General features: G+C 39.9%; 7 protein-coding genes and 1 long non-coding RNA gene across 12 annotated transcripts; 3 read left to right on the top strand and 5 right to left on the bottom strand.

Annotated features, from left to right (window-relative positions):
* Nucleotides 1-71,014: 71,014 nt before the first annotated feature.
* Nucleotides 71,015-75,161, top strand: LOC104113502 (flocculation protein FLO11). 2 transcript variants are annotated; one of them, XM_009623680.4, is made up of 2 exons: nt 71,015-73,665; nt 74,787-75,161. In XM_009623680.4, the coding sequence occupies exon 1, from the start codon at nt 71,179-71,181 to the stop codon at nt 73,642-73,644; it is 2,466 nt and encodes an 821-aa protein (XP_009621975.1). In that variant the 5' UTR covers nt 71,015-71,178; the 3' UTR covers nt 73,645-73,665; nt 74,787-75,161. The 2 variants fall into 2 exon arrangements, with proteins under 2 accessions (XP_009621975.1, XP_033516499.1); XM_033660608.2 differs by lacking the exon at nt 74,787-75,161 and adding an exon at nt 74,633-74,747.
* Nucleotides 75,162-81,661: 6,500 nt separating this feature from the next.
* On the bottom strand, nt 81,662-82,974 carry LOC138900015 (spindle pole body component 110-like). Its single transcript, XM_070186734.1, has 3 exons — nt 82,792-82,974; nt 82,034-82,648; nt 81,662-81,883 (listed from the first exon to the last, which is right to left on the bottom strand). The coding sequence occupies exons 1-3, from the start codon at nt 82,972-82,974 to the stop codon at nt 81,662-81,664; spliced, it is 1,020 nt and encodes a 339-aa protein (XP_070042835.1).
* A 4,323-nt stretch (nt 82,975-87,297) lies between these two features.
* LOC104088316 (protein ARABIDILLO 1) lies at nt 87,298-105,863 on the top strand. The gene is made up of 12 exons (XM_070177284.1): nt 87,298-89,663; nt 89,929-90,087; nt 90,159-90,242; nt 90,377-90,508; nt 91,147-91,274; nt 99,649-99,736; nt 100,557-100,651; nt 101,510-101,573; nt 102,511-102,686; nt 104,287-104,508; nt 104,993-105,077; nt 105,178-105,863. The coding sequence occupies exons 1-12, from the start codon at nt 88,323-88,325 to the stop codon at nt 105,352-105,354; spliced, it is 2,751 nt and encodes a 916-aa protein (XP_070033385.1). The 5' UTR covers nt 87,298-88,322; the 3' UTR covers nt 105,355-105,863.
* A 1,683-nt stretch (nt 105,864-107,546) lies between these two features.
* Nucleotides 107,547-112,392, bottom strand: LOC104088317 (uncharacterized). Of its 4 annotated transcripts, none has more exons than XM_009592974.4 (12): nt 112,124-112,392; nt 111,352-111,436; nt 111,165-111,216; nt 111,041-111,061; nt 110,901-110,954; nt 110,102-110,152; nt 109,304-109,366; nt 109,132-109,200; nt 108,977-109,015; nt 108,766-108,882; nt 108,530-108,622; nt 107,547-108,065 (listed from the first exon to the last, which is right to left on the bottom strand). In XM_009592974.4, the coding sequence occupies exons 1-12, from the start codon at nt 112,203-112,205 to the stop codon at nt 107,772-107,774; spliced, it is 1,020 nt and encodes a 339-aa protein (XP_009591269.1). In that variant the 5' UTR covers nt 112,206-112,392; the 3' UTR covers nt 107,547-107,771. The 4 variants fall into 4 exon arrangements, with proteins under 4 accessions (XP_009591269.1, XP_009591270.1, XP_009591271.1 ...); XM_009592975.4 differs by having other exon boundaries at nt 109,132-109,197; XM_009592976.4 differs by lacking the exon at nt 111,041-111,061.
* Nucleotides 112,393-113,631: 1,239 nt separating this feature from the next.
* Nucleotides 113,632-115,395, top strand: LOC138904692 (uncharacterized). Its single transcript, XR_011413465.1, has 2 exons — nt 113,632-114,628; nt 114,947-115,395. It is a non-coding gene; the product is annotated as an uncharacterized lncRNA (long non-coding RNA).
* An 18,486-nt stretch (nt 115,396-133,881) lies between these two features.
* LOC104088319 (uncharacterized) lies at nt 133,882-135,246 on the bottom strand. Its single transcript, XM_009592979.3, has 4 exons — nt 135,104-135,246; nt 134,810-134,921; nt 134,530-134,590; nt 133,882-134,400 (listed from the first exon to the last, which is right to left on the bottom strand). The coding sequence occupies exons 1-4, from the start codon at nt 135,132-135,134 to the stop codon at nt 134,068-134,070; spliced, it is 537 nt and encodes a 178-aa protein (XP_009591274.1). The 5' UTR covers nt 135,135-135,246; the 3' UTR covers nt 133,882-134,067.
* LOC104088318 (pentatricopeptide repeat-containing protein At2g44880) lies at nt 134,535-138,271 on the bottom strand. The gene is made up of 3 exons (XM_070177272.1): nt 135,253-138,271; nt 134,810-134,921; nt 134,535-134,590 (listed from the first exon to the last, which is right to left on the bottom strand). Exon 1 carries the CDS (start codon nt 137,902-137,904, stop codon nt 136,093-136,095), a length of 1,812 nt encoding a protein of 603 aa, XP_070033373.1. The 5' UTR covers nt 137,905-138,271; the 3' UTR covers nt 134,535-134,590; nt 134,810-134,921; nt 135,253-136,092.
* A 204-nt stretch (nt 138,272-138,475) lies between these two features.
* On the bottom strand, nt 138,476-140,830 carry LOC104088320 (uncharacterized). The gene is made up of 3 exons (XM_009592980.4): nt 140,521-140,830; nt 139,814-140,104; nt 138,476-139,209 (listed from the first exon to the last, which is right to left on the bottom strand). Exons 1-3 carry the CDS (start codon nt 140,626-140,628, stop codon nt 138,622-138,624), a joined length of 987 nt encoding a protein of 328 aa, XP_009591275.1. The 5' UTR covers nt 140,629-140,830; the 3' UTR covers nt 138,476-138,621.
* Between the last annotated feature and the right edge of the window lie 3,349 nt (nt 140,831-144,179).

Here is a 144,179-nt window from a genome sequence, read left to right as displayed (position 1 = left end):
ATATATCACGGAAACATGACGTAAGGGGATTAAAGTTATTCGGTGACTAATCATGAACTCGTGAAGTCTGTACAATAGAAAGTCTAGTCTCAAGTAGAAAAGTAAAGTAGGGGAATTTAATAGGCGAGAAAATGCTCAAATAGTGCAGCTGCATCATGATGTGAACCTAAGCCTACCCGAACAATAACATGAATGTAGCTATGTACGGACTCTCGTCACATCGCGCGTACGTAGCCCCCATGACAAGTAGCACACATCAATATACCACACCTAGGGGTAATTTTCCCCTTACAGAGTTAGACAAGAGACTTACCTCGCTCCGAAATTCCATAACCGGCTCCAAAGCCTCTCTAACACCTCAAACTGATGCCCGTCGCTCCAAACTAGTCAATTAAGATGCAACCCACTCAAAATGTACTCTAATACTCATAATTAATCAATTTATAACAATTTCCAACTCCGCTCGAAAAATTGATAAAGCAACCCTCGGGCCCATGTGCCCAGATTCCAAAACTTTTCGAAGAAAAACATTACAGATAGCGCTACGAACTCAAATATATAATTTATTCTCAATTTCATACCCAAATTCGTGATCAAAATCCAAGAATACCAATTTCTAGGTTTTTCTTCAAATCCCAAATTTCTACCAAATTTCCATGTTTGAATCCACATAAAAACCATGTATTTGACTCAAAATAGGTGGGAGTTACTTACCTCATAATAGATGATGAAATCCCCTCTTCAAAAGCTCCAAAAATCGCCCAACCAAAATGAAAAATGGGTGAAATGAACCCAAACCCCGCTTAAAAGCATTCTGCCCAGCCCGACTTTCGCATTTGCGGCCTCTTCGTCGCATCCGCGGTCTCGCAAGTGCGGCCAAAACCTCGCACCTACGCATTCCCTATGCCTAGCATGACTCCGCACCTGCGCCTTTCCTTTCGCATCTGCGCCTTCGCAGGTGCGGACATACCCTCGCACATGCGCTCCCAGACTCTTCTCTCACTCTCGCACCTGCGACGCACCTCCACATCTGCAACCTCGCAGGTGCGGACATCCCTTCGCACCTGCGGTCACTGCCCAACTTGCCCAAACCGCCTTACGACCATTGGCTCGCACCTGCGGCTCTATTTGCGCAGGTGCGATCACACCAGATATCAGCTGCCTCATCTTTTCTTCCAAGTCCAAACTCGATCCGTTAACCATCCAGAATCCACCCGAGGCCCTCGGGACCTCAACCAATTACACCAACATGTCCCAAAACATTGAAACTACGAATCACCCTCCAATTCAAAGTCAATGAACTTTAGAACTTCAAACTCCTACAATTGATGTCGAAACCTACCAAATTACGTCTGATTTACCTCAAATTTTGCACACAAGTCATAATTGGCATTACAGACCTATTCCAACTTCCGGAATCGGAATCCGACCCCGATATCAAAAAGTCCACTCCCGGTCAAACTCTCCAAAAACCTTCAAATTTCTAATTTTAACCAAATGACCCCGAATTGACCTACGGACCTCCAAATCCACTTTCGGACGCTCTCCTAATACCGGAATCACCATACGGAGCTATTCGTAGACTCGAAATCCCAAACGGACATTGATAACATTGAAATGCCCTTCAACTCAAATTAATGAAATTCTTCCAAAATGTCAACTTTCATAATAGGCGCCGAAACGCTCCCAGGTCAGCCAAAACCCGATCCGAACATACGCCCAAGTCTAAAATCATCATACAAACATGTTGGAACCTTCAAATCCTGATTCCGAGGTCATTTACTCAAAAATTACACCTTAGTCACTCTTTCCAACTTAAAGCTTCTGAAATGAAATTTTTCTTTCCAAATCAACTCCGAACTTCCCGAAATTATTTTTTGACCACGCGTACAAGTCGTAATACCTGAAGTTAAGATGCTCAGGGCCTCAAACCGCCGAACGACGTGCTAGAGCTCAAAATGACCGGTCGGGTCGTTATAATTTTTCTATACTATATTCGACTAGCGAGCCTATTTAAGTGTGTGTTTTAAGCTCGTCAATTTTGCCTTCGCACCTACGGTCCATTAGCCACTTCTGCTGCTCCGCACCTGCGGAAATTCCCATCGCAAGTGCGGTTTCCACTAAGCCCAGTTAAGTCCGCTTCTGTGGACAAAACGTCGCACCTGCGGTGTCGCTTTTGCGACCACTCCTCTGCTTCTGTGGAAAATCCCCCACACACGAAGCCTGGCACTTGCGGAAACATTCCCCGCTTCTGCAGCAACGCAGGTACTAGATTCTTCCTCTCCTGCTCCTTCACCCGCTTCTGCGCCCAGGGTTTCGCTTCTGCACTTGCGCAGATGTGGCCAAAGATCTGCACCTGTGACCCTTCTCCTGGCCGGCTTTCTCCGCTTCTGCGACGTCCCCCATTGCACCTGCGTGTCCGCACCTGCGACCAAACCACCGCAGGTGCGGTGACACCAGATTTCAGCAGTTTCCAACATTACCTCAAATCCAAATTTCAATCTATTTCAAACCCGAGGCCCCCGGGACCCCATCCAAACATAGCAACACATCCCAAAACACTACACAAACCTACTCAGGGTCTCAAATCACACCAAACAAGATCAAAGTTGCGAATCGACGATTGAAACCTTTCTTTAAACTTTCAAACTTCGACGAACACGTCCGATTCATATCAAAACATTCTAGAATGACGCCAAACTTTGCGCACAAGTCATAAATCATAATATGAACCTATTCCAAGGCTCAGAATCCCAAACGGACATCGACAACACCAAAGTACACCTCAAACCAAACTTAAGAAATTCCAAAGCCTTCCAAATGCCAACTTTCTACAATAAGCGCTGAAATGCTCCCAGGTGATCCGATACTCAACCCGAACCTACGCCCAAGTCTGAAATCATCATACAAACCTATTGGAACCTTCAAATCCCTATTCCGAAGTCGTTTACTCAAAAGTCAAACCTTAGTCAATTCTTCCAACTTAAAGCTTCCGAAATTAGAACTTTCTTTCCAAATTAACTTCGAACTTCCCGAAATTCAAATCTGACCACACGTACAAGTCATAATACCTAAAGTGAAGCTATTCAAGGCCTCAAACCGTTGAACGACGTGCTAGAGCTCAAAACGATCGGTCGGGTCGTTACAACTTGACAGAAATCACTTTGTAAATTATTACTTTTCTACCAAATAGTTCATTGATATCCAACGTATTTCTAAAACGCCGGTCAATTATTTCGAGCGTTTGACACTTAGCCATAAGCAATTCATCCCATATTATCAATTGTTCTTTCCTTATAAATTTAGCGCCATTGCTCTGCTTTGATAAATTTGTGATAGTTATTTTAGTTGTTTGAAATGGTATATCATATCTAAAGTGAGTTGAATGACCCATAATAAAATCGTTGATGGTACACCACTTGTTATTCTTGGTAATAGTATCATGCCTTTTGATCTCGCATTTGAATGTAATACATGACATATGATTATTATTTTGATTATGTTGTAGGCATCTACAAAGAATAATCTCGCTATACTAGAGTCGGCTCTTTATAATGGTCTTGAAAACTTGTTCTTATTCTGGATTTAGTTTGAATTGTGCTTCCTCGAAGACTTGTATGATCTTTTGATTCTTAATACTTTACTAACATTTTTACTTTGTGTTCTAATTTTTTTAATCTCTATAACTCTTTTTATGGAACACATTTATGTACCCAAAGAATTTTTTGTAACTTGAAAAGTAATTTTACCCATATGATGAATTTAAAAAATAATCGAATTAGATTCTCTTGCTAAATAATTAATTAAAAGATTTAATTATTTAGTCTTAAAATAAGAAAATAATTTATTTTATGTTGATTTAGATTCTTAATATTAGTTCATCTCTTGTTTTGAATATTTAATCATAATTATAATTTTATCCACCATATATTTTATTTTCAAGAGTAAAAAAATTGATTTGACATTCCACTTTTAGATTTTTATGTTTGCATAAACATTAATGGTATTGACTCTACCAACTATTTTTCTTTCTTTTTATCACACATTATATTCTTAAATATTTTCTTAGTTCTTTTTAATAGTTGGATATATTTTTTAATATTATATGAAAACTTAATAATAAATTTTTTTATTTGAGTAGAAAAGCAATTCAAATATAATATGAAAATAGTTTACCGTGGGGATAGTTATTTCTCAATTTTAATGCTTTATTCAGTCCATTTAACATTACTTTTATTATTCTTTTGGTATTGGACATTATGAAATGGTAAAGTATTGCCAATACGGAGGATTCTTATGAAATTGATTTTATTAAACGTTCCTCATATTTTTAATAAGAGTTTAATAGATAAAATTTCATTAATTTTAAAATATTAAATATTTAAAAACTTAATATATAAGGTATTATAGTCCAAAAAATAGGTTTATACAGTTATGTCCTATAAGTTCTTCTGTTTAATATTTTAGAGCTATTGTTGTCTAGTAATATTGTATTCGTGCTTTTATAATCATATAGGCTCTCCTTTTGTAAATGGATTTGGATAGTATGATACATTCTCAAACTAAATTAGTGATAAGACAATATAATACTTTTTCAAATTAAATTAGTAAGAGAAAATTTTAAGAAGTATATCCTAACAATAATAGTAAACTTAACTTGTTCCTAGATGTGTTAGGTTTACATTCTAACATATATTATTATATGTCTATACCCGAAAATAATTATACTAATAGAATTCCTAAAGGTAATCATGTAGAATTCCTAACGTGTAGTATTATATCCTAAAACTAATAGTATTACAAGGCTAATGTCTAGAATTCCGGTTATGTCCTTTTGTTGTGAGTTATTATGCTTAATATTATAAGGCTATTTTTGTAAACTAACATTTTATTCATGCTTTTATAATAATACTAGTTTCTATGAACGTGCGTTGCACGAGAACAATTGTGCGTTGATTTTTGATCGCTAAAATTTTGACATTCATACTTTTTACGTAAATCTCAATTAATTATTTATAGATATTAAGGAACCAAAAATTAAATTTACCTAAAATATTATCTATATGAATGCAACAGTTGATGTGGAAGAAAATGTAACAATCTTCAAATATTATTACACTTACATTATACTTGAATTTAAAATAATTCGACATCATTGTCTAAACCTGCAAATGATATATGTATTAATAATATAGAAATAAAAAATATAATCATATATTACCTTATATTTCTTTATATACGATATTTTTGTGTTTGTTCCCTTATGATACTTTGGTAGTTTGTTATGATTAAAACTCGTATTGTTTCCTTTTGAAAATGCGATGTATAATAGTCAATATAATAAAATATGTTGCATCAACTATAGTCTAACATTTGAAATTATTTGACTATGTATTTTATTTATTGTTATTGCAGTACACAAGCATACATGCAATTATTTTCGGACAAATTTAAGAGGATATCATTCATTTTCTATGGTAAAAATTAAATTTTATATAAGGTTCCCCATAAGTGTTTCATCCCAAATAACTACTTTTGCTTCCTAATATTTAGCACCACCACTCTATTGTTGGCATCTCTTTTGTCCATGGATATAAAAAAGAGTTACTACAAATAATCTTATAGAAAGAATAAAGTGAACATAAAGAATAAAGTGAACATAATCTCCTCATAATAGTCTAGAAGTAATATTCCTACATAGAATACAAAAAGATCAATTTCAGAACGTGTTCATGCGATATGCATTTAAAGAAATAGAGGAGGATTCAGGATTTAAACTCTATGTGTTTAACTTTAAAAAAAATTAACATTGAACTCATTATATTTTAAAAGTTGTAGGTTCATATCTATTATGTAACGACCTGGCCGATCATTTTGAGTGTATTAGCCTTGATCCCCTATTTATTGCCTTCTCTGTGTTATACTGTGGTGATGTGGCTTGGCAGGATGTTCGGTTTTGGTTTCGGATGAGTTCCAGAATGAAATGGGATACATAGTCCCTGAATTGGAAGTTTAAGTCGTAGGAGTTGACCGTAGTATGACTTGTGTGAAGACGACTCCGGAATGGAGTTTTGACGGTTCCAATAGCTCTGTAGGGTCATTTTGGTCTGCGGAGCATCTACGGACGTTGATTTGGAGGTCCCGTAGGTCATTTCGGTGTGTTTTGGCAAAAGTTAGAAATTGGTGAAATTTTGAAAAATTTGACCGGGAGTAGACTTTTTACTATCGGGATTCGATTTCGAGTCTGAAAGTTGGAGTAAGTTTGTAATGTCATTTATATCTTGTGTGCAAAATTTGAGGTCAATCAGACTTGATTTGGTAGGGTTCGGCATGGAATGCAGAAGTTAAAAGTCTATAAGTTCATTAGGCTTGAATTGGGTTGTGATTCATGTTTTTGATGTTGTTTGATGTGATTTCAGGCCTCAACTAAGTTCGTATCGTGTTTTAACCTGCGAAGAGTTTGGCCGCAGGTGCGGACTCGCATAAGCGAGCTTTGAATCGCAGAGGCGAAGCTGGCCTTGCCCAGCTGAGGTCGCAGAAGCGAGAATCGTTTCCGCAGAAGCGGCTTTGATTTTGCGATGGCTAGTGCACAGAAGCACCAGTGGTCGTAGGTGAGACATTTCCTCTGCTGAATCGCAAGCACATATGCGCTTAGGGTGTCCGCATAAGCGAGATTTCTAGGCCTAAGTAAGGGTCGCACCTACGATGATGTTTCCGTAGGTGCGACATAACTGGGCAGAAAAGGGGAAAATCGAGGGTTTGATTTCATTTGCGTTTTAGGACTTTGAGAGCTCGGATTGAGGCGGGATTTTGAGGGATTTTAGGAGGAAGTGTTAGGGTAAGGATTCTTGACTCATTCTTTATAACGACCCGGCCGGTCGTTTTGAGAGTTTGATCCCCGAACCCCTATTCACTATTTTCCCCATATCTATTTCTGCTATTTTGACTTTCCGGGATAATTGGTTTTGAGTTTCGGAGTATTTTGGGACACTTAGTCCCTAAATGAGAGCTTAAGCCTTAGGATTTGGACCGTAGTCGGAACTATGTGAAGACGGCTCTGGAATGGAATTATGTCAGTTCTGTTAGCTCTGTTAGGTGATTTTGGGTTTAGGGGCGTGTTCGGATTGTGTTTTGGAGGTTCGTAGTACATGTAGGCTTGAAATGGCGAAAGTCGAATTTTTGGAGTTTTGGACCGGTAGTGGAATTTTTTATATCGGGGTCATTTTCCGATTCCGAAAGTTGGAGTAGGTCCGTAATGTTGATTATGACTTGTGCGCAACATTTGAGGTCAATCGGACGTAATTTGATAGGTTTCAGCATCAGTTGTAGAATTTTAAAGTTTCAAGTTCTTTAAGTTTGAATTGGAGGGTGATTCGTGATTTCAGCGTTGTTTGATGTGATTAGAGAGCTCGACTAAGATCGTATGGTTTTTTAGGATTGGTTGGTATGTTTTGTCGAGGTCCCGGGGGCCTCGGGTATGTTACGGATGCTTAACGAGTCATCTTTGGACTTAGAGAAGTAGCAGATTTCTGGTGTTTTATTGTAGAAAAATCCTTCATCGCGTTCGCGAGAGGTGCCTCGCGATCGCATAGAGCATCTGGGAAAGGCAGCGAAGTTGTTCTTCGTGTTCGCGATGTTGTTCCCGCATTCGCGAAGGTGTGGGACCTTAAGCCTACGCGATCGCGATATGGTCCTCGCGTTCGCGAAGAGGTTCCCGCGTTCGCGAAGGGTCCGTCAGTGGAAGGTACGCGTTCGCGAGAGTCCTCTCGCATTCGCGAATGAGGAATTTTGGGCCAATGGAAGATTGTTCATCGCGTTCGCGATCGTGATGTCGCGTTCGCAAGAAAAACGCACCTGGGCAAAATTTAACGTTCAAAAACGAGGGTTGAGTTCATAACACAAAAAATATTGATTGAGAGCTTGGTAGAAGGCGAAATTTGGAGAGATTTTCGGAGGAAGTTTTTGGGTAATGATTCCAAACTCCTTTATGGTTATATTCCACTAATCTATGGTTTATTTCATCATTTAATTTCGGATTTTGTGGTTGAAATTGGGAAAAATTGGAAGCACTTCTCCAACAAAGATTTCGAGTTTTGAAAGGGGATTTGTGGTCGGATTTTAGAAATTTTTATATGGTTAGACTCATGAGTGAATGGGTGTTCGTATTTTGTAATTTTTACCCGATTCCGACACGTGGTCCCGGGGAGACTTCTTGGGCGTTTTTCCTAATGTCACACTTTAGCTTTGAATTAATTAGCTAAATTAGTTACTTGTAGTTATATTTATATTATGCAATTAATTTGAATAGATTCGGGCAATTTAGAGTCGGATACTCATGGCAAGAACGTGATATCGAGTTGATTTGAGCGGTTCGAGGCAAGTGGCTTGCCTAATCTTGTGTTGGGGACTTTCCCTTAGGATGTTTGTTATTAATTGATGTGTGGGCGCCGTGTACGTGAGGTGACGAGTACGTACATAGGTTATTATTGCAAAAAATCCCGTTTTTCCTTTCTAAATCATAAACTGTTTTTCCTTATTAAATTGCACTGATACGTTTAATTGTTAAACTTGGATTAGAGAAGCATGCTTAAGTGTTTTAACTGCCTAATTGACCTTCTGTGCGCCATGCTTAGTTAAGTCCCTATTTCCCTTATCTGTGTCCAGTATTAACTGTATAACTCGATGCCTTACCTGCCACTTCATCTTGCATTGCATATTTAAATTGGGACTACGGACGTATTCCGGGAGATCTCCTATGTACTGCAAATTTACTTTGGGACTACGGACGTATTTCGGGAGATCCCCCAGCACTGCATATTTACTTTGGGACTACTGACTTATTCTGGGAGATCCCCCAGCACTGCATATTTACTTTGGGATAACGGACATATTCCGGGAGATCCCTCTGTACGGCATATTCATTTGGAACTACGGGACAGTATCCCGGGAGTTTCCCTATTGTGTTTACCTTGTTCTGACCCGAGGGCTCCCTTAACTGTTAAGTTTTCGAGAATTTCTTTAACTATGTTATTGTAAACTTTACTTATATCTTTTATTGTTTAATTTATTATATTTACCCCGGTAGGGCCTTGACCTGACCTCGTCACTACTCGACCGAGGTTAGGCTTGGCACTTATTGGGTACCATTGTGGTGTACTCATGCCCTTTCCTGCACATGTTTTCGTGTGCAGATCCAGGTGCGAGCTATCAACCTCGGGGTTAGTGCGTATTGCTGATTTTAGGAGACTTCAAGGTACTACTGCTTGCGTCCGCAAATCTTCGGAGTCCCCTTCTACTCCCTCGCCTAGAGACTTTCTTTATTATCTTCAGACTTTTGTATAGAGCTACATAGATTATAGCAGCTTGTGACTTAGTGATATTCCGGGTCATGGGAAAATATTTTGTATACGGCGAGTGGTACTACTCTTGGCTATTCACAATATGTTGTTTATCTTCAAAATGTTGTGTTTTCTTTATATTTTTCATAATATTAGGCTTACCTAGTCATAAAGACTAGGTGCCATCATGACACCTTACGGAGGGTTAAATTTGGGGTCGTGACAAGTTGGTATCAGAGCATCTAGGTTCATAGGAGTCGCGAGTCACAAGCCGATTTATTAGAGTCTCGTGGATCGGTGCAGAGACGTCCGTACTTATCTTTGGGAGGCTATGTAACTGTTAAGAACAATCATATTCCTTTGATTTCCTTGTCGTGCGAGTTATTGACATCAAAATTCTAAAACTCTATTCTATTCTTTCTCACAGATGGTGAGGACCCGTACCGGGAGGACCGATGATCAGGCACCCGAGCCCCCTGCCAGAGCCGCCGGAGGCTGGGGTCGGGGTAGAGAAAGACCATGCGGTGCAGCCCGAGCACCTGCGAGAGCTGCGTCAGAGGAGCCCCCAGCAGCTCTAACTGGAGGGCCATCACCGGAGATCCCTATTGCTACTCCAGCCCTCTAGGAGACTTTAGCTCAGTTCTTGAGCATGTTCAGCACTCTGGCTCAGGCTAGACTATTTCCGATAGCTCTCGCTATATCTCAGGCTGGGGGAGGGGCACAGACTCCTGCAACCCGCACTCTTGAGCAGAGGGTCCAGGTTGATCAGTCCCCAGAGTATATTCCTATGCCTCCAGTGGCTCCGGTTCAGCATGAGACTAGGGTAGCTACTTCTGATGCAGAGCAGCTCAGACTTGAGAGGTATAAGAAGTACGAGCCACCTACTTTCAGATGATGTTCTGGGTTTTCTTGAGGAGTGTCATCGTATTCTCCGAACTATGGGCCAATGTGGAGATGAGTGGGGTTTCTTTCACCGCTTTCCAGCTGAGGGGAGCGGCATATCAGTGGTGGCGTGCCTATGAGCTGAGTAGCCCGGAAAAGGCAGCCTCACTCACTTGGACTCAGTGTTTAGAGATGTTCTTGCGTGAGTATGTTCCTTAGAGTCTCGGGGATGCTTGGCGCGCAGAGTTTGAGCAGCTGCGTCAGGGTGCTATGACTGTGTCGGAGTATGCAGTCCGTTTCAGTGAGTTAGCTCGCCATGCACCGACTCTGGTTGCTACAGTCAGAGAGAGGGTTCGTCGCTTCATTGAGGGACTCCACCCCAGTATTCGGACCAGTATGGCTAGGGAGTTGGAGATGGACATCACTTATCAGCAGGCAGTGAGCATTGCCAGGAGAGTGGAGGGAATGTTTGCCCGGGACAGAGAGGAGAGAGAGGCCAAGGGTCTCGAGAGACTGGTTATTATTCAGGAGCTCGTGCACCAGCAGCACGCTATGGTAGGGGCTTTGTGCGTCGCCCTGTTTATTCAGCTCTTCCAGCAGCCAGCGGTGTTCCAGCTCCTCCTAGACCTCAGGAGCCCTATTATACACCACCAGTATCTAGTATGCCTCATACTCGAGGTGCTATTACCGGCCAGTCCAGCAGGCCAGGTCCGAGTCAGTATCAGCCGCCGCGCCCTCTGAGAGGTTGTTTTGAGTATGGTGACACTCGTCACATGGTTAGAGATTTCCCTAGGGCCAGGAGGGATGAACCCTCAGAGACTTATCAGCCTCCATGTGCTCCATCGGGTCCTCCGGCCATTCTTCCAGCACCAGCTGCCACCCCACCTCCTCAGCCAGCTCGAGGCGGAGGTCGGGGAGGTCGAGGTCGCCCTAGAGGGGGAGGCCAGGCCAGGTACTATGCCCTTCCAGCCCGTTCAGAGGTCATCATTTCAGATTCAGTCATCACAGGTATCGTCCCTATCTGTCATAGGGATGCATCAGTATTATTTGACCCAGGCTCTACGTATTCATATGTGTCTTCTTATTTTGCTCCACATTTGGGGATATCTCGGGATTCTTTGAGTTCCCTTGTTTATGTATCTACTCATGTGGTAGATTCTCTCATTGTGGACCGCGTATATCGGTCGTGTTTGATTGCTCTTAGTGGTTTCAAGACCAGAGCCGATTTGTTATTACTCAGTATGGTAGATTGTGATGTTATCTTGGGCATGGACTGGTTGTCGCCCCATTATGCTATTCTTGATTGTCACGCTAAGACCGTGACGCAGGCTATGCCAAGTTTGCCGAGATTAGAGTGGAGAGGTACCTTAGAGTATACTCCCCGTAGAGTCATTTCATTTCTTAAGGCTCAGCGAATGGTTTAGAAGGGGTGTGATACATATTTTGCCTATGTGAGAGATGTCAGTATTGATACCCCTACAGTCGAGTCAGTTCCAGTAGTGAGGGACTTTCCAGATGTGTTTCCAGCTGACCTTCCGGGCATGCCACCCGACAGAGATATTGATTTTGGCATTGATTTGTTGCCGGGCACTCAGCCCATATCTATTCCTCCTTACCGTATGGATCCTCCTGAGTTGAAGGAGCAGTTGCAGGAGTTGCTTGATAAGGGTTTCATCAGGCCCATTGTATCACCTTGGGGTGCTCCGGTCTTATTTGTGAAGAAGAAGGATGGTTCTACGCGTATGTGTATTGATTATCGGCAGTTGAACAAGGTTACAGTGAAGAACAGGTATCCTTTGCCTCGCATCGATGATTTATTTGATCAGTTATAGAATGCCAGGGTGTTTTCCAAGATTGACTTGCGTTCTGGCTATTGATGCAGGACGGTAGGGTGATTGCCTACGCGTCTAGACAGTTGAAGGTGCATGAGAAAAATTATCCGATTCATGATCTTGAGTTAGCAGCTATTGTTCACGCCATGAAGATCTGGCGTCATTATTTGTACGGTGTTCCCTGTAAGATTTACACTCACCACCGGAGTTTGCAGTACTTGTCCAGGTAAAAGGACCTTAATTTGCATCAGCGGAGGTGGTTGGAGCTACTTAAAGACTATGATATCACTATATTATACCGCCCGGAGAAGGCCAATGTAGTGGTCGATGCCTTGAGTCACCGGGCAGAGAGTTTGGGGAGTTTGGCATATCTTTCGGTAGCTGAGAGGCCCTTAGCCTTGGATGTTTAGGCCTTAGCCAGTCAGTTCGTGAGGTTGGATATTCCAGAGCCTAGCTGGGTATTAGCTTGTGTGGTTGATCAGTCTTCTCTTTATGACTGTATCAGGGAGCGCCAGTATGATGACCCTCATCTTCTAGTTCTTCAGGACAGGGTCCAGCGAGGTGATGCCAGCGATATAACTATAGGTGATGATGGTGTGATGAGGATGCAAGGTCAGATCTGTGTGCCCAATGTAGATGGGCTTCGGGAGTTGATTCTCGAGGAGGCCCACAGCTTGCAGTACTCCATTCATCCTGGTGCTGCAAAGATGTACCAGGATTTGAGACAGCACTACTGGTGGAGGAGGATAAAGAAGGATATAGTTGGATTTGTAGCCAAGTGTCTCAACTGTCAGCAGGTCAAATATGAGCACCAGACACCGGGTGGATTACTTCAGAGGTTAGAGATCCCAGAGTGGAAGTGGAAGCGGATCACCATGGACTTTGTAGTTGGACTTCCATGGACTTTGTAGTTGGACTTCCATGGACTTTGAGAAGGTTCGATGCTATTTAGGTGATCGTGGATCGATTTTATTCCAGTGTTAACCACTTATTCTTCTAAGAGGTTGGCTGAGATTTATATCAGAGAGATTGTCCACCTTCATGGTATTCCAGTATCCATCATTTCAGACAGAGGTACACAGTTCACATCACGGTTTTGGAGAGCCGTACAGCAGGAGTTGGGTACTAGGGTGGAGCTGAGCACAGCCTTTCACCCTCAGACGGACGGGCAGGCCGAGCGCACTATTCAGATTCTTGAGGATATGCTCCGTGCCTGTGTGATGGAGTTCGGAGGGTCATGGTACCAATACTTGCCACTTGCAGAGTTTGCTTACAACAACAGCTACCAGTCCAGCATTCAGATGGCACCGTACGAGGCTTTGTATGGTAGGCGGTGTCGGTCCCCAGTGGGATGGTTTGAGCCGGGCTAGGCCCGATTGTTAGGCACAGATTTGGTCCAGGATGCCCTGGATAAGGTGAAGGTGATTCAGGAGAGACTTCGCACAGCCCAGTCCAGGCAGAAGAGTTATACGGACCGGAAGGTTCGTGATTTGGCATTTATGGTTGGTGAGCGGGTCTTGCTTCAGGTATCGCCTATGAAGGGCGTCATGAGATTTGGGAAGAAGGGCAAGCTGAGCCCGAGGTTCATTGGTCCTTTTGAGATATTGTAGCGAGTTGGGGAGGTTGCTTATGAGCTTGCCTTGCCTCCCAGCCTAGCAGGAGTTCACCTGATATTCCACGTGTCTATGCTCCGGAGGTATCATGGTGATCCGACTCATGTATTGGATTTCAGCTCAGTCCAGTTGGACAAGGATCTATCTTATGTTGAGGAGCCAGTAGCCATTTTGGACATGCAGGTCAGAAAGCTAAGATCAAAGAACATTGCTTTCGTGAAGGTTCATTGGAGGGGACAACCGGTCGAGGAGGCGACTTGGGAGACCGAGCAGGATATGCGCAGCCGTTATCCTCATCTTTTCACCACTTCAGGTATGCCTCTATGCTCATTCGAGGACAAACGATTATTTTAAGAGGGGGAGGATGTAACGTCCCGGCCGGTCATTTTGAGAGTTTGAGCCCCGAACCCCTATTAACTGTTTTCCCCATATCTATTTATGCTATTGTGACTTGCCAGGATGATTGGTTTTGAGTTTCGGAGTGTTTTGTGACACTTAGACCCTAAATGAGAGCTTAAGCCTTAGGATTTGGACCGTAGTCAGAACTATGTGAAAACAACTTTGGAATGGAATTATGTCGGTTTCGTTAGCTCCTTTAGGTGATTTTGTGTTTAGGGGCGTGTCCGGATTGTGTTTTGGAGGTTCGTAACTCATTTAGGCTTGAAATGGCGAAAGTTAAATTTTTGGAGTTTTGGGCCGCTAGTGGAATTTTCGATATTGGGGTCATTTTTCGATTCCGGAAGTTGGAGTAGGTCCATAATGTTGATTATGACTTGTGCGCAAAATTTGATGTCAATCGAACGTGATTTGATAGGTTTCGGCATCGGTTGTAGAATTTTGAAGTTTCAAGTTCTTTAAGTTTGAATTGGAGGGTGATTCATGATTTTAGCGTTGTTTGATGTGATTTGAGAGCTCGACTAAGTTTGTATGATGTTTTAGGATTGGTTGGTATGTTTGGTCGAGGTCCCGGGGACCTCGGGTGTGTTTCGGATGCTCAACGAGTCATCTTTGGACTTAGAGAAGTAGCAGATTTCTGGTGTTTTATTGCAGAAAAACCCTTCATCGCGTTCGCGAGAGGTACCTCGCGATCGCATAGAGCATCTGGCAAAGGCAGCAAAGTTGTTCTTCGCGTTCGCGATGTTGTTCCCGCATTCGCGAAGGTGTGGGACCTTCAGCCTATGCGTTCGCGATATGCTCCTCGCGTTCGCGTAGAGGAACGGGGCAGAGGAAGCTTCGGGCATTAATTCTACGAGTTCGCGAAGAGGTTCCCGCATTCGCGAAGGGTCCGTCAGTGGAAGGTATGCGTTCACGAGAGTCCCCTCGCGTTCGCGAAGGAGGAATTTTGGGCTAGTGGAAGATTGTTCATCGTGTTCGCGATCGTGATGTCGCATTCGCGAAGAAGAACGCACCTGGGTAGAATTTAAGGTTCAAAAACGAGGGTTGAGTTCACAACACAAAACAAATTGATTGAGATCTCAGTAAAGGGCGAAATTTGGAGAGATTTTCGGAGGAAGTTTTTGGGTAATGATTCCTAACTCTTTTATGGTTATATTCCACTAATCTATGGTTTATTTCATCATTTAATTTCGGATTTTAGGGTTGAAATTGGGAAACTTTGGATGAACTTCTCCAACAAAGATTTCGAGTTTTGAAAGGGGATTTGTGGTCGGATTTGAGAAATTTTTATATGGTTAGACTCGTGAGTGAATGGGTGTTCGTATTTATAATTTTTACCCGATTCCGAGATGTGGGCCCGGGGAGACTTTTTCGGCGTTTTTCCTAATTTCACGCTTTAGCTTTGAATTAATTAGCTAAATTAGTTACTAGTAGTTATATTTATATTATGCAATTAATTTGAATAGATTTAGGCCATTTGGAATCGAATACTCATGGCAAGAACGTGATATCGAGTTGATTTGAGCAGTTCGAGGTAAGTGGCTTGCCTAATCTTGTGTTGGGGACTTTCCCTTAGGATGTTTGATATTAATTGATGTGTGGGCGCCGTGTACGTGAGGTGACGAGTACGTACACAGGCTATTATTGCAAAAAATCCTGTTTTTCCTTTTTAAATCATAAAGTGTTTTTCCTTATTAAATTGCACGGATATGTTTAATTGTTAAACTTGGATTAGAGAAGCATGCTTATGTGTTTTAACTACCTAATTGATCTTCTGTGCTCCATACTTAGTTAAGTCCCTAGTTCCCTTATCTGTGTCCAGTATTAACTGTATAACTCGATGCCTTACCTGCCATTTCATCTTGCATTACATATTTAAATTGGGACTACGGACGTATTCCGGGAGATCTCCCATGTACTGCATATTTACTTTAGGACTACGGACGTATTCTGGGAGATCCCCCGGCACTGCATATTTACTTTGGGACTACGGACGTATTTTGGAAGATCCCCCAGCACTGCATATTTACTTTAGGACTACGGACGTATTCCGGTAGATCCCTCTGTACGGCATATTCATTTGGAACTACGGGACGGTATCCCGGGAGTTTCCCCACTATGTTTACCTTGTTCTGAGCCGAGGGCTCCCTTAACTGTTAAATTTTCGAGAATTTCTTTAACTGTGTTACAGTAAACTTTACTTATATCTTTTACTATTTAATTTATTATATTTACCCTGGTAGGGCCTTGACCTGACCTCGTCACTACTCGACCGAGGTTAGTCTTGGCACTTAGTGGGTACCATTGTGGTGTACTCATGCCCTTTCCTGCACATGTTTTCGTGTGCAGATCCAGGTGCAAGCTATCAGCATCGGGGTTAGTGCGTGTTGCTGATTTTAGGAGACTTCAAGGTACTACTGCTTGCGTCCGCAGATCTTCGGAGTCCCCTTCTACTCCCTCGCCTAGAGACTTTCTTTATTATCTTCAGACTTTTGTATAGAGCTACATAGATTATAGTAGCTTATGACTTAGTGATATTCCGGGTCTTGGGAATATATTTTGTATATGCCGAGTGGTACTACTCCTGGCTATTCACAATATGTTTATCACGACACCTTATGGAGGGATAAATTTGGGGTCGTGACATTTTTTATTAATTCACATGAATCTACTGTTAATTACACATTTTAATTATGGTTTTGGAGTTTAAAAATTTGGGGGGGGGGGGGGGTAGAAGTTCTTAGACCAAGTGTTTGGGTTTTGAAAGGCTAAATGAGGTCGGATTTGGTAAATTTTTGTATGGTTGGACTCGATATCGATTGGGTGTTCGGATTTTATAATTTTGGTCAGGTTCTGAGATGTGGGCCCAAGTCAAATTTTTGGAGCGATGTTTTTCAATTCTTGCAAAAATCATTATTTCATTATTTAAACTAGTTTTCTATAGTTATATTTATAGTATGAAATTGTTTTGACTAGATTCGAGTCGTACGGAGTTGGAAAATCAAGGGAAAGGCCTTCTAATTGATTGATTGAGTGTGGTTTGAGGTAAGTGACTTGTCTAACCTTGTCTGGGGGAAATTTCCCTTAGGATTTAGTACTGTGGTGATAATTTGTGATATGTAAAGGTCGTGTACGCGAGGTGACGAGTGCGTGCACGGGCTAAATGTTGAAATTTCGGTATTTTCTACGTTGTTTCCTTTTCATGCCTTAATTGAGTTACTTTCGCATGTTGTAGTCATTATGTTTAGTCTAATTTCACGTGTCTACTTGTCTTATCTCCTATTTGCAACTTGTATCACATGTTTAGTTGAATTATATGCTTTTCTTGATTTCCATATTCATTACTTAACTGTGGAATTCCTAACTTGAAATTGCTATCCTTGAAATATCTTGCTGTTGAGTTTGGTGTTGAATTGCAAGGCCGTGGTTCTTTTAAGGCAAGGTGTAAGTTGTGAAATATCATTTATTTAGTTGTGTTTTGGCTTTCGTGTTATTGTAAAGGTGATCGTTTGGTTGTTTGCATGAGGTTTCTATCGTGTTGTTGTTATTGTTGCACGAGGTTTCTGTCGTGCGGTTATTACTGTTTGCACTAGGTTTCTTGTAATGACCCAACCGGTCATTTTAATTTTTAGAACCCTGTTCCCCTAAATAAAACTCCCTTTATGTGCTTTTATTAATTTATGACTTGCGGGGATGGTTGGTTCGAGATTGGGAGTGTTCAGGTTGAAATCGGAACACTTGGTTCCTTAAGTTAGCCTTAAAATGCTAAGTTTGACTTCGGTCAACATTTTGAGAAAACGATCTCGGAATCGGGATTTGACAGTTCCAATAGCTCTGTATGGTGATTTTAGACTTAGGAGCGTGTTCGAAATTTTATTTGGAAGTCCGTAGTTAAATTAGGCTTGAAATGGCTAAAACAAGAATTTAAGTTTGGAAGTTTGACCGGGGAGTTGACTTTTTGATATCGGGGTCGGAATCCAGTTCTGAAAATTTTCATAGCTCCGTTATATTATTTATGACTTGTGTGCAAAATTTGAGGTCAATCGGACTTGATTTTTATAAGTTTCGACATCAAATGTAGACGTTGGAAATTTTAAGTTTCATTAAGCTTGAATTGGAGCATAATTCGTGGTTTTAGTGTCGTTTTATGTGATTTGAGGTTTCAAATAACTTCGTATGATGTTTTAGTATTTCTTGGTATATTTGGTTGAGGTCCCGAGGGCCTTGGGTGAGTTTCGGATGGTTAACGGATCAAAAGTTGGACTTAAAATAGCTGCTGCAATTTTTCCTTTCTACTGGAAATTCTGGGTCAAGATCGAGCCCAAGATCGAGGCCCTAGATCGAGGCCATGATCGAGGGTCATGATCGAAGGCAGGGATCGAGGGTCATGATCAAAGGCCCATGCTCGAGAGCCAAGATCGAAGACAAAAGCTCGAGGGCCATGATCGAAGCCACGATCGAGGCCGAGGATCGAGGTCATGATCGAAGACCCAGGCTAGAGGGTCATGATCAAACCATGATCGAGGCCGAGGATCGAGGGCTGCCTCGGCAGAATTATAAAGGAGGGCATTCGTCCCATTCGCCATTTTTAACAAATTGGAGCTTGAGCAGAGGCGATTTTTGATAGATTTTCAAGGAAAAGATATTGGGGTAAGCGACTCTAACTCGGATTTGGTCAATATTCACGAATATTTAATTGTTTTCACCATTTAATTAGTGTTTTGAGATTTAAATTTGGAAAATTTTTAGAAATCTCATAGAAACGAATTTTTGAGATTTCGGTATCGATACGGAGTCGGATTTGAGTGAAACTGGTATTGTTGGACTCGTAATTGAATGGGTTGTCGAATTTCGTAACTTTCGCCGGATTCCGAGATATGGGCCCCACGGACGAATGTTTAATTAATTTCGGGAATGGGTTGTCGGATTCTATAATTTTTGGTGACTGTATTGAATTATTTTTGTTAGATTCGAGCCATTCATAGTTGGATAATCGAGGAAAGAGTCTACTAGTAGATTAAATTGGAGCAAGACGAGGTAAGTCTCTTGTCTAATCTTGTGAGGAGAAAATTACCCCATAAGTAATTAAAGTAATAATAGTTGCTAATTGTGGGGGCTACGTACGCACGAGGTGACGAGTTTAGGACTCAAAGCATGAATTACTTGTGTAAATTATATTCTTTGTTTAATTAAAATTATTTGATATATATATATATATATATATATATATATATATATATATATATATATATATATATATATATATATATATATATATATATATATATATATATATATATTTATTGTGAATTGTTAGATAAAAATATTAAAGGATGGAAATCTCATATACTTGATTTTCTGTTTAAATTAATTAATTGTTAAGAGAAATTATTCTTCCTCCCGAATTTATCTTATAATAAATATACTCTCCTTCCGGGGGTACATAAGAAAATGTCCTCCTTTCTTGTGGAGCGGGCCGAACGCCTCAGCAGGATAGATGCATCTATGGATCGCGCCGCACGTCCCTCGGCAGTGTACACGACACTCTGGATCGGCCCGTACGACCTCGGCAGAAATCGTGCCTAATAATAATAATTACACGATACTTTTGATAGTTTATTGGAGCTTGTGAAGCTAATTGATAAATTGGAAATCTTTGGAATTTAAAGAATTAATTATCTCTGCTTGTTAAGGAATTATTGTTATCCTTGTAAATGAGGCTAATTAATATATTGAGAATTGTTGCATTTGAAGGAATTTAATTATATTTGTTGGTTAAAGAAAATCTTTGTAAATTTTATAAATTATGTTGATCTAGATATTGATATTTTTATTTTATTTATTATTATCTAGATGCTGATATTTTTATTTTATTTATTATTATTGACTCTTAGTGAGGGCCAAAGTCGGTCATCTCGTCTCTACCACTTCGAGATTAGGCTTGGTACTTACTGGGTACACGATGTTTACAAACTCATGCTACACTTGCTGCACTTTTTGTGCAGGATCTGAGGCAGGTACTAGTGGAGGGCCTATCATCGCACATCTACGTTATCTAGAGGCGTAGTGGTGAGCTGCCTTTCTGAGTCGTTCTGCAGCTACCAGTGCCTCTTCTTGCATTTTTATTCTGTCTATTTTTATTTCATATAGTATTTGGAGTTTTGTATAATTTACTAGATGCTCATACACTTGTGACACCATGTTTTGTCACACACATTGGTAGAATTTGGAATTGTATTATTTTCTTGGATTTAAGTTAATCGGTATCTTTTCTAATTTCTTAATATTGCTAGTAAAATAATAAAATTTCTTAGAAAATTATTCTAAAAATAATTGATATATGTTTAATTATTTGTTGGCCTGCTTAGCTGTAGTGTTTGGAGCCATCACGACATATAAGTTAAATTGGGTCGTGACAACATGGTATCAGAGCACTAGGTTCACGTAGGTCTCACAAGTTATGAGCAGACCTAATAGAGTCTTGCGGAATTGTACGGAGACGTCTGTACTTATCTTCGAGAGGCTATAGGGTGTTAGGAAACTACCTTTCTTCATATTCCATCGTGCAATTAATGTAGTACTAAATATCCTTCTCTTATTCTCTCACAGATGGTGAGAACGTGCTCTAATGAGGTTCTAGACTAGGGAAGAGCTACTCCCCCAGTTTCTAGAGGCAGAGGCAGAGGGAGGGCTCCAGCCTGTGGTAGGGGGCAAGGATGTCCCAGGACTATTCCAGTTATGCCGCCAGTGGGTCCATCAGAGAATCCCATTATTGAGAAACAGGGTGAGGTGCCTATGGCAGAGCCAGCTCCGGTGGATTTCACATTTGCACCGGGATTTCAGGATGTCATAGGTCGTATGATGCGGTTCATGGACAATATGACTCAGGACGGTTTATTTTCGGCAGACCCAGCCATATCTCAGGCGGGCAGGGGAGCACAGACCCCTACCGCGCATCCTCATGGACAGGCAGCTGCTGTATATCAGACCCAGGGTGCACTACCTATGGGTGGAGCCCAGCCAGTGGCAGCAGCTACACCTGAGCCCAGGTCAGCTGCAGCCGCTGATCCTCAGAAACTATTGGATAGATGGACTAGACTACATCCTCCTGTCTTTGGGGGTGAGCGACATGAGGATCCCCATGATTTCATTGATCGGTGCAAGGATAGACTGTACAACATGAGGATATTAGAGTCTCATGGGGTAGACTTTGCTACTTTTCAGCTAGAGGGCAGAGCCCATAGATGGTGGCAGTCTTATGTTCTTGGTAGACTAGCAGATTTTCCTCCCATGACTTGGGACAGGTTCACCCGTATCTTCCTGGACAGGTATATTCCACCCTCCTAGAGGGAAGAGTTGCGGTTTCAGTTTGAGCAGCTCCAGCAGGGTCAGATGTCAGTGACTGATTATAAGGCGAGGTTCTCTGAGTTATCTCGCCATGCACTTATGATACTCCCTACTGAGGCGGAGAGAGTGCGGAGGTTTGTTGCGTATTTACATACTGTCATTCAGGCCACTATGGCTCGAGAAGTTGAGATGGGTACTTCTTATAAACTAGTCGTGGAGATAGCCAGGAGGATTGAGGGTGTGCGTCAGCGTAGCCGAGAGTAGGTTACTAGAGATAAGCAGTTTAGGTATTCTGGAGAGTTCAAAGGTGCTCCATCTGGGGGCAGAGCTCAGTTCGTGAGAGGGCAGTCCAGCAGGCCCCCATATCCAGCACCACCACCTCCTCGGGGTGCTCTAGTGCGACATTATTTTAGTGTTATACTAGAAAGTTCTTATTGCCCACCAGCTATTCAGGGTCCTTCCTGTGGGTATTCAGGTCCCCAGGGCCAGACACTTAGTCAGCAGGCCATCGCACCAAAGATTTGTTACGAGTTCGGGGATCCCAGTCACATACAGAGATTCTGCCCCAGGCTTCGGGGTAGGCCAGTGCAGCAGGGTCAGCAGCCTATGATTACCGCACCAGTTGCTCCACCAGTAGTCCGACCACCAAGAGGTAGAGGACAGGTGGGTAGGGGTTGTCCAAGAGGTGGAGGTCAGTCAAGTGGAGGCCAGCTAGTTGGCACTCCGGCTCGGTTCTATGCTTTGCCGTCCAGACCAGATGTAGAGGCCTCAGATGCTGTGATTACAGGTATTATTTCTGTTTGCGACAAATATGCTTCAGTATTATTTGATCCAGGATCTACGTATTCATATGTGTCATCTCTATTTGCTCAATTTCTGGGTTGTTTCTCGTGAGTCCTTGAGTACTCCTGTTTATGTGTCCACTTATGTGGCCGATTCTGTTGTTGTGAATCGGATCTACCAGTCCTGTATTATTACATTCTATGGTTATGAAACTAGAGCAGATCTCCTATTGCTTGAGATGACCGATTTTGAAATTATTCTGGGCATGGACTGGTTATCTCCATATCATGCTATTCTAGATTGTCATGCCAAGACTGTTACCTTGGCTATTCCAGCATTTCCTAGGCTAGAGTGGAAGGGTCCGTCTGTTAGTGCATTTAATCGGGTTATTTCTTTTTTGAATGCTCAACACATGGTTGAGAAGGGTTGTTTATCTTATCTAGCCTATGTGCGGGATACTACTGCAGAGACTCCAACTATTGATTCAGTGCATGTAGTTCAGGAGTTCTTCGATGTATTTCCTTCAGATCTTCCAGGTATGCCACATAATCGTGATATTGATTTTTGTATTGATTTGGCTCCAGATACCCAGCCTATATCTATCCCACCATATCGCATGGCTCCAAAAGAATTGAAAGAATTAAAAGAACAGCTTGAGGAGTTACTAGCCAAAGGGTTCGTCAGACCAATGTATCGCCTTGGGGTGCACCCGTATTATTTATGATGAAGAAGGATGGTACTATGCGAATGTGTATTGATTATCGCCAATTGAACAAAGTCACTATTAAGAACAAATACCGTTGCCCTGTATTGATGATCTATTTGACCAGTTGCAGGGTGCTAGGATGTTCTCTAAGATCGACTTGAGGTCGGGGTACCATCAGTTGAAGATTCGGGATTTGGATGTTCCGAAGACTGCTTTCCGAACTAGATAAGGTCATTATGAGTTTCTAGTAATGTCCTTCGGTTTAACTAACGCCCCGGCAGCGTTTATGGATCTGATGAACAAGGTATTCAGGCCATATATTGATTCGTTTATCATTGTCTTCATTGATGACATTTTGATCTACTTGCGCAGTAAGGAGAAGCATGAGCAGCATATGAGAGTAGTGCTTCAAACATTGCGGGAACAAAAGCTATATACTAAGTTCTCTAAATGTGAGTTCCGGCTTGAGTCTGTAGCATTTTTGGGGCATATTATATCGGGCGAGGGCATTAAGGTTGATCCCAAAAAGATTGAGGCAGTTTAGAATTGGCATCGTCCCACTTCGGCGACTGGGATCAGGAGTTTTCTGGGTTTAGCAGGTTATTATCGTTGGTTCGTGGAAGGTTTTTCATCTATTGCAGCACCTTTGACCAAATTAACCCATAATGGTGCTCCGTTCCTATGGTCTAATGATTGTGAGGTGAGCTTACAGAATCTCAAGACAGTATTGACTACAACACCAGTGTTAGTGTTGCCTTCTGGTTCGGGGATGTATACAGTGTATTGTGATGCTTCACGTGTTGGCTTGGGTTGTGTATTGATGCAGGAAGGGCGAGTTATTGCATATGCTTCACGTCAGCTGAAGCCCCACAAGAAGAATTATCCAGTGCATGATTTGGAGTTAGTTGTGATTGTTCATGCTCTTAAGATTTGGAGGCATTATCTTTATGGGGTGTCTTGTGAAGTTTACACTGATCATCGCAGTTTGCAGCATTTGTTCAAGCAGAGGGACCTAAATCTGAGACAGTGCAGATGGATTGAGTTACTAAAATATTATGATATTACTACCCTGTATCATCCGGGCAAAGCAAATGTGGTTGCAGACGCCTTGAGTAGAAAGGCGGAAAGTATGGGTAGTTTGGCTTTCATTTCAGCAGAGGAGAGGCCATTGGTTTCAGATATTCAGTCCTTGGCCAACAGACTTGTGCGGTTGGATATTTCAGAGCCCAGCCGAGTTCTTGCATGCGTTATAGCTCAGTCTTCACTATTTGAACAGATTAAGTCTCGCCAGTATGATGATCCACACTTAAGGGTTCTTTGAGAAACGGTACTACGGGGTGGTGCCAAGGAAGTTACTATTAGAGTGGATGGTGGTTTGCGACTCCAGGATCGTCTATGTGTTCCTAATGTGGATGGAGTGAGGAAGAAGATCCTAGAGGAAGCACGTAGTTCTCGGTATTCTATTCATCCAGGTGCTACGAAGATGTATCATGATTTGAGGCAGCATTATTGGTGGAGGCGAATGAAAAAGGACATAGTTGAGTACGTAGCTAGGTGCCTGAATTTCCAGCAAGTTAAATATGAGCACCAGAGGCCAGGTAACCTACTTCAGCAGATGACTATACCATAGTGGAAATGGGAATGCATCACTATGGATTTTGTAGTTGGGTTACCGCGGACCATGCGGAAGTTTGATGCAGTTTGGGTCATTGTCGACAGGTTGACCAAGTTGGCACACGTTATTCCTATTGTGAATACGTATACTTCAGAGAGGTTGGCCCAGATATATATTCAGGAGATTGTTCGATTGCACGGTGTGCCAATTTCCATTATATCAGATAGAGGTCCTCAGTTTACTTCACATTTCTGGAGAGCAGTACAGAGTGAGTTGGGGACCCGTGTAGAACTCAGCACAACCTTTCATCCGCAGATCGACGGGCAGTCAAAGCGGACAATTCAGATTTTGGAGGATATGCTCAGCGTATGTGTGATTGACTTTGGAGGTGAGTGGGATCGTTTCTTGACTTTGGCCGAGTTTGCTTATAATAACAGTTACCAATCCAGCATTGAAATGGCTCTATTTGAGGCTTTATATGGTCAGTGATATCGTTCGCCCATCAGATGGCTTGAGCCCGGTGAGTCTAAGTTATATGGTACTGACTTGGTGAAGGATGCCTTGGAAAAGGTAAAGTTGATTCAGGAGCGACTTCGTACAGCACAGTCCAGACTGAAGAGTTACGCGAATCAGAAAGCGCGTGACTTATCTTTTATGGTAGGTGAAAAAGTTCTCTTGAAAGTTTCGCCGATGAAGGGAATCATGAGATTCGGGAAGAAGTACAAGTTGAGCCCAAGGTTTATAGGCCCATTTGAGGCATTGAAACGAGTTGGGGAGGTTGCTTATGAGCTTGCATTGCCTCCCAGTCTATCGGGAGTTTATCCGATTTTCCATGTATCTATGCTCCGAAAGTATCATGCCGTCCTATCACATGTGTTAGACTTCAGCACAGTTCAACTAGATAATAGTTTGGGCTATGAAGAAGAATCAGTTGCCATTGTTGATAAACAGGTTTGCCAGTTGAGGTCCAAGAGGATTTCTACAGTAAAAGTCCAGTGGAGGGGCCAACCAGTTGAGGAAGCGACTTGGGAGGCTGAGAAAAACATGTTGAGCAGATATCCACACTTATTCAGCACTCCAAGTACAATTCTAAACTCGTTCGAGGACGAACATTTGTTTAAGAGGTGGAAAATGTAATGAACCAACCGGTCATTTTGACTTTTAGAACCTCGTTCCCCTAAATACAACTCCTTGTATGTGCTTTTATTAATTTATGACTTGCGGGGATGGTTGGTTTGGGATTGGGAGTGTTCGGGTTGAAATCGGAACACTTGGTTCCTTAAGTTGTCCTTAAAATGCTAAGTTTAACTTCGGCCAATATTTTGAGAAAATGACCCCGAAATCGGGATTTGACAGTTCCAATAGCTCCGTATGGTGATTTTGGTCTTAGGAGCATGTTCAGAATTTTATTTGGAAGTCCATAGTTAAATTAGGCTTGAAATGGCTAAAACAAAAATTTAAGTTTGGAAGTTTGACCGGGGAGTTGACTTTTTGATATCGGGGTCCGAATGCAGTTATGAAAATTTTCATAGCTCTGTTATGTCATTTATGACTTGTGTGCAAAATTTGAGGTCAATCAGACTTGATTTGATAGGTTTCAACATCGAATGTAGAAGTTGGAAATTTTAAGTTTCATTAAGCTTGAATTGGAGCATAATTTGTGTTTTTAGCGTCGTTTTATGTGATTTGAGGTTTCAAATAAGTTCGTATGATGTTTTAGCACTTGTTGGTATATTTGCTTGAGGTCCCGATGGCCTCGGGTGAGTTTCGGATGGTTAACGGATCAAAAGTTGAACTTAAAACAGCTTATGCAATTTTTCCTTTCTACTAGAAATTATGGGCTGTGATTGAGCCCAAGATCGAGGCGCAAGATCGAGGCCCAAGATCGAGGCCATGATCGAGGGTCATGATCGAAGGCAGGGCTCGAGGGTTATGATCGAAGGCCCATGCTCGAGTGCCATGATCGAAGACAAAGGCTCGAGGGCCATGATCGAAGCCACGATCGAGGCCGAGGATCAAGGCCATGATCGAGGTTGTGGATCGAAGTCATGATCGAAGACCCAGGCTCGAGGACTATGATCGAACCACGATCGAGGTCGAGGATTGAGGTCATGATCAAGGGCTGCCTGGGCAGAATTATAAAGGAGGGCATTCGTCCCATTCGCCGTTTTTAACAAATTGGAGCTTGAGCAGAGGCGATTTTTGATAGATTTTCAAGGAAAAGACATTGGGGTAAGTGATTCTAACTCGGATTTGGTCAACATACACGAATATATCATTGTGTTCACCATTTAATTAGTGTTTTGAGATTGAAATTTGGAAAATTTTTAGAAATCTCATAGAAACGAATTTTTGAGATTTCGGTATCGATTCGGAGTCGGATTTGAGTGAAACTAGTATGGTTGGACTCGTGATTGAATGGGTTGTCGGATTTCATAACTTTTGCTAGATTCCGAGATGTGGGCACCACGGATGAAGTTTTAATTAATTTCGAAATTTTTATTGAAAATGTAGTATTTTCTTATGAAAATGATTCTATAATTTTTGGTGATTGTATCGAATTATTTTTGGTTAGATTCAAGCCATTCAAAGTTGGATAATCGAGGAAAGGGTCTATTAGTAGATTAAATTGGAGCAAGACGAGGTAAGTCTCTTGTCTAATCTTGTGAGGGGAAAATTACCCCATAGGTAATTAAAGTAATAATTATTGCTAATTGTGGGGGCTACGTACGCACGAGGTGACGGGAGTCCATGCGTAGCTATATATATTGTGAATTGTTAGATAAAAATATTAAAGGATGGAAATCTCATATACTTGATTTTCTATTTAAATTAATTAATTGTTAAGAGAAATTGTTCTTCCTCCCAAATTTATCTTATAATAAATATACTCTCCTTCCGGAGGTACATAAGAAAATGTCCTCCTTTCTTGTGGAGCGGGCCGAACGCCTCAGCAGGATAGATGCATCTATGGATCGTGTCGCACGTCCCTCGGAAGTGTACACGACACTCTGGATCGGGATATACGACATCGACAGTAATCGTGCCTAATATTAATAATTACACGATACTTTTGATAGTTTATTGCAACTTTTGAAGCTAATTGATAAATTGAAAATCTTTGGAATTTAAAGAATTAATTATCTCTGCTTGCTAAGGAATTATTATTATCCCTGTAAATGAGGCTAATTAATATATTGAGAATTGTTGCATTTGAAGGAATTTAATTATTTCTGCTGGTTAAAGAAAATCATTGTAAATTTTATAAATCATGTTGATCTAGATATTGATATTTTCATTTTATTTATTATGATCAAGATATTGATATTTTTATTTTATTTATTATTATTGACTCTTAGTGAGTGTCAAAGTCGGCCATCTCGTCTCTACCACTTCGAGATGAGGCTTGATACTTCTGAGCCGTTCTGCAGCTACCAGTGTCTCTTCTTGCATTTTATTCTATTTATTTTTATTTCAAACAATATTTGGAGTTTTGTATAATCTATTAGATGCTCATACACTTGTGACACCAGGTCTTGACACACACATTGGTAGAATTTTGAATTGTATTATTTTCTTGGATTTAAGTTAATCGGTATCTTTTCTAATTTCTTAATATTGCTAGTAAAATATTAAAATTTCTTAGAAAATTATTCTTAAAATAATTGATATATGTTTATTTTATTTGTTGGCTTGCCTAGCTATAGTGTTGGACGCCATCATGACCTATAGGTGAAATTGGGTCGTGACATTTCTGTCGTGCCATTGTGATTATAAATACGCATGCGGTGGTATAAGGTAGGGGTGTTAAAACGCATGCAGTGAGATAAGATGGGCTTGATACGAATGGCTAGTAGGGGAACTACTAGAAGCCATGCGGTGTGATAAGGTGGGCTAAATGTGCGATGCTATTTCGGAAAATGATTTTCAAAACCAAATATAAAGGCTCCCGCGATGATATAAGAAAAGACTGTGATTTCTTTTTACGATTGGGACTACGAGGCGGTACCTCGGGAGTGTCCCTGTTGATATTCTTTATTTGTTGTATTGTTTGGTTCTTGTTTCCTTAACATGTAAAATTCTTGTTTTCCTTTCGTGTTGTATTAGCTTTCCTTGATTTCGTGTTGTTACTTCCCGTAAATTCTTTATTGTTCACTTCCCTGTCATTTTTATTATATCATTATATTTTATGTTTGTTTCTTATTATCTCCAGTAGTGCCTTGACCCGACCTCGTCACTACTCTACCGAGGTTAGGCTTGGCACTTACTGGGTATCGTTGTGGTGTACTCATACTATGCTTCTGCACATATATTTGTGTAGATCCATGTACATCCTATCAACCTCGGTATTAGTGTGATGTGTTGCTGCTTTGGAGACTTCAAAGGTACACCTGCCCGCGTCCGCAGGCCTCGGAGTCCTCTTCTACCCTGTTTTTCATATTTCTTTATGTTTTTGATAGACAGTGATGTATAGATTGTTCAGCACTGTATCTAGAGCTTGTGACTTATATCTCACCGAGTTTTGGAAAATTGTACGCATTGAGCTTATAGTCTATTGATGAAATTGTTGAAATTTTGAAATTTTAAGTTTGTATTTGATGTTTCCGCATATTGTTAGGCTTACCTAGTCTTAGATACTAGGTGTCGTCACGACATCCTACGAAGGGGATTTGGGGACGTGACATATTATTTTTGTAATTTTAATAAATTTTTACTCCACGTCGAAAGTTATGGGTTTAATTGAACCCGTAACTGCCACACTGCATCCGCTCCTGGAAAGAAACCAACGAACCATTGAACAAAAGAGCATAAGCTGGATAGTATTACCAGAAAAAATTACCTATATTTGTAATCTTAGAGCTCCACATAAAGTTAGGAACATAGTACAACAACTTATGTTTTAGCAATAGCTTTATGTTAGGGATGTTGTTTGAGTAGCTGAGATGTATCTGGATAAAAGTTGTGATCGCTTAGCTATGGTTATGTATTTCTTCATGGTGATAAATAAAATAAACTTAATTACCAAAAAAAAGATCAATTTCATTTTCTTTAATGCAAAAGACTATTATAAAACATAATTAGAGAAATATGAAAATAGAAGCAATTGAATTTTTCTAAAATATCTATTTAATATTTTCTTTGAAATAGTTCCCAAAGTTTTAAATGACGTCCTAAAGTTGTACAATCAAAGTTTTGATTTGTAAAATATATTTCTTACATCAAATTTTTATTTTGAATCATTTGTAATGTATTCTAACTGTTTGATTCTTTTGACTTTCTTTCGCTCCACTATTAATTTTTTATATCATCGTTCATATGTTCACTTATATAGAATAAGAATATCGAAAGAAACACTAATCGTAATAAATAAATAATAATGCCAAAAAATTAAATTAAACGTAGTTATATTCCTGTGGTGTTTGATCTCAATTTTCATAATTAAATTTTATTAAAGTAAAATATTATCATTTCAAATTTAAAAAAAAATAAATAAATAAATAATGATTAAGCCAAGCATATTAGGTTTTGTGCTTATTATGGTTAGATTATAAACTGTAATAAATATAGCTCGGAGAAATTTTTGTCTTATTTTATTTTTATAACGACTCGACCGATCGTTTTGAGCGCTAGCACGTCGTTCGGCGGTTTGAGGCCTTGAGTAGCTTCACTTCAGGTATTATGACTTGTACGTGTGGTCGGAATTGAATTTCGGGAAGTTCGGAGTTGATTTAGAAAGAAAATTCTAATTTCGGAAGCTTTAAGTTGGAAGAATTGGCTAAGGTTTGACTTTTGAGTAAACAACCTCGGAATCGGGATTTGAAGATTCCAATAGGTTCGTATGATTATTTCGGATACGGGCGTATGTTCGGGTTGAGTATTAGATCACCCAGGAGCATTTCGATGCTCTTATTATGGAAGGTTGGCATTTTGAAGGTTTAAGAATTTCCTAAGTTTGGTTTGAAGTGGAATTTGGTGTTATCGATGTCCATTTGGGATTTCGAACCTTAGAATGGGTTCGTATTGTGATTCATGACTTGTACGCAAAGCTTGGCGTCATTTCGGAATGTTTTGGTATAGTTCGGACGCGTTCGTCGAAGTTTGAAAGTTTAAAGAAGGATTACGATCGTCGATTCGTAGTTTCGATAATGTTTGGCCTAATTTGAAGCCTCGACTAAGTTCGTAATATGTTTTGGGACGCGTTGGTATATTTGTTCAAGGTCCCGGGGGCCTCGGGTGGATTTCGGATGGTTAACGGATTGGATTTTAGACTTAAGGAAAAAGCTGAAGAATTTTGGTTGCTGGTGTAACTGCTTCTGCGGAAGCTTCATCGCAGAAGCGATCTCGCAGAAGTGAGGCAATGAACCGCAGAAGCGGATAGGAGTGAGCTGGGCAGAGGTCGCAGGTGCGAAGAAATTTCTGCACCTGCGTGATCGCAGATGCGACTACAGGAGCGTAGAAGCGGATTTTTGCTGGGGAAGGCTGGGACCAAAGATGCGGTCGAGTTTCCGCAGAAGCGGAACCACACCTGCGGATGAAGTGTCGTAGAAGCAAGGGCGCAGAAGTGCTGGAGGGGCTGCAGATGCAGTAGGCGACCTGGCTTGGGTTCTCGCAGGTGCGAGATTGAAGCCGCAGAAGCGGTTGTCGCAGAAGTGACCAGGGGACCGCAGATGCGAGGTAGTGCTGGGCAAACTTGGTTTTATACGGGATTTGGCCCATTTTCTTTCATTCTCTCTTGGTTTCGGCGATTTTTGGAGAACTTCAAGTGGTGGTTTTCATCATCTATGTCAAGGTAAGTAACTCTCAAATATTGTGAGTTAAATACATAGTTTGTATGTAGATTTAAGCATGGAAATTAGTGGAAATTTTGAGATTTTGAAGAAAAACCTAGAAATTAGTATTTTTGGATTTTGACCACGAAATTAATTAATTATGGGTAATAGAGTATATACTTATGGATTTCCACATTTGTTTGACTAGTTTTGGAGAGACGGACATCGGTTTGAGGTGTTTGAGGGGCGTTGGAGCCGGTTACGGAACTTCGGAGCGAGGTAAGTCTTCTTTCTAACTCTGTGAGGGGAAAACTACCCCTAGGTGATGTATTTGATCCGTGCTACTTGTTGCGGGGGCTACGTACGCACGAGGTGACGAGAGTCCATACAAAACTAGATTCATGTTATGTCCGGGTAGTCTTAGGTTCCCGACATGCTATAACTGTACTATTTGAGTTGTCTTTTGCCTATTAAATTCCTTTATTTTACGTTGCGACTTGAGACTAGACTTGTGTAGAGATAGACTTGCTATTGTAGAGACTCTACGGGCTTCATGATTAGCCATGAAATAACTGTACTCCTCTTATGAATTTCTTCCGCGTTATGTGTTGTTATCAAAAGTTTCCCTTAAAATATATAACTCACACGCCTATTCGTGAGTTGGGTCAAAGACCCGTTAAATCTTCTTATTCTAATGGGATCGGGCCGTTCGCCTCGGCAGTATAATAGATACATTTATGGTTCGTGTCATTCGACCCTCGGTAGTTTGCACATTATGATGGGATCAGGCCATTCACCTCGGCAGGATTATGTATCACACTCTCATGGGAGCGGTCTGTTCGCCTCGGCAATATAATAGATGTATCTATGGTTTGTTCCATTCGACCCTCGGTAGTACACATATTATGATGGGATAGGGTCGCACGCCTCGGCATTTCTATAAAATACTCTTATGAAATCGTGTGTAATAATTGACAAGAAGCCGGTATATCTGTGAGTTTTCCTGACTTGAACTGTGACGACTTATGTGGTGAGGTCCATTATATATATACTCTGGTTGAAGAGGTAACTACTAGCTGAGTGCTTGATTTATTGCTGAGAGGAGAATTGTACCACGTATTTATACTTGTTATTTTGTTTATTTACTCTGACTCACATCTGTTTACTTCTACTGTATTTGTCTTATTGGGCCACTAGTAAGTGTCGATGCCGACCCCTCGTCACTACTTCTCTGTGTCACGACCCTAAATTCCCTCCGTAGGAGGTCGTGATGGCACCTAGTCTCTAAGACTATGTAAGCCTATCAATGCGGAATAATCATAAATATCTGAAATAAATAAACTACAATTCAAATAATTACAACTCCCAAAACCAGGTAGAAATAAGTCACAAGCTTCTAAAAAAATTTATTCTCAATGTCTCTATGTATCAAGGTCTAAAGAAAAATAAGGAAACAACATAAAAATGATAGAAGGGGACTTCGGAGTCTGTGGACGCTAGCAGATATACCTCGAAGTCTCTGTGTGCAGGTAACTCACTGACGTCTAGACTGGTAAGATGTACCTGAATCTGCACAAAAAGATGTGCAGAAGCGTAGTATGAGTATACCACAGCGGTACCCAGTAAGTGCCAAGCCTAACCTCGGTAGAGTAGTGACGGGGTCAGGTGAGGCCCTACTGGAATATATCAATGGCATGGTAAAATATTTAACAATATAGTAAAATAAAATAACATTGGAAATGAATCAAGTAGTGTGTCACCATTTAATTAAGCAAAATAATGGCAAATAATATCTCGTGGAAACAAAACCGAATTTTCTTTCAACTTTAAGAAAATCACAACAAATAATCAAAGCAACTACGACCATAAATCAATATCAACAAGGGCACTTTTGAGGTACCGCCTCGTAGTCCCAAATCATAAACAAATTCAAAATAACTCATTTCCTTATCTCACCGCGGGAGCCTTCACAATTTATTTGAAAGAAAATATTTTTTCCGAAATAGCATCTCGCGTTTTAGCCATCCTTATCACACCGCATGACTTCTAGTAGCTCCCCCTACTAGCCACGCGTATCAAGCCACCCTTATCTCACCGCATGTGTTTCAATACCCAGACCTTATACCACCGCATGCGTATCAATATCACAATTTGCACCTCAAGTGCTCAAAAAATGTAACTTGCCAGAATAATTCAACAACAATATTTTTTCACAATAAAGAGCTCACGGCTCATGCCAAAATAAATCATCAATAAAAAATTTCCACAATAAAGAGCTCATGGCTCCATCACAATGAGTACAAAAACTCTTACAAAATATTCAAGAATAAATAATTCAGGAAAATAATATTTCAAAACCTTTAATATTTTGCTTCAATATCAAATTTAAAATGTCAAATACTTCATATTAATAATGTTTAATTTAAAGAAAATTACCCTTCAAATAATGCACAGAATAAAAGAAACCAAGTTTCAACTAAACAGGTATAACAATTAGCAGGAAAAGGTCAAACAAATTTAAGGTATATATCTCATATCAATGATGAAGAATATAACAAGATAAAATAATTTAATAAATGCGCAATAATGATCTACACAATTTAAAAATATAATCTTTCATATTTAGCCCGTGTACACACTCATCACCTCGTGTACATAACTTTCAACACATTTCAATAATCATATTAATATCAATTCTAGGGGAAATTTCCCGCACACAAGGTTAGACAAGTCACTTACCTCGACTTGCTCCAATTTAACCAAGTAATATGCTTTTTCCTCGATTTTTCGATTCCGATCGACTCGTATCTAGTCATAATTAATTCGATACAGTCAACAAAAATAATAGAATCAATTCCATAAGAAAATACTATATTTTTCAATAAAATCCGAAATTAACTCAAAAATGGCACGTCTCCGTATCCGGCGAAAGTTACGAAATATGAACGCCCATTCAACTACGAGTCCTACTATACCATTTTTACAAAAATCCGACATCAACTTGACCTCCAAATCTCAAATTCTCATTTTGAAATCCCTAGGCCCAAATCCTCTAATTTCACCTCAAAAACATGTAATCTATTCGAAATATTCAATGATAATCCAATATAATTGACTAACAATGATCACATGTGACTTACCTCAAGTTTCCCCGTGAATTCTCTCTGAAAAATCGCCCAAAACCGTGTTGAAAATGTCCAAATGACAAAAATATCGGAACCCCTCTGTTTTTGTAACCTCATCAGTGCTTTCGCACCTGCGGACAAAATTCTCGAACATGTGGTCCCGCATCTGCGGTGAAATGCCACATCTGCGAAAATTGATCAGCCCAGCTGCCTTCGCTTCTGCGAGCTTTGGACCGCATTTGCACCTTCGTAGGTGCGGAAATCTCCATCGCACCTGCGGACCTGCCCACACCTGCGCCCTTCCTCTCGCTTCTGCGCAACATGAGCCGCATCTGCGGCTCCAACTGGGCAGCCCTTCGTCCGCTTTTGCGAGCCATAGCTCGCTTGTGCGAGTCCGCACCTGCGGTCAGTCCCTCCGCAGGTGCGATGACACCAGAAGCTGCAAATTTCAGAATTTGCCTAAGTACTCAGGGTACTCGGGACCCCGTTCGAAAATACCAACAAGTCCTAAATCATCATACGAACTTATTCGAGTCTTCAAATCACATCCAACAACACTAAAAACACGAATCACACATAGATTCAAGCCTAATAAATCTTAAGAATTTCCAACTTCTACATTCGATGTCGAAACCTATCAAATCAAGTCCGATTGACCTCAAATTTTGTACACACATCATAAATGACATAACGGAGCTGTTCAAATTTTCAGAACTGGATTCCGACCCTGATATCAAAAAGTCAACTCCCCGATCAAACTTCCAAACTTAAATTCCTATTTTAGCCATTTCAAGCCTAATTTCACTACGGACTTCCAAATAAAATTCTGATCACGCTCCTAAGTCCGAAATTACCATACGGAGCTGTTGGAATCATCAAAATTCTATTCCGGGTCATTTGCACATAATTCAACATCCGGTCACTATTTGAATTAAAACTTTTAATTTTTCTTCAAAATTCCATATCTCGGGCTAGGGACCTCGGAATTTGATTCCGGGCATACGCCCAAGTCCCAAATCACCATACGGACCTACCGAAACTATCAAAACACTGATCCAAGTCCGTTTGCTAAAAATGTTGACCAAGGTCAACTCAGTTGAGTTTTAAAGCTCTAATTCACATTTTAATTTATTTTTCGCATAAATACTTGCCGAAAAATTTTACGGACTGTGCATGCAAGTCGAGTAATGATAAATAGTGATTTTCGAGGTCTCAGAACACAGAATTAATTATTAAATTTAAAGATGACATTTTGGGTTATCACATTCTCTACCTCTAAAACAAACGTTCATCCTCGAATGGAGTTAGAAGAAATACCTGAGCTGGTGAATAAGTGTGGATAACAGCTGCGCATATCATGCTCGGTCTCCCAAGGCGCCTCTTCGACTGGATGACCCCTCCACTGAACCTTCACGGAAGCAATGTTCTTTGACCTCAGCTTTCAAACCTGCCTATCCAAAATAGCCACTGGTTCCTCAACATAAGATAGATCCTTGTCCAACTGAACCGAACTGAAGTCTAACACAAGAGACGGATCGCCGTGATATTTTCGAAGCATGGAAACATGCAATACCGGATGAACCGCAGAGAGACTAGGTGGTAGTGCAAGTTTGTAAGCCACCTCTCCAACTCTCTCAAGAATCTTGAAAGGCCCAATATACCTAGGGCTCAACTTTCCCTTCTTTCCGAACCTCATCACACCCTTCATAGGCAAAACCCGGAGCAATACCCGCTCACAAACCATGAATGCAGCATCACAAACCTTTCGATCCGCATAACTCTTCTATCTAGATTGGGTTGTACGAAGTCGATCCTGAATCAACTTAAGCTTTTCCAAGGCATACTGAACCAAGTTTGTACCCAATAGTCTAGCCTCGCCCGGTTTGAACCAACCCACTTGAGACCGGCACCGCCTACCATACAAGGCCTCATACAGAGCCATCTGAATGCTTGACTGGTAACTGTTGTTGTAAGCAAACTCTGCAAGTGGTAAGAACCGATCCCAAGCACCCCCAAAATCTATCACACACGCATGAAGCATATCCTCCAGTATCTGAATAGTGCGTTCGGACTGCCCGTCCGTCTAAGGGTGAAATATTGTACTCAACTCTACCCGAGTACCCAACTCACATTGTACTGCCCTCCAAAACTGTGAGGTAAATTGTGTACCCCGGTCAGAGATGATATATACTGGTACACTGTGAAGTCTGACAATCTCGCAAATATATACCTGAGCCAGCTGCTCTGAAGAGTAAGTAGTAATCACAAGAATGAAATGAGCTGATTTGGTCAGCCTATCCACAATTACCCAAACTGCATCAAACTTCCGCTGAGTCCGTGGGAGCCCAACAACGAAATCCATAGTGATCCTCTCCCATTTCCATTCTGGAATCTCTAACTTCTGAAGTAATCCAACCGATCGCTGATGCTCATATTTCACTTGTTGACAATTTAGACATTGAGATACATACCCCACTATATCTTTCTTCATCCGCCTCCACCAATAGTGCTGTCTCAAGTCCTGATACATCTTTGAAGCACCCGGATGAATGGAGTACCGTGAACTGTGAGCCTCCTGGAGAATCAACTCATGCAAGCCATCTACATTGGGTACACATAGCCTGCCCTGCATCTATAGTACACTATCATCTCCAATAGTGACCTCCTTGGCATCACCGTGCTGAACTGTATCCTTAAGGACAAGCAAATGAGGGTCATCATACTGACGCTCCCTGATACGATCATAAAGAGAAGACTGAGAAACCACACAAGCCAAAACTCGGCTTGGCTCGGAAACATCCAACCTGACAAACTGGTTGGCTAAGGCCTGAACATCCAAAGCTAAAGGCCTCTTTGCTACCGGTAGATATGCTAAGCTGCCCAAACTCTTCGCCTTACGACTTAAGGCATCGGCCACTACATTGGCCTTCCCAGGATGATAGAGAATGGTGATATCATAATCCTTAAGCAACTCCAACCATCTCCGCTGCCGCAAATTAAGATCCTTCTGTTTAAACAGATGTTGTAGACTCTGGTGATCGGTGTAGACCTCACAGTGGACACCGTACAAATAATGCCGCCAAAGTTTTAAGGCGTGAATAGTAGCTGCTAACTCCAGGTCATGTACAGGATAATTCTTCTCATGCACCTTTAACTGTCTGGACGCGTAGACAATCACCCTACCATCTTGCATCAACACCGCGCCAAGACCAATACGCGACGTGTCACAATACACAGTATAAGACCCTATACATGTAGGTAATACGAATACTGGGCTATAGTCAAAGATGTCTTAAGCTTTTGAAAGCTCTCCTCACATTCCTCGGTCCACCTGAATGGAGCACCCTTCTAGGTTAATCTGGTCATAGATGCAGCAATAGAAGAGAAACCCTTTACAAATCGGTGATAATACCCTGCCAAACCAAGAAAACTCCGGATTTTCGTAACTGAGGACGATTTGGACCAATTCTACACTGCTTCAATCTTCTTCGGATCTACCTTGATCCCCTCGCATGAAACTATATGACCCAAAAATCCCACCGAATCAAACCAGAATTCACACTTTGAGAATTTTGCATATAACTTCTTCTCTCTCAAAATCTGAAGCACAATCCTCAGGTGTTGTTCATGATCTTCCCGACTCTGGGAATACACCAGAATGTCGTCAATAAACACAATGACAAAAGAATCAAGATAGGGCCGAAATACACTATTCATTAAGTGCATAAATGTTGTTGGGGCGTTGGTCAACCCAAAAGACATCACAAGGAACTCGTAATGACCATACCGAGTCCTGAAAGCAGTCTTCGAGATATCTGGCTCCCAAATCTTCAATTGATAATATCTTGAACGTAAGTCGATCTTAGAGAATACGCTGGCACCCTGAAGCTGATCAAATAGGTCATCAATACGTGGCAATGGATACCTGTTCTTCATGATAACCTTGTTCAGCTGGCGGTAATCAATACACATCTGCATAGAACCATCTTTCTTCTTCACAAATAAGACAGGAGCACCCCAAGGGGATACACTAGGCTAAATGAAACTCTTATCAAGCAATTCTTGTAACTGTTCTTTTAATTCTTTCAACTCTGCTGGGGCCATACGGTATGGTGGATTATAAATGGACTGAGTGCCCGGTAAAAAATCAATGCCAAAATCAATATCCCTGTAGGGTGGCATACCTAAAAGATCCGCTAGAAATACATCGGGAAAATCCCTTACTATAGGAACTGACTCCACGGTAGGAGTATCAATACTAATATCTCTTACATAGGCCAGATACGTATCATACCCCTTCTCAACCATTCGTTGAGCTTTAAGAAATGAAACAACCCCGCTAGGAACATGATCTGAGGTACCTCTCCACTCTAGCCGAGGTAGACCTGGCATAGCCAACGTCACTGTCTTGGCTTAACAATCAAGAATAGTGTGATAGTGTGACAACCAGTCCATGCCCAAAATAATATCGAAATCCACCATACTGAGCAATAATAAATCAGCTATGGTCTTAAAACCAATGATAACAATTAAACACGACCGATACACACGGTCCACAATAATAGATTCACCTACGGGTGTAGATACATAAACAAAAGAACTCAAGGAATCACGTGATACACCTAAATACGGGGCAAAATAAGATGACACATAAGAGTAAGTGGAGCCCGGATCAAATAAGACTGATGTATCTCTATGACAGACCGGAATAATACTTGTGATAACAGAATCGGATGCAACGGCATCTGCCCTAGCAGGAAAGGCATAATATCTAGCATGGCCTCCCCCTCTAGGGCGACCTCTACCTTCCCGACCTCCACCTCTAGCTGGCTGTGCAGGTGGAGTAGCAACTGGTGCAGTAATCATGGCCTGAGAAGCCAGAGGACCCTGTGGAATAGGTGGGGCCTGAGAAATATATGAAGGTGCACCCCTCCTAAATCTCGGGAAATCTCTCATAATATGACGAGTGTCACCACACTCAAAATAAGCCCTCGGAGGACGTGGCTGCTGGGACTGGCTCGGGCCTGATCGACTAGACTGCCCGCTGAAAGCACCCCGTACATGAGGTACATAAGACACTGGTGGTGCATAATATGGAACCTGAGGTATGGGAGTAGTCGGAATACCACTGGAAGCTGGAAGTGCTGAATGAATAGGATGCCTCACATAACCTCTACCATGATGGGCTGCAATTGGGGCACGAGAATTATTATATGTGCCAGAATCTCGGGGTCTCTTAGCTTCCCTCTCCCGAGTCCGCATACCTTCCAATCTCCTAGCAATTAACACCACTTGTTGGTATGTGATGTCCATCTCTAGATCTCAGTCCATACTGTATCTGATACTAGGGTGAAGACCCTCAATAAATCTGCGAACCCGCTCTCGAACAGTGGCAACTAAGGCTAGTGCATGCCTAGCCAAATCACTAAATCGGACCGCATATTCTGACACGGTCAAAGAACCCTGGCGTAGCTGCTCAAACTCTGAGCGTCATGCATCTCTAAGACTCTAAGGAACATACTCCCTTAAGAACATATTTAAAAATTGAGTCGAAGTAAGTGAAGCTGCCTCAGCCAGACTATCCAACTCATATGCCCGCCACCACTGGTAGGCTGCTCCTCTAAACTGCAATGCCGTGAAAGAAACCCCACTGGAATCCACAATACCCATAGTATGAAGGATACGGTGACATTCCTCCAGAAAACCCTGAGCATCCTCTGAAGCTAAACCGCTGAAAGTGGGAGGGTGGTACTTCTTATACCTCTCGAGCCTGAGTTGCTCCCCCTCTGAAACTACTGGCCTAATCTCAAGCCGAACTAGGACAACTAGCTGCACTGGTATAACCTCTGGGGCATGGTCAACTTGGGCCCGTGGCTCTGGAGTACGGGCGGAGGGAGTTTGCACTCCTCCCCAGCCTGAGATGTGGCAGGAGCAAGTGGAATTAATCCTGCCTGAGCTAAAGTGCCAAACATGCTCAAAAACTAGGTAAGAGTCTCCTGAAGTGCAGGAGTAGTAATAGGCATCTAAGGTGCCTGCTCTCCAACTGGAGCTACTGGTGGCTCTGGTGCAGCAGCTCGTGCAGGTGCTCTGGTTGCACCACGTTGTCTTCCTCGGCCTCTGCCCCATCCCCGGTCTCTTGCAGCTCCAATAGGGGGCGCGGGTGTCTGATCATCAGATCCAGTTGTGCGTGTCCTCACCATCTATGAGAGAATAGAAATACAATTGTTTAGAACTTTGAAATCAACAAAGGCGCACGATAAGGAATCAAAGAAGTGAATATTTCCTAACAGTTCCATAGACTTTCGAAGATAAGTACAGACGTCTTTGTACCGATCCGCAAGACTCTACTAAACTTGCTTGTAACTCATGATACCTATGAACCTAGTGCTCTGATACCAACTGTCACGGCCCCAAATTCCCTCCTTAGGAGGTCGTGATGGCACCTAGTCTCTAAGACTAGGTAAGCCTATCAATGCGGAATAATCATAAATATCTGAAATAAATAAACTACAATTCAAATAATTACAACTCCCAAAACCAAGTAGAAATAAGTCGCAAGCTTCTAAAAAAATTTATTCTCAATGTCTCTATGTATCAAGGTCTAAAGAAAAATAAGAAAACAACATAAAGATGATAGAAGGGGACTCTAGAGTCTGCGGATGCTGGCAGATATACCTCGAAGTCTCTGTGTGCAGCTAACTCACTGATGTCTAAACTGGTAAGATGTACCTAGATCTGCACAAAAAGATATGCAGAAGCGTAGTATGAGTACACCACAGCGGTACCCAGTAAGTGCCAAGCCTAACCTCGGTAGAGTAGTGACGAGGTCAGGTGAGGACCTACTGGAATATAATAATGGCATGGTAAAATATTTAACAATATAGTAAAATAAAATGACATTGGAAATGAATCAAGTAGTGTGTCACCATTTAATTAAGCAAAATAATGGCAAATAATATCTCGTGGAAACAAAATCGAATTTCCTTTGGGGAGAGCAGGTTTGGAGTGGTTGACTAGGTTGTTTAATAGTATTTTTGAGGGGAAGAGGATGCCGGATGAGTGGAGGTGGAGTACGGTGGTTCCATTGTATAAGAACAAAGGTGATATTCAGAGTTGTAACAATTATAGGGGTATCAAATTACTGAGTCATACCATGAAAGTGTGGGAGAGGGTGGTTGAAGCGAGGGTGAGGATGACAGTATCTGTATCCGACAACTAATTCGGGTTCATGCCGGGTCGTTCGACTACAGAAGCTATACACCTTGTTAGAAGGTTGGTGGAACTATACAGAGAGAGGAAGAAGGATCTGCACATGGTGTTTATTGACCTAGAGAAAGCGTATGACAAGGTTCCTAGAGAAATTCTCTAGAGATGCCTGGAGGCAAAAGGTGTGTCGGTTCCCTACATTATGGCGATTAAGGACATGTATGATGGGGCTAAGACCAGGGTTAGGATAGTAGGAGGCGACTCTGAGCATTTTCCGATTGTAATGGGGTTACACCAAGGTTCTGCGCTCAGTCCGTTCTTATTCGCCCTGGTGATGGACGCATTAACAAACCATATTCAAGGGGATGTGCCATGGTGCATGCTATTCGTCGATGACATAGTTCTGATTGATGAGTCGCGAGTCGGTGTTAATGAGAGGATGGAGGTTTGGAGACAATCACTTGAGTCTAAGGGTTTCAAGTTGAGCAGGACAAAGACAGAGTACCTAGAGTGTAAGTTTAGCGTTGAGCCAAAGGAAGTGGGCGTGGATGTGAGGCTTGATTCGCAGGTCATCCCGAGTAGAGGCAGCTTCAAGTACCTTGGTTCGGTTATCCAGGGGGGAGGGGAGATCGACGAGGATGTCACACACCGTATTGGGGTAGAATGGATGAAGTGGAGGTTAGCATCTGGAGTCTTGTGTGACAAGAGAGTGCCACCGATAATCAAAGGTAAGTTTTATAAAGCGGTAGTTAAACCGGCCATGATGTATGGGGTTGAGTGTTGGCCCGTTAAGAACTCACATATCCAGAAGATGAAAGTAGCAGAAATGAGGATGTTGCGGTGGATGTGCAGGCACACTAGGATAGATAAGATTAGGAATGATGATATTCGGGAGAAGGTGCATGTGGCTCCCATTGATGACAAGATGTGGGAAGCGAGGCTTAGATGGTTCGGACATGTTCAGAGGAGAAGCCCAGATGCTCCGGTACGGAGGTGTGAGTAGCTGGTTGTGGAGGGCACGAGAAGAGGTAGAGGGCGGCCTAAGAAGTATTGGGGAGAGGTGATCAGGCAGGATATGGCAAGGCTCCAGATTTCTGAGGACATGACACTTGATAGGAAGATGTAGAGGTAGAGTATTAGGGTTGTAGGTTAGGAGGTAGTTGAGTCGTGCCTTACTTCGTACCATTGTGGGACTAGCCATTTAAGGGTTTTGTCTAATATAGCTAGTGGTAATGTTATGGCTTACTATTTCGCTTTTTAGTGTATGTCCTATTTACTAGTTATCGCTTTTGCTTTGCATCTTTCCTCTAGATTTTACGGTGTTCCTATTTTTCTTATGATTGTTGTGGCGATACTAATATTTACTAATATTGTCTCCCTTTGCTTTGCATCTTTCTTCTGGATTTCATGGTGTTGCTATTTATCCTATGAGTGTTGTTGTGATACTAATATTGTCTCCCTTTTTGTACTTTTTTTTTTTTAGCCGAGGGTCTTTCGGAAACAACCTCTCTACTCCTTCAGGGTCGGGGTAAGGTCTGTGTACACACTACCCTCCCCAGACCCCATTAATGGGATTCTACTGGGTCGTTGTTGTTGTTGTTGTTGTTTAAGAAAATCACAACAAATAATCAACGCAATTGCGGCCATAAATCAATATCAACAAGGGCACTTTCTAGCTACCGCCTCGTAGTCCCAAATCATAAACAAATTCACAATATCTCATTTCTTTATCTCACCGCGGGAGCCTTCACAATTTATTTGAAAGAAGACATTTTTCCCGAAATAGCATCCCGTGTTTTAGCCATCCTTATCACATCGCATGACTTCTAGTAGTTCCCCCTACTAGCCACGCGTATCAAGCCACCCTTATCTCACCGCATATGTTTCAATACCCAGACCTTATACCACCGCATGCGTATCAATATCACAATATATCACAATTTGCACCTCAAGTGCTCAAATAATGTAACTTGCCAAAATAATTCAACAACAATATTTTTCCACAATAAAGAGCTCACGGCTCATGCCAAAATAAATCATCAATAATATTTTTCTACAATAAAGAGCTCATGGCTCCATCACAATGAGTACAAAACATCTTACAAAATATTCAAGAATAAATAATTCAGGAAAATAAAATTTCAAAACCTTTAATACGTTGCTTCAATATCAAATTTAAAATGTCAAATACTTCATATTAATAATGTTTAATTTAAAGAAAATCACCCTTCAAATAATGCACAGAATAAAAAAAAACCAATTCAACTAAACAGGTATAACAATTAGCAGGAAAAGGTCAAACAAATTTAAGGTATATATCTCAGATCAATGATGAAGAATATAACAAGATAAAATAATTTAATAAATGCGCAACAATGATCTACACAATTTAAAAATATAATCTTTACATTTAGCCCGTGTACACACTCATCACCTCGTGTACATGACTTTCAACGCATTTCAATAATCACATTAATATCAATTCTAGGGAAACTTTCCCCCACACAAGGTTAGACAAGTCACTTACTTCGACTTGCTCCAATTTAACCAAGTAGTATGCTTTTCCTCGATTTTTCGATTCCGATCGACTCATATCTAGTCAAAATTAATTCGATATAGTCAACAAAAATTATAGAATCAATTCCATAAGAAAATATTATATTTTTCAATAAAATCCGAAATTAACTCAAAAATGGTCCGTGGGGCCCAAATATCGGAATCCGGCGAAAGTTACGAAATATGAACGCCCATTCAACTACGAGTCCTACCATATGATTTTTACAAAAATCCGACATCAACTTGACCTCCAAATCTCAAATTCTCATTTTGAAATCCCTAGGCCCAAATCCTCTAATTTCACCTCAAAAACATGTAATTTATTCGAAATATTCAATGATAATCAAATATAATTGACTAACAATGATCACATGTGACTTACCTCAAGTTTCCCCGTGAATTTTCTCTGAAAAATCGCCCAAAACCGTGTTGAAAATGTCCAAATGACAAAAATATCGGAACCCCTCTGTTTTTGTAATCTAGTCAGTGCTTTCGCACCTGCGGACAAAATTCTCGCACCTGCGGTCCCGCATCTGCGGTGAAATGCCGCATCTGCGAAAATTGTTCAGCCCAGCTGCCTTCGCTTCTGCGAGCTTTGGACCGCATCTGCGCCTTCGCAGGTGCGGAAAACTCCATCGCACCTGCGGACCTGCCCGCACCTGTGCCCTTCCTCTCGCTTCTGCGCAACATGAGCCGCATCTGCGGCTCCAACTGGGCAGCCCTTCATCCGCTTCTGCGAGCCACAACTCTCTTGTGCGAGTCCGCACCTGCGGTCAGTCCCTCCGCAGGTGTGATGACACCAGAAGCTGTAAATTTCAGAATTTGCCTAAGTCCAAACATTGATCCGATTTCGATCCGGATCGCACTCGGGGTACTCGGGACCCTATCCGAAAATACCAACAAGTCCTATATCATCATACAAACTTAGTCGAGTCTTCAAATCACATCCAACAATACTAAAAATACGAATCACACATAGATTCAAGCCTAATAAATCTTAAGAATTTCAAACTTCTACATTCGATGTCGAAACTTATCAAATCAAGTCCGATTGACCTCAAATTTTGTACACAAGTCATAAATGACATAACGGAGTTGTTAAAATTTTCAGAACTGGATTCCGACCCCGATATCAAAAAGTCAACTCCCCTGTCAAAATTCCAAACTTAAATTCATATTTTAGCCATTTCAAACCTAATTTCACTACGGACCTCCAAATAAAATTTCAATCACGCTCCTAAGTCCGAAATCACCATACAGAGCTATTGGAATCATCAAAATTCTATTCAGGGGTCGTTTGCACATAATTCGACATCCGGTCACTATTTGAATTAAAACTGTTAATTTTTCTTCAAAATTTCATATCTCGGGCTAGGGACCTCGGAATTTGATTCCGGGCATATGCCCAAGTCCCAAATCACGATACGAACCTACCAAAATTGTCAAAACACTGATCCTCATTTGCTAAAAATGTTGACCAAGGTCAACTTAGTTGAGTTTTAAAGCTCTAATTCATATTTTAATTCATTTTTCGCATAAAACTTTTCGAAAAATTTTACGGACTGCGCAAGCAAGTTGAGTAATGATAAATAGTGCTTTTTGAGGTCTTAGAACACAGAATTAATTATTAAATTTAAAGATGACATTTTAGGTCATCACACTTTGGGGTTAGGCTAGATACTTATTGAGTACGCATTGATTTACGTACTCATGCTACACTTTCTGCACTTATTGTGCAGGTACATTTATGTCTGGTGGTCTTTTGGGCACAGAGGTGCGGCTATTTCAGGACTTTACCGTGAACTGTATTTCATGTTATGATCTGCAGCCTGCAAAATCTCCATCAGAGTTATTTATATCCTCCTGTCTAATTTGTATTCCAGACAGATGTTGTATTTTATTATATTTCCTAGTTGATTCTCATGCACTTGTGACACCAGGTTTTGGGGGTTCCTACAGGTTGTTCATCATTGTAGTTCGTGTAAATATTATCATTCACCCTGTAAATTCAATTTCATACTATTTAATTAATAAAAATTATGATTTCAAATTACTAAAATGAGTAATTAAGTTGTTAAATCATTGTTGGCTTTCCTGACGGCTGTGTTAGGCGCCATCACGACCTTTAGCGGATTTTGGATAGTGACACCTTGGTATCAGAGTGTTAGGTTCACTTGGGTCTCACGTGTCATGAGCAAGTCTAGTAGAGTCTTGCGGATCGGTATGGAGAGGTCTGTACTTATCTTCGAGAGGCCACAGGGTTATTAGGAGCACTTCCCTTCTTGATTCCTCACCGTGCGATTTGATTCCATTGAGGCATGTGCCTTTATTTCCTTCCTACTAAATCTTACACGACGTGGGGAGCTTGTTATCAATTGGGCGTCGAGGAGTTGTAGTGGTACTGCAGACGTGGTGCAGGATGTGTTTTCCCTGCGTGTTCGGGCAGGCTATTATCATCGCCTTGCGGAAGGATGTTCTGTTGTTTCGGCTCAGTATCTGTATTCCCTATGGTTTCGAGACTGTGCACGGATTGCTATGATGTCTATGCGTTATTATCGCACAATGCTGGTGTAATGGTAGGGTGCTTATTTATGTGTCGAGGCAGTGAATGACTTGAAAGGAGGATGTCTTAGTGCATGATTTAGAGATTAAGCATTTAATTCTAGCGGAGGAAAGGCAATCAAACTATAGATGTCTAGGTTTGTTTGATGAAGTAACGAGACTTGATATTTTTTAGCATTGTGAAATTCTCATTTGTGATGTGGTGTCAACGTCTTTGTTCGAACGTATTAGGGTTCCCCGGTGTTATGGTCTTCTTTAATTTTTGCCTTAGGGGCAGGGTTTTGTGAAACGGTGTCTGAGAAGTAGTTGTTAGAGATAGCGATGTGTAGCGGTTCAGAATCAAATTGGTATTTCTAATGTTGATGGCTCGGGAAAGATGATCTTCTAAGAGGTTTAGAGTTGGTTGCAATTCTTTAGTTCCGGTGCTACAGGTATGGATTTAATTTGATGCAACATTTGGGCAGCAAAGTATGAGGAAGGACATGGCGGGAGGTGTCTCGCGGTGGTTGAATTACTAGCAGGCCAAGTATGAAAAGCGGAGATCGAGAAGTTGCTTAAAGGAGATGGTTTGATCAAAGTGGGAGTGGCAGAGTAGTATATGGATTATGTGGTAGGATAGCCGCGTACCTTGAGGAAGATTAGAGTGATTTGGGAGACATGGTGGAAAGTGACTAGGTCCACGGATTATAATTGGGATGGTGGTTACTATATGGAGAAAGATTGAATATGGCAAAAAGGAGTTTGCTTGAAATAAAGAGGGGTGTAAAGATTTGATTATCGTTTCGGATGCAACATGACTTTGAGTTTGGAAGGTATTGTTGGACTTTCAGTTGATGTCAATAGGGAAGGAACATACTTGTACAGCTGGTGGACGAGCATGGGCTCAGGAGGGTTTACTGAACTCGTGGTAGTTGTACCCGGTGCAGCGTCGTTGGAAGATGTCGGCATAGAATACCACATGTGGGTTATCTCCTATGAACATGTTATCGGTTGCATGATTTTGATGAGGTTTCTATGAAGAGTTCTACTTACTACACAACAGAATGTCGAGTATACGATCATGGCCGATAATTCAGAATGTTTCATGAAAAGATTAACAAAATACTTTGAGAAATTTGACGGGTTAACGGTGCGAGATCATGGTAATTAAGAAGGAAGAATCGTTGTCGGCTCTATATTATGTGATGGTAGCTTAAAGCTAAGTGGGGGAGCCCACCGTCTACGATTGGATCGCGTGATTGTCTGCTTGTACAGTTTCTGATTATCGATGCATTGGTGGATTATTTATGACTAAGAAAAGAAAATATTAGGTGTAATTCGAGCAAGGAACTTGATGAATATGCTATACTTTGCCTTATCGATTGAGGTGCAGGTTTTGGGAAGACTCGGAGTTTATGCTTCTTGTGGATGTAATGTACAAGGAAAAGAATTTAGCTGGTTACTACTTTGAGAGGGTGTTCATGTGCTAGCAGAGCGTTGAAGTTTGGTTATATTCGGGATCAGGTCAGAGTGGGTGACTCTCAACAACGGTCCTAGTGGGTTCAAGAATTAAAGTGCAATACTTAAGGATTTAGGGTCCGTTGTGTGGTTAAGGATCGAGTTTTCACAGTGGGTTGCGAACGGGACTTGGAATGTTCTATGTTTTCATCGGGTGTGCGGTGCAGTATTGGAGGAAAGGAAGAAATAGCTTCGGATTTGTGGAAGGTCTTGCAAAATGGGCGTACCCATTGGAGATGTTATTGTGCGCATAAGGAAAGTATGAGATGGTTCATGAGTATTGACACGATGTGGTCTCGTGATGCGGGTCACTCGGATGAGTGCGGATTTGGTTTGTTACATTTTTGAATGGAGCTATTATTATTTCTAAGGCAAGTCAAGAGTAAATTGGAAGAAGTTGGGTTGGTTAGTAATGGCTAAATCAACATGATGGTGGTGAAGATCAGTTCCTTCAGCATGTGAAGTTATACATGTGGCTTGTGATTGTACGCGCGGGCTTGACAGCCACCACAACTTGATTGATTTGTGAGGTATTTGATTCAAATGACCTTGTGGTGTAAATGGATTCCGGAGGATTCATGGCGGTTTAGATCACAACTTGAGGTTTGTATTTTCTACGGTTTGGGAATTCAGTTGCGTGTTGCATTGGCTCTTCTGAAATGAGCTGAGTGAAAGGTTCTAGCCAATGAAGTGTTTATTCTACTGGTAATTTAGGGGTTATGATGAATTCTTGTATTCTCGCGTAGCAGCATGATAAGTGCAGTAAGCGGCATGGAAATTGAAAAGTTGAGGATCAAGGTTGCGGGTCGGTGTTGACAAGAATGTCACGAGCTCGGATGAGCAGGGGAGAATTCAGATATTCAGAGTAAGCTGGCATTTTCTTTAGTATCACCTAAGAATGGCGTTCTGTGTAAGAGGCTTTGTGTATGGATTTGCGGATTCTTGATTTGCTTTATAGAATTAGAACGGTTGGTGGTATGGAGGTGCAGACTTTGCTACTTGGTGCGAAAGTTCGTGGGAGCGTACCCCACGGGGAGATTTGTATAAGTGTGACATGTTAGTCACTCACTTGTTAAAGATTGAAACCAAGTACGGGGATTTTTGGTAATATCGTTAATGTGAGAGTTTATGCCTGGAAGGCACTCTATTCCTTTGGTTGTGAACTGTGGGAGTTGTTCTGGATTGAGACGGCTTGATTATTCGCACATGTGTTGTGGTCCCATGTAGCTTGTGGTGTTAAATGAGCAGGATGGCTCTCGAGAAGCAGGTCATTTATTGCACCTTAGCCGTGCTTGGGTTTTGTAGCGTATAGCGCTATCCTTCTCCCCAGGGTGGTATTTTTGCACCTGGCGTGCTTGTGGTCGATATTCCTTATTTCGAAGGTGTAAGCATTATGGCTTGATAGGAATTTCCTTATTTATTATTATGTCTGGATCGGCTGGCATGCCGTCATGGGTACGTTGTTTGGATCGGGTTGCATGCCGCAACGGTATCATGTTTAGATCGGGTTGCACGCCGCAACGGTATCATGTGAGGATCGGGTTACACGCCGCAATAGTGAGATGTTGAGTATGGTTCCCTAAATCTATTCTTGTGTATTTTGTTTCTCATTCTCTGAGAAGGGTTCATAGCGTCTGTCGACTGTCTTATTCGTTACGCGGGCTGGATAGTTCCTTTCTAAAGTTCGTTTGTTTTCCTTATGTATTGCATTCGAGTTTGTAGCTTGCTAGCGCATTATTGGAGTCATATGAGATTTTTGGCAGTGTTAGAGATGGCTTATTGCCTAAGCAGCTTGTACTGGGTGAGACGAGGTTATTGGACCGGGATTAGTGCAATCGGAGTTATGTAGGGTATATGAAAGAGCAAATATCGTTATTCAGTTCAGAATGAGGTAACGGTCCTTGTCAGAAGGGGAGGCTCCATGATTTGTTGATTCAGTAGGTGGTTATTAGTTTCTACACATCTCTGCCATCGTGGCAGTATTTCGAGAGTTGGAATAGGACTTATATGCGTCATGAAGCGTATTGCGGGCATCAGATTCGTGAAATTCCAGCTATTGTCATCGGAGGATGTTATTATGGGCAACCGACTTATGTGGTGCATGGTGTGATTTCAGCATAGGTGCATGATCATGTCTTGGTACAGTGTGTGGTGATTGATACGGTGTTCGTATATTAGAATCGGGTCTTGTAGAGAAATTTGGAGGTTGGAATTTGGTTCTAAGGCTTATTGACTAAATAAAAGGGGGGATCTTCAGTTTGACTCGAACTAATGTGTTCAACTAGGTTGTGGTGGCACGGGTAAGTGCACGAGGTGTTAAACAGTGATTTTGGACAACTCCGGAGTAGTTCTTAGCACGTTCAAGGACGAACGTATGTTTAAGTGGAGGAGAATGTAACAACTCGACTGATAGTTTTGAGCTCTAGCGCGTCGTTTGGCGGTTTAAGGCCTTGAGTAGCTTCACTTCGGGTATTATGACTTGTACGTGTGGTCAAAATTGAATTTTGGGAAGTTCGGAGTTAATTTGGAAAGTAAATTCTAATTTCGGAAGCTTTAAGTTGGAAAAATGGCTAAGGTTTGACTTTTGAGTAAACGGCCTAGGAATTGGGATTTGAAGGTTCCAATAGGTTCGTATGATTATTTCGGACTCGATCGTATGTTCAGGTTGAGTATCGGATCACCCAAGAGCATTTTGGCGCTTATTATGGAAGGTTGGAATTTTGAAGGTTTAAGAATTTCCTAAGTTTGATTTGAAGTGGGATTTTGTGCTATCGATGTCTATTTGGGATTCCGAACCTTGGAATGGGTTCGTATTGTGATTCATGAGTTGTACGCAAAATTTGGCATCATTCCAGAATGTTTTGGTATTATTCGGATGCGTTCGTCCAAGTTTGAAAGTTTAAAAGTTTAAAGAAGGATTTCGATCGTCGATTCATAGTTTCGATATTGTTTGGCGTGATTTGAGGCCTCGACTAAGTTCATAATGTGTTTTGGGGAACGTTGGTATATTTGGTTAAAGTCCCGGGGGCCTTGGATGGATTTTGAATGGTTAACGGATTGGATTTTGGACTTAAGGAAAAAGTTGGAGAATTCTGGTTGCTGGTGCAACCGCTTCTGCGGAAGCTTCATCGCAGAAGTGACCTCGCAGAAGCAAGGCAGTGAACCGCAGAAGTGGCTGGGAGTGAACTGGGTAGAGGTCGCAGGCGCGAAGAAATTCTCGCACCTGCGTGATCGCAGATGCGACCACTGGAGCACAGAAGCGGATTTTTGCTGGGGAAGGTTGTGACCGCAGATGCGGTCGAGTTTCCGCAGATGCGGTCGAGTTTCCGCAGAAGCGGAACCGCACATGTGGATGAAGCATCGCAGAAGCACTGGAAGGGATGCAGATGCGGTAGGCGACCTGGCGTGGGTTCTTGCAGGTGAGAGATTGAAGCCGCAGAAGCGGCTGTCGCAGAAGCGACCAGGGGACCGAAGATGCGAGGCAGTGCTGGGCAGACTTGGTTTTATACGAGATTTGGCCCATTTTCTTTCATTCTCTCTTAGTTTGGGCAATTTTTGGAGAGCTTCATGTGGAGGTTTTCATCATATATGTCAAGATAAGTAACTCCCACATATTGTGAGTTAAATACATGGTTTGTATGTGGATTTAAACATGAAAATTAGTGGAAATTTTAAGATTTTGAAGAAATACCTAGAAATTCGTATTTTTGGATTTTGACCATAAAATTGGACATGGAATTAGGAATAAATTATATATTTGAGTTCGTAATGTTATAGGTAATTATTATCTTCAAAAATTTCGGAATTCGGGCATGTGGGCCCGAAGGTTTATTTTATTGACTATTCAAGCGGAGTTGGGAATTGTTATAAATTAATTAATTATGGGTAATATAGTATATACTTATGGATTTGCACATTTGTTTGACTAGTTTTGGAGAGACGGGCATCGGTTTGAGGTGTTTGAGTGGCGTTGGAGCCGGTTACGGAACTTCGGAGTGAGGTAAGTCTCATGTCTAACTCTGTGAGGGGGAAACTACCCCTAGGTGATGCATTTGATATGTGATACTTATTATGAGGGCTACGTACGCACGAGGTGACAAGAGTTCGTACGTAGCTAGATTCATGTTATGCCTGGGTAGAGTTAGGTTCCCGCCATGCTATAAATGGACTATTTGAATTGTCTCTTGCCTATTAAATTCCTTTATTTTACATTGCGACTTGGGACTAGACTTGTGTAGAGTGATAGACTTGCTATTGTATATACTCGAAGGGCTTCATGATTAGCTGCAAAATAATTGTACTCCTCTTACAAATTTCTTCCGCTTTATGCGTTTTCATCGAAAGTGTTTCCTTAAAATATATAACTCACACGTCTATTCGTGAGTGGGTTCAAGGACCCGTTAAAGCTTCTTATTCTAATGGGATCGGGTCGTTCTCCTTGGAAGTATAATAGATACATTTATGGTTCATGTCGTTCGACCCTTGGCAATGCGCACATTATGATGGGATCGGGTCGTTCGCCTCGGCAGGATTATGTGTCACACTCTCATTGGAGTAGGACGTTCGCCTCGATAATAAAATAGATGTATCTATGGTTCCTGTCGTTTGACCCTCGGCAGTACACATATTATTATGGGATTAGGCCGTACGCCTCAGCATTTCTATAAAATACTCTTATGAAATCATGTGTAATAATTGACAAGAAGCCATTATATCTGCGAGTTTTCCTGACTTGAACTGTGACGACCTATCTAGTGAGGTCCATTATATATATATACTCCGATTGAAGAGGTAACTACTAGCTGAGAGCTTGAGTTATTGCTAAGAGGAGAATTGTACCGCGTATTTATACTTGTTATTTCGTTTATTTACTCTGACTCACATCTGTTTACTTCTACTGTATATGTCTTATTGGACCACTAGTAAGTGTCGATGTCGACAAATAAGTGGGGATTTTGACTACTTATTAGTGCCTTTTAACTTTTATTTTAGTCTAAAAGCATTGAATTGTGCTCCCGGAACTAATGAAATTGTACAAAATTGTAAGAATGCTGGAAGTTGGGCTCCCGTGATGAAATCCGACTCAAAAAGGAGCAGTCTAAGCAAAAGGCAATAAAGGGGCACGAAAGCATAAATTATGCGGTCCGCAGAAGGAATTCTACAGCCACAGAAGAAATTACGGACCGCAGAATTCCATCTGCGGCCGCAACCAAAGAGGAAACAATCTGCAAACAATTGTGCAAATTGCGGACCGCACATGAATTGTGCGGCCGCAAAAGCTGGGCTAGGATTCAAGATTAGAGAGTATGCAAATTTCCAAGTCCAGGACCTCAATGAATTGCATACCGCATAATATTTGTGCTGCCGCAAAAGATAGCCTTGCGGCCGCAGTTCTAAATCTGCGGACTGCATAAAAGCTGCTTCACGGCTGCAGTCCAGAATTGTGCGGCCGCAGAACTCCTGCTCCTGCCATATGAAGATATTTGCGGACCGCACATGGAATTATGCGGCCGCAGAACCTCCCGAGGGGTATTTTTGTTCGAGATTTTTAGTCTTGTATAAATAGACGAGTTTCACAATATTAGGTCAAGTTTGAACATCGGCAATTATTGTAGCCGTTTTTTCTTTGCCATTTTTGGAAGTTTACTTTGCTTTGGTGTATTTTATAATATATTTAATCAATTTAAGCTTTCATTATGAGTTTAATTAGTCTTTCTTCTTCATTTTCTTCAAACCAAAGTATGAGTAGCTAGATTTTAACTAGGGTTGTGACCCAACCCTAGTGTGTAAACCTTATGGGTATTTAATTTAGTGTTTGTTTATGATTGAGTGTTTATTATTTATCTTAGTTCATGCTTTAATTTGAGGAATTAATGGTTGCAAATATTAGTTCACGTCTATTTGACTTAGTCTCTTCTTGAGAAAGAGAGACCTAGTCTAGGATAACTTGGCTAACAAGGAATTTGGTCAATTGAGAGATTGATTTACCCAATTAAAAGGTTCAACCTAGAGATAGTAATAACCCGACTTGATCTTTTATCAACTGGTTTGTGTGATACCCATTTGGTCTTGAGAAAGCCAAATTGGACAAAACCACTCTCTAACCGAGAAGTATTGAGTGGGTAATTTAGAGTTGATAGCTATAATACACCCCAGTCAATAGAACAAGCATTAAAGTTTTTGTCCAATTAGGCAAACACTTAGGTATGGTCACAGTCCTAAGTTTTTTATCAATTTGGAAAAACCCCAAAAATAATTATCTCTAGTCTTCTTCTTTATTTTGCAATCAATAGAGTAAAATTAGAAATAGAAAACTAATATTTTTGTGAAAGTGCAATCTAGATAGTTCAATCACGTGCATTGAAATATATATCCCTTACTCCTAGCTTAGATCTATGTGGATTCGACCCCGACTCTTAGTTGGGTTTCTGTAATTGCAACCGACCGTTTCATACCCCTTCTGAGGTATGCATTTGGATGCGATCATCGACCCCTCGTCACTACTTCTCTGGGGTTAGGCTATATACTTACTGGGCACCTCTTGATTTACGTATTCATGCTACACTTGCTACATTTATTTTACAGGTACATATATGTCTAGTGGTCTTTTGGGCGCAGAGGCGCAGCTATTGCGGGGACTTTATCGTGAGTTGCATTTCATGTTACGATCCGCAGCCTGCAGAGTCTCCATCAGAGTTATTTATATCCTCCTGTCTAATTTGTATTCCAGATAGATGTTGTATTTTATTATATTTCCTAGTTGATACTCATGCACTTGTGACACCGGGTTTTGGGGGTTCCTACATGTTGTTCATCATTGTAGTTCGTGTAAATATTATCATTCACCCTGTAAATTCTAATTCATACTATTTAATTAATGAAAATTATGATTTTAAATTACTAAAATGAGTAATTAAGTTGATAAATTACCGTTGGATTGTCTGACGGTGGTGTTAGGCGCCATCACGGCCTTTAGCAGATTTTGGGTCGTGACAATTTTGGTTTGAACGGGTTAATTTCTTAGAGTTCAAAGGCAATTGGTAGTAGAAATCAAATTCTCATTAGGATGGATATAAAGGAGTCTTTTTATCTAATTATGGAATTATTTATTTATGTTTTAGAATAGATTGAGTCCTAACAGAAAAATATTACTTAGTCCTAACCTAAAAGTATATTTATACTCATCATTAAATTGCTACAAAACGAAATATTACCTTTAAAAGGCAAAAAGGTCAATCAATTTTTCGGGAATATTTTTGCCTCTCAATATTTATCTTTCCGCGTCGTTCGGTGATTTGAGGCCAAGAGTAGTTTCACTTCAGGTATTATGACTTGTACGTGTGGTCGAAATTGAATTTCGGGACGTTCAGAGTTGATTCGGATAGGAATTCTAATTTGAAAGCTTTAAGTTGGAAGAGTTGACTAAGGTTTGACTTTTGAGTAAACGACCTCAGAATCAGGATTTGAAGGTTCCAATAGGTTCGTAAGATGATTTCGGACTTCGGCGTATGTTCGGGTTGAGTATCGGGTGATCCGGGGGCATTTCGGCGCTTAATATGGAAAGTTGGCATTTTGAAGGTTTTAGAATTTTTTAAGTTTGGTTTGAAGTGGACTTTGGTATTATCGATGTTTGTTTGGGGTTTCGAGCCTTGGAATAGGTTTGCATCATGATTTAATACTTGCACGTAAAGTTTGGCGTCATTCCGGGATGTTTAAGTATAATTCGAAAGCTTTCGACGAAGTTTAAAGTTTGAAAGTTCAAAGAAATCGATTCATAATTTTGATGTTGTTTGGCATGAGTTGAGGCTTCGACTAAGTTCGTATCATGTTTTAGGATGCGTTGGTACGGTTGAATGGGGACTCTGGGGCCTCGGGTGCGAATCGGATTGGAAACGAGTTTAGTTTTGGACTTAAGGAATTGCTGAAGCTTAAGGTTTCTGGTGTGATCGCACCTGCGAGGTTTATGGCCGCAGGTGCGAGACCACAAAAGTGGCCAAGGAGTCACAGAAGAGGTTCTGAGCGAGCTGGGCAGTGGTCGCAGGTGCGAGGAGGATTTTCGCATCTGCGAGTCCGCAGATGCGGAGTTGGAGAGGCGTGGCTGGCTTTGCAGAATCGGATAGGATCACGCAGGCGTGGAAGCGCAGAAGCAAGGGGAGGGCCGTAGAAGCACTTTCACAGGTGCGAGCTTTGGACCGCAGGTGCGGCTGGTCGGGGCCTAAATGACTTCTGCATGAGCGGACATTTTTCCACAGAAGCGGAGCCGCAGGTGCGAAAACGCCTGGGCAGAATATATGTTGCTCAATCGGGATTTTTGCTCATTTCACTCATTCCTCTCTTGCTTGAGAGATTTTTGGGGCGATTTGGAGGAGCGAACTTCATCATCTACCTTGAGGTAAGAAACTTCTACACATTATGAGCTAAGTACACGAGTTATATATGGATTTAAACATGGATATGGGTAGAAATTGTGGAACTTTTGGTAGAAAACCTAGAATTTGGTATTTTTGGATTTTGATCACGAAATTGGACATGGAATTAGGAATAAATTATATATTTGGGTTCGTAGCGTTATGGGTAATGATTATCTTCAAAATATTTCGGAATTCGGGCACGTGAGCCCGAGGGTTGACTTTGTTGACTTTTTGAGCGGAGTTGGGAATTATTATAAATTGTTAAATTATGTGCATTAGAGTATATTTTGATTGGTTTATACATTGTTTGACTAGTTTCGGATCGTTTGGCTTTGAATTGAAGAGTTAGAGAGGCATTGGAGCCGGTTATGGAATTTTAGAGCGAGGTAAGTCTCATGTCTAACCTTGTAAGGGGAAAACTACCCCCTAAATGATATAATTGTTATGTGCTACTAGTTGTGGGTGCTACGTACGCACGAGGTGACGAGAGTCCGTACGTAGCTAAAGCATGTTTATGTCCGGGTAGACTTATGACTTTATCATGTAATATTTGAATTATTTGAACTCATTTTGCTAGCTTAATTAAGTGAATTTATAATTGAAATTGATTTAAGAATATATATTAGTTGTTGGCAAAATATTTGATAAACGGTAAAGGATATATCCACTTTATGCTCAGGTACTTGTATTGTAAGCACATGACTCGTAATTCGATAAATTTCTTCCTTTCTTGTGGAGCGGGTCGAACGCCTCGGCAGTATATTGAGATACATCTCTGGTTCGTGTCGGTCGACCCTCGCCGGTGCACACACCACTCTGGATCGGGTCATACGACCTCGACATAATCGTGTGTTATATCGCTAGCAGTACGAATATTCATGAGATGTTTCTTCTACTGATGCCTGGCATTTTATATTGTATTTCTTATCCGTTTGATACTGGCACTTGATATATCGGAGTTGTTGAGATAGAATACGAGATTGAGAAATTTATATTTATAAAAGAAATTTTGGAGGATTATGTAAATTACAGTCTTACCCTATTATTACTGTTGTGCTTCATATCCGTTTATGATTTATCATACTGCTTTATTGGACCTCTAGTAAGTGTCGATGTCGACCCTTCACTACTTCTCCGAGGTTATGTTAGATACTTAATGGGTACGCGTTGATTTACGTACGCATACTACACTTCTGCACTAAATGTGCAGGATCTGACAGGTTCATTTGGTGGTCATCTTGGCGCGTAGGCGCAGTTGCTGAGGAGACTTTTGGTAAATTGTATTCCAGGCTACGTATCGCATCCCACAAAGTCTCCATCGTACTATTTACTCTATCCTGTCTTATTTACATCCCGGACAGATGTTGTATTATTATTGTACTCCTTAGCAAATGCTCACGCACTTGTGACATCGAGTTTTGGGGATACTCTCGTGATTGTTATGGTTCGTCTTAATATTGTCATCTTTTATTTTATATCTTACTAATAATTTAAGAATTCATGATTTCTAAACACATTGAATCATTTACTTAATAAGACTTATGATTTTAAAAATAATAAAATGAATAATTAAGCTAACAGTTCACCGTTGGCTTGCCTAACGGCGACGTTGGGTGCCCTCACGACCTATAGTGGGTTTTGGGTCGTGACACTAACATTCGTGCTTTTATAATAACATAAATAGATAGATAGATATAGATAAATTCAACCCCTATTTATTTTACTTTTCCGTGTGATGAGTGTCTCAAGTGAAATAAGTTCAACCACAATTAATATTTTTGTCATATAAATTTTATGTTCAAACACAATTAAAATTTGAGTTATTTTTTTCCCAACATCAATCAAATATTGTCCAAAAGCTTGCGTTGTTGCATCAATATCTTGTATCAAATATTCGGATGATTAAAATAGTTAATTTTAGAGGATAATTAAACACAAGTAAATCATAAAGTATGCTATTTTTCAGGGAAAAAGTAGATAACATGAATATTTATTTGAGATTTTCATAATTCTGCACATAAATATAGAGATGAAACACATTAACTTGCATAATGTACCATTTTTTTTCCTGGTGCACAATGTACAATTAACTAAATTCCAGATGACAAATTAAAATAAAAAACAATATACTTAACTAATTAAATTATTCTGGATATAAAAGTTAAGAAATTAATGGCATAGTGATTACTTTCTGGAGTTAATGTGATGCTAGAGAGTAGAGACGCGTATTTGCATATTGAAAAAATTATGATAAAACGTCACTTTTTCGTCCCATTTTTGTGACATTTGTTTTCTTTATAGTATAATTTTAAAAGAGTGGCCTTCTCTATATTTGAAGAGTATTTTATTTTAATAGCCACAATTTATCATTGACACCAATGTTGGGGGGAAATTGAGTCGAGTCTAGATCTCTTTTTTAACGATCGAATAAAATTAAATTTTGGGAGTAAAATGTGTTTCAGTTAATTGTTAATTATACTGTCCATCTTAATACATTACATACACCAAACTTACGTGCCAAAACATAATAAAAAATAGTCACATTAAATAAAACAAAAGAGCAATTAACTTTGATTATTGATATGATAAACAACGTGTGAACAAAAAAAATAAAGATTCAGTAACAATTAACAACATATCCAATTTGAAATATATGGAAGTAACATAAGGAGAAATGGAGGGAAAAACATAGTGTTTTTTGACACTATTGCTACTCCCTCTAGAATTGAGAATCCGCAAGGAATGATTAGATTTTGAATAAAGACCCAAAGTTATCCATCGATGAGTTCGAAAACCAAAAGATGTTTATTAAAGAGCAAGACGTATATATATATATATATATATATATATATATATATATATATATATATATATATATATACATGACTCGTCTACAAGCCTCTAGAGATAGTTGAACTGTATCATGGTCGGGACAGGGCCTCGACCAACCCATTAAACCTATATATAAAAAATGGACTCCAAGGTCAAGACCTGGTAACTCCGAGGAAGTGGAGCTTACCAACGGAGATGATGTTTGACTCTGTCTACTAGGAAGGTCTATCCAGATGTCTATCAGGACCTGCACGGGGAGTCAGTACGAAATAATGTACTGAGTATGTAAGGCAACAGAATAACTGAAAGTTGAAACTGAACTGATAATAAAATAAATAAAAGTAACTAGGAGTCAAAGTGTCACGACCCAAAGCCTAACCCGTCGTGATGGCGCCTATCGTGGTACTAGGCAAGCCGACCTTTCCAAAACACTTTTAAAATTTAACAGAAATGAATTAAAACATTTAAAATAACCGAAATTTCTCATAAATACGGGGTAAAACCCAATTAAATATAAGTACGGAAAAATAGCCCGACATCGGGGTGTCACTAAGTCATGAGCATCTAAACCAGAGTAGAATCAGAGTTTACAATGTTCCAATAATACCCAAACAGAAAGAAAAGATAATAATAAAGGAGAATCAAGGGTTGCGGACGCCGGCAACTGCCTCGTAAGTCTTCGACAACTACAAGTGCACGGACTCAACGATCTCTGCGAACGGTCTCACCTGAATCTGCACATAAGGTGCAGGAAGCAACGTGAGTACTTCCAACTAGATAAGTAACAAAATTAAATAAGGAACTAAGAAGCAGTGACGAGCTACACAAATGCAGTTCATTTTAGTAATTTCAGCAAGAAAAGTAGACATACTTTCCATTCGGTGTTTTAAATCAAAACATTTCGAGCTTAGGTACAACAATATAATCCCTCCATAAAATTCCACAACAACAATAATTAGCAACAAAGTGCAACAACAAAATAAGAGCAAGTACAGCCTCACAGGGTTACTGCCACTCATTTATCTCAAAAACTCAATCACTCGACTCTCAGCCTCAATACTCGCAATCAAAGGTACATGCGCTCACTGGGGGTGTACAGACTCCGGAGGAACTCCTACAGCCCAAGCGCTACATTATTGCGGCGTGCAGCCCAACTCAATATTGTTGCGACGTGCAGCCCGATCCATATATTGCTGCGGCATACAGCCCGATCCAAGTATTGTTGTGGCGTGCAGCCCGATCCAATATTTACTGCGGCGCGCAGTCCGATCCAACATATCTCACACAGCCCTTAACCCGGCACTCAGGCCTTATATCAGTCACTAGCTTTTCTAGCCTCACAATTATCACAACAACAGCCCAAACAAAGACTATAACAAGTACAAATCAAATCATGGGAGAGAACTGGGACAAAAATGCATAAGCAAACAATGACTGAGTACAAGATAGCAATTTAACAGTCAATACAACAAGTTCACGACCACTGCGGGTCACAACAGGGCTTCCATATAACCTAAGCATGGTTTCTAACATGTAAGACAGTCAATAACTCGAAAACAAGAGTGAACAGGTAATAACAAAGGGCTATTTGACTTTACAGTCTACCGGGACGGACCCGGTCTCAATCCCACACAGTGCACGCTCACACGCCTGTCACCTAGCATGTGCGTCACCTCTAAATATCAACATCATATGAATTTCTCGGGGTTTCATACCCTCAAAACCAGACTTAAGACTGTTACGTACCACAATCCGAGCAAAAATCCTGCTCCGCAATTCCTTTGCCTCTCAAATCTGCCTCCAAACGTCCCGAATCTAGCCACAAACAATACAATACGATCAATATATGCTAAAGAAATCAATTCCAGAAGAAAAATACCAAATTATAGCCAAAATTCGAAATCAGTTCAAACCCGGCCCCCGGGCTCACATCTCGAAATTCGACAAAAGTCACAAAACTAGAAAGCCTATTTACTCACGAGTCCATACATATAAAATTTATCAAAATCCGACATCATTTGGTCCCTCAATTCCTTAAATTAAACTCTCCAAAATCCCAAGCCCTAACCCCCTATTTTCACCCCTAAATTCCACAAATTAGATGATAATATAATGGGAAAATACCATAGCTAGGGGTTTTAGTGCCCAAGCAACTTACCTCACTGAAAACCCTTGAATCTCCCTTCAAAATCACTCCAAAAGCTCCAAAAATCGACTTGAAAATGGTGGAAATGAACAAAAATTCGCGAAGTGTTCTATTTATAGTTTCTGCTCACGTCTTTCGCACCTGCGGCTAAATATGTGCACCTGCGGTGCGGCATCTGCGCAAGAACCTCCGCACCTGAGTAAGATCATTAAAACACCTAACTTCGCACCTGCGCTCCATATCCGCATCTACGACCATGTAGGTGCGGAAAAGACCTCGCACCTGCGACCACTTCCCGACCTCCTCACTTCCGCTTTTGCGGGCACCTATCTGCATCTGGGGGCTCGCAGATGCGACCTCTCCTACACACCTACAGACCCAGCCTACCTCAACACCGTCCGCACCTGCGAACTCCCAAGCGCGCATGTGACCTTGCACCTGCGGCTCCCCTTCTGCAGGTGCGGAAAACACCAACAACTTCAGAAACCAGCAAACTCCCAACACCAATAATTGATCTGTTAACCACCCGAAACACATCCGAGACCCTCGGGACCTCAACCAACCATACCAACAAGTCATATATCAACATACAAACTTAGTCGAACCTTGAAACACTCAAAACAACATCAAAATACCAAATTGCCCTTGGATTCAAGCCTAAGAACTTCTAAACTTCCAAATTTGACAACCGATGCCGAAACCAACATAACCACGTCCGAATGACCTCAAATTTTGCACACAAGTCTGAAATGACACCACGAACTTACTCCAACTTCCGAAAATCCATTCCGACCCCGATATCAAATTTTTCACTACCGACCGAAATCACCAAATTTCTAACTTTCGCCAATTCAAGCCTAATTTCACTACATACCTCCAAATCACATTCTGGACGCGATCCTAAGTCCAAAATTACCTAACGGAGCTAACAGAATCATCAAAATTTGAATCTAAGACCGTTTACACATAAGTCAACATCTGATTGACTTTTTCAACTTAAGCTTATCCCAAAGAGACCAAGTATCTCAATTCACTCTGAAACCACTCTGGACCTGAACCAACTAACCCGGTATAACATAATATAGCTGAATTACATAAAAAGAAGCAGAAATGGGGGAAACGGGGCTATAACTCTCAAAACAACCGAGCGGGTTGTTACATCCTCCCCCTCTTAAACAAGCGTTCGCCCTCGAACGGGTCTAGAAACATACCTGGAATCTCAAATAGGTGTGGATATCTGCTCTGCATCTCCCGCTCGGTCTCCTAGGTGGCCTCCTCCACAGGCTAACCTCTCCACTGCACTTTCACTGAAGCTATGTCCTTTGACCTCAACTTTCGAACCTGCCGATCCAAAATGGCCATCGGCTCCACATCATAAGTCATATCACCCTCCAACTGAACCATGCTGAAGTTCAAAACTTGGGACAGATCTCCAATATACTTTCGGAGCATGAAAACATGAAACACTGGGTGTACACTCGACAAGCTGGGCGGCATGGCAAGCTTATAAGTCACCTCCCCTATCCTCTGAAGCACCTCAAAAGGCCCAATGAACCGGGGGCTCAACTTGCCCCTCTTCCCAAACCTCATAACACCTTTTATGGGTGATACCTTCAGTAAAACCTTCTCCCCAACCATAAAAGACACATCACGGACCTTCCTGTACGCATAGCTCTTCTGCCTAGACCGCACCATGCGAAGCCGCTTCTGAATCAATTTCACCTTATCTAATGCATCCTGGACCAAGTCTGTACCCAAGAACCTAGCCTCACCCAGCTCAAATCATCCTACTGGAGATCTATACCTCCTCCCATATAAATCCTCGTATGGAGCCATTTGAATACTCGACCGATAACTGTTGTTTTATGCAAACTCTGCGAGCGGCAAAAACTGGTCCCATGAACCCCCAAAGTCAATGACACAAGTGCGCAACATGTCCTTCAATATCTAAATAATGTGCTCGGATTATCTCAACTCAACCTGAGTACCCAACTCTCGCTGCAAGGCCCTCCAAAACTGCGATGTAAACTGAGTGCCCCTATCTGAAATGATGGAAACTGGGACACCATGCAGGCGAACAATCTCTCGGATGTAAATCTCCGCCAACCTCTCTGAAGAGTAAGTAGTACCAACTGGAATGAAGTGTGTGAACTTGGTCAGCCGATCCACAATCACCCAAATAGCATCGAACTTCCAAACGAACTTCTCCTGAAAGACAACGGAGAACTACTGCCAAGTAAGAGGCGTTGCGCCGACCGGCCTATGCCTCCCGTAAGCCTCCCACAAACTGAATGCAGCCCCAGAGAATTGAAAGGTAGTGAACGAGACCCCACTAGTCTCCAGAATACCTGTTGTACGGAGTATCCTCTAACACCTGTCCAAGAAAACTTGTGCATCCTCTCCCTCTGCACCACTGAAAGATGGAGGCTGGAGTCTCCCAAACCTCTCCAATCTACGTTGCTCATCCTCAGGCATAGCAAGAACCACATAGTCCTGAGCAGTTGTAACCGGCGGGGCGGGTGGTGCCCCGGGGGTCTGGAATCCTTGTACCACCTGCTCTGGTGTGCGAGCAGCGGGAGTTTGAGCACCTCCCCCGGCCTGAGAAGTGGATGATGCGGCCGGAACAGAGACCGCCTGAGCAAGACTAGTGCACGCGGTCAGAATCCGAGCAAAGGCCTCCTGAAGGCCTGGAATCACAATAGGCACATGTGGTGCCTGAGTTGGTGCATCAGCAACTGGAATCTAGTCTTGATCTGGGGCAACTGGTGGATCTGTAGGTACTGCCCCAGCTGCTGCGCGGGCTTCACCTATACCCCTACCATGGCCTCGATCGCGGGCTCGACCTCTCACGGGCCTGGCTAGTGGTACTGGTGGCTGGCCCTCCTGACCGGTAGTACGAGTCATCACCATCTGTGAGAGAATGAAATAACAGATGTTTAGTTACTAGAATCAACCGATTCGCACAACAAGAATTCAAGAATGTGGAGTTTCCTAAGGGTTCTGCAGCCTATCGAAGATAAGTACATACGTCTCCGTACTGATCCGCAAGACTCTACTAAACCCGCTCATGACTCGTGAGACCTATGTAACCTAGGTTATGATACCAACTTGTCACGACCCAAAACCTAAGCCGTCGTGATGGCGCCTAACTTGGTACTAGGCAAACCGACCTTTCCAAAACACTTTCAAAATTTAACAGAACTGAATTAAGACATTTAAAATAACCGGAATTTCTCATAAATACGGGGTAAAACCCAATAAACATAAGTGTAGAAAAATAGCCCGACATCGGAGTGTCACTAAGTCATAAGCATCTAAACCAGACTAGAATTAGAGTTTACAATGTACCAATAATACCCAAACAGAAAGAAAAGATAATAATAGAGGAGAATCAAGGTCTGCGGACATCGGCAGCTACCTCGTAAGTCTCCGACAACCACAAGTGCACGGACTCAACGATCTCTGCGAACAGTCTTACCTGAATCTGCACACAAGGTGCAGGGAGTAACGTGAGTACTTCCAACTCAGTAAGTAACAAAATTAAATAAGGAACTGAGAAGCAGTGACGAGCTACACAAATGCAGTTCATTTCAGTAATTTCAGCAAGAAAAGTAGACATGCTTTCAATTCGGTGTTTTAAATCAAAACATTTCGAGCTCAGGTACAACAATATAAGCCCTCTAGAAAATTCCACAACAACAACAATTAGCAACGAAGTGCAATAGCAAAATAAGTGCAAGTACAGCTTCACAGGGCTACTTCCACTCATCTATCTCAACAGCTCAATCACTCGGCTCTCAGCCTCAATAATTACAATCAAAGGTGTTTGCGCTCACTAGGGGTGTACAGACTCCGGAGGGGCTTCTACAGACCAAGTGCTATATTGTTGCGGCGCGTAACCCGACTCAATACAGCTGCGGCGTGCAGCCCGATCCATATATTGTTGTTGCATGCAGCCCGATCCATGTACTGTTGCGGCGTGTAGCCCAATCCAATATCATGGCCCGAAGGCTTGTTGCGATGTGTAGCCCGATCCAACATTTACTACAGCGCGCAGTCCGATCCAACATATCTCACACAGCTCTCAACCCAACACTCAGGTCCTATATCAGTCACTAGCGTTTCCAACCTCACAATTATCACAACAACAGCCCAAACAAAGACTATAACAAGTACAAATCAAATCATGGGAGAGAGCTGGGACAAAAATGCATAAGCAAACAATGACTGAGTACAAGACAGTAATTTAACAGTCAATACAACAAGTTCACGACCACTGCGGGTCCCAACAAGGTTTCCATATAACCTAAGCATGGTTTCTAACATGTAAGACAGTCAATAACTCGAAAACAAGAGTGAACATGTAATAACAAAGGGCTATTTGAATTTACAGTCTACCAGGATGGACTAAGTCTCAATCCCACACGGTGCACGCTCATATTCTCGTCACCTAGCATTTGTGTCACCTCTAAATATCAACATCATATGAATTTCTCGGGGTTTCATACCCTCAAAACCAAACTTAAGACTGTTACTTACCTCAATTCGAGCAAAACTCCTACTCTGCAATGCCTTTACCTATCAAATCGGCCTCCAAATGTCCCGAATCTAGCCACAAGCAATACAATACGATCAATATAGGCTAAAGGAATCAATTCCACAAGAAAAATACCAAATTATAGCCAAAATCCAAAATCGGCTCAAACCCAGCCCCCGGTACCACGTATCGAAATCCGACAAAAGTCACAAAACTAGAAAGCTCATTCACTCACGAGTCCATACATATAAAATTTATCAAAATCCGACATTATTTGGTCCCTCAAATCCTTAAATTAAACTCTCCAAAATCCCAAGCCCTAACTCCCTATTTTTACCCCTAAATTCCACTAATTAGATGATAATACAATGGGAAAACACCATAGTTAGGAGTATTAGTGCCCAAGCAACATACCTCACTGAAAACCCTTGAATCTCCCTTCAAAATCACTCCAAAAGCTCCAAAATTCGACTTGAAAATGGTGGAAATGAACCAAAATTCGCGAAGTGTTCTATTTATAGTTTCTGCCCAGGTCTTTCGCACATGCGGCTAAATATGCGCACCTGAGGTGCCGCATCTGTGCAAGAACCTCCGTACCTGCGGAAAATCATTAAAAACCCCAACTTCGCACCTGCGGCCATTGCCTGACCTCCTCACTTCTGCTTCTGCGGGAACCTATCCGCATCTGCAGACTCGCAGATGCGACCTCTCCTACGTACCTGTGAACCCAGCCTACCTCAACACTGTCCGCACCTGCAAACTCCCCCGCGCGCTTGCGACCTCGCACATGCGGCTCCCCTTCCGCAGGTGCAAATAACACCAGCAGCTTCATAAACCAGCAAACTCCCAACACCAATGATTGATCTGTTAACTACCCGAAACACACCCGACACCCTCGAGACCTCAACCAACCATACCAATAAGTCATATATCAACATACGAACTTAGTCAAAGCTTTGAAACACTCAAAACAACATCGAAACACCAAATTACCCTTGGATTCAAGCTTAAGAACTTCTAAACTTCCAAATTCGACAACCGATGCCGAAACCAACCAAACCACGTCTGAATGACCTTAAATTTTGCACACAAGTCTGAAATGACACCACAAACCTACTCCAACTTTCGTAAATCTATTCCGATCCCGATATCAAATTTTTCACTGCCGACCGAAATCGCCAAATTTTTAACTTTCACCAATTCAAGCCTAATTCCACTACGAACCTGCAAATCACATTTCGGATGCGCTCCTAAGTCCAAAATTACCTAACGGAGCTAACATAATCATCAAAATTCGAATCCTAGACCGTTTACATATAAGTCAACATCTGGTTGACTTTTCCAACTTAAGCTTATCCCAAAGAGACCAAGTGTCTCAATTCACTCCGAAATCACTCCGGTCCCGTAGCAACTAACCCGATATAACACAATATAGCTGAATTACATAAAAAGAAGTAGAAATGAGGGGAAACGGGGCTATAACTCTCGAAACGACCGGTCGGGTCATTACACAAAGATAAGCTGAATATGTGTGTACATGTTGATACTGACTTAACTCTCTCAATATAGTAAGTAAAATAGTTGTCTGACCCTATAAGGCTCGGTACATATAACTGCTCTGCCGTAGTAGGCTCGCTCATAGGTGCTCGGCCATACTAGACTCTGTATCTCGACAATTCTGGGCTCGCTCATAGGCGTTCGGTCACAGTAGGCTCGGTATATAACTTACCATCTGATCAAAGGTTGCCCAATAGGGGCCTGCCCACCGAATATAGCTCGATGGTGGTGAAAATACTGTAATACTCTATATATATATATATATATATATATATATATATATATATATAGCTCGATGGTAGTGACTTCTTGACTGAAAGAAGTCAATACTTAACTGAATATAAAGTCCCGATAAACCGATAAGGGAGAATATGATAACTTATGAGACTAGGATAAAGTACATAAATTCAAGAATATGAACTTCTCTTTATGTCTTATTATCAAACACATGTAGTTACAGGATCATACCAAAATGAAGGAAAGGTTTAGCCTTAACATACCTTATCACAATCTGTCCAATAATCACGTTAAACTCGTCTCATTGCACCTTAATCTACAACAACGATAATAATACTATCATCAAGTTATGGAAGGTACAACTATCGCACAACAAACGAATAGCTTATTTTATAATAAAAGGGGCAGCTTCTCCCCTATAATCTTTACTTCCTCCCAATTCGACATAACACCAACAAAAATAAGAACACAACAATAACAACATGTATACATCATTTTTCAACCTTATATCCATCATAAAATACCACAAAACATCCCACACACCCCAATAAGTTCATACACAAAACGACAACTCTAGTAGTGTCAAACAACCTAAAAATGTAACGACGAACGACCATCCAACCACCCTGCCATTATGTGGTGTTTCTCCAAACCCTTTCTCCTCCAAAAATCCATAAAAACAGTAGCAAAAGATACAACCCAACAGCAACACGAAATAGCCCACAAAATAATCCCACAAGTTCAGCAACTCAAAACTGATTTTTCAATTTACTAAAACACGTTTCGGCTTGTCTTTTCTTTCAAATTGAGCAACACAAACCAACAGTATATAATTAAGCCTTTTATCCTATAAACCAGCCATGAATTCAAGTTAAAAATAAGTTCACAACCAGCCAACAGTGACGCAACAACAAATATCATACTACTCTTTTGAAGCTCGCTAGGTCTAGTCTTTACGATCGAGTTACAACTCGTACAAGCATAGATAATGGAATGAGAAGCATAAATTTACCTTGGACTGAGTAGAACCCACAAAACCTAGTCCTTATTCATCCAAAATCAGTCCCCCAACACAGCTACAAGAAGGAGAAAGAGAAACTAGCAAGTTGTCCAGGGTTTTCGCCACTAGAATCACATCGTATCACCCAAAATTACCTAGGGTTTGTGTGGGATTTTTAGGGAGGAGTTGCAGGCAATCTGATTTTGTTGGTTTGAGAAATGAATGAAATAAATGAGTTAATAAGTCCTTAAAAGTCCCCTCTTGGCCGACTTTAGGAGCTTTTAATTGAGGCTTCTCATGTTGGCAAGTAGGTGATGCACCTACTTGTCACCTACCAGTCTGCGCAGTCTCACAAAAATACGAATATCTCTCTATTGCAATATTATATCAATGAACAGTTTAAACCGTTTGAAACTAGACTCGTAGATCTTCAATTTGGTAGGTAGATCATCCCGTAATTTCAAGTAAATTGGGAGAAATACTCAGCTACATTTGACATAATTTTCAGCATATTTATGAATATAACGTGCGATGATCTTTGCCAACTTTTGTTTCACAACTCGCTTGACTTCAAAACATAACACACGACTATCATAAAACTAAAATAACTCATAATATGACATCCTTATCATTTTGAGCACCCTAGTCTCACCCCAAAAGTACACGTTATAACATTCCCAACTTGTCGACTTTCGACGAAATTTATTTTCTTCAATTCGTTTAGCTTGTAAGCCTTCCAACCCTCTTGGTACTTGTAGTTCATGATCTTAAATATTTGTAACCTCCAAATTAACATAATTAACTTACTTTATGTACTTTCAAAGATGATCTCATTTCTGAGCTTACATCAATTGACTTACGACGTACTCTCACGTACGAAAATATAGGGTGTAACATATCGAAAGGTAGGTTACAACGTAGGTATGACTATAATTGTTTTTACATTATCAGTAATTTAATATGATATAACAAATTAATTACCATTTAATTTAGGTTCCTAATATATAATTACCTGCTACTATCTTAAATTACATGACATTGTTTGCACCAACAAGTATCGAACTTAATTTTAAATACACCCAAGTGATTATTTATCCGGAAAAAAAATTGCAGGAGGGACTATTAGGGCTGCTTATCGGGCGGATCGGTCGGTTATTTACTCTTAACGGTTCGGCTTATCGATTATCAGCTTTTAAATGTATTAATCCGCTAGCCACCTGATAAGATATCGGGCGGATTGGTATCGGTTTAGCTATTGTCGGCCTAACTCAAACTGTATTACCGAGGACTATTTTGGTCCTTCATATTACAGCATGTTAGTTGTTACACCAAAATTGATACCTCTAAACACTACAGAAATTTGCTAGTGCCCGCTGACGCTGCTTTCAGTTCAGACTACAAATATTGGAGCAATGTTTGTAATTGCACATGACTTACACCATTTTCATAAAGATCAGATCAATACTGATTTAATCTGTAAAGAACGAAATGAAAAAGATCCAAAGGCAAAGCTCTGGCCACTGGGTGAAATTAAGGCCTTTAGACGTTAGGGTTTCTATTTTCTAATGTCTAAAATCTAATTGTCTAATAGAGTACTGGGTCTGGAAGTGGAAGAAGGGATTTTTATTACTTATTTAATATACATATGAAATCTAATTGTCTAATAGAAAGAAGAGATTTTTATTATTTAATTAATATACATATGAAATCTAATTGTCTAATAGAGTACCGGTAGTGGAAGAAGAGATTTTTATTACTTATTTAATATACAATATATATATTCTTAGCGGGTTAACGGATTATCCGTTAAGAAAATTGAATAATCCGTCCCCAAATCAATAAGCCATTAATAAAAAAAATTTAATCTGTTCCCCGTCCGTTAAACCGTTAACTCGATACCAATAAGATTACTGTTCGGTTTTCGATTACTGTTCGGTTTTGAACACACCTACGGACTATATGTGCAAAAGGTGCAGTTACTAACATTTATCGTGATCTCAATCTCCGGGGTAAAATGGACCTTTGCTTGGTAATGGAGAGAAAGGAAAACGGTAAAATAATGACACCTTTTTGAATACTGCTCTCTCTCTCTCACACACACACTGAGAGAGGAGAGAGACATATACTCTCTCTTCCATACACTCATGCCCCTTTGTCTTTCCCTTTGCCGTTAAGTCTTCCTTTCTTCTGCTTCACCTAACCTCCAAATCTTCTTTACCCCTTTGGAACAATGGCAGCAACCTCAGCTCCCTCAGACTATTCCCAGCAACCCCATTTCAAAATGCCAAAACAAGCCTCAACAGTTAAGCAGCAGCATTCAAGTAAGTCCTCTTGTTCTAACATTTTCTTGAAATCTCTTATAGTCATGCTTATTCTGGTTGTTATCCCACTCTTTCCTTCCCAAGCTCCTGACTTTATAACCCAAAGTATAGTAACTCAGTTCTGGGAGCTTTTTCACCTTTTGTTCATTGGCATTGCTGTGTGTTATGGCTTGTTTTGTAAAAGAAGTAGTACCAAGACTTATGCTGAAACACATTCAAGATTTGAGAGTTCAGATGCATATGCTACTTCTGGGATTTCAAATGTAGCCTCAATCTTTGATAATGGGCTTGAAAATTTTTGTGGGTCTGATGAGAAAAGAGTGATCCCAAGTTGGGATTCTCAGTTCTTGCATTATCAAAATAGGGGCCAAGAAAGATTTGAGCTTGTTGAGGGTGAAAAGGTTAGATCTTTTTTAGGTGAAAATGGGGCTCAAAATTCTTGTGGCTCTGATGTCCCAAATTGGGAGTCTCCATTCTTGAATTATGAGTATAGGGGTCAAGAAAGGTCTAATCTTGATGATGGTGAGAAAAGTAGATGCTTTTCAGATGTAGATGGGGTTGAAAACACGGATGGGTTGAGTGAGAGGGAAGTAGCTCAAGTTTGGAATTCTCAGTACGTTGTTGGTGAATCCATGGTGGTTGTTGCCAATGGAAACTATGGGGTTGAAAATGTTGACCACATTGACCATAAACCTTTAGGCTTGCCTGTTAGGAGCCTGAGAAACAGACTTGTTAATGCTGAAAACCCGGAATTTATTCAAGAAAATACTGCTAATTCAGGGGGTTCGTCTGGTAGTATTGGTTATGAAGTTAGAGGGGAAAAGATAAGAGGAATGTCTCGTATCAATTTGGGGAGGAAGTTTGAGGAGGTTTCTGGACCTCGCCAAATTTCATGGCGATTGAGGTCTCAGAAGAGAGAAATAGGAGGGGTGAATACAGTTAGACCGCCTTCACATACTAGGCCTCACTCGGTTGGACAATTGGAGTTTGGGCATCTCAAGTCTAGGTCGTTCAGTAGAGCAGTATCCTCTCGGACTAGTCCTACTTCTTCACCAAGTATTACCTCGCCTTCATCCTCTTATTCTTCAGAAAATGGAAGTGTCAAAATGGAAATGCCACACTCTGACCCACATTATGCATTTGAGAGTATATCCAGCTCGGCTTCAGAACAGACAGGAACCTCCATTGGAGAAGCAGCAGTTTTAACTTCAAAGGTCAACGAACCTAGCAATCAGTCATTTCCAGAAATGAATGTGCAGCTGAGAGATGACTATGAAGAGGATGCAACAAAGATGAAAATGAATCCTTCTAGTGTAGAAGCATGTCATGTTCAAAGTCATCCACATTGTGAGCCCAAATGTGCTGGAGAAACTGAGTTAGGGCATCTAGAGCCATGGTCATTCTGGAATCGGATACGCTCTCAAATTGTTTCCAATTCTTCTTCTCCTAGAGCAATTTCACCAATGTCCGCTGCCTCTCCAGAAATGCCAAGCTCCAGAAAGGAAGACCTTGAGAAACTGAAGAATGTCAAGCCTCCATCTGTCCAAGTTAGTCAACCAACAGCGAGATCAGCGAATGATACAGCTGCATTCGTTGCTTCAAGGACTCGACGATCTACTGTTGGTTCTTCTTCAGAGTTTGATACTCATTGTACATCTAAAGATAAATTAAAGAATGTTGGATCTGTGAATGATGAAGCAACATACCATACCTCAAAATCTCGAGCATTTAGCATTGGTTCTTCTTCAGAAATAACTGTGCATGAAAATTCAAAATTGAAGCATGCCAGCAAGGATCTTAAAGAGGATTCTTCATACATGCAAAAAGAAAGTGTCAATTCCTTGGTTTCAGATGTGAAACAACCGATACCTGCGAAAATTTTGTCAAGGGGAAAATCAGTCAGAACATTTAGATCCCGCAGAAGTTATATTGGTAGATCAAAAAGAAAGGAAGGTAGTCCAAAAGAAAGTGGAGACATAAATGAGGTCAATTGTGATGAATTTGACTCAGTATCATCCATGAAGTTCACCAACAGCGAAGGGCATGCAAATCCACTAGTCAATTCCCGAGAAGACATTCTTGACAACAGTGGGCCAATTCCAAGCTCAGCATTCTCTGAAAGTGAGCGTGAAGCAAAGCAACTTTTTGTTAATACGGACATTGTGGAATCTAAGGAGAACTCAGAATGCAAAGGGAACCCCGAGAATGTGTTACCCAATTCTCATATGAGTTCTGATGAAGAAGCTGACTTTAACCTTGTGGATGATATGGATCTAGGAAGTGAGGTTGATAGAAAAGCCGGTGAATTCATTGCCAAGTTCAGAGAACAGATTAGGCTTCAGAAAATTGAATCATTTCGACGGACCAGTGGTTAGTAGTTAACAATTTATCATGAGGTATGTATAGTGATTCGAGTATGCTAAAGAGGGATGTTCTTCCCTTGTTAAATAGGAAAATTGATCATTTGTTTATATGTTTAGCCTCTCTTTGTGAAATCATATACTTGGAATGTTATTAGAAATTACCTGCTCATGTATCTAAGAGGGACACACTCCTTCCCTTCTTGGAAGAGCAAATCCATTGTCCATTGGGAAACTATCTTTATAGTTTTCCATCATTATGAGTTTCATTTTATCAAAATTCATTTTACCTTGCAATTCAGCTGGATATATTCTTCAAGGTGAATTCATATCCACATTTGGGTCATTCGTAATTTTCAATTAAGAAGTACGGAAGCTGAATTGCCCAAACATTAATATCAGATTGCTGTGACAAATATATTAGTCTCCTTTTGTACTATAACTAGTTTTTAAATTCCTAAATGCATTAGCTTTCATTGTGTTTCTTTACTCTTTTTTCATTTTGAATTCTCATTACTTCATTCTTGACCCTTGGTATTTCTATACTGACCTGCAAATCTTGGCGTTTGTTGGTGGAAAATTTTTTCTAATTCTTATTTCAGTTACAAATGCCACCTTACATGTTTAGTTGAAGCAAAAAAGGATTATCTGTTTTTTGTCCTATTAAGTTTTGCAAAGCTATCTTTTAGTATTTTGAAGCTTATAAGCCTGCTTCTTGTTTGTCCTAATTGAATGTCTAAGGAGAGCAAGTTTATTTCTTTTTTAAGTTTCAACAACTGGCTTTCAATGATAGGACATGATCATAGTGATTTAGAAACCAATAAAAATGTACCCTACCTCATGGTAGAGTCACAAGTGTGAACTGTCATTCTGTCAGGATAAAAGAAAAGCTAAGCTTCTTTTGGTCAACTAAAGTATGTATTAAGATTTGAGCAACAGAGTCTTGCACATGTCAGTACTGAAAGAACAAATTCTTATATGTTTGCCTTGGTTTCTTTGTTAGGCAAGTGAATTAAAAAGAATGCAGCACATTGTTAAAGCACTATGTGTCCTCTGTCTTACTTTCCTCTGAGAATGGTTGTGAAGCATTCTCTTGTTCTTCTGCTTAGAAAACTACAGAAGCTAAATGGTTCTGACTTAAGTCCTATATTTTGAAGATGTTACCATAACCAAGGGATGGTGGGATGGATGAGACCATTTACGCTTAAACAGAGATATTGAATTTGAGCTTTGAGAAAGGAGGAATTCATGGCAAGGAGCACTTCGCCCTTAAATGGATCCTATGCGGCGTGAATCTAGATTAGTCGGGTTAAGTGGTTTCGACAGCAAGGTTGAACAAAGATCAAATCAAATTCTTGGTGTTCTGGCAAGTCCTGTTATGTCAACAACTTTATTTTTATTTCACTAGAAAGTTTGCGTACATGCAAATTACAGTGATTTCCATTAAAAATATAATTAGTCATATGCTACTTGTTGGCTTTTAGCTTCACTCAGGTAAAAGACTACGATTAATCAACTTGTTAGGATCTTACTTTAATTGTCACGCTTGTAAGTCATACATGTCCATTTTAGAAGCATAGTGAATTCGATTGCACTAAAATTTGTAGATATAATTATTATGATTTGAAGAATATAAAGCTAGTTGTGCTGTTCAAAACAATGAATCAAATCTAGGAAAGAGCAACGGAGTTGTTATAACCTATGATTAATATCAAGACAGTCAATACCAACAACCGAGTTCCATAATTAGCATCACAACAACCATCAAAAAGGTTGACGAAGAGCCTATGTTATATTTCATTGCATTCTTAGAAGTTAATTGGAATTTATGAGTTATTTTCTTTTATACAATTGGTTATAAGGCTTGTATATTCAAGGACTAGAACAACAAAAAGAGAACCCTTATCATAATAGAGGATATCATTGCAAAAAGCCATAGGACTCAATAAGACAAAACTCAAACGATGAAACTTGGAGATGATTTAATTGTGATCAACAAGAAAATATATTAGAAACTTTGTAGACTTTGGGCCACTAATAACCAAAGAGAGTCTTAGAAATCTACTAAAGTCATTCAAAAGATAGGCTTTGAAAGCTATAATGATTTTTTGTATGATAACTTCTTGGAGAAAATTAATAAACACTTGGATTAAAAAACTATGAAAAAAAAGGCTTAGGACATTGTCAGATCGTTATTCTTAAGTATCATTTAATTTGGATAAAAAAGATTTATCACTTATAGGGCTAAGCCAAATATACAACTAAAATGTATAATAGATTTTTAGAGAATTAGGAGTCAAATATTATTCATGTTACATTTGGTAACATATACTAAGCACTGGCCAAGTATTGGAATAGGAAATAATGCTTCAAGGAATTTAATTTATTGCTATAAATGTGGGTTAAAGAGCAATCGCATCCTCATCAACAGTTCAAACTATCTACGCTAAAACATCAAAATGAGTGATTGGTAATGAACAACACGTGAAAAACTTGTTTATCCTTCTACCAGTGCATAGGGTTGGCAAGAGTTTCTTGAGTCATGAACATTAGAGAACATCCAATGAAGGTATTAGTTGTCCCTTTTCCTTGAGTGATGGTCGGATGTAGTGGTGGCAAAATGGTTTAAAGAAAACAGTTAACTATCCATATTATCCACTAAAAAATGGGTTGAATAATGAACTTTTTAAAAACGGGTCAAATATGGATAAGAACCATATTATCCATTTAGAAAATGGATAACCAATGGGTCTAACTTTTACATTTGTAAAGCCTCAAATTGGGGGTTCCTCAAGTTATGGAGACTAAGAATTCTCCTAAAAGTGATCATATGCAAGAAGTCATGGATAATATGGTTATCCATATTATCTACAGGTTAACCCGTTTTTTATCCGTATTAAATATGGGTCTGGTCGGATAATTTATCCGTTTTTTCATTACCCGTTTTCGACCCGAACCATATCTGACCCGCCTGTTTGCCACTCCTAGTCGGATGCAATGGCCACCAGGGGGGTCTAGCTAGGATTTAAGTTCGATGGGTTCATTCTCTAATGTTCTTAGCACTGAACTCATTGTATTTTAGAATTATGGATTTAGACTTACAAATTGTTGCAATTTTAATAATTTTTACACATAAATTTATATTATACGTCGAAATTACTAGGTTCAGAGCACAGTTAATCCGGCAAAACACTTGACACTAGACACTACATGTTTATCCATCCAACATATACCCTCGACACGTGTTACTTCTTATACTATGCAATATGTTATGTCAATACCGTATGGGTCAAAATCTATCTCTAGTCGAAGTGGTATTATTAAAATATTTTTAGACCGCCACGTGTCGAAGTAATCTAATTAACAATGAAGGTCGTGGTTAAAGATTCAACAAAGACTGATGTTGAGGAGTTGTCAAAGATCGAGACCGAGGTCGAGTACCCTTGACAGAATTATAACAGCTAGTTTCGAGATATGACATTAAAAAGAATATTCTAGTGGATATTCTTTGCATTTGTACCATTAGAGTTTTTAGGAACATGTTCCCTGTAAATAGAAAGAGACACAATGATAGGGGACATGTGATATTCATTTTGGAAAAATACTTTGACTTTAAAGAGAGAATCAGATCTTATTGCAAGCACACAAAAATAACATTTTCACTAAGATTCTTGTCCACATTTTTTCACTGGATCCGAGAATAACTCAGATGGAGTATTATTTATCACACTTCGGAGAATTTCATCTTCGGGACATTATTGTTAACTAAGACTAACCCTCATTTGTATAAATTTAATTGGTTGAACCAAGATCTATATTTTTGGTCAAACAATTTGGAGATGTGTGTGGGGATTTCTTAGTTAAATTTTTAGTTTCCTTTAGATCTACAGCTAACGCAAGTCACTAACCTTACAAACCCCAAGATATTCTTTTTTGTACGTAGAAAAACCTACATGGCGAGTAACCAAGGAGAAAGGACAAAAATAACAAGTGATCTCCCTAACAACCTCACGAATGTTATCAACGAGAGCTACGAAATAGTGGGCGAGGACGTGACGCCCAATGCTTCCCTTAGGCGCGAGAGGTCGCCTACCCCCATTGTAGCATAACAAAACCTAGTGGAAAATGGGCTTCCACGTCCGCAGAAGAAGGGACGCCCCAGGCTGTGAAAAAGTTCCTCGAAGCATGGCTGATCGACACTCTAGTGAGCGTGCTCAATAAACCCGCTCCAGGCAAGACTACAGAAACCGCAAGAGCTTGCATGATACAACAAACAGACGAGCAGTGCAATTGACCAAACCCCCTGACGACATATATAACTCATAATATTACTAACAGTGCAGGTGACAGCGTCATCGCTGCCGTTCTAAAGAAGATGAAAGAAATGGAGAATGAAAATAAATCACTCCGAGACCAAATGAAAGAACACCAAGAACAAGTCGACAAAATACCAGGTGCTCCTAAACTGTTGCCAAAAAGGGACGTCGGGCAGGTTCGTGGAGCAGTCGTACAGCGATGACGCACTCCCGCATGCCATACCAAAGACCTTCAAAATGCCGCCCTACCTCTGGATATACGACAAAACGACCGATCCCGAGGATCATGTGGCCCATTACGTCATTGTCGTGAAAGGCAATGACCTCGCTAAAGAACAAGTGTCCTCAATCTTGCTGAAAAAGTTTGGTGAAACGCTTACAGGAGGGGCATTAACATGGTATTCATAGCTACCAGCCCACTCCATAGAAACTTTTGAGGAAATGGCCGATAAATTTGTAACTGCCCATGCCGGAACCAAGAAGACTGAAGCAAGAGTAAACAACATATTCGCTATCAAGTAGTCCTTGGGAAAGGGACTAAGGGACTTCCTCACCCGATTCAACAGAGTAAGGATGACTCTGTCGAACGTGTCTAAAGGGATGGCGGTCGCGGCTTTCCAGAACGGGTTGAGTAGGGATGGTTCAAGAGTTAGTAGAAAACTATTGAGCCGATTGATGAAATATTCTCCAACCACTTGGGACGAAATTCATAATGCTTATTGTGCCGAGGTCCGAGCAGGCGAAGACGACCTCAACGGATCAACTCATAGGCTAACCTCGATACAAACCGAATCCAGAAAAGAATGAAGAGACAACATCATTAGGGATCACCCAGTTTCGTGACCTAATAGAGAACGACACCAGCCATATGTCAGGACGACCGTTGCACCCTCCCATCGCTATCAAGAAGGACCATACAAGCCAAGGACAGGGACTCACCGGAACGAGAGAGGTATACCTCCTTTATTATCTACTCACAATTTTTGTGTGTCGCCTACAGAAATAGTCTACGCTCTTGAGAAACTAGGAACAAAGGTTGCAAAAATACCATACCTAGATATGCTAGCTAGTACTGGAGTTCAACAAATGCTAACTCGACCAGATCCCACTGGCGTAGAATTCCGAAGTGGACGACCTCGCCAAATTGGTCGCAGCTACCAAAAGCATCACGATCGGGGATAAAAATGTAGTCCACCTCCTCAACTCATCACTAGACCAAATCAAGGTAAGAACCATAAACTTAACTTGGGATTGGCTCAATCGTATTATCGCCTATTTGTTGGACGGCACACTCCCAGTCGACAATAAAGAATCCAAGAAACTAAGAATGCAAGCGGCCAGATACAATCTCATTCATATCGACTTGTACAAGAGGACTTACGGCGGCCCTCTGGCAAAATGTTTGGGCCCGAACCAAACACAGCTCATCCTTGAAGAAGTCCATTAAGGCCATTGCGATGCTCACTTCGGCAATCGAGCACTAGTCAGATGCCTCATACGGGTGGTATATTATTGGCCAACCATGAAAATAGACGTAGCAGACTTCTTGAGGAAATGCGAACAGTGCCAAAAGTACGCCCCAATGATTCACCAAGCAGGCGAATACCTCCACTCAGTCACCTCCCCATGGCCGTTCATCAAATGAGGAATGGATATCGTGGGGGCCCTCCCAGCAAGGCGAGGTAATATACAATTCCTTTTGATTTTAACTGACTATTTCTCTAAATTAGTGGAAATAAGAGCATTCTCCCTAATACAGGAACAAGAGGTAATCACCTTTATATGGAGAAACATCATCTGCCGATTCGGCTTACCCAAGGAGATCAACTGTGAATACGGACCCTAGTTCACGGGAAAGAAAACCACTGAATTCTTCGGAAAATGGCATATCAAGAGGATACTCTCAAACCTATATCACCCAGTGGGTAACGGGAAAGCAGAGTCCTCCAACAAGTCCATACTAAACATCATGAAGAAAAGCTCGAGGATGCCAAGGGACTATGGCCGGAAATACTACTAGAAGTATTATGGGCCTACCGAACAACTCCGAAGACAAGCATAGGAGAGACGTCCTACTCTTTGGTCTATAGGACCGAGGAAGTAATATCGGTCTAAGTCAGAGAACCCAGCCTAAGGTACTCCCACAAAAGCGATATGAGTAACGATAAGAGCAGAAGGTAGGAACTCGACGAAATCAATAAACGAAGAGATATGGTGTACATAAGAATGGTCGCCCAAAACAACAAACAGAACGCTATTACAATAATAAAGCAAACGTCCGTCGGCTTAAAGTCGGGGACTACATGATGAAAGTCAAAACTCAAGCGAACAAAGACCCCCGGAAAGGTAAGCTGGGAACAAACTGGGATGGTCCGTACAAAATCACAGTCAAAGCGAACGAGGGTTCGTTCCAACTAGAGACAATGGAAGGAAAGCAACTACCAAATAATTGGATCATCAACCACCTCAAATACTTTAACTTCTGAGAGAAAAAGTGTCCCCCAAGTCGTTCTCTTTTTCCCTCACTTGAGTTTTGTCCCATTTAGATTTTCTCAAGGAGGTTTTAATAAGGCGGCAAAGGGAACACTTCGACTCGAAGTATGCGATGGAGGGACCTTTCATTGCTAGACTCCTCAATACTCTCCAAGTCAAACAATGAATGGACTAGGTAGACTGGGACTAGGACTGGAACACCAGCTGACACCCAAAATCTGTAACTTTCTCCAAGTATGTAACCAAAGCAACAATGTCGAAGTAATAAGAAACTTACGTTTATCAGGACACCTTTTTTTTCGTATTAAGGTTATATTCGACCTCGCTTGAACAACACATACCGGCCCTCGATCACGATTTAACGAAAGGTTATGTTCGACTAACATCTAACAAACACCTACCGACCCTCGGCCATGATTTAACGAAAAGTTATGTTCGACCCCGCTCGAACAACACCTACCGGCCCTCGGTCACGATTTAACGAAAGGTTATGTTCGACTAAGCTCAAGCAAACACCTATCGGCCCCCGGCCATGATTTAACGAAAGGTTATGTTCGACTAAGCTCGAACAAACACCTACTGGCCCTCGATCGCGATTTAACGAAAGGTTATGTTCAACTAAGCTCGAACAAGCACCTACATGCCCTCGGGCGTGATTTAACGAAAGGTTATATTCGACTAAGCTCGAACAAACACCCGTCGGCCCTCAGCCACAATTCAATACTATGTTATGTTTGATCGCGCTCGAATAACACACGTCGGCCCTCAGCCACGATTTAATACTAGGTCATGTTCGACCACTCTCGAATAACACCCATCGGCCCTCGACCACATTTTAACACTAGGTTGTGTTCGACCACGCTCGAACAAACAACTGATCGGCCCTCGACCACAACATGGCAAAAGACCAAAATCAGTCAAGTTCAAGCAACACCTATCAGCCTAATAGGTACACCCGACTTATATATAAATAAAAGGAAGACACAACCCACAAATAACCATCAATAGGGCTACGACCAACTAGATGACAACGATAATAGAAAGAGCAGAAGTCGTAAACAAGCAAATGACAAATGGGAAAGCACATGAGCACAAAAACAAGTAACAAGTATGGAAGAATGTACAAAAAACAACTTAAGTTCCCATATACAAAATATGCAAAGTTCATTTACAAGGGCTCTTAAAAGAAGGAGACAAAATACAAAAGAAATCTAAGAAGAAGGCTACTGGCCCTCGCCGTCACGGGTCTTTGCGACCTTACCATATCGATCCCCATCGCCATCGCCACCTTTGCCCTGAGGATAAGCGATATTATACCAGGCGTTCTCCTCAAGTCGATCTATACCCTCTTCCCTATTCGCCTCATCAGCCGGAGGCGTAGTGGGAGCATAACCACAAGCGACTCGATCTTCACAAGCCTTAACACGAGCATCTTCAAGGGCAACCTCAGAAACGGAGCCCACCACATACAAATCTCAAAATACATATAATTGGGCCTCGACATGAATCCATTCTTTATATAACTCTCGAGGTACATTAGGAAAATCAGAAATACGGGAAGAGGACGACTGTGCAAGTTATTGAGTCTTCTCGACCTCCAAAATAGCCACTCGATCATGAATAATGGAGTTATCTTTCTCCAGCTCTCTGATCCTCTCCTCGAGCCGATCTTCCTTAACTCTCGCCATTGATTGATCGTTCACTCGCTCAGCTCGAAGAGTCTTATTCGCCAACTCAAGCATCTTCGTCTTCCTCCGAGCATCCAAACGAGAGGACTCTGCCTTCACAAGCTCATTTTGCTTCTCGACTATCTCACTATTGAAGGCCTCCAGCTGAAGTTGGCACTCTTCTAACTGCCCTCGCAACTCGACCACTTGAGCTTGAAGGTCACTGCATTGGGCCTCCACGCCCCTGCTGACCTCAAGATCCTCTCCCCTACTCCTTAATGTCCCCTCGAGGACACTACATTTCTTGATGGCCTCCACCAACTCATCATCCTTCTCTTTCAAGTCGTCCTGAAAGGCCTGCATGTCGATGCCTTCGCGAAATCGCCTGCAGAGATCTCGATACTTGCTGTTATACTCAAAATACTTATCTTTCAATTTCACAAAGATTTCCTTACTCCTTTTCTTCATCGGGGCACCCTTGATCTCTAAAATCACCATCTCATAAAAAGGAAGGAGAAAAAAGAAGTCAGAACCTAGGACACCCTGAAGAACAAAAAAGAGGTTGAAGCACAAAAACTCACCCTAAGAGCAAGGCCATAAATGCTCCTCGATAAAGCACCATCGTCTATTTCTTTAACGGTCTTACCCTCTATTTCGGAACAAAGAGGGCCGAGGTCAGGGACTACCTCTTCGATGTTCACCAGCAGATCACGATCCATGGGGATCGCGATAGTCCTCGTAGACCCCTCCAACCTTCTCTCAAGCTGGGTAAGCCCTTCTTCCATCATCCTCAGGTCGTCCACATCAACGTCAGAACCTGACTCATCGCCCTTCTCAGCAATGTTTTTGCCCCTCTTGTTGGCAAGCATGGAGGTATCTGCAGTTGTTCGAGAAGTCGATGCCTCCTCCCGCCGTGAAGGTCAAGAACGTCAGCAGCCGTCCCTTCAGTCTCCATCAATGGAGAAAGAAGAGACACATCCACATCGACTCCCACCGAACTCGGATCCTTGGGACTCAGCTTGACATCATCTCCCACAAGAATAATCGCTATCTCACGCAGAGAAAAGTCTCCTTCCGATACATAAACGTCCCCGGTGACTCCTTCACGGTATCTACGAACCTCATCTTTCGAGGTTGGAGATCTCTATCACTAGGCAAAGGCTCGTCATCCTCTTTAATGAGAGAGTATAGAGGAAGAGCCGAAGTCTATACGGCCAAAGTGGAAACATAGTCGGATGCTGCAACAGTAGGAGTTGGGACAAAGATAGGACCAGTCGCGGTCGAAACAGGGGAAAAAACTGAGGGCGTGGTGGCCTTCCTCTTCCGGAACGAGGGCATGGGAGATCTCGACCTCCTCTTAGACCCCCTGGCTGAAGCTAAGGAAAAATAGAAAAAGGGAAAATTAGCGAAGGAAAGCGAGCAAAGAAATTAAGGCGCTGATGGTAAAAAGAAAATTACCAGTCGAAGGGAGAGCATGCCCGAATTTCTTGAAAAAACTTGGCCATTCATGAATCCCTATTATGTGAGGGAGGCGCCATTCTAATTAGTCAGAAATATGAGCGTCCAAAGGAGGAGGCAAGGTCTTGGCTGCAAAAGAAGAAGACGACAGTCAAAATTCAGGACCGAACACGGGGGATAAACCAAAGTACTTACGAGTATAGTTCCAAGCCTCAAGAAAGTCGTTGACATTGTTCACAACGTCCTCGGTTATGACAAAAAAGAAGTTAAACCAGAATTGACGATTGGCCTTGTCGTCAATCTTTACCACCAAGCATTTGCCCCCTCGGTGGAGAATGTTCATCATCGTTCCCCTATAAAACCTAGGAGCGAATAGATGAATTAAGTGCCACAATGTCAGTTCGACCCCGACCAGCTCAGCAAACTTAGTGAGCATCTTTATAATTTTATAGATGTACGACGCGAGCTGAGCAGGACAAACGTCGTAGTGATGACAGAACTCGAAAAAAGAATAGCCGACTTGGAAGGGGTAAGAGTAGAGGGCGCAATACCCAAGACGGTGGACTTGTACCGTATCCCCCTCGGCTGGGATCAAATCGATATGATCGGGAAGGCCAAATTTGGCCTTAAGCTCCGCTAATTCATTTACTATCATCACTGATCGAAAAGCTTTAGGTGCGGCCTCTGGTGATTTGGTGAAATCAGATCTGGAATCAGGGTTGCGTGGGATTATCTCCTCCACCGACGGGAAGGTTTCACCCTCAACAGTGGCAGGAACGCTCTCCCCATGGAAGGGGAACACCACTGCCAAGGGAGAAACACGACTCCCCTCACCATCATCAGAAGACACGTTAGACATGATTTAACATAGTGGATGAAAGTAACAAATGAGAGGGAATGAAGAACGATATAGGACAACGAAGCAGAAAAAAAATTTGGAGAAGAAGAAGAGCAAGAGAAGGTATGGTGCTTCAAAACATTAGAAGGTTTAAACTTCAAAATCAGGTTCAAATATCTCTATTTATAAAGGTCATGGCATCAAAACAAAAAAAATGGTTCATCACGATTAGCATCGGAACCGAAGCGGCAGGTCTAATCAAAGGTCACACGCAAAATAAAGAGACGCATCAGGAATATGCGTCATAATGATGCATGAAATCATGACGTCATCCCAACCCATGAACAACATGACTCTAACAAATCACCCGGGAAATTCGAGGCATTCGAAATGCGCGGCCTACAAAGGTCCACGTCGCCTGCTCGCCACAACAACCACGACCCGTGTAGTTCATCTGGCTTGATCGACCACCAATAACATGATCCGCTCATCGAACCCGCCTGCGAAATCGGCCTCAATAAGTGGATGGACTAACTGTATGGGTCAAAATCTATCTCTAGTCGAAATGGTATTATTAAAATATTCCTAGGCCGCCACGTGTCGAAGTAATCTAATTAACAATGAAGGCCGTGGTCGAAGAGTCAGCAAAGACTGATATTGAAGAGTGGCCAAAGATCGAGGCCAAGATCGAGTACCCTTGACAGAGTTATAACATCTAGTTTTGAGATATGATATTAAAGAGAATATTCTAGTGGATATTCTTTGCATTTGTACCATTAGAGTTTTTAGGAACATGTTTCCTATAAATAGAAAGATACACAATGATAGGGGACATGTGATATTCATTTTGGAAAATATACTCTGACTTTAAAGAGAGAATCAAATCTTATTGCAAGCACACAAAATAACCTTTTTACCAAGATTCTTGTCCACACTTTTTCACTAGATTCGAGAATAACTCAGATATTCTAAAGCTCGTCCATCACTCATCATTGTCAGAAAGAACATCCATTGATTTCATCCTTTCTCACGCGACTCAGTCGTTCTATTTACATAAATGCCATTTATTGTTGTTCATCATTATTTAATGCTACGTTACTTCTGTTTGGCTTCTTAAATGTTATTTGTGTGCCACTGTTGCTATTGGAGTATATCTATATATTATTTATCACACTTCCGAGAATTTCTATTTCGGGACATTATTGTTAACTAAGATTAACCCTCATTTGTATAAATTTAATTAGTAGAATCAAGATCTGTATTTTTGGTCAAACAAATACATGTAGATCTATCACACATCCATATACTACAGACACCCATATATGACTTCATCTATATGTGCTACATGACCTATATATAGTTATGAAGTATATATACACCATTGAAACTTGGCAGATCAATCAATATGATGAGGTCAAGAGGGAAGCCAAGACGACAAGTAATGAAGCATGGCAAAAAATAATATTAATTAAATGGTTGTAATAAGCTTTGTAATACAAGAAATTGTCAAAGCTAAGGTTGAATTACGAATATATGTATGAATATCAAGAACTACCTACAAGCTAGCTATATGATTGAATTGGACAGTGTGTCTGGGACCCCATACCTATCTTAGAATGTATATATTTTGATAAATAAGTTTATTAGCGAGGGGCATAATGAACCGATTGGGACAAGACTTATTGTCAAATATAGTAAGAGTAAGAAATGAGGAGAGTGAGAATGCAGAAATAAGAGACAAGAGTAATTAAGAATTCGAGATCCTCAATACCTCCCATGCATTATACTCTTATATAATTAAGCCACAAAAACCATATCATTTTCCTTATCAGTTATCAAGCCAATCGACCTATGATCATTAGTATCATCTAATAAGATGCATGGACCGTTTATAATTCGTTACTATCTTATCTGTTCAAATTATAATCACGACATGAACTTCATATTTGTTGATGGAAGACTCGATATGGATTATTTATGGATGCACAATGAGAAAGCATCAGTGTGGTAACTTTAATAATTAGATATCTCTAATTCAGTTTGGTTAATTATTTGTGTCTATGGTTCCCCAATTTAAGTTGTTGGAATCCGATAGTTGTTGAAACATTTGTTGCTATAAAAGTTACTATGAAGATAGCCTTTTTCAAAGTCCAAACAGTCAAAGTTATGCAGCTCCTACTGATGCCAATTTCTTTTTTAAGAAATTCTAAGCAACGATATATTGCCTTGATCGTTTTTGTGTTGACCTCTGATTTTTCAGCAATCTATATATATAATATTATTTTTTCTTTTGCTGTTAGGAAGTGGTAAAATGCTAGTAATTTCCAACTCGATTTCTGTGCCTTTAGTCCAAGAGGTCTCTTGAGAAACTAATTTTACTTGTTGTTTATTACCGGAGAAGTGTATCTTCTACGGTAAATTAACGGTGTCTATATCAAATTCTAACGAAGGCGAGCGTTAAAACAGGTTAAAGTTGTTTTCGTATGATACGTGGGCGACGAGTTCAAGCCAAGAAATTAACTATTTATGCTTGCATCAATAGATATATCCACCGGGGTGCGACCCTTCTTCGGAACCTGTATAAATGCGAGACTCTTTGTGCACTAGGCTATATTTATTTATTTATATTAAATCAATAAATACATGCCATGAATTTACGTATAAACTTCTTTCACTTAATTAATATTTATTTGCAATATAAACGTCTTTCACTTAATTAATATTTATTCTAACCTCGTTAAATCACTTAATCCAGTAAGTTGATATGCAACTCTTATTCGGATCTGCACAGATGCTTTGTGCATTAGGTTATACTTATTTTGTTACATCAAATCAATCAATGTACGTCATGAATTAAATCAAACCCGAAATAAGTTTTATGTAAATTAACACAGATATTTGTTGTAAGAAAATTTTGAAAAAGAAAAGAGCAGAAAAAAGAAGAAGAAAGAAAAACACTTGAGCACTAATCTTCTTTACAATCTACCCAAATTTATCTCCGCTTAACCCCATATCACAAAAATCTCCGGGATAATCTCATTCCCTTTCTATAATTGCCTGCAGTAGAGTTCTTACATTTGGGGAATACAAACACAAAACACAAAACATACCCAACAACAAGAAGGAGAGATAGAGAGGTGTAGACAAATTGCCCTTTGAGGGTTTGGCTTGCTTTCCTTTTTTTTTTTTTGGCTCTAAGTTTCTACCACTTAGATTACATATCTGATTTCTGTCCGACCCTTTTTTCTTCACCCTCTTTATCTCCTCCAATCCATACCTCTTAATACATACATAACTACATCATCATCATAGTGTATAAATTTTTGTGTCTTGGATAGTATTAGAGCTAAAAACTGAAGCTTTGTTTGAATGCAAATTCTCTTAATTTGGGTAATACCTTTAATGCCTAGTATGGAAGTAAAAGGGTTTATTACCGTAACACCCACAAAGCCAAATCAGTAAGGTTTGTGAAAAACCTTATAACTTTGCCCATTATCTTGCATTTAAGATTGGAGATTTGGTTATATCTGGGTTTTGATCTTTTTGGTAATAGCTGAATCTTGAATTGTGCTGTGGTGTAAATATATGTTGTTGGTTTGGTTTCTGCTTAGGGCATATTGAGGTTAACAAAGGGACATCCTTTGCTGGTTTTGGGATTTTAAAGGGTCTCATAATTCTTGGCTTTTTTGGAGTTTTGCCAATCTTACTGTATTTGAGCACCTGAGTAGTTGCTGGTGAAGCTACCACGTCTGGTTTTCCTAGGGTTTATTGTGTGAAAAGCACTTGTTCATCACTCACTTGTCGGTTTCTTATGATTATTTGTTTCTCAGCAAGTGTTTGAAAGTTGCCCTTGTCTGCTTTTATCAGTGGTGTAAGAACTCTGGTTTTGTGAAGTAATTTGTGTGAGAGACGAATTTAGATATGAACAGGAGGGTTCGGAGGAAATTGGCAAGGAGGAGACAGGAGAAGGTTGATTTCGCTGAGCTTGGTGAGTGTTTGACTTTGGATGAGAGAGGGATAGTTGATTGGACTAGGTTGCCCGATGATACAGTACTCCAGCTATTTTCATGTCTGAATTATCGTGATCGAGCGAGCTTGTCATCCACCTGCCGCACTTGGAGAACTTTAGGTGTATCGCCATCCTTATGGCAGGTTTTAGATCTTCGTCCCCACAAGTGTGATTCTGATGCTGCTGTTGCTCTTGCTCCTAGGTGTAGGAATCTTCAGAAACTTAGATTTCGTGGCGCTGAATCTGCGGATGCGATTATACAGCTTCAGGCTAAGAGTTTGTGTGAGATTAGTGGCGATTACTGCCGCAAGATCACAGATGCTACATTGTCTGTAATTGCTGCTCGACACGAGTCACTTGAAAGTTTGCAACTTGGCCCTGATTTTTGTGAAAGGATTAGCAGTGATGCAATAAAAGCAATAGCCATTTGCTGTCCCCAACTCAGGAGACTTAGACTTTCTGGAATTCGTGAAGTTGATGGAGATGCCATCAATGCATTGGCTAGGCATTGTCGGAATCTAATGGACATTGGTCTCATTGATTGTCTCAATGTTGATGAGTTGGCATTAGGAAATGTTTTGTCTCTTCGCTTCCTGTCGGTGGCCGGCACAACTAATATGAAATGGAGTTTGGCTTTACAGAATTGGAGTAAACTGCCTAACCTGATGGGCTTAGATGTTTCCAGAACAGATATAATTCCTAATGCCGTTTTAAGATTGTTTTCATCCTCACCATGCTTGAAGATCTTGTGTGCCTTATATTGCCCAGCCCTCGAACAAGATGCCAACTTTGTTTCCAATAACAATCATAAAGGTAAACTACTACTTTCTTTTTTCACTGACATTTTTAAAGAAGTAGCATCACTATTTGCCGATACTACAAATAAAGAGAGGAATGTATTTATGGAGTGGAGAAATTTAAAGACGAAGGATAGAAAAATGGATGATGTAATGAATTGGCTGGAATGGATCCTTTCCCATTCACTTCTGCGAATTGCTGAAAGCAATCCACAAGGGTTGGACAATTTTTGGCTTAGCCAGGGTGCATATCTGTTACTTAGTTTAATGCGGAGCGCTCAAGAGGAAGTTCAAGAAAGGGCAGCCACTGGCCTGGCAACTTTTGTTGTCATTGATGATGAAAATGCTAGTATTCACAGTGGAAGGGCTGAAGCAGTTATGCGAGATGGAGGCATAGGTCTCCTGCTAAACCTTGCAAGATCTTGGCGAGAAGGACTTCAGACAGAAGCTGCAAAGGTGAAACTTCTTTCTAATGCTTTGGTTAAAAGAACTTCTTACTGTTTAGTTTGATTTTGTATAACTTTTTATGGTAGGTGTTCATGAATTGTATTTGCTAGATCATATTTGTGCTGCTCTATTACATTTCAGTTGTCTTTCAAGAGCATCCATTAGCTTGCTTTTATCCCTCTGACACTACTTGATGAATGGCCCAAAAATGTGCTAAAGTTATTTTGCTCTCATGGTGAAAATTGATCTGTATGCATCTCTATTCTATGTGTAGGCTATAGCAAATTTATCTGTGAACGCCAATGTTGCAAAAGCTGTAGCAGAGGAAGGTGGGATAAGCATCCTAGCAAATTTAGCAAGGTCTATGAATAGGTTGGTTGCAGAAGAGGCCGCTGGAGGGCTGTGGAATCTGTCAGTTGGGGAAGAGCATAAGGTTGTCAAATTTGTAGTTGCTTTTCTTGTTTTTCGGCAATTTGCTTCCTGCTAAACAAAGTTCAAATGCAGGCCGCCATTGCTGAAGCTGGTGGTGTAAAAGCTCTGGTAGATCTTATCTTCAAGTGGTCTGTCACTGGTGGTGAGGGAGTTCTGGTACGTGCCTTTAGCATATGCATATGCAAGTAAAACTCATGCCTTGCATTCTTACTTGCAATTTATGCCATAAAAATGAATATTATCAGCTCATGTTGCTGTAAGTAACTTGCTTATTTTTTGCCACCTCTTAGGAACGTGCTGCTGGTGCATTAGCAAATTTGGCGGCAGATGACAAATGTAGCATGGAAGTAGCGACAGTAGGTGGTGTACATGCTTTAGTAAAGCTTGCTCAGAACTGCAAGTCTGAAGGAGTTCAAGAGCAGGTTCAATTCTTTCAGCTTTTGAAGTCAGCAACTTTTGTCTGACTCTTCAGGATAACAAGCAGACAGTTTCTAGGTTTTCTTTTTCAACATATCACTTTGTATTTAGGGTCTGAGCATCCAATGGAAATTGTTGAATGCAAGAGTAAATCTGAACAAGCTTTTATATGCATCAAACGCCTGTGCTTTACCAAAGGGCATCCTTTTAAGTTGATAGGTCACTAGCGAACCTGTGTGCACTTCTGAGGCTAGAACATCATTTTCTTGGTTGTTTTGTTTGCAATAGGACCTCACGGGAGGTGGCTTGTACATGCATGTACCATATACAGATCCACTGCATAGGATACACCTGAGCACAATGGAATATGAATTCCCTCCTACTTCTTGTTAATTCTAAAAGTTATCTGTGATATTGTGCTGTCCTCTTGGCCCTTCTTTTTCTTAATATGCAAGTGATTACATGCAACATCTGCCAGTTGGGACTTGTATGATCTAACACCACAGACAGATGAGTTTCTGAAATTGTGGTGTCTAGTGTTGTTGGGCTGTTTTGGCTATCAATTTGTGGATCATTTGGTGAAGAGTATGTTCGTATATCTGATGCTGTCAGTTTTATGATAATATCTATTTTATTTCTCCAGGCTGCCCGTGCACTCGCAAATCTTGCTGCTCATGGTGATAGCAACAGTAACAATGCAGCAGTGGGACAAGAGGCAGGGGCTCTTGAAGCACTTGTGCAGCTTACTCGTTCTCCTCATGATGGAGTCAGGTAATTTGTCTTCCCTAATTTAACTTGTGTATTGTTTACATGAAGTGAAATATTTTTATATTTTCTCGCCTCTTGCATGTAACTATTGATTCAGCAAAGGTCCTTCTAGGATGGAGAGAGAAATTCTCCCTTCTCTCTAGACTACTTGAGACATAGAAACAAGCAAGACATTGATTCTCTGGCAACTTTTCCAGGCAATTTCTGGTGCTGCCCAATTTTATCAAGCTCTAATGGAAATAGTAGCTAAATTATTCAGAAACACAAGCTTAGTATAAGAGAAATGAAATATAATAAAAATCTATCATCTACGTGACAAATATTTTTTATCTACATGACAATTTTGGAAAAGAAATCTTATTCTTTAATCGGACAGAAACCTTTCTAAATAAAGGAAATGGTAGACAATTTAACATGGTATGGGCTTGTGGGAAGTCAAGGAGGAACAAAGTCAAGCTGAATAGGGGACCTCAAAGATCATGGACAAAGGAACATACCATGCAAAGGAGATCACACAGATGCCAAAAAAGTAAGGTACCAAATTGCGGTAATCTAAGAGTGGCCAATTGAAAATATTAAAATTAGTGATTGATAAAAAATCGAGGGAGGAAATCAAATTGTGGATAAGGAAAGCTCAGTACAGTGTTTTGGATTAGCGTGCGGCGACAAATAGCAACGAGGGCCCGCTTCACTGAGGCGAGAGGCGCGCAGCGAAGCGCTCGCCTTTTTGATGTGAAGCGACAATTTATACAAAAACATAAAATATTATATACATATAACTAAAAACTCAATAACAATAATATATTAATAAATATATCATTCAAAAATTAAAGACTCAATAAATAGTCATAGACTCATAGTAGATTCATAAACTAAAGCCTAATAGTCTAAAACACAAGCAACATCTATTCTTCTTCAAGATTTTCAAATTCTACAACTTCATGAATGTTAGCATTATATTGGTCATCATCTTCTTCATCCTCGAAGTCTTCATCAATTAGGGACCGGCTTGAACTTGCTACTCCCTTTCCCTTGTAACTTCGCTATTTTGGTCTGTTGCGTTGCGAGGAAGAAAAGGCGAGCTCCTCTGCCTATGTAGCGAGAGGCGCTGCGAGGCGTCGCTTTTTGAATAAAACGGAAGAAAAGGCAACATTAATATTAAAACACAAAATTAGGGCTTGGGTTTCACGTTTCTCCTTCAGCGACGAGCAGCGACCTTCTTATTCTCCTTCAGCGACCTTCGATCTTCTTCTTCTTCTTCTTCCATCATCAGCCATCATCACCAGGTATGTTACTTTCTTTTCTTTTCTTCTTCTTCTCCTTTTTTCTTGTACTTTCTTCTTCTATTTCAGCAGCGACTTCTTCTTCTTTTTTCTTTCTTCAATCATTTAATGATCAGCTCTTTTTTCTTTCTTTCTTCATTTTTCTTCTTCTTTCTTTGCTGATTTCCAGAGGCAGTAGCCTTTTTTTTTTGGCTCTGTTTTTCTTCATCTTTCTTTGCTGTTAGTTTCTTCATTTTTCTTCTTCTTTCTTTGCCGTTTTTTCCAGAGGCAGTAGCCTTTTTGTTTTGCTCTGTTTTTCTTCTTTCTTTGCTGTTTTTCCAAAGGCAGTAACCTTTTTTTTGTTTGCTCTGTTTTGTTTGCTCTGTTTTTTTCAATTATAGAATTATAGTCTTATACTTATAGAGTAGAATTAATTGCGTATTGACTTGATAATTTTTTTTCTATTGAGTCTTTAATTTTTGAATGATATATTTATTAATATATTATTGTTATTGATTTTTTAGTTATATGTATATAATATTTTATGTTTTTGTATAAATTATCGCTTCACATCAAAAAGGCGAGCGCATCGCTGCGCACCTCTCGCCTCAGTGAAGCGGGCCCTCGTCGCTATTTGTCGCCGCACGCTATCCAAAACACTGCAGTCCCTCTAAGACCATAGATATTCTCCTCAACTCCAGCCGCCATAGAAACAGTACCCCAATCAAGATCATCTCCTTCATACACTTGTTCATCTTCATGATTTTGGGACGCTCCAGTTAACCATTCATTTGCCTCGTCAATGTTGTCCAACAAAATTGGATGAATGGTATCGCGAGCTTAATAACGTCGCCTCAATGTTCTATTGTATTTAATATACACTAGATCATTGAGACGCGATAACTCAAGCCTATTCCTTTTCTTGGAGTGAATCTGCGCATAAGTTGTTTAGATTAATTAATAGATACTAATAATAATACAATATAGAATATATTAATATAATAAATCTACTTCTTACATGCTCAAATACGCTCCAATTTCTCTCGCATCCAGATGCACTACAAGTTAGGCTTAGTACTTTGATGGCAAACTTTTGCAAGTTTGGAGTTTGATGTCCAAATTGCTTCCACCATTTAACTATAGAAAAATATTTTAAAAGGTAATAAGTATACATCAAATAAATTAATTTAAAGTTATAAGGATATCTATATTAAAGTTAGTTACCTGGCGACCTTATGTCTCTGTCTCTAACGGCCGCTTGTAAACCAAATAGGCCCTCTGCTTGTGAGTGCCTACCAAACTCCTCCCCTATTTGATCTATCGTCGCTGAATTAGGGACCAACTTCTCAAGACATGCATAGTATCCAATCCACACCTCTGAAGCCAAAGTTTCATCTCTAGTGTTCTTGTAAAATAATCCCGGGTTCAGAAGATGGCCTGCTGCATGCAAAGGTCGATGGAGTTGATTCTCCCTCCTGGTATCAATTATCTCAAAAACTTTCTCATATTTCCTAATATCTCCCTCAAATGACGCTGCAATAGTCTCTTTGGCTCTATCCATAGCTTCATAAAGATAGCCCATTGGTGGTTTTCTCTCCCCATCCACCATACGAAGCACCCTAATCAAAGGACCACCAACTTTAAGAGCCCGAACGACGTTATTCCAGAATGATAGAGAAATAAGAACTTTGGCAGTTTCTTTCTGCGCAACTTCCTTTGCATATCTATTATCTTTCCATTCATTTGAAAGAACTAGCCTTCTCAAGTTTTTCTTTTGCAAGTAAAAACTATGCAAAGTTAAGAAAGCCGTTGCAAATCTAGTCTTGGCCGGTCTCACCAAATTTCTTTCATTAGTGAATTTCCTTATCAAATTCAACAACAACGATCTCTGACTGATGTAAGAATATACCTTGACAACCTTAGTGAAAACTGTAAAAGTAACAATAACAATTTTATAGTTAATACTTAATATGATAGGACATAAGTATAAATAAAGTTAAAGGCTTTGAAGATAACTATATTAAAGTTACCTGAAGCATATGGGTTTTCCTTGAATATGTCACCAAACATCAAGTTGATACAATGGGCAGCACATGGAGTCCAATAAATGTGTGGATACATAGCTTCATCATCCTACCCGCACTAACATTCTCACTAGCATTATCAGTAACAATTTGTACAACATTTTCCTTTTCAATTTTATCAATAGTCTTTCTAAACAAGCTGTACATTTTGCTTCCATCCGTAGAAGAGTTGCTAGCATCGTGAGATTCAAGAAAAACACTCCCTCTTGGATAGTTCACCAACACATTTATGATCATTTTTCCATTCCGTGCTGTCCATTTATCCATCATAATGGAACATCCAAACTTGTTCCATTCCACTTTATGCTCCTCAATAATTTGGTCTATCTTCTTCACCTCTTTTTTAAGATGAGTTACTCTAACTTCATGATAGCTAGGAGGCTTCATTCCTGGGCCATATTGTCCTACGACCTCAATGAATTTATCAAAAGTTTTGTAGTTAACACAGTTGAAAGGAAGCCCTGCATCATACATCCATGCTGCAAAGGCACTTACGACGTGGTCCCTCAAAATCTTCTTGGCTTCTAAACCTGGACCTTCTTCACCTTTTCCCTTTTCTTGTTGTTTTGCCGAGAAATAAAGATTGAGAGGACCTTTTGTCACTGTACGTGCCGTCGTGGATGACCTACTAGAACTATTTGAAGATATCTTATGAGTGTTGGGGGGAGGTCTCATTTCACCATCTTCATCCATTTCATCATCTTCATCAATTAGATTCACCGATGCTTCAAAATTCATTTGAGTTCTTGTCACATTTTTCTTATTAACAAACGCTTTTACTTCCTCCCTAACCTCGGGCGGACAAAGGGGACATTGTACTACATTTTTAAATCCACCTATCAATGTTGCTTGTGACGAGTTATCCCACCATGATATGTTTTTTCACAAAACACACATTTAATTGCGGATCTTGATGAGCCTTGTATAGCATAATTCCAAGCTATATCATTTCGTTTATTACTATCGGATGACGCCATTTCAACGTTGTTTTATAGAAAAAAAATTATCAAGTCAATATGCAATTAATTCTACTAAATAAGACTATAAGTCAATAATTGAAAAAAAGGCAAACAAAACAGGGCCTGAAAAAACAAAGCGTTTGTTAAGAGAAGAAGCAACCTTTGTTATTTTGCCAAAACAGGGCTTCGAAACAGCCTCTGTTATTTTGCCAAAACAGAGCCAAAAAAAAATTAAGAGAAGAAGAAAGACCTCTGTATTTTGCTCGAAAAATAGAGCACAAAAACAGACCTCTGTTTCTGTTCTTTTCGACAAAAAACAGAGGAAAAAAATAGAAAGAAGAAAGAAGAAAGAAGAAAGTAGAAAGAAGAAAGAAGAAAGAAGAAGAAGCATACCTGGTCTTTCAATGGTAGGAACCTCAAGCTTTCAAATGAAGAAGACCATGGCAGAACCCTAATCGCGAGTTCAGAACGTCAAAGAAGCTCTGTTGTTTTGTTCGAAGTTGAAGAAGCTCTGTTGTCAAGCCCTAATCGCGACCCTTTTTGTTAAGTCTTTGCCCTTTTTTTTTTAACGCTACGGTCGCTTCTCGCGACACTGTCGTCTCTCGCCACACAGGCAGAGGCGAGCGCTATTTTGAAACGCAACGCAACAGAGGGTCTATAGCGACATTGTCTCGCTTCGCCTCGCCTCACGCTATTTATAACGCTGGCTCAGTAAGCCGAGATTGAATCCTAAATAGATGTCAAATTGCGCAGTTATGGCCAGAAAGCATTTTTGGATCGTCTGGAGAAATGTGGAGTCTTTTTGAAATTCAATGAAGAAATGAGGAGTGGATCTCACTTGCGATAGGTTCATGTTGGTGTGAAATGCGTAGTGAAGCCATTACTAACGTCGACTGTGCTTGAGGTTGGGGATACAGCCTATAAAGGTTTCTGATATGAATTGAGTCAACAACATAAGTACAACCAGTATTGTCAAAGCGCGCAGGCGCGCTTAAGCCCTGAAGCGAGGCTTAAAACATGTTGAGCGCTTCGCCTCACTTAGCGGGCGCTTCAGTATCGTCATCAAGACTCTGAGGCATAGTTTTCCTTGCCAATGAGCGTAATCCTGAAGAGGTGGTACTAAACAATTAATAGATCATTTTGTTGTAATATTTTTCTAATTTATTTATCCATATATTTGTTATTCATGCTTATAATTATTAGTCTTGGATTACACATACATATTTGTATTTTTTTTTTTTCCATTTGCGCCTTTATTCATGAAAGCTCACGCTTTATTTGCGCTTTGCACTTAAAGTTCCAATAACACTGAGTACAACAAGATGGCCCAAGCTCTTTCACCCGCATGTACTCATCTCTGACAAACTACAAACAATTTACAATAACATTCTGATGGAGAATCGGCCTGCAGTTTTTCCTATGACAGATGACACATTTACGGGGTATGTGCAACATAGTGGTGTAATTTTGTTTTGGATTACAAAGTCAGTTGACGACGTGTAAGAAAACATTGAGCATGCGCATACAATGGGGTGTAACAGCTATTATGTTCAAATGAAACACAACATTGGGTCAGGAAAAGAAAATGGAGGAATAGCGAGCGGAGATTTGGGCTTAATAATAAGAGCGAGGAAATTGGTAATGAACCCATCACTGAGATACAAATGATTGACCTAGATCATCTTGAGATGACCTAGAAGTTGAAGGCACCACTTTGAGTTGACTATAATTGAATTGGAAATTAAAGCTGTTATTTTGAACGATAGACAAACTCTAGTTTAAAAATCTAGAAAAGCGGTTGAAGCTAGGAGTAGAGAAAGAAGGTGAAAACAATTACTCTTGTAGAAGAGATACGAGTGTGAATAGTGGAGGTGATGGAGCTAGTCCTATGGACTAGAAAAATGGTCAAACCCAGAAGCAGAAAGAAGGTGTCGATTCACGTGAAAACAATTACTCTTGTAGAAGAGAAATACGAGTGTGAATAGTGGAGGTGATGGAGCTAGTCCTATGGACTAGAAAAAAGGTCAAACCCAGAAGTAGAAAGAAGGTGACGAGTCACGACCATTAGCCCAATAGAAGAGAAACATAATGTGTGAATAAATTGGAGATGGTGGACCTAGTACCGTGGCATGTTTCTAATAGATAGTCGCTCACAGAAGAGCTGATATTAGAAAACTTTTATGACAGAGTTTATTGCTTCAGATAGCTCATGACTGGTAAATTGATATCTCTATACAATGGTCTGCCTTCTAGAAGCTTCACCAGCTTCCCCCAATGCGTCTCTACTGTAGTATTGTCTAAATTGTTTTTTCCTCCTTTGCTGCTTACCTACGCTACTAGGATAGCAATTAAGCCAACCTTACTTGCATTCTCGAAATGATGGCTTTCTCTCCTTTGTGTGCTGGAGGGCGACTAGGTGTTGACCAAAAAATAAGATGTTGCTTGATGAAGATTTGGCTCTAATGAAGGGCTAGTGGCATGTCACTGAACGGTGACTGTATGTTGGCATAAAGTTGATGGCGGTGGTACGCTGACTGCATGATGAGTGTTGAAGAATAGCAAAGTGATGTTGACTAGACATGCTTGATGATGAACAATAACTAATTGGACAAATTTGAACTGTCCACTTGATAAGTCAACATGCATATGCTGCTAACTTGACATGTTAACTGTCAAGTGTTGACTTGAAAGGTCAACAACATGGACTGATGCATAAACTATAGACAACTGTGGACTGTTCAAATATGGCAGGTGCAAGGAAAAACAAGTTTGCCTGACGTCCATTGAAAATAAACCTTCGTAGCCATGCTCAGGATAGTGGTCCTAAAAGATTAAAAAAGAGGTGGTACCACCAAAATGATGACTGCACAGAGACAATACTTGTAAAGTTACGATAAGTAGGAAATTTTTTGTACGGGTAGTCAGTGTAAGGCTATCTTTTTTTTGATCAAGGACAGTGTAAGGCAATCTTTCGGTTAGCAGAAACTACTTAGGTATCTACTAAGATCGTAGAAACTCAGATACCATGTGAAGAGGGATGAGGATTTCTTGACTTGATTATTGACAACACACAAGAGAGGTTTCATATATTGCAATCTCAGACAATGTACGATATGGTTAGTAATAATTTACTTAGACAATGTAAGGTGTAGTACGTAATTAATCACTAGTCTAACAATGGAGGTAGTTATTCTACGATTAAACATATTCTACTCAATGACATCCTATGTATATTACTTCCTTTGTCCCATTTTATGTGACATATTTTCCTTTTTAATATGTCTAAAAAAGAATGACACCTTCATATATTTAGAAACAATTTAATTCTAAACTTCTCATCTTACCCTTAATGAGATGATTGATAGCCACATAAATACCTATGGCTTGTTTTGGAGCACAAATTTCAAAAGTCTTTCTTTCTTAAACTCCATGTCCAGTCAAACATCGCCGAATAAAATGGGACGTAGGGAGTATGTCGTTAGTAATTAGTCACTTGTCTAACAACTCAAGTAGTTATTCTACAATTAAATATAAAATATTGTTGTATGTAATATTATAGATTGATCTCCAACTCAAGTTCGATTAAAAAAAGGGCAGCCCAGTGCACAAAGTATCCGGTGTTCAGGTAGGTTCCAGGGAAGGGCCATACCCGAAGGGGTGTGGTGTAGGCAGCTTGCACTAACACAAGCGTTAGTGGCTGATTACACAGCTTGAACTCGTGACCTTTTCTTTTTGCTAAGTAGGCTCGAATCTGTGACTTGTAGGTCACACGGAGACCTCAAGTTCGATAAATCTAGACACATTTTGAATATAAGCACATTCTAACATGTTAATGCATCAATTTCTTGACTTGAGTGTTCCACTCTTACTAGATTCCATTAGTTTCAAGCTGGTATACATGGAACCTTTTTTGGTTTTAGTTTCAAAGTCAGATTTGCTGCATAAACATGTGAAACAGAACTCATGATCCTAAACACCTGTCACCTTAGGTCCATTTATCATATCTCATTGCTTTTCTTTTGACAAGTATATTTTGTATCTCATTTATTTTGCTTTCCTTGCTGTGATTTAGGCAAGAAGCTGCTGGAGCGTTATGGAATCTATCATTTGATGACAGAAATCGTGAAGCAATTGCGGCAGCTGGTGGTGTTGAGGCTTTGGTATGGTGTTAATCTAGTTTTGGCCTTACTATTTTCAGTTTCCTTGAAACTATTAGTTATGGACATACAATGTTCCATACATGGCAATAGCTTGAGCTTTGGAGTTGAGAATTGTTGTAAGTGTCATGTTTCCATACTAAGTCACAGATTTCCCATACAAGATAATATTTTCCCAAATTTACTGTACATTTTGCTGACTTGGTCTAGTTTGTAGTTTAAGAATGCTCAGCTGAAAAGTGGAAGGAGCCTAAATATACTGGTACTAGACTTTTAGCTTTTTGCTAGTCAGGGTTTCATCAGTTCATGACCCATCCTGGACAGCATTATCGCATCACTCATTATCAGCATCCATATTGTTCACGGGAACAAAGATGGCTGAGGGAACAAGTATTGTATGTCGAAACTAGTGGAGAAAAGCTTCTTCTCTGGTTAAGGGGACATTAATTCCTAATAGGCTTTAGCAGTCTGCTGTTGTCGAGGAAGTAAAGGTGAAATTGTCATGGTTTCATCATGGTTTTAAATTCCCTTATCCAAGAATGATAACTCCATCACTGACTTCTAAGTAATCCTGCTTGTTGTGACTTGTGAATTTGCCAAATAATCACTGTACTGCGGGCAAATTCTGCGCCGGCCGTTGCTGTACATGATACTAATTATGTGGTATCACATCGGTTTCGGTTTTTTAGATTTGCTTTAATGAGCGTTGAAATGGTGGTTTTCTTTCTTTATTCATACATTTCTACAGAATATTAGAATTCCGAACCGTGTTCCTTTCTAAGTTGAAGAGTGATGTATTCCTTTTATCTTGCCTGTTTGCCAGGTTGCTCTTGCACATTCGTGCGCAAATGCTTCTCCTGGTCTGCAGGAGAGGGCTGCTGGTGCTTTGTGGGGATTGTCTGTGTCAGAAGCAAACAGGTCTGTAAAATTATTAGATTTTTTGGTGCAGATGCTAGATTGGTATATCTATTTTGTCATAGGTATCAGACTGCGTGAACCTATTTCTGCTTTTATTAATCTCTGCGAAGATCTTTGTACAGGCAATTTGCCTACTGCATCTATGAATCATATCAGGCTGAATGGCTACCATAACTTTTTTTTTTTAATAAAGCTGCAGTTATTTATTTTTGTATGTCAGGTAGTTTGTTTCCTTTGTTATTTTATTTTATTTTTTCGGTAGGTAACAGTTTAATTAAAAAGGATCCAAGGGGGATGCGAAGAGGACTAATAGACACCATATTTGAACCTCAATCCATCTGATAACCCTCATAAGAATCTTCTTGAAATTATGTAATGTACTATTAGTCCATGTACAACTAGAGGATCTCCTGCTCTGGCACTGCCACCACCTCTTTCCACCCTCATCTCTGAGTTTGGATTATTTTGTTATTATGCCTATCTTTCTATCCCAAACTCTATCTTCCACCACCACTTCGTGTTCCATAATCATTTTTAACTCATAACTTACTAAGGTCACCACAATAATTCTTCTCCAACATTGCCATATTACATTACACACCATTAACTCTGGGTAGGTAACAGAAAGGGGTACACGTACAGCATGATGCCAACAAAAATTGGATGGACATGTGCATAACTTAAACCACTATGTCCTGAGCGTTGCAACGTACTAATTGAATATGAAAGTTCATTTCTTCATGTTTCTACCAATTGCTTTATGGTAAAATTTATAGCCATGTTGCAACTGCACAATTTGCTTTCTCTTTACTCAATTGGATATTAATCCAATTCATAATTTATTGAATCCTGCAATAGTATTGCCATTGGACGAGAAGGAGGTGTGGCGCCACTTATAGCACTTGCACGATCTGATGCTGAGGTAAATCTTTATAATGCGAGGCTTCTATATGTTGGATAGAAACGTTTTTCTTGCCTGCCTGATTCTTGCTCTTCCATGCTGTTTGCGTCTTTGCGACTTGTGAAGACTTAATTTCTTGACTTGTTAATTTTAGTTACTACTATTGAACTATGACAATTGACACCCTTCCTCAAATTGTAAGTGAATTGGGTCCTTATATATCTCTTAAGTTCATGCTTAACAGTTAGCTATATTTATTTTGTTTCAGAATAGATTGTAAATTTAAATATAGATTCGGCAGCTAGAAATCTTTTCTAGGGATATCGACCCGTGGTTCTCAGTACCTAGCAATTATGCTGCTACTAATTGTGGCACCTCAACATGGTTATGTTAAAGGGAAAGTAAATCACTTTTTTGGATCTAAGGTTGTACCATTTATTGGTAAACTGTTTTTCCATTTTCCTCTGGAAATTTTTTAGCCAGAGTTAGCTAGCTCTTCAAACTTAAAAAGAATTAACCAGCCTGTCCAATGATGGCTAGGCTTTAATAAAAATATATGTTCCTCGTAGTTGCATAGTTTAATAGGTAAATGTAGTATTAAAAATCTTTCTGTACTCTGGAGTAGTTTTAGGTCTAAACTCTTCCATGGCATATTGGCTAGTGGAGCTGTTATTAATTCCACCTTGAAAGTGCTAAAGTATCCAAGTACAAGAGCTGCAAGTGGGTAGTAGTTCTGATGGCGTCTTTCACATAATCGCTGATGTTGTTTTGGTTAAACTGCGATCTATAGATGTAGCATACATTTGACATTTGTTTATGTACCTACAAGCGGTTTTAAACTAAAGTGTGAGGCCACTGCTTTGTTGATTGGCATGTACTCTGAATCAAATAAGTTTTTATGCTTTCTGGAGTATGAGGCTTATTATGCTTGTATATTCCTAAAATTTCCTTTTTCCAGGATGTCCATGAGACTGCAGCTGGGGCTCTCTGGAATCTTGCTTTCAACCCTGGTAATGCTTTCCGTATAGTGGAGGAAGGAGGGGTTCCTGCCCTCGTTCATCTCTGTTCGTCATCTGTCTCAAAAATGGCACGCTTTATGGCTGCATTGGCGTTGTCTTATATGTTTGATGGAAGGTACTTGACAATGTCTTCATCCGTGAAACTATATACTAAACAGCATCCTATGCTAAATACGGTATGCTATTTAGTATAGATTTTTTTTGAATGATTCTGTTTTATTTTCCACGAGAGCCGTCTTAGGACGATATTTATTTTCCAGAAGCCATTTATTTCTGGCATTCTTTTCACATCATATTTAGCAATCCAATCTAGCTATAGCTGTTTCAGAGGAGATCAGGAGACAACTAACTGGAGCAAGGTCTCTTCGTCTTTTATTATGCTCAACAAGTATGTAGTTCCCATTCTTCCTTAGGTGTCTCATGTCTGAGCTGTTTAAGATTGAGGAATAGGGCATTGTCATTTGAACATTTTTACCTGGGAAGCTAGGTTTTGGTTTTTTTTTTTTTTTTGTGGGTGGGGGGTGGGGAGGGTATGTGCCTTTGAATGGCTACTTGTAGACGTAGTAGAGAAAAGAACTCCGTCAGCAGCACATCTTTATCTCACGAAAACTTCTCTGTAGATCTCAGTTGAAGAGAACCAGTTATTGAGATTCATTTGGATGTAATTGTGTTGCTTGAATGGGGATATAATAGCCTGTAGAGGAGTTCAAGGGCTTAGTTAACTTTGACGGTTGTCACCCAAGTGAGTTTGACGACATGTGGGAGATAGAGAAACTTGCTTTTCTTGTGATAAATCTCACAGGACAAGCTCATATGACTTTTCTTGTCGACAGTTAACTTCTGATGCTGTTTATGCCCATCTAAGAATACTCTCATATGGATTGGTTATGATGTATATGTCTCGCTTCCCCCAGAATACTTTTGCGGTAGCTTTTTCACACAGTTTAGAGGAAAGTAGAAGTTTTGATCTCCAATAATCATGCTCGTCCACTTATACTTTATGGATGATTATGATTGAAAAGATCTATTTTGTAGAAATGTGACCAAATAATGGGACATTCCCACAAAGCAAATTGAAAAATTGTGGATAGAGGTAATAGATGGGTATATTGAAAAGTGAGATAGACATGTTCATCTGTTGTATATTTTTACCGGTTAACAGAATCATGGTTCATCTGCTTACTCTGCTGGGTGATGTGAAATCATCCTTCTCTTCATGCTTTTGCTCTTCCATTTTCTTCTTGGAACATAAAATCTGATTAAATATTGCATCCTTCAGTAAAATTTAAGGTAGGTTTCTCAAAATGTGTCATTGTTCCGCATGTGCATCCAATTGTCAGAATCAAAATAAATTTTGTGTAATCTCTGTTGATCAGTGTATTTGTTCAAGCTTTCAGAAATTTTCATTTTCATGTTCTATAAAACTTTGTGACTAGACAATGGACCTACTCCATGGGAGAGGCTAAACAAAATAGAAACTCTTGTAATTGGATTTCAAAGGGGGAGAGGACATACTGACAAGAGTATTCAGCTGAAATCTTTAAAATACAACTGCCTCACTAAGGGTGCTTGCAATAGGAAAACAAAGTTGAAAAGTGATTTGAAATGTTCTCACTTGTCAAAGGGAAAAAGAAATGATTTTGAGGCATTCTGGAGCGTTTTTGCATTCTTTCCTTGTGAGTAAAAGTTAAAATGCCATTTCCTCTCTCTGACAGAATGGATGAAGTTGCACTTGTGGGAACTTCTTCAGATAGCACCTCTAAGAGTGTAAACTTAGATGGAGCTCGAAGAATGGCTTTAAAGAACATTGAAGCTTTCATCCTTGCATTTTCTGATCCACAAGCATTTTCTGCTGCTGCTGCATCATCCGCCCCTGCACCATTAACTCAAGTTACAGAATCAGCTCGTATTCATGAAGCAGGTCATCTAAGGTGCAGGTATGCATGTTGTCTTCCCCCAACCCCCAACTCTCTCTTTCTCCTTCTCTTTATCCTTTTCTGAATCTTTTTATCTTATGCTTACTGATAAGATGTCTTGTACACATAAGCTCACTTTTCATAAGAAAAATTTCATCGTGTGTTTAATTTACTGCGTCAGCTGTGTGCATCATTCACTCTCTGAAAAAAGGTGGCCGTCTCTCGCTCATCGAGAATTCTAGGGCTTAATGCCTGTACATTTCCTGGGGAAGCAACATAGAAAACTCTATTGAGTCTATTTTATGAAATTCAACACATTGCTTCATCTTCACCAAGTTGTGACATGGCAAGATTGAAATATGTGGTGCTTAACTGTTTAGCAACTCTCCTGGATCCCAAATATTCTCTCTTGCCTTGTTGAATCTTCATCTTCTTTTCCCTCGTTAATTTTCTTAGGTATCCTTTTTCCTTTTTCATTAACAATTTTGTTAAACTACCTCTTCAGTGGAGCTGAGATTGGAAGATTTGTCACGATGTTACGAAATTCTTCTTCTATTCTCAAAGCATGTGCTGCATTTGCCCTTCTTCAGGTAAATGATTCTCTTTGAGAGTGACACTGACATTTTTCTGATATCAGCTTTTATTTTTTGAGCTGGTAACTTAACTGATCTTGTGTTTACATTTTTCTAGTTCACAATCCCAGGTGGTCGTCATGCACAACATCACGTCCGCTTATTGCAGAATACCGGAGCATCAAGGATTTTGCGTGCTGCCGCAGCAGCAGCCAGTGCCCCTATCGAAGCCAAAATCTTTGCACGGATTGTACTTCGGAACTTGGAGCACCATCATATAGAATCCTCAAACTAATGCCTGGCAAAGACTACTATGATCCTAGGCTTGTGCATTGCGGCCATTGCCATTGGCACCTTACTCAGCAGTAGTGGTAGGTATACTCCTCTCGGTGCCATTGACACTAAGCTTCCAGTTTGTGTTAGCGTTCTGAAACTAATGGTGCTGGCTTTTGGGAAGAGGCAAAGGCTTCTTATTTTTCTACCCAAATGTCTGCCTTCTTGTGAGTTTCTTCTAGTTTTATTTCTTGGGTACATAGGGTGTGTGATTTTTTCCCCTTTTTATTAGTTATTTTCGTCATTATTTGTGTCTGTTTGAGCTTAGGCTTGATAGATCTATTGGCAGGCGTTAGTTTCGAAGTCCAGTTGATTTTTCAGTTTTTATATTTTAATTTACCCTGGCAGTTTGTTCAATACCTGTACATTATAGATTTGCAGAGACATTAGCATGCTGACAATTTCTGTACAAACACTTCAAAGAATTTCTATGATATAGTAGCTGTGTTTTAAGGTGGTTTGGATGATGAAGTTGATGGTGTCTTTCAAGCATCTGAAGTTTCATCCTTTTTGCCCGAATACGTTTCTTAAACATCCTTTCTATCTCCACTAGGTAGGGATAAGGTTTCCATACACATTACCCTCTGCAGTTCCCACCTGTGGAAATATACTGGATTGTTGTTGTTACCCGAATACGTTTCTCAAAAATATATTACTGCTAAACAAAGTTTTGCAATGGTAGCTTCAACTTATGAAAGTGAATATCCAAGGGCCACGAGCTTTTAGAGGCCAAGACAAGTGGTCTAATTCTAAATGGCTAGCGTTGGTAAAATGGCCGTACAATACTAACGGTATAGTCTTTCCCATAATCAAAGTTTTTTTCACTATTACCCCGCGCAAGAAACTATTTACATTTGGTAGCTGAAAGTGTATAAATTTGTATAATTTTTGTATATAACATACAAAATGTGTATATATACAAAAAATATAGGAGTATATTTTTTTGGCTATTATTTTGAGAGCGGCTATACAATGTCATTTTTTTTCAATTAATTAATTATTCATTGGTGCTTCTCAAGTCTTACTGCAACTCCAACCTAGTAATTTCTGCACTTCTCAACCCAAAACACAAGGACTTTCGAAGGTACTTTTTAAATTTAGTTATGTAATAATGTCTGGAGAATAAAGAAGGAAAATGATGCTTAAAAAGTACTCTACCTATGATCCTTCAGCATTGATTACCTATTTAATTGAGGTGAGCTATTCATTGTTCTTGTACATTTTCAGAAAAATTCCAGTTAGTTTTGTGAAATAGAGTTATATTCATGTATTTTAGCATCATCCATTAAAAAAAAAAAACTTAAAGGATTCATCTTCCATTAAGTTGCTTAATGTTTATAGTTGATCCAAACCACTACTTACTCAACAACAAAAAAATATAACCTTTTGAATTCCGATGACCTGACAATTCTAGGATTAGCATTTAGCAGTGACAAGACCAATGTAAAATCTCGAAATCTGGGATATACTGGAGATGTAAGGAGTCCAGAACCAAAATATTGTATATTTTTACTCCCGAGACAAAAATAAGTGGAAAAAAGTGTTGAGGACCATATGTAATTTTACCATACGACAATTATTTTTTGAGAAAACTACCCTCTATAGCCCCTCAAAATTTTAGTAGCCCATGTTTTTCTCCATTGACACGAAATGGCCATCCGGTCCAAACATATTACATCTAATAGCCAGAATTATCTATTTTGTATATTTTTTGTATAGTGACAGTCTATTTTGTATATTTTTTGTATAGTGACAGTCTATTTAGTATATATTTTGTATAGTGACAGTCTATTTTGTATATATTTTGTATAGTGACAGTTTATTGTATATAAATTGTACAACCCTTTCCCGACTCCTTTGATTTTTTGAAATAAAATCTTAGCCCAACCCTATGCTAAGTTGGACCGACCCAACATGCCAAGCCCATATTGACAAATCTACCCGCATAAGTTAAAAGTAGAAAAGAAAGTAAACTTAAAAGTAAAAAAGAAAGTAAACATGTCCCAGAGTTATGCTAGTCATGGTTGCACTTGCCCATATTGCAAGGTGTCACCATTTTAATTGATCGCCTACCACCACGTCCATTTATTAGGACTTCTATTCAAGAACGCTTAGTATCTTAACGGTGTTAAAAAGAGGAAGAGAAATGCAAGGTTAAAACAGCAAGAAAGTTACATCAGTTAAGATTAGAATTTTTGTAGAAAACTTATATGTAGTAGCTAGCCTTGCCTCTTCTCATACCACAATTTGGAGCTAGCAAACACATTTCATGTTGTTATACAATGAATAGTAGAGATAAAAATGACATACACAAAGGGAAAAAATCAGGTCGTGGAATGAGCTGAAGGCAAAAGCCTGATCTTGGATTTTCTTCATTGTTTACCTTTTCCCATACCAAAATGGCCATGATCTTAACCTAACTGTTTCAACATGAGTGTTCAGCTGGAGAATTTCTTCTACAACACCATTCAATTCATCGTTGAAATGCCATATATCAGATGATCTTGATGTAGTTACTGTAGTGGATGCATTATCTACCAAATATGGTAGTATGTTCTTCTTCATTTCACTAGTAGATATTTCAAGATGACTTCCAGATACATTCAAGAACTTCACTTTTCCAGCTTCATCCAAGATTTTCAGACCAATCCAATCTTCTGTATAGAGCTTTGTCTACATACATAATCATACAAAATAATATCAGGAAATATCTTGCAGAAAATCAAGGACATAAAAGGCTCTACTGGTTTTTTAAACAAACACTACTAATTGAACAAGAAATAAGAAAATACAATCGATAACTTCCAACTTATTCAAGATAAAGAAAGGGCAGCCCGGTGCACTTAGCTCCCGCTATGCACGGGGTCCGGGGAAGGGCCGGGCCACAAGGGTCTATTGTACGCAACCTTACCTTGCAAGAGGATATTTCCACGGCTCTAACCCGTGACCTCCTGGTCACATGACAACAACTTTACCAGTTACGCTAAGGCTCCCCTTCTAAAAAGATGAAACTTTGATTGATTTTACAATCAAGATAAGAAACTCCTAAAAAGATGAAACTTTGATTGATTTTACATCGGGTCTAAAAAAGTGAAACATCTCTCTCATATTCCTAAAAGAAAGTCACATATTAGTACCTCATTAGCAGGCAAAACAGTGCTCCAGGAACCATCAGGATAATACCCAAACCAGGAGGTTTGCTTTGGTACCAAAATTTCATCTTTCTCAAACTGATAAGGATAAAAAGAGTAAAAGATTATGAGCCTCTTCGATCTTCCAGGTTAACAATTTTTTGGTGCATGGACAAGATTTAGATGAAGAGTTAAAAGGCGATATTATTGTGTTGTAAATAAGAAGAGAATTCCCTGCTCACCATAATAAGTACTAAATTTTCCAAGCTTGCAAACCGTTTCTTGAAAGTAGAATTTCCATGTACCTCATTGTTAACTACTGGTAAGAACTTACATCCTTTTCTGTAGTCAGCTATGTCCTGGAATGATCAAATAGAATAGAATGATATATTTGAGAAAGGATAATCTAATGTTGTTTTAGACAATGAAGAAGATTTTTTTATGATCACTTACAGTTGGGATTTTAATGTAACCTGCAGGAGCAAGATGTTCCTGCAATTGCATTGATATGAGAATCAACTCCAAAAAAGGAAAGGGGAAAAGAATAGAACAAAAAAGGTGAGATAAAGGGACTGCATAGTAGTAGTACATCAAAGAAAAAATCAGACCTGAACAAAATTGCTGTAAATGGCTAACTTGAGCAAAGAGTCAGCTAGAATGCACAATAAACCTGACTGCTAAAAGAGGGAAGAATAGACACTAGTATTATTATCTTTCCACCAAAACATAACCAAAGAAGCAGTTAAAGATTGTTAGTTAATGGGATCAAAGAGCACATACACCACAGAAAGGAACAGAAGCTATCCCAGCATGAGGACCAGCCAAAGATATAAGATTTTTCACCTGTTACATATATTAGGAGACCATGAATATTCACATAATATTAAATATACAAATATATATTTGCAAAGGGAACAACACATAAACCACATTGTCTTTGTTCTTTGAATATTACATAAACATATGTGTGTGTGTGTATATATACACACATACATATCTCTAAAGTGGCTTATGCACGGAACTTGTTACCACTAAACGATGAAGCCAGGAGCAGAAGGAGGTACTTGAACCCTCAACCTCCGCCTTAGCAAGGCTATGCTCTACCATTATGCTATTTCCGCCAGCTTAGGTAGTGGCTAACCACTATCTCATAGGCATTCTGGTGGTAAAACCGACGACTACACAGCTCTATACCAAGTCATGAGCGATAGCGAAGCCAAGCCGCCGTCTATAGGCGAAGCGACGAAAGCCCGACGAAGGCCTATGCAACAGTAAGAAAAAGAGTACGTTTTTTGAGACTGGGGGGGGGGGGGGGGGAGGAAAGAGTACGTAGAGGTTTTATATATATATATATAGTTCATGTCTTGAATATAAGAGTCGTTAATTTCCATCTTTTCATTGGTTTCTTGTGGTGTGTGCATTTTCCTCTTCTTCTTTATTTTTTTTTTTTTGGGGGGTTGGGGGGGGGGGGGGTGGGTTCCATGGGAAGCTGTCTAAAGAGACTTCCATTTTAGTTGATCTTATACATGCAGAAGATTTTGTAAAGAAAATGCTGGATCAAAGATTTTAATTTCTTACAGGAGGTCCATCACTGCAGAACTCAACAAGCCCTCTGCCAACCATGTTTCCCTAATAAAATGAAGAGAGGAGTCACGAAACCAAAAGAAATGGACGCAAAAAAATCTACCATGAAAAGGGGTCTATAGGAATACCAAAAAAGGAGATCAAATTATGCATGGAAATTCTAAGCACTCTTCATTGAAATACATATAATTCTGTCATTTCCAGCAATCTTATTAATTGAGACAAATGTGCTGCAGTTTTTGGTGATTCTAAGCATCTGAGTTTCTCAATGTGAAGTTGATAGTTTATGTAGAAATAGAAAGAATATTTTTATATCATGTAAACCTGAGATAGCTACTCTTATCTAACTCCAACAGCTTAGTTCCTTCTACAATTATTTAGTATCAAAGTTCAAGCTAAAAAGCAGTTGCCCCCCCGGCTTTGCAACAAGATTTTGAAAATAGACAGCATAAAAGTTAGACAACTTTCAGAATTAAGTTCTTAATGCTGAAGAGTGACTTGGTCTGCTATGAGGGAAAGAAGTGAAAATCTATGTGAAGTAAAAGAGGAAAGGTCGACAACTGCTACTAAGAACCTAACCGAACTTTTTATACATTTGGTTGCAATAACAGTGGTCCACTGACCATGTCTAAATGAAATATCATGGAGCTGATTGAGGAAACAACGATCTTGTCCCGAGTTAATGGAAATTGGTTTTGATTGCAACAAAAATTGTAAGAACTAAAAAATGAAATAATAGGTGAGCGTTACAGTTGACTATTATACAATATTTCAGGGTGCACTAGTTCTCTACCTGGGAGAGACCGATTATGTGGTAACCCTCACTAAGCTCATCTATTTCCTTCACCTATAAGTTGAAAAAGGAATAGTGAGACTGAAACAACAATTGAAGTTAGATCAGTTAAAGAAGCACATTATCAACTACTTGTCTACCTTATCACAGGCAATGTGTACCTACAAAGGAAAAATAAGAAGCATATTAATCATCATTATTTCTTTAATTATCCAAGATGGTGAATCAGAGGAGAGCAGAGTCAGGCTGATGAACAGAAGTCACCTGCTTGGTGAAAGGCATAAACCAGGAGTCCCACGCTCCATTACCTATTTCTCTGCGCAAACAGAAAAAATTTCAGAGATTACCCTTGGAGTTTATTTAGTGTTAAGTTGAAAATTAACGGCAAAATCATCATTTATAACAAGTTGATAGTAGAGTATGTTGACTTAGTGATAATGTTAATGCTTACATGCAATATCCTGGAGAGCCAGACCAGTTGCTTAGAAGCTCAGTGAAATAGCTGACTCCATCATTGCTGCATTTATCTGATATTCCTGATATATATCATGTACAAATAAGCATAGCTTATCTCAAGATATTTACACAATGTACATCATATACTTTAATTTGGGCAATAAATAATTGTTTTTCCTATTATATATGCTTTAAGAAGCAAGTGAGGTGACTGCTAAATGTTCCTATGGAAACAAAAGCACAGTGAAGTAATTTGTAATCCATATCAACACAACACCAATAAACCTTTTCTACTCTTGTTGACTCTTCCACATTTATATGCTCTTAAGTTCAATTATACAAAAGTTTGGATGGTTTATTCAGGCTTTTAAATAAAAAGGGAAACAACATTTTCTCAAATTGAACTATGTATAGAACAGAATGAAGGGGAGTCTTGGCGTATCTGGTAAAGTTGCTGCCATGTGACCAGGAGGTCACAGGTTCGAGGCAGAAATGCAAGGTATACCCTTGTGGTCCGGCCCTTCCGGGACGTTGCGCATAGCGGGAGCTTAGTGCACCGGCATGCTCTTTTAGGTATAGAACAGAAAAATTTCCCCTTCCAACAGAAGCTGAGAGGCAATTAATCACTACAAATGAGCACAATACTCAAGCTATATAGTAATTAATCATCTCTAACACCTTGTTTTGAAGATTCTTCAACAAAATGAGCAGTCCCACAAAACAACATTACACATAGGGCAATATAAAAGAAGAGAACTTTACTTTACCATGAAAGACAACAAAAGGAAGAGAATAAGTAGTGATTGACTGAAGGGTCAATATGACAATAAATATCAGCATGAAGTTCATTGGAAAAGACCCAAGAACTTTATAATATGATCTTGTTTTAAAAGGGGAATATATAAATCTTGGATTCACTGGCTTACTACTTGTTCCAAGAAGTGACACTAAACTGAAAATAGTGTCAAGAAAAAACGTTGGAAGAGAAGATTAGATGGAGTAAGAAGAAAAAGGAGTTTGTTTGGTAGAACATATGGGAAACAAAGTGCGAACTAGTAGGAGAAATAGGATAGAGTCATGGTAGTTGACAATAACTAAATGCAAGTCACGTGGCAAAAGGTTATAGGGACGTATTGATTCCAAGTTTTGGAACTATTTCTACTTTGCCCCTTGAGTATGAAATTGTAACACTTAAGCCTTGTAAAAATATAATCTTAATCTCCATTGATACAACTTATTAACCGACTGAAAATGGTATTTCAAGCATTTCATTTTAAGAAAGAACATCATGAGTCCATTGTGGATTATATCCTCACACTAAGTTGTCAACTCTCTTATCATGTTTGTTTTCGTGTCTTGTAGAGACACTTGACTATGTGTGAGTTCTATAATTTTTGCTCTTACCAAAATTAAAGACTCTAAAGGGAAAAAAGAGATTGAAGGAAAACACACTCTATAAAGTTGTCTAAAAGATCAAACGAACAAGAAATTTGTAGTGGTGATTGCTTAATGTCCCTGATAATCTTTAGCTATTAGATTTAAATTACAAATAAGTGCCAATCCGTGGGGAGATTCTTATTAATAACACAAGAAATATAAGGATAACCACAGGGGCAGATGCAATGTGGTAGATGCGAGTTCAATTGAACCCATAACTTTCGACGCAGAGTAGAAATTTATGTATAAAATTCATTAAAATTGCAAAAATAATGAATATGAACCCATAACTTTAAAAATATAATGGGTTCAATATTAAAAATCTTAAAAGTTGAACCCATAAAATTTAAATTCTGGATCCGCCTCTAGATAACCACCATGATTCAAAATAAACAGTTAAACCCTTTCTTATTCAAAATAACTTACGAATAAAATTTGATAGTTGTGAGAATATGAGGCAGTATGACAGCTCGACAATGCAGTTAGCCAGCTGTCACCAGTTGGTTAGAGTAGTTACAGTAGTTGGCATTAGTTAATTAGGGATTAAGTTAGTGGAGTCTAGTAATCGTGTATATATATGTGATGTATATCAGATTTTGTAATTACATTTTCAATATACTAGAAAGTTCCGCACCAACTATTCTCTCTCTAATATTCACCTTCTTCCCTTAAACTCAGCTTACTCGTTTAGACCTCCGTTAATGGAGGATGAGTTGTGACTGAAATCAGCTCAACTCACATGGTATCAGAGCAATCGATACTGTTTGCTTCTTAGCTGAGTAATTTCGTGTTTGTGTGATCAAATTCTCGCTCAAATTCAGTAATGGCAGACGAGAAAATTGATCACACACATCCTCTATTTCTGCACCCTTCTAATACACCGAGCTCAGTTTTGATCCCAATTCAACTTACTAGGTCTGAAAACTATGGATTATGGCATAAGATGATGCGAATTGCTCTTCAAGCTAAGCGAAAGCTAAGGTTTGTAACTGGTACATGTAAGAAAGAGACCTTTAAGAAGCAATTACATGAGGAATGTGAGACATGCAATGCGATTGTGCTCTCATGGATCATGAACACTGTATCAACGAACCTCGTCAGTGGAATAGCTTATGCATCATATGCACACCTAGTTTGGGAGGACCCGAAGGAGAGATTTGATAAGGTCATTCGAGTTTGAATTTTTCAATTGCACAGAGAAATTGCAATGATTTCCCAAGGAGCTGATTCTGTTGATTCCTATTTCACGAGACTGAAGGAAATGTGGTCGGAGTATGATGCTTTAGTTCCCACGCCAGGTTGTGATTGTGCTAAATCAAAGGATTACACTGAACACCTTCATCATCAAAGACTGCTTCAGTTTCTCAGTGGTCTGAATGAGACCTATGAGCAGGAAAGGAGGCAGATTCTGATGAAAACATTTGAACCAACCTTGAACCAAGCCTATGCGTTGATAATTGAGGATGAAAGCCAAAGATCAAGTCCATATCCAGCCTTAGGAGTTAGAAGAGATCCTATTGCTATGCAAGCTGGATGAGGATAAGGCTACAAAGGGAAGAAGCCATTCATGAAATGTGACTACTGTAAGATGACTGGACACTTGAAAGAAAATTGCTACAAGTTGATAGGCTACCCTGCATATTTTAATGCTAAAAGGAAGGTTGTGGCCAATTGTGCAACTAGTAATGCTGAGCATGAGGAACAGTCACATATGGATGGAGGAAGAGCACATAATGATGGTCCTGCAGGAGGGCACTTCTTCACTGAGAATCAATATAGACAAATCCTGGATATGCTGAATAAAGATACCATAGTTCCAGAAGTCAACATGGCAGGTATTGCTACTGCACTAATGACTGATAATCCTAGTAAAGAATGGATAGTTGATTCTAGTGCGACTCATCACATAACTGCTTCCCTAGATATACTACACTCTAAAACTGAGTTGAAAACTGGTAGAGATCAAGTACATTTACCTACTGGCGAGAAGACAAAATATATCTCACATTGGTAGTGCAGCATTTCTTAAGGACATGGAGATTAAGAATGTTTTATATGTTCCTGACTTCAAATTCAATTTGTTGTATGTGTCAAAGCTCACAAAAGAACTCAGTTTCTCTGTTCACATCTATCCTGACTTCTGTGTATTTCAGGACCTTTGGAGTGGCAGGGTGAGGGGGATTGGTAAGATAATTGGAGGCCTATATATGGTGAAGGATGAGCACATTGCTAGAGGTTTGAGGAAAGCATCCGTTGCAACAGTCCAGAAACCAAAATTAAATGACATTCTTTGGCATAAAAGATTAGGTCACACCTCTGTTAGTACAATGAAAAATATAGAATCATTACAGCTTAAATATCTTGATGTGAATAAAGACTGTTTTGTCTGCCCCTTAGCTAAGTAGAGCAAACTAGTTTTTCCTAGAAGTGTTACAAGGAGTAGTAGTCCTTTAATGCTTTTGCACATGGATATTTAGGGACCATACAAGTTTCCCACACATGATAGAAAATATTACTTTCTAACAGTGGTGGATGATCATTCTAGGTATACTTGGGTACATTTACTACAGTTGAAAAGTGATGAAATTGTTGTGTTACAAAAGTTTCTCTCTATGCTAAGAACACAATTTAGTGTAGCAATTAAGACTGTTAGAACTGATAATAGAGGAGAGTTTTTTAGTAAACAGTGCATTGAATTACTTGAATACTATGGTATTATATATCAAAGTAGTTGTGCATACACTCCCCAGTAAAATAGGGTAGTTGAGAAACATAGACATATATTAGATACAGCAAGGCCCCTAAAATTCCAGGTAAATGTACTAACTAAGTACTGGGGAGAATGTATTACTACTGCTTTTTACATTATAAACAGGCTGCATTCTATCATTTTGCAAGTCAAATCACCATATGAACTCCTACATCATCAAAGGCCTTCTCTTGAGCACTTAAGAGTTTTTGGATGCCTGTGCTATGCCACCGCTATGATGCATGGCAACAAGTTCTCAGCAAGAGCCAAACCTGTTGTGCACCTGGGCTATTCAGACACACAAAAGGGCTACAAACTCTTGGACCTTGATACTAATCATTTTTTTGTGTGCAGGGATGTTGTATTCAAAGAGCATATGTTTTCATTTGCTAAGTCTTCCTCATTGCATCCTGTTAATATTCCTGCTAGGGGAAGTGTGTAACGACCCGACCGGTCGTTTTGAGAGTTAGAGCCCCGAACCTCTATTAACTGCTTTTTCCATATCTATTTCTTCTATTGTGACTTGCCGGGATGATTGGTTTTGAGTTTCGGAGTGTTTTGGGACACTTAGTCCCTAAATGAGAGCTTAAGTCTTAGAATTTCGACCGTGGTCGAAACTGTGTGAAGACGGTTCTGAAATAGAATTTCGTCGATTCCGTTAGCTCCGTTGGGTAATTTTGGGCTTAGGGGCATGTCCAAAATGTGTTTTGGGGGCCCGTAGCTCATTTAGGCTTGAAATGGCGAAAGTTAAAATTTTGGAGTTTTGGACCGGTGGTGGAAATTTTGATATCGGGGTCGGATCCGATTCCAAAAGTTGGAGTAGGTCCGTAGTAGCGAATATGACTTGTGTGCAAAATTTGGGGTCAATCGGACGTGGTTTGATTAGTTTCGGCATCGATTGTCAAATTTGGAAGTTTCAAGTACTTTAAGTTTGAATCGGAGGATGATTTGTGATTTTTGCATTGTTTGATGTGCTTTGAGGATTCGACTAAGTTTGTATGGTGTTTTAGGACTTGTTGGTATGTTTGGTTGAGGTCCCAGGGGCCTCGGGTGTGTTTCAAATGCTCAACGGGTCATTTTTGGACTTAGAGAAGTGGCAGATTTATGGTGTTTTATTGCAGAAAAATCCTTCATCGCGTTCGCGAGAGGTGCCTCGCGATCACGTAGAGCATATGGGAAAGGAATCTAAGTTGTTCTTCGCGTTCGCAAAGGTGTGGGACCTTAAGCCTACGCGTTCACGATATGGTCCTCGTGTTCGCATAGAGGAACAGGGTAGAGGGAGCTTCGGGCATTAAGCCTACGCGTTCGCGAAGAGGTTCCCGCGTTCGCGAAGGCTCCGTCAGTGGAAGGTACGAGTTCGCAAGAGTCCCCTCACGTTCTCGAAGGAGGAAATTTGGGCCAGTGGAAGATTGTACATCGTGTTCGCGATCGTGATGTCGCATTCGCGAAGAAGAACACACCTGGGCAGAATTTAAGGTTAAAAAATGAGGGTTAAGTTCATAACACAAAAATTTGATTGAGAGCTCGGTAGAAGGCGAAATTTGAAGAGATTTTCGGAGGAAGTTTTTGGGTAATGATTCCTAACTCCTTTATGGTTATATTCCACTAATCTATGGTTGATTTCATCATTTAATTTTGGATTTTGGGGTTAAAATTGGGAAACATTTGGAAGAACTTCTTCAACAAAGATTTCGAGTTTTGAAAGGGGATTTGTGGTCAGATTTGAGTAATTTTTATATGGTTAGACTCGTGAGTGAATGGGTATTCGTATTTTGTGACATTTACTCGATTCCGAGACATGGCCCCCACATGCAATTTTTGAGTTAATTTCGGAATTTTTGTTAAAGTGTTAATTTCATTAATTAGATGAGTCTATTATGGTTGTATTTATGATATGTAATTGCTTTTGGCTAGATTTGTGCCATTCAGAGCCGGATATTCGTGGGAAAGGCATTGTGACCGATTAATTGAGCTTGACTCGAGGTAAGTGGCTTGCCTAACTTTGTGTGGGGGAAATCCCCTTAAGATTTGGAACTATTGTGATATGTGAGCGTCGTGTACGTAAGGTGACGAGTACGTACACTGGCTAGTTGTGGTAAAACCCGATTTTCTTACCGAGCATCAACATGTTTTCCTATTATTTTGAGTTATACCATTTTAATGAGTACTAATCTATTTTCATTCTTAATTGAGTTATTCCAATATGTGTAGCTATCATGTTTAGTCTAATACAACATGTCTACGTGTTTTAATCGTTTATGTGAATTCTGTGCAGCATGCTTAGTGAATTTTCTGCTTCTTCCTTGACTGGTACTTAGTCTAAATTGTAAGAATTTCATGATGTAGTTGTATTTCTATCATTTGCGCTGCATATTTACTTTGGAACTACGGAACGGTATTTCGGGAGATCCCCCATGTACTGCACATTTACTTTGGGACTACGGAACGGTATTCCGGGAGATCTCCCTGCACATTTATGTTTGGGACTATGAAACGGTATCTCGGGAGATCCCCTGTTGTGATTTCTGTGTACTAAGTTGTTACCTTCTATGATTTCATTGTTGTTAAATTTCAGCCTTTATTTTATTGCGGTATTACACTCTAGATTATTTTTATTATATATTTTTCAGTAGGACCCTGACCCGACCTCGTCACTACTCGACTAAGGTTAGGCTTGGCACTTACTGGGTACCGATTGTGATGTACTCATGCTACTCTCTGCACATGTTTTTAGTGTGCAGATCTAGGTGCACCTTATTAACTACACTATCAGTGAGCCGGGACAGCTTTGGAGAGTTCAAGGTATATGTGCCGCGTCCGCAGACCTCGAAGCCCCCTTCTACTCTTTCTCATGTTCATTATTGTTTTTATTTTCCTTGTTAGATTATGATATATAGAGACACTAGATTTTTTCTTCTGTAGTTTGTGATTCACGATGTTTCTGGTTTTGGTATTTGTTGTGTATTTTTGAATAGTTGGTTAAATTTATATTTTTATTTCACTATTCCGCAAAAATGTTAGGCTTACCTAGTTGTAGAGACTAGGTGTCATCACGACGTCACACAGAGGGGAAATTGGGTCGTGATAAGTTGGTATCAGAGCTCTAGGTTCATATGTGTCGTGAGTCACAAATCAGTTTAGTAGAGTCTCGCGGATCGGTACAGAGATGTCTGTACTTATCTTTGGGAGGCTATGAAACTGTTAGGAAAATTTCACTACTTTGATTCCTTGTCGTGCGAAAAATTTGTTGACTTTAAAGATTATAAACTTATGTATTTTATTTTCTCACAGATGGTGAGGACACGTACAAGAGGATCTGATGACCAGGTATCCGCGCCCCATGCTAGAGCCGCGAGAGGCTGGGGGTAGAGGCTGAGGACGTCCACGTGGTGCAGCCAGAGCACCCACACGAGCTGCTACAGAGGAGCCCCCAGTAGCTCAAGTTGGAGGGCAAACACCTGAGATACCTGTTCCTGCACCAGCCCTCCAGGAGACTTTAGCCCAGTTTCTGAGCATGTTCATCACCTTAGCTCAGGCTGGATTGATTCCACTTGCTCCTGCCACATCTCAGGCCAGGGAAGGAGTACAGATTCCTGTTGCTGGTACTCCAGATCAGCGGGTTCAGGTCGACCAAGTTCCAGAGGTTGTACCAATGCAGCCGGTAGCTCTAGCTCAGCCCGAGGTTAGGGCAGCAGCTTCTGAGGTGGAGCAGCTCAGACTTGAGAGGTACAAGAAGTACCACCCACCTACCTTCAGCGGATTGGCTACTGATGATGCTCAGGGTTTCCTGGAGGAGTGTCATCGTATTCTCCATACTATAGGTGTAGCGGAGACGAGCGGGGTTTCTTTTACTATATTCTAGCTTAGAGGAGCAGCCTATCAGTGGTGGTGTGCTTATGAGTTGAGTAGTCCGGTTGAGGCAACTTCACTTACATGGACTCAGTTCGCGGATATGTTTTTGAGAGAGTATGTCCCTCTGAGCCTCAGGGACTCAAGGCACGCGGAGTTTGAGTAGTTTCGCTAGGGTGCTATAACTGTGTCAGAGTATGCAGTCCACTTCAGTGATTTGGCCCAACATGCACCGGCCTTGGTTGCCACAGTTCGAGAGAGGGTTCGATGATTTATTGAGGGACTCCACCCCAGTATCAGGATTAGTATGGCCAGGGAGTTGGAGATGGATATTTATTATCAGCAGGTTGTGAGTATCGCCAGGAGATTGGAGGGCATGCTTGCCCGGGATAGAGAGGAGAGGGAAGCCAAGAGGTCTCGAGAGACTGGTTCTTATTTTGGTGCTCGTGTTCCAGCAGCTCGCCATTGTAGGGGTTATGTGATCCGCCCCATTCATTCAGCTCTTCTAGCCGCCAGTAGTGTTCCAGCTCCTTCTAGACCCCAGGATCCTTATTATGCACCGCCAATATCTAGTGTGCCTCCTGCACGGGGCGTTGCTAGCGGTCAGTCCAGCAGACCTGGCCTGAGCCAGCCGCAGTAGCCACTCCCTCCCATAGCTTATTTTGAGTGTGGCGACACTTTTCATATGGTGAGGGATATCCCCATGATTAGGAGGGGTGCACCTCCACAGACTTCTCATCCACATCGTGCTCCACCGGGTCCTCAGGATTACAACACCAACTGCCACCCCACCTGCTCAGCCAACTCAAGGTGAAGGTCAGGGAGGTAGAGGTCGCCTTAGAGGGGGAGGCCAGGCCAGATACTATGCCATTCCTGCTCGTATAGAGGCGGTTGCTTCTGATTCTGTCATTACAGGTATTGTTCCAGTCTGTCATAGAGATGCGTCGGTATTATTTGACCCAGGCTCTACATATTCCTATGTGTCCTCTTATTTTTCCCCGTATTTGGGCGTATCGCGGGTTTCTTTGAGTTCCCCTGTTTATGTGTCTACTCCTGTCGGAGATTCTCTTGTTGTGGACCGCGAGTATCGATCGTGTTTGATTGCTCTTATTGGTTTTGAGACCAGAGCTGACTTATTATTGCTCAGCATGGTAGATTTTGATGTTATCTTGGGCATGGACCGGTTGTCACCCCATTTTGCTATTCTTAATTGTCACGCTAAGACCGTGATGCTGGCTATGCCAGGTTTACCGCAGTTAGAGTGGAGAGGTACCTTAGTCTAGTATACTCCCACCAGAGTTATTTCATTTCTTAAAGCTCAACGAATGGTTGAGAAGGGGTGTGACACGTATCTAGCTTATGTGAGAGACGTCAGTATTGATACCCCTACAGTGGAGTCAGTTTCAGTAGTGAGGGACTTTCCACATGTGTTTCTAGCTGATCTTCCGGGCATGCCGCCCGACAGAGATATTGATTTTGGCATTGATTTATTGTCGGGCACTCAGCCCATCTCTATTCCTCCATATCGTATGGATCCTCCTGAGTTGAAGGAGAAGTTACAGGAGTTGCTTGATAAGGGCTTCATTCGGCCCAGTGTGTCACCTTAGGGTGCTCCTATCTTATTTGTGAAGAAGAAGGATGGTTCTATGCGGATATGTATTGATTACCGCAAGTTGAACAAAGTCACAGTGAAGAATAGGTATCCATTGCCTCGTATTGATGACTTATTTGATCAGTTACAGGGTGCCAGAGTATTTTCCAAGATTGACTTACGTTCAGGATATCATCAGTTGAAGATTCGGGAACCACATATCCCGAAGTCTGCTTTCAGGACCAGATGTGGTCACTATGAGTTTCTTGTGATGTCTTTTGGGTTGACCAATGCCCCAATAGCTTTTATGCACTTGATGCACAGTGTGTTCCGAACCTATCTTGACTCATTCATCATTGTGTTAATTGACGACATTCTGGTATACTCCCGGAATCGGGAGGATCATGAGCAACACCTGAGGACTGCACTTCAGACCTTTAGAGAAAAGAAGTTATATGCAAAATTTTCAAAGTGTGAGTTTTGGATAGACTCAGTGTCATTCTTGGGTCATATAGTATCGAGTGAGGGGATCAAGGTGGATCTGAAGAAGATTGAAGCAGTGCAGAGTTGACCCAGACCGTCCTCAGTTACAGAGATCCGGAGTTTTTTTGGTTTGGTGGGGTATTACCGCCGATTTGTAGAGGGTTTCTCCTCTATTGCAGCACCTATGACCGAGCTGACTCAGAAGGGTGCTCCTTTCAGGTGGACAGAGGAATATGAGGAGAGCTTTCAGAAGCTTAAGACAGTTTTGACTACAGCCCCAGTATTGGTATTACCTACAGATTCGGGGTCTTATACTGTATATTGTGATGCATCGCGAATTGGTCTCGACGCGGTGTTGATGCAAGATGGTAGGGTGATTGCCTACGCGTCCAGACAGCTGAAGGTGCACGAAAAGAACTATCCTGTCAACGATCTTGAGTTAGCAGCAATTGTTCATGCCTTGAAGATATGGCGACATTATTTGTACAGTGTTCCTTGTGAGATTTACACCGATCATCGGAGTTTGTAGCATCTGTTGAAGTAGAAAGATATTAACTTACATCAGCGGAGGTGGTTGAAGCTACTTAAGGATTATGATATCACTATTTTGTACCACCCTGGGAAGGCCAATGTGGTGGCCGATGCTTTGAGTCGCCGGGCAGAGAGTTTGGGGAGTTTAGCATATCTACCAGCAGTAGAGAGGCCATTGGTGTTGGATGTTCAGGCCTTAGCTAGCCAGTTTGTAAGATTGAATATTTCTGAGCCGAGTCGAGTATTAGCTTTTGTGGTCTCTCAGTCTTCTCTTTATGATCGTATCGGGGAGCGTCAATATGATGACCCCCTCTGCCTATCCTTAAGGACACGGTGCAACACATTGATGCTAAGGAGGTCACTATTGGAGATGATGGTGCATTGAGGATGCAAGGCAGGCTATGTGTGCGCAGGCTATGTATGCCCAATGTAGATGGTTTGTATGAGTTGATTCTTCAGGAGGCTCATAATTCACGGTACTCTATTCATCCGGGTGCCGCAAAGATGTATCAGGACTTGAAACAACATTAATGATGGAGGAGAATGAAGAAGAACATAGTAGAGTATGTGGCTCGATGTCTGAATTGCAGTAGGTAAAATATGAGCATCAACGACCAGGTGGATTGCTTCAGAAGTTAGAGATTCCGGAGTGGAAATAAGAGCGGATCACTATGGATTTCGTTGTTGGACTCCCACGGACTCAGCGGAGGTTTGATGCAGTTTGGATGATTGTGGATAGGCTGACCAAGTCGGCTCATTTCATTCATGTGATGACTACCTATTCTTCCGAGCAACTAGCTCGAATCTACATCTGTGAGATCGTCAGGATTCATGGCATACCAGTATCTATTATATCTGACCGGGGTACACAGTTTACATCACAGTTCTAGAGAGTTGTACAACATGAGTTGGGTACTCGGGTTGAGTTGAGCACAATATTTCACCCTCAGACCGACGAACAGTCCGAGCGCACTATTCAGATATTAGAGGATATGCTCCGTGCGTGTGTAATAGATTTTGAGGGTGCTTGGGACCAGTTTTTGCCACTTGCGGACTTTGCTTACAACAACAGTTATCAGTTCAGCATTCAGATGGCACAGTATGAGGCTTTGTACGGTAGGCAGTGTCGGTCCCCAGTGGGTTGGTTCGAACCCGGCGAGGCCAGATTATTGGGTACGGACTTGGTTCAGGATGCCTTGGAAAAAGTGAAGGTGATTCAGGATAGACTTCGCATAGCCCAGTCCAGACAGAAGAGTTATGCGGACCAGAAGGTACGCGATGTAGCATTCATGGTTGGAGAGCGAGTCTTGCTTCGGGTTTCACCTATGAAGGGCGTTATTAGGTTTGGAAGAAGGGCAAGCTGAGCCCAAAGTTTATTGGTCCATTTAAGGTGTTGCGTCAAGTTGGGGAGGTTGCTTATGAGCTTTCCTTGCCTCCCAGTCTAGCAGGAGTTTATCCGGTATTCCATATTTTTAGGCTCCGAAAGTATCACGGCGATCCGTCCCATGTATTGGATTTCAGCTCAGTTCAATTGGACAAGGATCTATCTTATGTTGAGGAGCCAGTGGCTATTTTAGACAGGTAGGTCAGAAAGCTAAGATCAAAGAATATTGCTTCCGTGAAGGTTCATTGGAGGGGACAGCCGGTCGAGGAGGCGACTTGGGAGACCGAGCAAGATATGCGCAGCCGTTATCCTCATCTTTTTACCACTTCAGGTATGTCACTATGCTCGTTCGAGGATGAACGATTGTTTTAAGAGGGGAGGATGTAACGACCCGGACGGTCGTTTTGAGAGTTAGAGCCCCGAACCCCTATTAACTGCTTTCCCTATATCTATTTCTGCTATTGTGACTTGCCGGGATGATTGGTTTTGAGTTTCGGAGTGTTTTGGGACACTTAGTCCCTAAATGAGAGCTTAAGTCTTAAAATTTGTACCGTGGTCGAAACTATGTGAAGACGATTTTGGAATGGAATTTTGTCGATTCCGTTAGCTCCGTTGGGTGATTTTGGGCTTAGGGCATGTCCGGAATGTGTTTTGGGGGCCCGTAGCTCATTTAGGCTTGAAATGACGAAAGTCGAAATTTTGGAGTTTTGGACCGGTAGTGAAAATTTTGATATTGGGTTCGAAATCCAATTCCGGAAGTTGGAGTAGGTCTGTAGTGTTGAATATGACTTGTGTGCAAAATTTGGGGTCATTCAGACGTGATTTTTTTGGTTTCGGCATCGATTATCGAATTTGGAAGTTTCAAGTTCTTTAAGTTTGAATCGGAGGATGATTTGTGATTTTTGCATTGTTTGATGTGGTTTGAGAATTCGACTAAGTTCGTATGGTATTTTAGGACTTGTTGGTACGTTTGGTTGAGCTCCCGAGGGCCTCGGGTGTGTTTCGGATGCTCAACGGGTCATTTTTGGACTTAGAGAAGTGACACATTTATGGTGTTTCTTGCAAAAAAATCCTTCATTGCATTCGCGAGAGGTGCCTCGCGATCGCGTAGGGCATATGGGAAAGGAAGATAAGTTGTTCTTCGCATTCATGATGTTGTTCCCGCATTCGCGAAGGTGTGAGACCTTAAGCCTACACGTTCGCGATATGGTCCTCGCATTCGCGTAGAGGAACGGGGCAGAGGGAGCTTCAGGCATTAAGCCTACGCGTTCGCGAAGGGTCCATCAGTGGAAGGTACGCGTTCGTGAGAGTCCCCTCGTGTTCGCAAAGGAGGAATTTTGGGCCAGTGAAAGATTGTACATCGCGTTTGCAATCGTGATGTCGCGTTCGCGAAGAAGAACTCACTTGGATAGAATTTAAGGTTAAAAAAAAGGGTTGAGTTCATAACACAAATATTTGATTAAGAGCTCGGTAGAAGGTGAAATTTGGAGAGATTTTCGGAGGAAGTTTTTGGGCAATGATTCCTACTCCTTTATGGTTATATTCCACTAATCTATGGTTGATTTCATCATTTAATTTCGGATTTTGGTGTTGAAATTGGGAAAATTTTGGAAGAACTTCTTCAACAAAGATTTCGAGTTTTGAAAGAGGATTTGTGGTCGGATTTGAGTAATTTTTTATATGGTTAGACTCGTGAGTGAATGGGTGTTCGTATTTTGTGTCTTTTACCCGGTTCCGAGACGTGTAATTTTTGAGTTAATTTCGAAATTTTTGTTAAAGTGTTGATTTCATTAATTAGATGAGTCTATTATGGTTGCATTTATGATATGTAATTTCTTTTGGCTAGATTTGGGCCATTCAAAGCCGGATATTCGTGGGAAAGGCATTGTGACCGATTGATTGAGCTTGGTTCGAGGTAAGTGGCTTGCCTAACTTTGTGTGTGTGTGTGAGTGTGGTAAAACCCGATTTTCTTATCGAGCAACAACATGTTTTCCTGTTATTTTGAGTTATACAATTTTAATGAGTACTAATCTATTTTCATTCTTAATTGAGTTATTCCAATATGTGTAGCTATCATGTTTAGTCTAATACAACATGTCTACGTGTTTTAATCGTTTATGTGAATTCTGTGTAGTATGCTTAGTGAATTTCCTGCTTCTTCCGTGACTGGTACTTAGTCTAAATTGTAAGAATTTTGTGATGTAGTTGTATTTCTATCATTCGCGCTGCATATTTACTTTGGGACTACGGAACGGTATTTCGGGAGATGCCCCTTGTACTACATATTTACTTTGGCGTACTGCATATTTACTTTGGGACTACGGAACGGTATTCCGGGAGATCCCCCTGCACATTTACATTTGGGACTACGAGACGCTATCTCGGGAGATACCCTGTTGTCATTTTTGTGTACTGAGCTGTTACCTTCTATGATTTCATTGTTGTTAAATTTTAGCCTTTATTTTATTGTGGTATTACACTCTATATCATTTTTATTATATATTTGCGAGTAGGGACCTGACCTGACCTCGTCACTACTCGACCGAGGTTAGGCTTAGCACTTACTGGGTACCGATTGTGGTGTACTCATGCTACTCTCTGCACATGTTTTTCGTGTGCATATCCAGGTGCACTTTATCAGCCGCACTATCAGTGAGCCGGGACAGCTTTGGAGACTTCAAGGTATATCTACCACGTCCGCAGACCTCGAAGTACCCTTCTACTCTTTCTCATGTTCATTATTTTTATGTATTTTCCATGTTAGATTCTGATGTAGAGAGATACTAGATTTTTCTTTCTGTAGTTTGTGATTCGCGATGTTCCGGGTTTTGGGATTTGTTGTGTATTTTTGAATAGTTGGTTAAATTTATATTTTTATTTCACTATTCCGCAAAAATATTAGGCTTACCTAGTTATAGAGACTAGGTGCCGTCATGACGTCACACAGAGGGGAAATTGGGTCGTGACAGAGTGTAGCATTTGAGCATGAACCATTATAGGTACATGCTGCTAGGGGTGGCAAGCGGGCCGGGCCCGGTCCTAAGTGGGCCGGTCCTATACGGTCCGGTCCTGGGCCTCGCGGGCTTATTGCTGGAACCGGCTCGGGACCGAGACCACGAACTAACGGGCCCGGGTTTAGTGGGCCGGTCTCGGTCCGGTTCCGGGCCCAAACGGGCCTAAACGGGCCCAACAGAAAATTTTTATTTTTATTTTTATTTTTGTATAGAAGTTAGAGAAAAAAATAGTAATAAAGATATATAAGCTATATTCGATTTATATACTATATATACATCTTAAAAAATATATATACAATATTATATATACATAGTATACATCTTAAAATATACTATATATACATCTTAAGATATACTATATATATATAGTATATAAGTCATATTCTATAGTATACATCTTAAGATATATATATATATATATATATATATACACTATACTATATATACATCTTATATATACACAGACTATACTATATATACATAGTATATAAGTCATATTTGATAATATACATCTTAAGATATATATAATATATATAGTAAGATGTATATATATTATAGTATAGTATAGTATATATATAGCTTATATATATATATATATATATACTATACTATATTATACTATATGTATAGCTTAAGATATACTATATATACATGTATATCTACTATATATATCTAGTATATCTAGTATACTTAGTATATCTTAAGATGTATATATAGTATATCTTAGTATACTTAGTATATCTTAGTATATCTAGTATAGACTATAGTATAGTATATATATAAGCTTTTATATATATATATATATATATATATATATATATATATATATATATATATATATATATATATATATATATATATATATATATATATATATATATATATATATATATATATATATATATACTATATATAAGCTATATTCAATTTATATACTATATATACATCTTAAGATATACTATATATATATATGTATATCTACTATATATATCTAGTATACTTAGTATATCTTAAGATGTATATGTAGTATAGTATATATAGTATATCTTAAGATGTATATATAGTATATCTTAAGATGTATATATAGTATAGTATATCTTAAGATGTATATATAGTATATCTTAAGATGTATATGTAGTATAGTATATCTACTATATATATCTAGTATATCTAGTATACTACGTATATATATAGTATATCTTAAGATGTATATATAGTATAGTATATATAGTATATCTTAAGATGTATATATAGTATAGTATATATACTATATCTTAAGATGTATATATAGTATATCTTAGTATACTTAGTATATCTTAGTATATCTAGTATAGACTATAGTATAGTATATATATAAGCTTATATATATATATATATATATATATATATATATATATATATATATATTAAGATATATTCGATTTATATACTATATATACATATTAAGATATACTATCTATACATGTACATCTACTATATATATCTAGTATATCTAGTATACTTAGTATATCTTAAGATGTATATATAGTATAGTATATATAGTATATCTTAAGATGTATATGTAGTATAATATATATAGTATATCTTATATAGTATATATAGTATAATATATATAGTATATCTTAAGATGTATATATAGTATATCGAATATAGTTTATATCTTAAGATGTATATATAGTATAGTATATATAGTATATCTTAAGATGTATATGTAGTATAGTATATCTACTATATATATCTAGTATACTATGTATATATACTATATCTTAAGATGTATATATAGTATATCTTAAGATGTATATATAGTATAGTATATATAGTATATCTTAAGATGTATATATAGTATATCGAATATAGTTTATATATCTTATGAGATGTATATATAGTATAGACTATAGTATAGTATATATATAAGCTTATATATATATGTATACTATACTATATTATACTATATGTATAGCTTAAGATATAAAAGAATAAAATATTGTAAAGAGATATTCAAATCAATGCGTTATATTTTTATTATAGCATTAAAAATCATGGCAATATCTTTCTTTGTCTTCCTCCCCCCTATGGAATGAGCACAACTACCACCATTGAGAAGAAAAAGAAACTAATCAAGATGTGCCAAAATACAAGTTACATATTAATTTACATGGTATCTCTTACAAATTTCATAAATGAGTTTTACAATCCAACGTTAAATAAAAAAAATTTAAAATTAGCCGTTGGGCCCGCTAGGCCCGCTAAGGGGACCGGGCCGGTCCCGGTCCGGTCCGGTCCCGGGCCCTAGTGGGCCAAACGATCCCGGGCCTGGCGGGCCAAATCATAGGACCGGCCCACGAGACCGGACCAGGCCCACTAAAACCGGATCAAACGGTCCTGGCCTATTTAGCCGTTTGGCCCATCTGGCCCGCGGTCCTGGGCCGGTCCCGGGCCTGGACCGGCCCACTTGCCAGGCCTACATGCTGCACATCATACACTTGAACCATTGCAGACACCTGTTGCAGATCATGCATCTGAAGGTGAAACCGATACAACTGATGACTATGATGCAGTCTATGAAGCTCATGAAGATGATGAAGCTGATGCAGTCTTTGAAGATGCCCTCATTTCTCATGTTGAAGAGGGAAATTGTCACGCCCCAACCTGGGGAGGCGTGGATGACACCCGGTGTCATACTAGCCCGAGCGAACCCCTCTGTAACTTATATGTTTTTATTCTGTAACTGTCATGGGCCAACATGACCACAACTCATAATGTATAACTATAAGTGGGTAAACATTGTATCAATGAACCATCGTTCATAAAACATGAGTACATATGGGCTGTCAAGGCCTCTGACATACTATACAAAATGAACCTCTATCTACAAAGTCTCTAAGATTATTTGACATCAAATGGGACAGGGTACCGACCTATAAATAAATCTGTAGCAAAACTCTGACACGATGACTTATAGACTCGGCTGCTCTCCGAATGAAGTGGAATCTTATCGATCCTTCGTTGAATGCTAACCTCGTCTACTATGAGGGCTCGTCCAACTGATTATCTATACTTGCAGGCATGAATGTAGCGTCCCCAACAAAAGGACGTCAGTACAAATAATGTACTGAGTATGTAAGGCAGAACTGAAACATATCCATAAGTCAACATTAATTAAAGAGATATAAGAATCAACCTGAATCTCTGAAGTGCCACCGTATATGCATACTTAGTATACTTAGTTATATAATGCTTCTCTTTGAGACTATTATCTAAATCGTATGATGCATGACTACCCAACTGATCAGTGGTAACTGCGTGACCGGCCGTAACGAGGTGGTAAATACATGACTGCCCGACCAGCCGTAGCTCGGTGGTAAATGTATAACTGCTCAATCGGCCGTAGCTCAGTGGTAAATGCATGACTGCCCGACCGGCCGTAGCTCGGTGGTAAATGTATAACTGCCCAACCGACCGTAGCTCGATGGTAAATGCATGACTGCCTGACCGGTCGTAGCACGGTGGTAAATGCATGAAGATGCATGTATCACTATATTATAAACATTAACATCTTTATCAAATACCTCAATAGAGACTTAGGAACATACTTAGACATCGTTGAATATCACTTTACATGAATGAATAACATAGACATCCTTAACTGCTAAGAGTAGAATCATTTATGGAATAGCATTACGTTTATGTATCGTTACTTAGATTGTGCCAAAAGAATGAAGGATTGGCCTTAACATACCTTAATTGCTCATAAGAGCTCGAGAAGGTCGTAGATAAAGAATTAGACTAGGATCACATTCAAAAGAATTATCCTCAAGGTGTTGGCATGAATTCTCAACATGAAGGAATTAGCTATTAACTAAAGAGATGCTAAACGTTTTTGATTCATTCTTTATACACAAGTTCATTGATTTTACAAGTTGTTGGAGAAATGGAATGAACACCTATTGAAATAAAATAAAAAGAAGTCTAGAATAGATTAAATCTAATCACAATCACTTGATGAAATCTTCACGTCTAAGAAGTGTAAATGCTATATGTATAGTTTTTTTCACCTAATAAGGTAAGTAAAGAGTCACTAATTTGCTGCCAAAATTCCATACTCCTAAGTGGAGGTTGTCCCTCAGTACTTATCCAAAATTCTCACTTAATCCCCACAATTAATCAATATATACACTATTATTTTATTAAAACATCAATGTAAAAATACATATATTTTCTCAACTTCTAATTTTTCTAATCTTATATAAAGAGTATAAATTTTCGTACGCTTAGTTCTTAAAATGATAAAAAAGATAACCTTCTTTTCTTGTGGAAAAAAATAATAATTTCTATCTTTACAATAAAAAAAATCTCATAAACTTTCTCATATTATGTGTATAATTTAAAGCATATTCGAAAGTAATAATATTAATAACTATATAAAATTATATTTTTCAAATCTTATTTTTTTTTTACAAGAATGTTCTATTCAAAATATCATATCAAATGTATATAACGGTATCAAGGTTGTTAAACTTACGGGGTCTTATAATAACTTAATCACAGATTCTTTATAATCTCGTAAATGGTCTTAATCCCTTCATGCTAATATGAATTACTACGACTCATCCTAGTATTAAAGTACGGGATGTAACAACAATATTGATGATGCTGCAGTATCTGAACAAGTACTTGAACCTCAACAAGCTAAACATGATGAGCATGGAGAAAATAATTCTGCACCAGGCCAATCTTTGGATGTTGAATGCATAGATGTTGTACCTGAATATGTACCCTTAGAAACCAGAGGTCAAGATCCAAGAAGATCTGGTAGAAGCACCAAAGAACCTATATGGTTACAAGATTATGTTACCAAGAACAAAGTACATAATGTGGCACTATATCCTATTTCAGACTATCTATGTTATGATCAGCTTTCACAGGCATGTAAAAGCTTTATGGCAAAGGTCTCAGCACTCACAGAACCACAGAACTTCACAGAAGCATCAAGAAACAAGAGATGGGTTGAAGCAATGAAGCAGGAAATCAAGGCATTGGAGGACAACATGACATGGGAGATAGTCGACTTGCCCAAGGGAAAGAACACAATTGGATCAAAATGGGTGTATAAAATAAAGTATAAAGCTAATGAAAATGTTGAAAGATTCAAGGCCAGGCTAGTAGCAAAAGGATACAGCCAAAAAGAGGGGTTAGACTACCATGAGACCTTTTCACCAGTTGCCAAAATGGTAACTGTTAGGCCAGTTATTGCAGTAGCAGCATCACAATGGTGGACTATGTATCAAATGGATGTGTATAATGCATTTTTGCAGGGAGACTTATATGAAGAAGTATATATGGAAATGCCTCAAGGTTTTAGAAGACATGGGGAGACTAAGGTGCACAAGCTAGTGAAGTCCTTATATGGACTAAAGTAAACTTCAATACAATGGAATATCAAACTTAGGCACTTCTTGAAGCAGGGTATAAGCAAAGTCTATATGACTATTCACTATTTACCAAAAAGAAAGAAGCAGACTTTGTGGATGTTCTTGTGTATGTGGATGATCTGCTCATTACATGAAACAATGAGCAGTTCATTCAGGAAACCAAAGATGTTTTAAATTACAAGTTCAAAGTAAAGAATTTGGGAGAATTGAAGTATTTCTTGGGAATTGAAGTTATGAGATCCAACAAAGGGATCTTACTAAACTAAAGGAAGTATGCCTTGCAATTGATTTCTGATCTAGGGTTAGGAGCTACTAAACTAGTGGCCACTCCAATAGATATGAATCAAAAGTTTACTTTAGCAGAATTTGATGTACATGTTGGGGTATCTGGAGATGAATTGATGAAGGATGCTTCAAGTTATCAGAGATTTATTGGGAGATTAATATATCTGACTATCATAAGGCCATATATAATATTTGTTGTGCAAACACTTAGTCAATTTATGCAGTCACCCAAGCAATCTCACTGCAAAGCAACAATAAGAGTTGTAAGATATATCAAATTGAATCCAGGAATGGGAATTCTACTGAGCAGTAAAAGTGCAAACAGTCCGACTTGCTTTTGTGATGCAGACTGGGCTGCATGTCCTAATACCAGAAGGTCAGTAACTGATTTCTTTGTGAAGTTTGGGGAATCATTGGTGTCATGAAAATCTAATACGCAACAGATTGTGTCTAGAAGCTCAGCAGGAGCAGAATATAGAAGTCTTGCAACAGCTACTGCAGAAGTAGTTTGGCTACTTGGGTTGTTTACAGAGCGTGGCATTTCCATTATGCAACTTGTGAGTGTGTTTTGTGATAGTAAGGCAGCCCTACAGATTACAGCCAATCCTATATTTTACGAAAAGACCAAGCATATAGAGATTGATTGTCACTTTGTGAGATATAAGATCAAAGATGGCAAGATTAAGACTCATCACATAGGGACAAAGGAGCAGCATGCAGATCTATTGACTAAAGGACTTGGGAGAGTACATCATGAATATTTGTTGAGCAAGCTTGGAGTGTTTAACATTCTCCACCCTCCAGCTTCAGGGGGTGTGTGAGAATATGAGACAGTATGACAGTTGGACAAGGCAGTTAGCCAGTTGTCACCAGTTGGTTAGAGTAATTACAGTAGTTGGCATTAGTTAATTGGGGATTAAGTTAGTGGAGTCTATTAATCATGTATATATATGTGTGATGTATATCAGATTTTGTAATTACATTTTCAATATACTAGAAAGTTCCTCACCAACTATTCTCTCTCTAATGTTCACCTTCTTCCCTTAAACTCAGCTTACTCGTTTAGACCTCCATTAATGGAGGATGAGCTGTGACTGAAATCAACTCAACTCACAATAGTTTGACAAGTTGAAGGGAGTCAGAGTACATTCTAAAAGCTACGATGTGGTTAAGAAATCATTTTGCAAAATTAAAGAGGTGAACTCTACCTCACCATCAACAAAACGAATTCAAACCCTCTTAGATATACTTGAGTTTTTTTTTTGTTTCTTATTAACCTCTGAACTTCAGTTTGATCCTTCTAAATCAAAAGTAATACTTCAGCTGTTCTGTATTCCATTAATTGTTTATCTTCAACGTGTTATATTGGATGTGAATGTGTTTCATGTGGGCATATGGGAGTATATTCTCCTTGGTTAGCAAATGTGTTTCACGGGAAAACATGTTAGTGGTCATATTCTTGTAGGCATAGCATTAAGTTGTCACTCATCATCTGAGCTATTTTATAATAGAAGATGCCGAGAAAGGTGACCCCTTTTCATTTTGAGGTCTGTTCACATGTCAGGGTGGGCACTATCCTTGTCCCTTTTAACTTGGAAGAGTTTCTTGAATTTACCTTGTGGTTTACCACTGTATGTTAACGCGCTATGTGTCACAAGCCTAAGTGTGAGGAAGTTCTCTTTCCTTCATAAATTTGTGAATTTTTTGGTATAATGAGACACTCCCCTATATTTGACTGGTAGTGGTAGGAATGGTTTGAAACCAGTTCGTCTAATAAAGAGCATGTTTAATTCCTTATTTTGAGAATACATAGAATGTGCATGGTTTTATTGATTATCTCCAACTGTTATATGCATGTCAAATGTGATGTTTCTTTTTTTACATTTGACTGGTAAGAACGGTTGAATAACAGTAAAACAAACTTGTATACCAATTGAAAATTTTCATCTCGAAGCTTAAGAATCCGATGTTCCAGGATGGTTTTTTTCAATTAGACGGTCTTCAGATGCTGCCTGTTGGAGGAATATCTTTCTGGAAATCTTAACTGACGCAAGAGCCACCAGTGTAGCAGCAGGCACAAACAGAACGTCGGGGATGGATTTAATAAATTTGAGTTGAGGCACACCTTCACCGGCTTTCTTGGCTGCCATTGCTGCAGGCGGTGTTGCCAGCCCAATGATGAGCGAAGTCTGATCTAACCTGTTTAGTTTTATGTTCTTCTCCATGAACTCTAGGACCTTCTTCTTCTTGCCTTCTTCATCGAGTTGCTTCCACTTTTCAAAACACTCCTATATTTGTTAAAGATGCATTAGGAACCAGTTGTTTTTGTATGTGTGTGTGCGCGCATATATATATATATATATATATATAGAGAGAGAGAGAGAGAGAGAGAGAGAGAGAGAGAGAGAGAGAATGACCTCAATTTTGTCTCGCGAAGGCACAATCCAGTGCTTACCAGGCAATGCACCATTCACAGTGCTGTGGAAAAAAGAAATTTCAGCGTTACCTAAGGATAATGGTTTTATGGTTTCATTTAGCTAGGAATATCCTAAGAACAAACCAGATGCTGGCAGTTAGTCAGACACCCAAATGATAATATATTTATAAATAAGGCCAATTGCATCTTCATTTTTCTTTGGTAGTTAAGGCTCGTTGTATCAACATAAGTTTATCAGAGTTTTGGACAAAGAATCTTACACGAACATGTCAAGAATTGTCAGATGGAACTCTTCAAAATCCGTGATATTTTTATCCACGAAAGACTCATGAAATTTTCCCGTCACCTTACCTATAACCTGTGTTGGCAATCCTGTAGAGTTGAATGGTTATGGTTTACAAATGTCATTGCCTTCTGAACATAAAATGTACAAACACAGCTATGCTCAAAGAAACTTGACTTGGGGGAATGAGGGGAAACCCAGAAAATACGAGGTGACGAATAGAGATGATTAGCAAAAGTATAAGTTTTAAAAGAAAGTGAAGATGATTGACCTTTTCCCATGAAGCTCATGATTAGACCCATCTTTGCCAATATGAACAAATAGATTCAATGAAAGTATATAAAGAACGATAAAGAAAGACTAGGAATGCCTTGTTTGTCTGTCTAGGTGATGTGTGCAAGCAAAGAATCCAGTAACTACCTTTCCATTGGTTTGCTATATCTGATTCCTGACTTTCATCAAGATTTAGCTTGGACTTAAGCAGGAATCTACACGATGGGCTCTACATGATGCTCTAATTTTGCCATGCAACAGTAATCCCAAAAGAACCATATCTTGTGCCAGGGACAATTCTGATTCCAACATTAAAATTACAAACTTTCATCATGTGGGAGCTAATGGTGTAGATTCTTGACTTCTATCAAGCTTTAGCTTAAGCAGGAATCTACACGATGGACTCCCACATGACGCTCTGTCTTTATCATGCAACAGTAATTTCAAAAGAACCATACTTGTGCAGCGGACATTTCTGATTCCAAGCCAACACTGACATTCAGGCGAAGCCAGTATTTAAAATTTATGGGTTATGAATTTGCAACCGAACCCATAGCTCGTTAGCTACTGGGTTCGCAATTAACTATTTATTTATATTTGATAGATTTTCTACTATAAATACAATGTCTAAGCAAAAAGCTACTGAGTTCGTCCGAACCCGCATGCAACACTCTCCCTCCGCCCCTGCATTCAAGTACTGCATTCAAGTACTGGTTTCCCTCCGCCCCGCAGGCTCTTCTTATGGTTCACAACTTTAGTTTATAAATTACACTCTTAACAAAGAATCAGTTCACCACATTAGTACCGCACCGTTTTCGGGAAGGTAAGGGTGTTTATCATGTCTCCTTATAGGTTGTGGTCTTTGTGCCCATCTTGATTGTCGTGCATGTTATTCGTTAACCTCAAGGCTGACATCTGAGATATGTGGGAAAACACCAGTATATACAAGCTGTGAAACACATGTAGTATTGGCAAGATGGTCGTCATTCAAAATTCAGCCAATCCAATATCATTACTATAAGGTGTATCCTGACCTCTCATGTACAACCGCAAATGCTCCAATAGAAGACGTATTTCCTCACACTGTGGATGTATCTTATCTCCAGCTAAAAATTCCCAAACCATACCATTAACTTCAATTGTACTGCAACCTGCCTCTTTTTTTGCCCCTTCTCTCCTCATCCAGCCCTTAATGTCTTCAACATCACTCCACCTTTTGTCGGTGGCATACAAGTTCCTCAACATAATGTAGATTCCATCATTCCACGGTTCCATCTCAATTGCCTTTTTCTTCACCTTCTCAGCCCTTGTAACATCTTTGGCATAACCGCAAGCAAATAGAAAGGAACTCAATATTATTCCATTGACCTCATAAGGCATGGTTTCGATCAAGTTTTCGGCTTCCTCCAAACACCCTGACCTCCCCAAGAGATCAACTAGACAACCATAGTGCTCAATTTGCGGAGTAAGCCCATAATTCTCCATTGCTATAAACCATTTCTTGCCTTCCTCCACCAATCCACCATGGTTACAAGCTGACAAAACACCAAGAATAGTAACCTCATTCGGCTTGTATCCTTTATTCTTCATCTCCTCAAACACCTCCAATGCTTCTTTAGCAGATCCATTGACCGCCAATCCATTAATTAAAGCATTCCAACTTGATGTCTCTTTTAGTTTTACCTCATCGAAAAATTCCCTGGCTTTTGCAATTTCCCCACACTTGCCATACATATCAACCAAAGCAGTGCAAACATTTGAAGATCTATCTAATTTTTTCCTCTTCACATACTGGTGAACCCAGTTACCCAAATCTAACGCACCTAAATCAGCAATAGCTGGTAGCACACTAACAAAAGTAACATCATCCGGCTCCAATGTCGTCACTGTCTGCAACTCGTGAAACAATTTCAAAGCCTCTTGCGGCTGTTTGTTTTGACAGTATCCACCAATCATTGCATTCCAAGAGAATAAATTCCTCTCCGGCATTGCATCAAATAATACCATGGCTTCACTTACACTACCATTACTGCAGTACCCATCGATCATACTAGTCCAAGAAATCACATTTCTCTCCGGCATTGCCTCAAACAATCTATTTGCTGACACCATATCTCCTTTCTTCACGTAAGCATCAATCATCACATTGAATGCAGCTACATCTTTCTCAGGCATTGTATCAAAAAGTCCTTCAGCAATACCTATACCTCCACACTTCAAATAACCACCAATCAAAGCTGTCCACGAGACTGAACTTCTCTCAAGCATTTTATCAAACAACTTCCTAGCAAAACCCATTTCATCAAGCTTCCCATACATATCAACCAAGGAAGTAGCCACAAATAAATTCGACACAAACCCATACTTCAATACATGATTATGAACTTCCAAGCCTTCCCACAACACTACTCTTGCACCACAACACTTGGAAAGGCTAGAAAACGTGTAATTGTCCGGTTCAAAACTAGTGTGTCTTAGTAAATCTCTATACAGAAGTGTTGATTCGGCGAATTGGCCAACTCCCATGTGGGACTTTATCATGGTGTTACTGAGGAAAGTGTCGTCCTTTTGGGGACTTGTGTCGAACACGCGGCGTCCATGGCTGATTCCAGCTACTGGGTCGCTGACGGAGAAGCTGGAAATGAGTTTGGTGAGGAGATTGACGTTACTATCAACGGCGTTTCGAAGCATTACGGCGTGAATGCGGAGAAGGGTGGCTTTGGAGTTCCTTTGTTGGAGCAAAGCATGACATTTTCTCTCTATTGTGCTCCATAGCCAATGGGTGTTTCTATAATTCATTGACTGGGTTTTGGGAGTTACATTGTAGTCTTGGAAAGTCAGTTGTGCAGAACTTTGGATGTATTCACTCTATTTTATAACGGCAATTATGATTTGTGGCATCCACCTATAAGGTCCTTAGTAGTATGTCCTTTAGAATTTATAACTTCGTTTATCGTAGCTTAAGCTTAATCCATACCAACCACTAGATTACACTCTTCAATACCAACTCATTGACCCCGAGATCGCACCTTTCAGTACCAGTGATAGATTCAAATTCACCAGTAACATTGGTTAAAATCACTTTTCGCAAAACTCAACCCAAACACGTAATTATTTTTTGGAAACCAATCTAAGAAAACGAGTTCTTCCAACATTATTTTGAAAACAAATCCAAACTAAGCCAACTAAAGACCACTATCTGAGAATATGTTTTTTGGATAGGACACTGTCTCAGAATATTTGAAACACAAATATATTGTCCTTCTTTATCCACCCCCAACCCCCCAAAGAAAAAGCCACCATCACAAAGGTTGTTTTTTTTAATTAAAAAAAAGGAAACAAAAAGGTATGAAATGTATACAAAGAAACATGATAAAATTCATGAACTGCAACATTCATATACGAATATATATATGACAGTCGCAGAGCAAAAAGGCCATAATCATATTGATGCCTTAGACTAGTTGCGGGACGTTGACAACATTTTAGTACAAGCATTTCATCAGGAACAAACACTCAACTCACATCCAAATGCTCCATGATTTCAAAGTGTATCTGGAGTTCAGGGAGCCTATTACCAAAATATAATCTTTCACGTATATACAATTTCCCCATATTCTTCCGAGTTGCTCCTCTGAGCAGCCGAAAAAACTCATCCTTCTCCTTCCGGATCCAAATCCTGCGGCCATCACACCACTGTCTAGGAGTTCCATGAAGGAAAAACCGAATTCCAGGGGCTCCTTGGACGAGGCGCTCAGAAATTCTATCAATGACATCTTGGTTGGTTACATATGCTCCCTCTGTGTTTAGACCAACATCTACGTAATGGAATTCAGCTATGCTATTTAAGAAGCTATCCTTAGAATTTGGAATGATCTGATCTTGTTTCAAGGAGGCAAATCCTCCATTTGTCACATTCTTATTTGCTAGCGATACGTCTTCAGTGAACTGGACTGGTGCAAAACCAAGCTCAGTAACCAGCTGGTTGAGTACAGTACCGCCCTTACTAAATCCAAGTAGTAATGTTCTTGGTGTACTTGAAGATGATGTAGAAACTTCAGCTTGATAGGGCTCTTTTGCCTTCCCCGAAATGACATTTTTTGCCTGCCAAGGCAGTAGAGTAGATTGTTAAACAACTGGAAATATGGAAAAACATTGCATGTGATGTAAAAATGTGCAAGAAGAAGTACTAATCGCCCTCTTTAAAGAGGCAATATATCACTTTCATTCCTAATATTCTGCATATGGACAAGCCAATCAAGGTCAAATTAAATAAACACATAAATAGAACAAGAATATTCACAAGCCACCAGAAAAGCAAGTTATAGCCTTAATGTAAGCTGCATAAGAAGTATAGCAAAAAGAAATTGGTAATTCATCACGTATTCTTGCGAGAATTACAGAACCAATACACTCTTCACAAATGGCAAAGTACTTTCTCCTATGATTTTGCAACAGCGAACTGAATAGACTCTACGACCTCCACAACCATCTCTGTCTTCCCACGAACATGTTTAGCGCGAATCTAGCCTAAAGAGCTCAAAAGACTTCTTCTTTCACTAGATGGTTGCAAGTAAATGGTCAGAAACTTCACTTAGATCCAAGGCTTATTTAGGATTTCTATTGAAAATTAGTGTAATATTTACCTAAAAGTGATACATTGTGAATACTGAAAGCAAGTCAAGTACTTGGAGCAATAGATAATTACCTCTTTCAGGCAATTCCACAAAAGCAAGACAATGGAGGAAGAAGCAGGGAACCCATCTGCATCATAAGATTTTGGCTCTCCATATTCATTGACAGAAGGGATAAAGTCCTTATAAACCGCAAAAGGCCCATTAAAAACTGGTGCCTCAACAACCCAAGCATTGATAGATTTCCCGAATTTTGAAACCAAGATTTCAGCTATTTTTTGCAGGTCAGATAGCCTCTCAATCACTTGATTTCCTGTCCCTTCAACCTTATCTCCATTGAAAAAAATGGCATTTGCAACAGGTACCTATCTCTCATACAAAATGTAAGGCAATAAGAGCTGATGATTCCATTAAAACCAATAAAGCAAGCAATTTTACTGCTACACAAATTAAAATATCCATCACTTTAATACAGGAAATCAAAATTTCCTTTTTCAGTATTTACATAGCTACATAACTCCGCCTATGTGAACATTGCTACACAGCTACATATAAACGACCCCAACGAATTTGGAATTGAAACATAGCTGAATGGATTTATATAAACGACCCCAACTTATTTGGAATTGAGGCGCAATTGATTAATGGATTGATCCAAATAGCTACAATGTTAAAAAGTCAGTTCTTAAAATAAAAAAGAATAAGAAGTGTATTTGATTGGGAGGTGGGGTGTTTGATTAATTGAACTTTCTGCAGGGTCTAGGGTTTGTTAAGAACTTACAGAGAGTGATTTAGTAGAAGCGGAAAGGCAAAGAGAAGCTGCAACTCGATAATATGTGCTGCTATTAGTGTTCATGGGCACCTTCAACATTCCTGTCCAACGATCCATGGGAAAAACCTGAGCTACAAATTTTAGCCCATGCTATTGAATTGCTAACGGAGAATTCGTTAATATTGGCAAAGGAATCTGAATCTGCAGTTTTCAGCGTTGGTCTGGTCGAGAACCCTCGAGTTTGGGTCGAGGAAGATTCGACTAATGGCAGCAAAATCTTGGAACAAGGTGGGACTAAATGTGACGAAATAAAACACAGGGTGTCTTTGAACAATTTATATACATTAATTTGCATTCCAATTGTTTTTCTTAATTACTAATCCCCATCCCAATTTATGTGGCGAAGTTGAATTTTTTTCACTTCTTTTTATATATATTTTGAATTATTAACTATTGTGACTTATAATACATTTTACGTACTTTTCAAATATGTAAATTTTATTTCAAAAAACTTAAAAATTTTATATCCGAATTCACGTTCAAAATCAAGATGTTTGACTCTCGAAATTCGAGTTTCGCAACATAAATTGGAGAACATAGAATACGTTTTAAGAAAGCGGAGCGGGGCCAATTTCTTGTACTTGCTCAATGTGCCCCCTTTCTTCGAGTGCCTCGCCCGGTTCACTGGGCTGTTGGCTTACCCGATTTTTTGCCTTCTCTTCTTCTCTCTGGACAGGAGTGCTAGTGGACACGGGGAGGGAGCAAGTGAAGTACTACTCCTTCCGTCTCAAATTATATGTTATGTTTCTCTTTTACACGCCCCTTAAGAAAATAATAAATAGGAAAGGTTTTAGATTGTTTTACCGAGTTTTTAGCCAAAATTTTTCACGCCCCAAACTCGGGGAGTACGACCGGCGCTCAATCGAGTGAACCCGGTCGAGCAAGCCTATTAGATTTTCTTCTACCCAAACTCATCCATGAATAAGGATAATACATATTTTCGTTAATTAGACAGTAGGGAGATCATGTACACAATACTAAATCATTTCATTAGTAACCTCATTTAATAATTCTCAAAAACACGCACACACACCTTCATGGTTCAAAGTGGGATGAGTGATTTAATCATAACACAACTTGTTTAACATTCCCAACACCCATATACAACCTACATTTAGTCTACGGAGCCTCTAAAAATACCAAAGAGTGCAATGATAGTGCCGGTAACAAGGCTCCGACTATACATCAAAACACGATACCTCATACGAAACAAAAGATGCACAACCGCGGAATGAGATGTGACTCACCAAGTCAGCTGGAAAGAATGAACACTGCTATCACTGTTCAGTATCCTCCGTTGTGGAACCACCTGCATCCATTAAAGATGCAGTGCCCCCGGCAAAGCGGGTGGAGGTGTAAACACAATACCAAAACTCTTACTCAAGCGGCCCTGCCGCCTCACCCCAATATATGCGGGTGGAGGTGTAAACACAATACCCATTTTCACACAAAGCGGCCCCACCGCCTTACCCCAATATATGCGGGTGAAAATGCATCAACGATACCAATACCTACACAAAGCGGCCATGCCGACTCACCCCAATATATATATGTGGGTGGTGGTGTAACAACAATACCAAAATCATATATAAAGCAGCCCTGCCGCCTCACCCTAATATATGCGGGTGGAGGTGTAACCCCAATCATATTCTCTACACAATTTGGCATAATAGTTTTCCACATAAATTACGACTTGGAATCATAACATGTAGATACACAATTCATAGTTTGGAACACATCCTCAATTTATAATATAATATCATGAGAGCATTTGAAACACAAATTAAACATATATCTTTGTCACAAAACTTATTCGGAATACTCAACTTGTAATAAATATCTTGGAACTTACAAAGATATTAGGGTTCCAATTCTTAAAGAAGGGTTTAGGCAACATACCTCAATTGAGCTTCCTTAAACTATAAAATATTTCGAAATTTTTAGCAACTTCAATCTATTTTAGAAATATGACAAATTGAACCAAAATTAGGAAGATGATCATGGTTCTAGCTCATTTGAGTATTTTATCAAACACTAGGTGTGCGTTAAGGTTTCAAGGTCCTTTTATGGAGGATTCCATCATCCCACAACCCAGTATTTACCATTTTTAGCTCACAATCTTCCTACACCCTTTGATAACACATGCATGCAAAATAAACAACTCTCATACCCAAGAATTGTCTTGCTAATTACCCATTCTTAGATAAATTTTGAAATTAAGGACTAGGGTGTAAAGTCTTACCTTTTAGGATGAAGACCTAGTGAGTTATCCTTGTTAATCTTCCAAGATTTGAGCAAGACTTGATGAATGAATTGTTGAAGAACTCTCTCCCACTCTAGGGCACTCTCTCACCCTCAAAATATCAGATTTTTGCTCAAAATATGGCCCTTTGCGTATATATAACAAAGTAGGGTCGGGTTATAAAAATACAAAAATGTAGCCCCGGAACAGGATATGTGGTCGCATATGCGACCGCAGAATGGATATGCGGTCCGCATACCGGCCGCACAATTTGGTGCCAAAGACTGGAATTTTTTTTTGCCTGGGTCTGCGGTCACTATGCGGCCCGCAGACCTGTTCTGCAGTCGCATAATGTGCCGCAGAACCTCTCTCCGAAAAATCTCAAAGCCGGATATGCGATCAGAGTGTGGCCCGCGAAATAGTTTTGCGATCGCATAATAAGCCGCCAAAATGACATAAAAAATGGCCCAAAAGACTGTCTCACTCTGCGACCATTATGCGGTCCGCAGAGTGATTCTGCGGCCGCATAGTGGACCGCAGAAGTGCATTTCTTCTGCCCAGATTTTTCCTTCACTTTCCAGTGCATTGTTGAACCCAAAAAGTCTGAACCGCGTCGAGCAAAGAATTTTTACTATTATTAACCTCTACGCCTACCCTGGCATCATGGAACCCCGGTTTTTAGGAAACATTTCATGGGGCCTTACATCCTTCCCTATTTAAAATCATTCGTCCTCGAATGAGGGTCAAGGTTCATTATTAGCATCTTATGCAACTCAATTTTTTTCATACCACACACCATCAGCCCCAAATTTGACTAACTCCCTAAATTTCTAAAATTTTCGCCAGAGTTTCCCCTGTAACTAGGCCTATCCACCTGTCAGAGAACCCCAGAAACACATCCTTAAAACATAAACATAAACCAATGACGTAACATAACTCATAACAATACCAACTATGGCCTCATATACAATATATTTAGAAAACAACACCTTTACATTAACTGAACAAGTGATACAAGAATTCATAGGCGACAGTTTTATAAAAACGTCACATAGTTTATACAAACAAGTAAGGATACTTCTTTTTCATCTCTTCCTTGGCCTCCTAAGTAGCCTCTTCAACTTGCTGGTTTCTCCACAACACCTTCATAGAGGAAATTTATTTATTCCTCAACTTTCGGACTTGCCTATCAAGAATGGCAACTGGAATTTCTTCATATGACAGTTCTTCATTAACCTCAATGGTCTCAACCAGCACAATAGCTGATGGATCTCCAACTACCTTATTTAACATAGACACATGAAATACCGGGTGCACTAATGACATCTCAGGTGGTAGATCAAGCTTGTACGCTACCTCACCGATC

The sequence above is a fragment of the Nicotiana tomentosiformis genome, chromosome 1 (genome assembly GCF_000390325.3).
Source record: "Nicotiana tomentosiformis chromosome 1, ASM39032v3, whole genome shotgun sequence".
NCBI lineage: Eukaryota > Viridiplantae > Streptophyta > Magnoliopsida > Solanales > Solanaceae > Nicotiana > Nicotiana tomentosiformis.
The sequence above is the reverse complement of the archived record's forward strand: the minus strand, read 5'-3'. Positions and strand labels throughout refer to the sequence as shown.

What these genes read in the sequence shown, in the direction of transcription:
- LOC104088320 (XM_009592980.4), bottom strand. Translation starts at nt 140,628, where the DNA reads ATGGATCGTTGGACAGGAATGTTGAAGGTGCCCATGAACACTAATAGC. An exon ending in CTTCTACTAAATCACTCTCT is followed by an intron (nt 140,105 to 140,520) that starts GTAAGTTCTTAA and finishes TATGAGAGATAG; the next exon opens with GTACCTGTTGCAAATGCCAT. An exon ending in TGTGGAATTGCCTGAAAGAG is followed by an intron (nt 139,210 to 139,813) that starts GTAATTATCTAT and finishes CTGCCTTGGCAG; the next exon opens with GCAAAAAATGTCATTTCGGG.
- LOC104088318 (XM_070177272.1), bottom strand. Translation starts at nt 137,904, where the DNA reads ATGAATTATAGAAACACCCATTGGCTATGGAGCACAATAGAGAGAAAA.
- LOC104088317 (XM_009592974.4), bottom strand. Translation starts at nt 112,205, where the DNA reads ATGAACTTCATGCTGATATTTATTGTCATATTGACCCTTCAGTCAATC. An exon ending in TCCTTTTGTTGTCTTTCATG is followed by an intron (nt 111,437 to 112,123) that starts GTAAAGTAAAGT and finishes GATATATATCAG; the next exon opens with GAATATCAGATAAATGCAGC. An exon ending in AAAATTTAGTACTTATTATG is followed by an intron (nt 108,623 to 108,765) that starts GTGAGCAGGGAA and finishes TATCCTTATCAG; the next exon opens with TTTGAGAAAGATGAAATTTT.
- LOC104088316 (XM_070177284.1), top strand. Translation starts at nt 88,323, where the DNA reads ATGAACAGGAGGGTTCGGAGGAAATTGGCAAGGAGGAGACAGGAGAAG. An exon ending in CTGAAGGAGTTCAAGAGCAG is followed by an intron (nt 90,509 to 91,146) that starts GTTCAATTCTTT and finishes TTATTTCTCCAG; the next exon opens with GCTGCCCGTGCACTCGCAAA. An exon ending in GCAGGTCATCTAAGGTGCAG is followed by an intron (nt 104,509 to 104,992) that starts GTATGCATGTTG and finishes CTACCTCTTCAG; the next exon opens with TGGAGCTGAGATTGGAAGAT.
- LOC104113502 (XM_009623680.4), top strand. Translation starts at nt 71,179, where the DNA reads ATGGCAGCAACCTCAGCTCCCTCAGACTATTCCCAGCAACCCCATTTC.
- LOC104088319 (XM_009592979.3), bottom strand. Translation starts at nt 135,134, where the DNA reads ATGGGTCTAATCATGAGCTTCATGGGAAAAG. An exon ending in CATGAGCTTCATGGGAAAAG is followed by an intron (nt 134,922 to 135,103) that starts GTCAATCATCTT and finishes TCAACTCTACAG; the next exon opens with GATTGCCAACACAGGTTATA. An exon ending in ACAATTCTTGACATGTTCGT is followed by an intron (nt 134,591 to 134,809) that starts GTAAGATTCTTT and finishes TTTTTTCCACAG; the next exon opens with CACTGTGAATGGTGCATTGC.
- LOC138900015 (XM_070186734.1), bottom strand. Translation starts at nt 82,974, where the DNA reads ATGCTTGCCAACAAGAGGGGCAAAAACATTGCTGAGAAGGGCGATGAG. An exon ending in TGCTGGTGAACATCGAAGAG is followed by an intron (nt 82,649 to 82,791) that starts GTAGTCCCTGAC and finishes TTTGTTCTTCAG; the next exon opens with GGTGTCCTAGGTTCTGACTT. An exon ending in ATCGAGTGGCTATTTTGGAG is followed by an intron (nt 81,884 to 82,033) that starts GTCGAGAAGACT and finishes TCCGTTTCTGAG; the next exon opens with GTTGCCCTTGAAGATGCTCG.